Source organism: Drosophila obscura, unplaced genomic scaffold (assembly GCF_018151105.1).
Source record: "Drosophila obscura isolate BZ-5 IFL unplaced genomic scaffold, ASM1815110v1 contig_37, whole genome shotgun sequence".
Taxonomy (NCBI): domain Eukaryota; kingdom Metazoa; phylum Arthropoda; class Insecta; order Diptera; family Drosophilidae; genus Drosophila; species Drosophila obscura.
Genome location: NW_024542825.1, coordinates 2,457,001 through 2,559,396, shown reverse-complemented (window position 1 = coordinate 2,559,396; position 102,396 = coordinate 2,457,001). Strand labels below are relative to the sequence as shown.

General features: G+C 46.5%; 9 protein-coding genes across 15 annotated transcripts; 4 read left to right on the top strand and 5 right to left on the bottom strand.

Moving 5' to 3' along the window:
• The first annotated feature begins 3,581 nt into the window (after positions 1–3,581).
• LOC111075015 (1-phosphatidylinositol 4,5-bisphosphate phosphodiesterase classes I and II) lies at positions 3,582–54,404 on the top strand. Of its 7 annotated transcripts, none has more exons than XM_022368063.2 (18): positions 3,582–3,999; positions 17,966–18,507; positions 28,778–28,924; positions 41,248–41,388; positions 43,239–43,372; positions 43,796–43,981; positions 44,081–44,278; positions 44,715–44,897; positions 45,526–45,706; positions 46,511–46,748; positions 48,538–48,695; positions 50,402–50,615; positions 50,677–51,540; positions 51,986–52,466; positions 52,534–52,929; positions 53,015–53,159; positions 53,225–53,460; positions 53,516–54,404. In XM_022368063.2, exons 2-18 carry the CDS (start codon positions 18,415–18,417, stop codon positions 53,520–53,522), a joined length of 4,002 nt encoding a protein of 1,333 aa, XP_022223755.2. In that variant the 5' UTR covers positions 3,582–3,999; positions 17,966–18,414; the 3' UTR covers positions 53,523–54,404. The 7 variants fall into 7 exon arrangements, with proteins under 7 accessions (XP_022223755.2, XP_022223756.2, XP_022223752.2 ...); XM_022368064.2 differs by having other exon boundaries at positions 51,968–52,466; positions 52,555–52,929; XM_022368060.2 differs by having other exon boundaries at positions 51,968–52,466.
• On the bottom strand, positions 18,836–19,785 carry LOC111075018 (lectizyme-like). Its single transcript, XM_022368071.2, has one exon. It carries the CDS (start codon positions 19,742–19,744, stop codon positions 18,920–18,922), a length of 825 nt encoding a protein of 274 aa, XP_022223763.2. The 5' UTR covers positions 19,745–19,785; the 3' UTR covers positions 18,836–18,919.
• On the bottom strand, positions 21,339–22,296 carry LOC111075017 (lectizyme). The gene is given in 2 exon segments (XM_022368070.2): positions 21,339–22,193; positions 22,195–22,296. Coding segments are annotated over 2 exon segments (834 nt in total). The 5' UTR covers positions 22,282–22,296; the 3' UTR covers positions 21,339–21,446.
• On the top strand, positions 24,536–25,556 carry LOC111075019 (trypsin-2). The gene is given in 2 exon segments (XM_022368072.2): positions 24,536–24,611; positions 24,614–25,556. Coding segments are annotated over 2 exon segments (852 nt in total). The 5' UTR covers positions 24,536–24,550; the 3' UTR covers positions 25,405–25,556.
• Positions 32,170–34,817, bottom strand: LOC111075020 (golgin subfamily A member 6-like protein 2). The gene has a single exon (XM_022368074.2). It carries the CDS (start codon positions 34,626–34,628, stop codon positions 32,418–32,420), a length of 2,211 nt encoding a protein of 736 aa, XP_022223766.2. The 5' UTR covers positions 34,629–34,817; the 3' UTR covers positions 32,170–32,417.
• Positions 35,500–38,636, bottom strand: LOC111075016 (collagen alpha-1(XVI) chain-like). The gene is made up of 2 exons (XM_041594857.1): positions 36,994–38,636; positions 35,500–36,933 (listed from the first exon to the last, which is right to left on the bottom strand). The coding sequence occupies exons 1-2, from the start codon at positions 38,537–38,539 to the stop codon at positions 35,774–35,776; spliced, it is 2,706 nt and encodes a 901-aa protein (XP_041450791.1). The 5' UTR covers positions 38,540–38,636; the 3' UTR covers positions 35,500–35,773.
• Positions 54,405–57,081: 2,677 nt separating the features above from the next.
• On the bottom strand, positions 57,082–59,910 carry LOC111075005 (equilibrative nucleoside transporter 1). The gene is made up of 5 exons (XM_022368047.2): positions 59,333–59,910; positions 58,719–59,019; positions 58,183–58,659; positions 57,847–58,129; positions 57,082–57,505 (listed from the first exon to the last, which is right to left on the bottom strand). Exons 1-5 carry the CDS (start codon positions 59,606–59,608, stop codon positions 57,394–57,396), a joined length of 1,449 nt encoding a protein of 482 aa, XP_022223739.2. The 5' UTR covers positions 59,609–59,910; the 3' UTR covers positions 57,082–57,393.
• An 8,179-nt stretch (positions 59,911–68,089) lies between these two features.
• On the top strand, positions 68,090–70,326 carry LOC111075008 (60 kDa heat shock protein homolog 1, mitochondrial). Its single transcript, XM_022368049.2, has one exon. The coding sequence runs from the start codon at positions 68,202–68,204 to the stop codon at positions 70,119–70,121; it is 1,920 nt and encodes a 639-aa protein (XP_022223741.2). The 5' UTR covers positions 68,090–68,201; the 3' UTR covers positions 70,122–70,326.
• A 12,176-nt stretch (positions 70,327–82,502) lies between these two features.
• LOC111075000 (homeobox protein aristaless) lies at positions 82,503–94,045 on the top strand. Its single transcript, XM_022368041.2, has 5 exons — positions 82,503–82,927; positions 90,838–91,228; positions 92,356–92,401; positions 93,040–93,308; positions 93,391–94,045. Exons 2-5 carry the CDS (start codon positions 90,891–90,893, stop codon positions 93,908–93,910), a joined length of 1,173 nt encoding a protein of 390 aa, XP_022223733.1. The 5' UTR covers positions 82,503–82,927; positions 90,838–90,890; the 3' UTR covers positions 93,911–94,045.
• Positions 94,046–102,396: the final 8,351 nt, after the last annotated feature.

Below are 102,396 nucleotides of genomic sequence, written 5' to 3'. Positions count from 1 at the left end.
ATTTTCCGAATCACGTAAAATATTCATTTGTCTTCATTACTCGGTTTTTGCAATTGTTTTACCCCCCGTTGAATTTTCAATGTTTTCCTTTCATTATGAAAGTGCCGCCGATCCACTCTACAGAGCACAAAGCAGCGCCTCACTCCCACACACTACACAGTTAAAGGCTGATAAATAGACTCCGATTATTGGGGAATTATCATGGAAATGTTTTGTGTGTGCTTCAGACTTATGTAAATTTTACAAGCAAGTGGAACGTGGATTACCCGACTGCCGACTGCCCGAAGAATGTTGGTTTGTGGTTCCATTATGAATAGGGAGCCTCTGCCCCAAAAGTGGGTGAAAGTTATTAGTTATGTTGATGTATTTCTGGCCAGGAGCCGGAGCCGGAGTCGGAGCCTCGCCTCTCTGGGGTTTTATGGTGGCTTTAGCTTTTGGCTTTCGTGGTCGCTCTGAAACTTTTCATTTAGTTACACTTTTCCGAGAGCTCCATGACCTTTTTAAACAGACACTCAGACGGACAAAAACAGACACTCGAAACACCTGTAAATCCCACTTCAAAGGTGGAAACACAAACACCACACCACACCACACCAACGCACAGTGGGGATGGGAGTGTACAGTGGGTGTCTGGGGTGGCTGCCGTGGGCCCCCCGAATTCTCACCGGATGTTAATGTTTTATTTGGATTCCATCGCGCTGTTTTAATGCCCGCTGATTTGTTTGGAATAAAATAAACAATTCGGAAATTTATTTAGTTGGGATCTTGGGGGAATTAGAATGGAATGCCATGTGATGCTCCTGTTTTCTTCCACTTTATGGCCATATAAATATGCAATGAATATGGCGCCGTGTGCCATAATTTGTCAGACTTTATGGCTGCTCGAAAGGAAAGGTGTTCCAAAAGATTCCGCAGATATTTCGTTGTTCCATTGTTTGGTGACCCCGACGCTAGAATTATGTTGCCATTTTTCCGACTAAATTTGTTGTTCATTGCAAATATTATTGTGGGTGCTTTTCCATAGATATTCCGTGGTTTGGTGACCCATAGCATTCCATCTGAACATTCCACAGCTACGCGTATTAGTTCCCACCATTTTTTGGTGACCCCCCCTGGAGTGCCGCGTGAGTCACGCACCCATCCCCACTGCTGCTGCAAACCATTCGCTGGTCTCCCATTTGCATATCTTTTGTGCTGTCCACGGAGTGACCTTGAGGACGCCGGGCGGGCCGCAATCAATCAAGCAAACAAAAATACAAGGGGGAAATGTGAGCAGAGCAGAGCAGAGCATCGCAGCTCGCGGGCATCTTCAGAGCGATTGCAACGGATACGGGCGGCGGGGGACGGGTACGGACAGATACACGCGTTTGTCTCACCTTGTCAATCAGTGCAAAGGGGTGGGGTGCTGGGGTGGTGGGGGCAGGGCCAAACAAGAGGAAACGAAAATATGTGGGTCAGTTGGCGAGTCCGAGATTTGTTCGCCCCATTTCCCCCCATTTTCCCGCGTATTGAATGTCATAATATCCGCCACACGGACAGACGGACAGACGGACACACGAAACGCGGGACATAAATATTTTCCATATATTTCTCCGATTTCAAATTTTTCGGTTGTTTTTCGGTTTTTGGGTTTTCGGTTTGTCGATTTTGTGTGTGTTTTTTTTCGCTTTTTTTGTGGTTTTGTTATTCTGTTTTTCTTGTTTTGTGGCACATGCGCGCGTTCCCCGTTCGGACAATTTGCGGCTGTGCTCACGTACGGCAACAGCAGCGGCAGTGGCAGCGGCGGACGGCGGCGATGCCTCGGGCAGCAAACGGCACATTAAAAATAAAAATCATATATAAAAATTCTTGGCTGCATTGGCAGCAAAACTCAAAATTTAAATTCAAATTCAAAATTCAAATTGAGGCACAAACAGAGGCACAGAGCAACAGCAGCAGCGGCAGCAGCAGCAGATACGGAATACGAGTCAGTCGTACGAGTAGCAAAAAGCATAAACCGATTTTGGCGTATTTTAATTTGATTTTTTGCCCGTATTTAGATGCTGATTAGACGGACGACAGTCGACGCAGAGACACGCCTCTCCCTATACGTTGATTCTCAATGCGATTCTGCTCCGCTTCCCTCGACCCCCGAACCGCTGAAGGTTCTAGCTGCACCCCAAACTATTCAGAAACTATTATCAATCTGTGTGGGGTGGCTCTCTAGAGTCTAGAGAGAGAGAGAGACTTGGAGAGGTTGGAGAAGGTAGAAGGTTCATTCCTCTTCTTTTGTTGCTATTGTTGTTTATTTGAAAATTGCTCCCCGCTTGGCACCCCACCCCACGTGGGGTGGCGGGGGGCACCGCTTTTCCTCTTATCAAAACATGAACATTTCGCCGCGAACGCTTTTCCCAAACAAAAACAAAAGGCAGAAAGCTTCGAGAGAGCGAGAAAGCAGGAAAGGAGCGAGAGAGTGATAGGAAGAGAGAGAGAGAGCGCCATCCACGGAAGTGTGTAACATGACAAAAAAGCTCTTGTATAACATTTTCTGTATAACATTCTGTTTTTGGGTGGTTGGAAGGGGGGGTGGCTTGGACTTGGAAACACGCGAATTTTTGCGGAAAGCCCAGAGGCGGAGCACCCGACACAGGGGCGTGGAGTGGTACACTGTTAATGGAAAACGATTAGGGCGATTAACTGGTATTAAATAAAATGAGCAGAGATTGCATATTACTCGAATAGTTCCCACAACAAAAGGTAGAAGTCAGTTGGGTAGATTTTCTAAAACTACGTAGCCTAAAAATGTTATAAAAATGTTTAAAAATACAGCAGATAATTTTGCAATCCAACATCTTTCGTTATTCAATAGATTTATAAATATTACTTGATAAAAATAAATATTTTTATAAATAAAATAGTGGTAAAAATAATAATTCCCACATCATGATTCATCATCATCCATGCATCACATTTCTTTTCGCATTTTCTTCAGCGAACGGACGAACGGCCAGCAGTTCCTTTGTCATTTTTGTGCAGCAAAAGAGATTTCCGGCTCAGCGGAGGAAGTTTTTGTGGCAGTAAATGCATACAGATTGTGGCCATAAAAATGTTTCCTGTCGAAGGAAGCTGTCCTGTCTGCGCCAGTCCGACTGTTTGGCTTTTACTGTTCTTCGCACACCGAAATGTCAATCCTCCTGTGACCCAGAGAAGAGGGTGTCGCGTCTCACCCTTTGGCTACGCCACTGCCACTGCCTTTTGGGGTATAACAGTTGTTTTTTTGGGGCATTTTTCGTTTATTTACAATTTGGCATTTTGCAAAGCTCACCCAACTAACACACTCCCACACAACACACACACACACACATGTAGCACACTCACCTTCCCGCAGAGAGAGAGGGAGAGAGAGCTTGAGGCGGCTTGCGGTGCTACAACAAAGTGCTACGCGTTCCTCTCTCCCTCTCACACAGTTTTGCAACTGTTATACACAGCGCCCCATGTGCGCTCTCTCTGCCGCGCTCTGTGAATGTTTTTTTGTTTTTTTTGCATTGAAATTTTCATTTAGATTTTCCGCAACAGACACAGACCCAACAGATATTCGTCGTACGCCGAAGCGTTCGGTCGTGTCCGCGGTAGTTGCCTCTTGAATCTTGGACTCCACTCTGGTGCTCCACTCCACCCACTGGGAGGTGCTCCAATCGCTCAACTTATACCCTCACAGACTCCGCTGAGAACGTGTAGTCGCGTGTGTGTGTGTGCCAAGTGCCAGAATTGTGTGACTAAACTAATCGCTAAAACTAAAACTAAAAGTAAAGAACAAATCCCCACGTGAAGCGGGGGAAATATTCAGGCATTCAGGCATTCAGCATCCAACATCCGCCGCTTGCGGCTCCCCGTGTCTCATTCGAGTGCAAAATCTGTAATTGAAATTCTGCCGCTTACGAAATTCAAATCTCGAAATCTCCGAACAACAGACAAAGACGAAACTTTATTCATCTGAAAGTCAAAAAACTTTGTGCACAGGTAAAGAGAACGAAACACAGCGGAGAACCTTTTCAATTTACGGATTTATCGAAAAGTGTTTTAGGGGAGGGAGAATAAAGAGAGCAGGGGGAGGCTGTGAGGATAGGGAATAATGTGGGTGATGGCATGGAAGATGGAACCTCAAAGCGTTGGCCTGTCCGCAAAGTGATTTCCAATTGGTTTCTCAAATTAAATCAAAATACAAAATCTTCAATTCAATTTATTTGTATAGCATTTTCGCGGCGGCGACTGCTAATTGAAAATTGTGCCGAAAAATAGCAGAGAGAGAGAGAGCGAACATTTTTGTGTGTTGTTGTTTATGGGCAGACAAAACTTGACGATTTTCTGTTTGAGTTTTGCCCCTGAAAAACAGATTTCCTTTCCAAAAACAAATCACAAATCCATTGAAAAGTTGAGATCCATATCCATTCTATCCGATCGGGGGTCGGGCAGGGGTCTGGGTCTCTACCCAATAGTTGGTTGGGCGGTGGGGCAGGCAGTTGTCATTGCTTGTTGCCGTCGCCGGTTGTACTTGAACTCGAAGCAGCAAGCGCGTGGCATGCCGTGGCGTGCCGTGGTGTGGCGTGGCGCGGTGCTGTGTTGCGCGACGAGCGGCACAGCAGCGCGTATCTGTAAATCTTTGAGATATTCTAGCTTTGGCACTGAGAAACCAGAGACACCAAGCAGATAACGCTTGAATGGGGATCTAAGATGAATCATATCACAGAGAGACAGAGAGAGAGAGACGGAGAGGCTGTGTGAATTAATGAATATATAAATTAATGGTTGATAAATGGTTCAACTAAAGGATGTCCCATGATCCTTTGGTATTAAATGTAGCTTAAAAGGGGATAATTTTAAGGATTTCAGGAGTGCAAGAGTTTGAAGGAAAACCTCAAGACATGTGATGATTTCTTACCTTTTAATGATGGGAAAAAATACTCACAGATTATTAACTTTTAGAGAAGCACATGAGTTACAGTCATTTCCGTGACAATTAGTAAGACGAGTGTATATTTTAAAGGTAGATAAATCTTTACGTCATTAAAATTATCTTTAAAGACAAATAATAATACAAAATTAAATAATAGAAGTACAGGAAAAGAGAGTCGCAGACCTAATATACAGTAACAGTAATTCTTTGGCTTATTTTAATAGATGAAAGACTGAGCATTTTTTTTTATCAGAATTCAGATGTGCCTTGGAAAATCCTCGCAGCGATTCCGAGCATAAATTGTGGGAAAAACAAATAAAATATAAGCTTCGAATCTGTTAAAACTGTTAAAAAATTAGAATTAATAATTAATTAATAATACCTAATGAAATTTCTAGAAACTCCCATGGGAAAAAAGCTGTGAAATTTCTTTTTTTTGGCAAATATATGAACAGAAAAGAATGGTTGAACAGAACAGAACTGAAAAGAACTCCCTTATGCAAATTTTGCAAATGAAATAATCTCTCTTGGGAAGGCACCTCCCATAACTGTCGAATCTTTAAAGTAGCCAGGGATCTCCCACTAGGGGGACAGACAAATGCCCTGGGACAGTAAAACTGATTGGAACAGGACAGCTGTACGTCCTCAAAAGAGACTGTTCATGCTTCATGTAAAAATTTATAGCGAATAAAATTAAGTAACCAAAATCAAAAGCAACACATTACTAACTAAGTAAATAATCAAATAAATGTTGAGCATAGAATTTGTACGTATTTTAGTCATGGTTTTTATTGCTGTAGGATGATTACGATGACTCAAAATTCTGTTTGTGCTAGCTCTAAGTTGAATAGGCTGGCTTCTAGGCCTATTCAACACACATGTTCTCCCTACTAAATTTTAGTCAAAATTTATGTATATTTTTTCATTCGAAATTCTTGAAAATGTCGTATAATTTGCCAAAAAACTTTTGTTAAACAAAAAACCTACTCAAATAGCAGCACGAAAAAAGCCCCAAAACAGCCACGCAAATTTCTGTAGTTTCAGGAACATATGGAAGGAAATCCAAAGACTTGATAAATAGCATATTGTATCGTATATCGTCTATCATTATAACACCTACGTATATTCTTACATTCCCAATTAGTGGAAAACTTGCCAACTGTCTTCCTTCTGCCTTGAGCAGCAGCCAGCAGCAGCAGCCAGCAGCAGCAGCCAGCAGCCAGCATCCTCTTGTGTCCTTAGGTCCTATTTCACGTTTCCGCTTGAGGCATTTATCATTAGTTTGAAGCATCAGCTGCACCACTGATATGCAATTATCCCACTTGACTGTGGCATCCACCAAACCCCCACTTCCCCACTTGCCCTCTCCATCTAGCCATCCTTTCTCTCCTTGCCACTGAGTGGCATTCAAAGGCTGCTGCTAGTTTCAATCATTCAAACACAATTAAGGCATTAAAGGACGCGAAGCGACGCAACGTTGGGCTCCGCGTGGCTCCAAAGGACAATTAGCGTCTCTCTGTTTGTGTGTGTGTGTGTGTGTGTCTCTGTGTATATGTGTGTGTTTGGCTCATTATGCTGACATTCTGCTCTCCACTCTCGTTGATCCCATCTCCCCCTCGCTCTCTCTCTCTTCAACCCATTTACCAGCACTTGGTCGCTGCTCATTAATTATTTACCAGCCGCCAACGCGCCAGCGCTCATCGCGCGCTCGTGGACTGCAAAATGCTGAATGTTGCGTATACGCAGCGTCGACCAGCCTGAAAATTAAACAACTATCGTGTACACAGAGAGAAAAAACCAGCATAAAGGTAGAGGGGCTTGAGTTGGATTTTTGGGGAACTTGGAAAGTTGTGTTTGAAATTTTTTTCCTCTGCCTTTGCTGGTTCACCAGCAAATGCTATGGAATCTTTCCATTAATAATAGTTGTTTGGATTTGAGATTTCTCGGCTAATTCTCAGCGGACTTCATTGGGAAATTAGAATTTCATAAAATATTTGAATCATAAGTTATCCTTTGAATTGTCAACATGCAATATTCATGGCCGAATTCATAAATTACCTTTGGGAATTTGCTTAATTGACATAATACATATTCATGGAGCATTAATTCATGCATTTATTTTTAGTATAGTACACAGAGAGAAAGGCTTTAAATGAGGTCAAAAGGGAATGCTTTGAGACAATTTTTATGCATTCTGTGAATATAAAAATATATTTTTAAAACAATAAAAGGAAGAATTTAAAATAAAATAAAATATCTGTTGAGGAAATTCTTGCGTTATTAGTATTCAATCAATCAGTTTAGTATTTCCCTTAGTTCTGCCACAATTCCCTTTAGCATTTCTCTCAGTGTAGTCCGTGTATTTGCTCTCCGCCAACGCAGCCAACGATCTATCATTATAATGAAGCGTCAAATCTAATACATCGGACTATCCGACTTTTGCCTTCATTTCCATGTGAAGTGGCAGAGGGAGAAAGAGTGGATAAGGGGAAGAGGGATATCTCTCTATCTCCCTCTCTCTCTCTCTCGCTGATTCTCTGTGGCTGCTACTGTTTCTGTTTCTGTTTTTGTTGTTGCTGTTGTCGCCTCCTGATAACGTTGACAAACTAGATAAAAGAACGCGATAAAAATGGAAAAAAGAACATGCAGAAAAAAAAACAACAGCAAAAATGTTATAAATAAAACAAAAGACGAAAGGAGGATGGTGAGGGTGAGGGTGAGGGGAGGGAGAGGGAGTGAAGTGAAGTGCCTGCTCCGTGTCGCTCTGTTTCTCTACGGAAGAATTATGTATGAATATTGTATGGTCGGGTGGAGTAATGCAGTGGAAAGGGAAGCGGTAAAGCACAGCACAAGGAAGCTGCAAAGGAAGGAAGTCATGTGGGAGAGCGAGGCAGAGACAGAGAGGCAGAGTGTGTGGGTGAGTGAAAGGAGGAGGCTGATTCTATGAATATGAATGAGATGTCGCCCTGCACAAGTGATTGCTGTTGTTTCTCGTTGCTGTTGTTGTTGTTGTTGTCACTTTTACTGTTAATGAGCGATAAACTTGATGAAATTGCCATTTACGCGGTTTATGGCAGAGAAAAAAATCATGATATGGGGGGGCGGATTGCGATACATCGATTGCAATTTAGTACGTATTTAGATTACGATTGAGCCCCCAATCGGGTTTGGAATTCCATCATTAAACCGTTTCGGGATTTCGATTCGATCTGCATATAGATTATAATGCGAACTTTATTCCAATTGAATTTGCATATAGATTACTATTTAAAATTTAATTAGATTTCAATTGAAATAGGATATAGAATACTCAATCCGTATAGGGATAATAAATATAATAAATAATAATAATAATATAATAAATAATAATAATAATATAAGAAATAATAATAATAATATAATGAATAATGTATAATAAAGCAAAATCGTGACATAAAATTAATCAGAGTCGTGTCTTAAATTTCTGCTGTATCTTGGCTTTATATAAATCAATATCTAAATTACGATTAATGATCTTGATCTTAATTTCAATTGAAGCATTTCTTCTAGATACAGATTTAAACCATACTTAGATTTCAATGCGTTTTCTGCTTCGGCTTGATCCTAACATATCTACATTGCACTTTCAATCCGTATTCTGCTTGCAATTCAATCTATATCCTACCAGTTAGAAATGCATAAGCCAAACTATAGTTTGCTGCCCATTCCCTCAGTATCTACATCTAAATTATGCATCAAATCGTTTATAGATTCCACATAGCAGACTTACATAATTCAAGCCCTATTCAAGCCCCATTCGAAACTCCATTTAAAATCCATTTCAATCGCCAACTATTCAAACAATCAATGACAGTTACGATGTATCTCCACTGCCCTATCATATTTCCAGCACATAAACATAATTAATGTGTATCTGTGTGGGCCATGCCTTTGGCTATGTGTGTGTGTGTGGTGTGTGTGGCTCTAGCTTTGCGTATCTGTTTGTGTGTTTGTGTGTTTTGCGGTGACACTGAAACGCGGTTTTAATTAATAATTATCATTTTCTGTCACAATTTTCATTTTGTGTTGCGGTGGTTTTATGTAAAGGAATTCGTCCCCCACCCCCTTGGCCTGCCCCGTTTAAGCTTAACCTATCTACTGTCAACTGTGTGGCAAATCCTGCTCGATTATGCACGACCACATTCCGTGGCATTTACCAGCGTGGAAAGCGTGTCAAAATTTCGACAGATCCAACCTTTGCCACAATCGAAGGACGAGCGATAAAGCGAGAGAGACAGAGAGAGAGAGAGAGAGAGTGGGGGCAGAGCGGTTGGCTGCATGAGGCAAAGATAGTAGTACCATGTACCGTGTGACAGAGTGTCTGCATAATGAAAGTGCCATGCAAATAAATTAACATCGAAATGCATACATCGTAATCGGCAATCGGTAGTCGGTAATCGTAACTCAAGTAATTAATGTGGCCCCTGCATCAGTGTTTATTTGTTTATTTTCGTAGATATCCGACGATTAATTACGTGTAATCGTCGAAGGGTGAATACAGACGGGGTCGGGGTAGTGCCGAGTGGCTAACGATTTATGGTGCCCCCACCCCAATTGAGTGTTGCAGGTGGTTTGGGGGTGCGTGTTGAAGCGTGTGCCAAGAGGACGGGGGGAAGGCTAAGAAAGAGTAATCCCTAGAGCCAAAAAAGAGACTTGGCACAAAGATATTTCAGCTGAAATTTACTACCAACAAAAAGGATCAACCTATTAAGGATATAACAGATGAACAATGAAGAAACCTAAAGACCTGTAACAACTGCAGCATACATATTGTATGTATATATGGGATAATACTCGTATGTGCATGTATCTCCAGCTTGAGCTTAAACAGAGTCAAGCAAAGTGCTCAACTTCCTTAAAATCATTTAACTGAAAGCTTATTCCCAATTGAAAATTTATTTTTTGTTCGTTTCATGCTTAGGGTCCTTGATTCTTGGCACAAAATATTAAGCTATAATCGCAATCCTACTATAGGGCTTTAGTATTACTACCACAATATCTGCTTAGGTATTCTAATAGTATCTGGAGGAGTCTAGATCCAGAAACATTTACCATAATTCACAAAGGAATCAGCTGTATTGCTAGCTCTTGGTGTCAGGTCTCTCTTCTGTGTGGAGTATGCATATTGCACATATATCTATAGCTATATTCTATATTACTTCCCTTCCAGCACAACTTTTGGCTGCAGTGCAATCAAACAGTGTGCTAAATCACATTCAAATATATTCTCATTTGGCTACAAATAAACTCTAATGGTTGTCCCTCCCCCATTTCCTTCAAAGACCCCTAAAAGCCGGCAACAGCAGGTTCCCCTATGCCTAAGGGTTGTGGTAGGGGGGTGGGACACTGTCTGCATAGGTACCTCTTCTCTTGTGGGGTTTGTTACCCAAGTTATCCGCAACCCTTCACAAGTTTCCGCCGCAGGTTCATTTTACCCTTCAGCGGAGGCCAATCAAACATTGAACTCATCGCCTCATCGACAGCAGTGGCAGTACCAGTGGCAGTGGCAGTGGCAGTGCCAGTGCCTATAAATAGAACATTTTAGAGACAAACAACTGACACGAGCCGGCAGCAGATAGGGGATGGCAGCAGAGGAAGTGGCAATAGGGTGGCAGCTGGGGCAGCAGCAGCACCAGCAGAAGAAGGAGACGAAGGAGGACGGAGGCTCCTCTGTTCGCGTGCCATTGAAAAACAATTGTTTTGTCAATATTTTCACAATTTTGCCAATCGGCGGGCATGATCTGAAACGGTGGGAGGGGGTGCAACAAAAAATTAAGCGAATGACGAAATTTGCGAATTACAGGAAAAACACTCGGTCGGTCTGTCGGTCGGGTCCAACCCAAAAAGCAAACCCAAAAACCTCGCAGCTCGAACGAAAAGTGTAACAAAAGTTTTCCAATTGAAGGCGCCTCCAAAAACACACCCACAAAAGGGCGGGTGGTAGGGTGCCAGGGGTAGAGTGTGACGTTGATGGAGGTCTGCCACTGCCCCCCTCTCCGCCAGCCCTTTGGAAAACCCAGAGAAAAACAGAGCCAAAAATGAGAGGCAAAACTCGAAATGCTGTGGCCCCAGCGGCTGTTGTTTTGGGGTGTCATTGAACTTAATTTTGTTTTTCTTTTACTTAACCGCACCGCACCCCTCCGCACCCCTCCACAGCCAACACCCCACCCACAACACCACTGAAAATTGTACCCAACGTTTTATATTTTTTATTTATTTGTGTACTTTGCTGTGCCACCGATACGAGGCGGCAACGAGAGGAGCCAGCCCAAGGGGCCGTCCGGCAAGTTGTTGACTTGCACCACAGCTGCCCTCCCTTGCTCTGGCACAAGAAAAGCCTACACCCCACCGAGAGACCCTTCCCCCCCTTTAGCCACTCTTTGAATGATGAATTTTTATGAAAAGAAAAGCGAAGAAAAACGTGAAAAATCTAAGGAGATGTTGTACGCAAACAAAGCAACAAAAGAAAACACGCAAACACACAAAAAAAGGGCAAGCAAAAATAAAGGAAAACTTGGGGGCCCAAATGCTGTGCACTGATTGCCGAAAAACAAAAAAACAAAAAACATTTTCAGTAACCACGAAAGCAGAAACGAATTCATTTCTGATTCCGAATTAATTTGTTGTTTTTCCCTGCCCAAAATATTCGAATGAACAAAAATAAAATGCAGTTCAATTTTAATAATCTTGTAATTTTGGAGTGGCAGAGGTAAAAAAGGGGGGGTAACGGCTGTAGGAAAGGGTGGAAAGTCCTCTCAGAAAAGAAGGCGAAGAAATGGTAGAGAACCTGCCAGAAAAGGTAGAGCTTCGCTACGCACCATTTCTGTGACCTTTGGCAGCGGCGGCCTCTGTTAATATTTGATGTTCAGATTTTTCGGGGTTTCTTCTCGGGGCTATCTTGGGGTTTCTCTGTTGGTCTTTCTCTGCTGTTTGCAGGCACATATTTTACACGACAGGTTGAACACCGACGGGAAAACACTGCGCGTATACCCTCCCCTCTTTACTCACTCGAAAATGTAGTTGGATTTTATTTTGCTTCGAGTTCTGCATTTTCTTTTGCACTAATAATAAAGCGGGGAGAATCCGCAACATTTATTTACTGGGTGCATACAAATGAACTTGGTATGAAGTTCCATTCACCCAACAATTCGCATCGGTATCCACACGAAAATCCTCTCGATTTATTTTGCAGATATGTAAATATATTTGTATGTATTTTTTGCTATCGCAAAAAGTGTTGTCTGAAAATACAAAAAATAAAATAAATAATAAATGCTAAAAAGAACAATATTTTCTGAAAACCAAAAAAAAAAAGAAAATGTAAAAAAACTTCTTCTGAAAAAACAAAAAAATAGAAATGAGTTTTTATCGTGTATGCGAAAAAGAATCCTTTTTTTCTGATGTGAACAATAATTCGATTGCAATGTTGTACGTGTTCCATTTTCACGAATTTTTGGATCGATAAATTCAATGGCTAACCAAATTTCTTGTGTGAAGTGAGTGTAAAGTGAAGCCGTCGGAACTTCAAATAAAAAAAACAAACACACTTCCTCCTGAAGAAATTCTTTTACTTGTATTAAATATAATTATGCAATGCAAATAATTGCAATATATTGGTAAAGCATTTTATTTTTTTTTTTCGTGTTTTCTCGCAGTTTTGCTCTTTTTTTTCTTCAGGAAAAACCGACGCGACGCTGCTTAACGTTTTGTGGTCGACAGGCGAATCCTTAAGATTGAGGGCAGTGTTTGGGTGCGTTCTCCCCCTTCGTATTTTCTCTCCGCTAAGGTTAAGGACAAAAACGCAAGGCACTTCCTGTCGAAAGAACAGAGTGTGGGGAGAGAGGGTAGCGGGTAGTGGGTGGGTGTGGCCTTTTCAATTTTTAATAGCTTTTCGGGAAATATGTATGTGGGGGGGGGACAAAAAAGCATTTTGCACATACAGCAGAAAATATAATTTGCTGCTGCCTCAGCCGTAGCCTCAGCCTCAGCTGCTGCTGGTTGTGACACTGCCTAAAAGCACTAACAATCAAACACTCAACGGCAGCAGCAGCAGCCAGCAGCGAGCAGCCAGCTACAACAAACAATTACAACAATGGCAATTTTAGCAACAAAATATAACATGAAACATTTACAACAATGGGAATACAACAACAACAGCAACAACAACAACAGCAACAAAAATGACAAGCTAAAGCAATTAGTTTAATGTGATTCCATTCTCCATCCTGCCTCCCGTTTGCCCTGCCTTCTACTGCTCAGTACTCAGAGCGAGAGAGATGAAGCCTGACAAAGTTTTATGTACCACAAATGAAATTATAGTCACTGTGCTCTGTAGTACAGTCACTCACATACATATAAGGCTGGGCTGCCGCCACAGGCTCTCTGTCACTGCAATTTAAGCGCGTGGAGTCCACTTCACTTCATTCCCCGCCACACCACTCCACTCACTACCCGCCTTGCAGGTAGCAGCAAAAAGAAAAATCTGTCGCCTCCTAAAAGCATGCTACACAGAGAGAGAGAGAGATATTTGCCGCCTCTTTGGCTGTCTGTCTGTCTGTCTGTCTGCCAGCTGCCTGCCACCTGACACCGCCTTATCTTTGGGGTCTCACCTGCTTCACTTTTAAACATTTTAACTTTCCCCCACCGCCGCCGCCGCCACGTCCTTTGTGGCAGTGGCAGTGGCAGGACAGCAGGCAGTCAGACAGTCAGGCTGTGAGGCTGCGAGGCTGCGAGGCAGCCAGCGAGCGAGCGAGCGAGCGATGCTGTCATGCACATTAACCAAATAGCTGGCGCCTTGATTTGATTATCATGTTTGTGTATGTGTGTGTGTGTGTGTGTGTGTATCTAAGAGTGAGCTTGTCTCTATGTGTGTGTGTGTGAGTGTGGCAAGATTGCCGTTTGACAAGCCACTTCCGCACTTACCACCGAAGAAGAAAGTTCTAGCAGAGCAGCACAGCACAGCACAGAATCGCACCTCCCCAAGCAGACTTTGTCATTCCTGGGGCATCCTGGGGAATGCCACAATTGATTTTGTAGCGCAAGTTGTTGGCCCCAGAAGCTAAATGGACACTTAGAGATGCAGGTAGACCCCAGGAGGGTCTTGGCAGCATTTGGGGCAATGCCAGAGAATGTGTGTGGGGTGTTTTTTGTGATTGACTTGTTACATATTTCTAATAGCTGAAATACTAATAAATGTTAATAATAAATAATAACTGAATAGCAGAAAATTTCATACCGAATATCAACCGAATATCCTTGATTCAAACTGAGCTAAACTGTGATCCAAAGATGAATTTTCTGTGGATAAATGGCAGGGCTTTCCATAAGATTCTTCACAAATAAAAAATGTAAACCAAAATGCGGAAATTGTGGTAACTCATAAAATATCTGTCAGAATTATATGGCACTTAAAAGATACAAATAAAATTATTTAAGTGCTCTTTGATTCGATTTTTTAGCCAGCGAATGGTTGGAAAAATAAAAATAGTAATGGAGCTTAATTAATTATATTTAATTATATTTATAAGAAGAATAATCAGCTCAAATATTTCAATGGACATGCAGATGCTGCGTTGTAACCTTTTGATAACCGTTTGTCTCTGATGAACCTTCAATCTGCCGGATAAACATCTCGCCATCCATTGCCATCGCTGACTGCTGCTGCTGTTGTGGCTGCTGCTGCTGCTGCTGCTGCTGCTGCTCCTCTATGGATGGTCGTATATCAAGGGTTAACCTTTGGGTGCGCTGGCAGGGAAAACATATTTTGACGGGCGCTTTGATTTATGCCCCATTCCAGATCCTACCGCACTGAAAAATGAAGGGCAGAGGCATAGCATTTTTTTTTTTTTTGCTTTTGTTTTTGTGCTGCTTCTGTCGCATGCATGATTCATGGGCGACAGTGCGAGAGAGACTCCCCAGGACCAAGGGAAAAGTCACTTGAAAATCTGTGTTTGCTGTGATTTGCGTTGCGTAACTCCAGGACCCGCCTAAAGCTTCCCCATGCCACATCCCCCTGTGGGGTTTACATCTGCAAATTGCCTGCAATAAATTTTTTCCCTGTTTTGCCATAAAACACTTAAAACGATTTGCAAAATAAAAAAGGCAAAAGGAAACGCAAAAGCGGCAGAAAAGACGGAGAAAAACAGCCAATGGAAATGAGGAAAATCGAAGCGTTTTTCCGTCGGGTGGCAGTGAGGGGGTGGTTGGGGGAGGGAGCTCCATAATGCGATAACAATTTTCGATATTGAATCGAAATCCGTTTACCACAGACCAACCAACAAACAAACAGACAGACAGACAGACAAACAGACAAACAGACAGAAGACAGACAGAATGAAAATGCTTAATTACTTCCCCTTTTGGCTGCGGGATATTTATGATGTACAAACTCAATTTGGCAATGTGCAAAATGGAAAATGGAAAATGGTAAAGCTCAGAAAACAGAGAGAGACAAGGTAGCATTTCAATTAGCATTTCAGGTCGAAGTCGTTCATACCCTTGAAAAATTAACTATTTTATGGGTAGATTTTTCAAACGATTTTTGCATGAAATTTAATGGAATTAATTATATGAAATTATATTCATTTGATTTCTGTCTTAAATATGTTTGAAAGTAATTCGGTTTTTCCTCCAAGGACTCGTTGTTAGACTTGATACGGTATACCAATATTAATAAATTCGATTTTTAATGGCATATACATGCAGATATCTGCAATTAATTGCAATTTTATGCGGCAGATGCTACTTTTAGTGCTCCACAAGAGAACTTCTAAAAACTGCATGACCCTCTTAAAGGGTTGCACACAATGGAAAAATATAGAAGAGAAAATAGCAAATGGAAAATAGAAAATGCCATGGAAAATGGCTAAATAAATTCTCCCAAAATTCAATTCTGTTTACAAAAAGCAACAGCACAAACAAATGACTTCCTTTCGGGCGGCAAAAACTTTCTGTATTCATTTGTACATGTGTGTGTGTGGGTGGGTGGGGGAGTGGAAGAGTGGCTGTTGTTCTGTGGCATGCCCCTTGGCTTTGGCTGACTAAAAGTTTTGCTTACGTTTTTGCATTGTGTGGCTGCCTGCCTACCTGCCCGCCTGCCCGCCTGCCTGCCTCTGTGTTTTTGGTTTTTGCCTTCAGCAGTTTCAACGAATTGGTTATGACATGGCCAAAAAGAAATTATCAAAGAATTAGTGGTGCTGTCACGTGTGTGTTTGGGTCGCTCTCCTGCGCTCCGTGTATCCGTGTATCTGTGTATCTGTGTATCTACATACGAGTGTGTACATATTTATATGCATATCTCATAGTTTCGTTTGAGTGGCTAAAGCTGTCATCTTAGTTGCCCTAAGTGGATTACAACTGGCTGCAAGAACCACTCGGAGTGCCACAGACACGGACACAGACAGCAGCGGCAGGCAGTTCTCTGTGGATCGCCCGAAAGCCACTTGAGCGAGTGAGTGCCCCAAAGGTGGTTCACTGAGGGAAAACAAATGCATTTGGAATGTGGTTTTGCAGGCAGAAGTTTCAAATCATAAAATATGAATTTTTAAATGTATTGGGTATGAAATTTAAGTGGAATTTTGAGATCCATAAGATCGAAGCAGATCGAAAGCACTTTAGGGCGATCGTTTTTATGGATGATACGAACGAATCCTTTCAACTGTAGCTTCTGGGTGTTTTTGTTGAAATATTTGCAACATTTTTGTATCTGTTTAACAGTTAAAGTTATATCCTTTACGCAGAAATGTTGCATAATTTTTCTAGTCTTTAAACAACAAGAATTCAGCCCCAAAAATAATCCAATTCAAAAAATATTTCTTAAATAATAATTCATTAAAGGACTTTCTGAAATAAATTAAAAAATACTTAAATAAAAAATATACATAAATATTTAAATTTAAAAATATTTTCAAAATATTAGTATAAAAAAGTACTTAAAAAAATAAAATTTATTATCTGAATAATAATTTACTACAAAAACTATCAAAAAAAACGCTCTGAAAAAGTTAGTTAAAAGATATTTCCTTTCTTTTCTGTATATCCCCTCTAAAAATTATTCAAATGCTGTGATAATTTGGAGATTGATAGTTCATATCTTTACATATAAATTAACCCAAGAGGGAAATATTTTAAAATATATATTTACTCGAGATCTTTGCTGCCTCATTCAGCCTTTTCCTCACTGTTTCAGCTCACAGTTTTGTGGCTTTATTCCTAATTTTAGAGGAAGGTTTTTTGCTGCTGTACTCGTACCCGTACTCGTACTGTGGTGGCATTGTTCTCCGTGCACCGGATGTCGTGTCTATTTAAAGGCTTTTTGGTCTTTGGCTTCGGGTCGAAAGTTCGCTGGCAGCTAATTGAAAATTGAAAAAAATACACGAGCGTCAAATTAGCGATGGAGCAGAAGAGAAGAGAAAAGAGATGGGGTTTGGGGTTGGGGGTTTGGGGTCTTTCCTGAGACACAACAAAAACTACAAGGGGCAACCAAAGCAAAACACAATGGACCGCCCAAAAATAGGCAAACAAAAGCATCGAGCGGGGTGGGGGGGTATGGGGATGGATTCCTGAATGAAGAGAAAGACTACGACTGGACCTCAATGAATGAATGTTTGAATGAATGAATGAATGGCTGGGCGAATGAATGGGAAGCCTGACCTTTCGGAAAGGTTCGTAATCGGTCAACGGCGGACAATGGCGGCAGATACTTTCTGGAGGGAGCCACGGTGCGGTGTGCGGGGCAACGCTAATCAACTCGGGAGTATCTGTAGCTCTGCCTCATTTGCAAAGGTACAACGAAGAGAGAGCCAGAGAGAGAGAGAGAGAGCGAGGGAGAGAGCGCAGTGAACCCAACAGGGACAGCAACCAAATGCATTTCCATTGGATGTCTTTCCCCCTCCCCGCCCCCATTCAATCGATGGCTTAGAATGCAACCAACTTTTCCATTCAACCAAACTAAACCATCTCTCTTATTTTTTTCGTTCCCCTTCATTTTTGCAGGAGCAACACGACTCGGGAATTTTAATCAAGGACCGCAGAAATGCAGTCAAAGGGAAGTCAGGCGCGTGGCACAGATACAACGCGGCACTAATTGAGGTGCAGCACGGCGAGGACACGGACCAGGACCAGGACTAGGACCATGGCTTCATTTGTATGCAGGCCAGGAGCATCCACAGGAACAGCAACAGCAACAAGAGCAACGGAAATGCAGAGCAGCGGCTAAGCGGAAGTCACAAGCCGCAAAAGCCGTGCGCCCAAAACAACCCACGAACCAACGGAAAATAGACGGAAAATAGAGGGAAACCCGAGGGAAAACCGAGGGAAAACACAGCAACACACACAGCAAAACTAAAACGCACCAAACAAAAAAAAGAAGAAAAAAAAAACAGCAGCACAAATTAGCAGGCAGAGGATTCGCATTCGAATTCGGATTCTGATTCGGTTGCAGGATGATGAGCGCCGGGGGTACGTACATCTCCACCGCCAGCGTGGAGGTGCCAAAGGCGCTGCAGGATGGCGAAAAGTTCATTCGCTGGGACGATGTGAGTACAAAAATTAGTTTAATTTTTATGTTCAGGGTTCCGGGTGCAGGAAAGAAAAAAGTATGATGGCTGCTACGTTGGAGTGGAATCTGTGGCAGAACTAATGAATATATTGCCAGTTTACTCGATGGATTTCCACCCTAAATAAGTTGATCTGAATATCATATTTACGGCTATTAATTAAACGAACTTTAAACATTATTTAGTAGATAATAAACACAAAGGTTCTAGTAATAAAATGTTATACCCGGCAGGAATCGAGGTAGAGTCTCACTGGAAGAGAGCTAGCCTTAAAGAGAGCCAAAGAGAGAGAGTAAGAGACAGCTGATGGGCTATGAATGTCGATGACTGTTCATTTATTGTGTTAAATATTTTCCATAAGCAAAAGTGCTCCCTTTAGGCAGCCTCTGGCCTAGTTGGAGTAATCGTTGATATGTGCATTGATCCAACTGGCAAACGAATACACCGAGGTGTATACCGACGGGTACTTTGTGAGCGAGCAGGGAATGTAGCCCCAGGAGACGACGCCCACCTGGTAGGCAGAGCCGTCGGAGGCGCGGCTGATCAGTGGGCCGCCACTGTCGCCATTGCAGGCGCCGTCGGGGGTGCCGGCCTTGTGGGTGCACACATTGCTGTCCACCACATTGCTGTCTGCGGGCATGGCCGCGATGCAGCTCTCATAGTCGAGGATGTCCACATCGAGCTTCTGGAGCGTGTTGGGCAGGCCCTTGGAGCCGTCCTTGCCCCAGCCGTAGAGGGTGCCGCGGGCGGAGCCCTCCAGCTTCTTGGGCGGCAGCGCAATGCTGGCCACGGGCGCGCTGCCGTCACGGGAGATGGCATTCAGGTCGAAGGGAGTGTCCAGGAAGAGTAAGGCGATGTCACAGGGTCCCGCCTTGCCCGTGTAGCCCTCGTGGCTCAGCTGGCGGCTGCTGCTGACCTCTCGCACTTGGGTGTCCTCGGGGTGGCTGCGACTGTGGCCGGCGGCCACCGCCTGCAGCGCGTCCTTCGTGAGGCAGTGGGCGGCGGTTAGCAGGACATCGGCACGAATGATCGAAGCGGCGCAGAAGAAAGTTCCGGCCGTGGTCTGCAGGGAAACGATGTAGGGAGCCTCCCCGGGCTGTGCCTCGTAGCCGTTGATGATGCGTCCCTCCGGGAATCCTGGGCTGGGCTGGGCGGCGATTGTGTGCGCCGAAACGGCGGCCACTGCCAGCGCGAGGAGCACCACAAATTGTCTCATGGCTCGGCTGCTGGTTTGGGTTTGTTCCAGCCATGGGTCTGGCATTGATTTTTATACGGCGGATCTAATCTATTTGTTCCCTATCGTAGGCTGCAGATACTCGCAGATTTACGATCCTTTGGGGGGGCACACTGCTGGCCCCCCATAAAAGTGTGGCACCATCCACGCCGCACACTCCAAGAGGTTTCTACATCTATGGCATCTCCACTTCACCTTGGAGTATCTCTCAAGTTGTCACTTGCAATTGAAGCCAACTATCTTGAGCCCTAAACACAATAAATCAAAGAGTTATACTCTTAAAGATTGTTTTATTTGGAATCTATTCAGGCACAGATAAGATACGTTTCGACGTTAATGAACTTGGGACGCCATCGGCGAAATGTGCGAGAAAACTATTCGAGTAGATTTCTGCTTAGTTCAGCAAATGGAAATTAAAGACCTTCGCAACAAGTTCCAGCGAGTACAAGTCAGGAATTTGCACTTCAAAATGATTCGGCACTTTGCTGGCTCCAAAGGGTTAAAGTTTATGCATGAAAAAATAGTTTAAATGCTTAAGAAAATGTTGTATAGATAAATATAAACTTCTACAAACATTTAGCTTAGCAGAACATTTATTTCAATGTAAATTTTCGATAAAAAAAAAAAGTATATAGGTATTCCAAATTACAGTGAATATTTACATTTAATACCAATCAATGGCTCGCAAAGACTATAAGAGTTATCACAGATTTTATGCGTATTATTCTGATAATATATTCACAATGAATAAATTTATTTGAGATTTAAAACAGAATTTTTGCATTCATTTAAATCACATAAATTCGTATGGCAACCACAATTTTCAGGATATGTCCTAAAATTCAACAAATAAAAATTGGTTGGATTAATAAAGTTAAACCTATAGCTAATGGGTGAATTATATTTTTAAAAATTAATAGTAGTTGCTAAGATTAATGAGTATATAATTAATTGAATAATTTCAAGAGGTAGTTTATCTAAAATATAAATTTTGGTTATTAATATGTCTTATTTTTTATTTATAAGACCTGCTCTTATTTTATGTGAACCCATATAAAGCATCAATATACATATCCCCAAAAAAAAACCACACAAATTGGTTAATTTGTATGGGCAGCATGACCAAAAATGTGTCCAGATAGGTAGCTGAACCCTCTTTATGTATCTCGCTGCCCTCAGTCTGTTCCTCTATTCGTAGTACACTTGCACCACTAGGTTTACTGGGTATATCTAGGTACTTTCTCATAAAACAGGTACAATATTTCTGCTGATTTTGTGTACAAATCAAAACTTGTTCAGGTAGCTGAGCTTTTCGGCGCGTCGATGCCTAATCTCTTCGATAAGCAATAGACTGGAACTATAGACTGGAACTATGACTCTCTGATTGGCTCTGCAAGCGAAAACTCGACGCCTATCAATGGCACACGCCTCCACAAATAAGCCGTAGCCTGCCAGTCTCGATTGCCTGTTTTAGTAGTGCCATAAATCCACAGACTATGCGCGGACTTTGTGGATTAGCTGGGACCTGCCCAATCATGGCCATAAATCTCTCGAAACACATGACAAGACCCTAGACTTTAGACGAATGCATTTATTTCACAATGGATCACGTCAATGGATTGTATAGTCATCTTGTTGATAGATTCCAGAAGCGGAATCCATTGGAAGATGCAAGGATTATCCCCTAGAAGAGAGCGTTGTAGGCGGCCTGCTTGGCCTGGATCCAGTCGACGTAGGCAGAGACGCGGGTGTAGACCGATGGCAGCTGGGCCAGTCCGCAGGGAATGTAGCCCCAGGAGACGATGCCGACCAGCTCGGAGGGGCCGTTCTCGTGCTCCACGACGAGGGGGCCGCCCGAGTCGCCGTTGCAGGCGGACACGCTCTGCTGCAGGGACGAGGAGCAGATGTTCGATGGGGCCAGGGGCGCGTTCTCGGGCAGCTCCTCGACGCACTGTGCGTAGTTCACCAGCTCGGTGGTGACGGTCTGCAGGGTCTTGGCGGCGGTCAGGACATACGACTTGGGCTGTCCCCAGCCGTACAGGTGCGACTCTCCCTCATGGACCTCCTCGCGGGTGGGCAGCACGGCGGGCTGCACCCACTCGTTGAACTCGAAGGGCTCGCTCACGTGCAGGATGGCAATGTCGAAGGGTCCCACGCCGCCCGTGTACGACTCGTGGACGCGGCCAAAGTCAATCTGGCGGTGCTGGGTGAGCTCATCGACTTCGGAGCGGGTGTGCAGGCCGCCGATGGCGCTCATGCCCACGGGATTGGAGATGCAGTGGGCGGCAGTGAGGATCCATACCTTGTTGATGATGGTGCCGCCACAGATGTGCGAATGCTTCTCGAATTTGGTGCCCAGCGACACGATATACGGGGCAGAGTGCGGCTCCGCCTCGGTGCCATTGATCACGAAGCCGGTGGCAAAGCCAGGGTATCAAATGGGCGAACTTGTCGCTCAATTTGCCCGCCTGGGCGCTGGCCACCAAAGCCACCAGTAGAGTCAGAGCAATCACCTTCATTCTGTTCGCTGCGAGTAATAATGTCTGCCCAGTGCCGCAGCTGCCTCTTTTATAGTCGCAAAGGCGAGGCGAGGCGCGGCATGATTAGCGATCAGCGAATAGATTTATGAATGGTATATCTGGATTAGACTTCGATTACACGCGGCTATTCCTACGAACTGAATCGATTGGGATCTACGGGCCGCGATAAGCTTACGACGCTGCCCTTGAAACCCAAAGCGAAGGCAGAGAGAGAGAGCGAGCAAGAGGCAGGGCTTTTCCCCCACGACTTTCAGGTGGGCTTTGGCTAGGACACACGTGGAGTAAGGCTTCATTGGAGCACCTGTGGAGGGTGCAGGGCCCACTCTAGAGGTGAGGAGAGGCTTGCCACGTTGGTGGCGCCCACTCTAGAGGTGCGTAATGTGGCAACTGAGGTGTTGACAGCAGCACAAGGTCGCCAGGGGTCTGGCTCGTTGGCTCGCTGGCTCCCATGGCATGAAAGGATGCTAAAAATACGAAGCGAAGCCCAAGCACTGGCCCGGCCCTGCCTTATGGACCACTGGCCAGAGTCCGGTTACGGGCTGCACACAGAGGGCGCAGGACTAAGCCAATTAAAAGCACATTTCACGGCATACAAAGTCCCCCCCCGGATCAAAACCGGACATCAACCGCACTTTTGCGTAAAAACATTTTTAAACAGCAACAAAAAGGGAGAGAGAGAGGAGGGCAAAACAGAAACAGGAAAACGCGCCAGGGGAGGCAGCCATGGCCCGGCCATGTGGCCTTAATGCCACTTTGAGGGCCAGTTGGCAGTCGGCAATTATGGACGCAACGCAACATTGGATGGAGCTGCTGCAGCAGGGCAGATGCTGCTACATGGGATGTGCTGGCTACATGTGGGGGGGATCCATATCCAGCGGAAAAAAAAAGGTAATTGCATGGACAAAACTCCCCGGCAAAGCCATCTTCCAGTTAAGAGCATTTTGCGGCGGCATTAAGAACAATATCCGATGCGTTTCAATAAGCGGAAAAAAGTGTGGCGGAAGGGAAATAACTTTTATGGGTAATTGAGGGACTACTGGACTATTGGGATGGTATTGCCATTTTTGCTTTTATTTTCTATTGGTAAGAAAGAAGAAACCCTATCCAAATAGTCCTCTATATTGGGTAGAACAAGTAAACCTTCAGTTAGCGCTAAGTCATTTGAATTATCACTAAAAAAAAACAAATATTTCGCTGTCATTCAGTTAATATTAATATTAATTAATTAATATACTAATTAATATATTAATATTAAATATTCATCCAACTCTAGAGCTTAAATAGAGCTACAATATCTTCCAGAGGAGGTACTTCAACGTACAATAGTCATGGCGAAATTTCGTCACTCTCTTTCGTATGCCAATCAGCAGGGCTTTTATCTCTTTCTTAGCTGTCGATATCTCTTCGAAATTAAGAGCCAATTTTCTTATCAAACCCGAATCAATTTCGATTAGAGATAGATGGGAAATACTGGCAATACAAAGAGAACAAATGGCAGTAGTTTTGGGTGCCTAAACTCTTTAGGGAACTTCTCTCCCACTTCACAATAATTAATAATAATAATTAACTGCTAAAAGTTCAAGCAATCGACTATAAAAATCTGAGGGTTGTGGGAAATTCTTCTCAGAATTATGGAAAAAGATTACAAATTCCATGCTGCTGTCAGAAATAATTCTCAGAATTACATAGCGCCGGGGTGGAAGTTTTTTGTTTTAAAAAAATGCTGATCGTTCGTAAACGAATACTTATAGGAACTATCGATATTAAATTCTACATTGAATGTAAAAAAGCCTGTAAGATTTTTTATAAGAAAAACACCCGTCAGGTGCCTTCTTTTTCCCTATAATAAATATCATAGAATAGAAGACTAAGGCAGGTACATGGGCAGATACTTATTTCCTTTACTAGTATGAAATCCTCAAATGAAATCTTTGGTAAATGCCTGAACATTTAATTCTGAATGTCCATTGAATATCCTTAAAACAAAATCACTTTAATGGAAACCAAAATGACTGACTGTAAATAAATAAAAGAGCAACAAAGACCCTCCACCACAAACACAATTCACTTCCAGAACTATTTCCCCAGTTCCCCAGAGTACCTGCAATTCGTGTGGGAATTTCTCTCTCTCTCTCTCTCGAAAGCTCTCTGATCCGCGCACTATAAAATCCTCGTCACTCGACCGCAAACCGTTTAGACCTATCGCGGTTGCCATCGTGTAATCGCACCACAAAAACAGTTTCGTAAAATGCTTTCGCTGTTCGTTCTGCTGCCGCTTGTGGCACTCGCTGGCGCCGCCTCATTGCCGCACCGCACCTGCCAGCAGGGGATGCCGCAGTGGAGTCCCCAGTGGAGATCTCGCCACTGATCCTCGATGGCTACGATGTCCAGGGAGTGGACAATGTGCCCTACTTGGTGTCCCTGAGCCTCACGAAGGCCACCTACGCGCATCAGTGCGGGGGAGTGCTCATCGCCAAGTCCTGGATAGTGACGGCCGGCCACTGCGTGGAGGGAGTGCGCACCTTCAATGGGGACGTCCTCGGCACGCCCATCTATGCGGGCGTGAGCAACCGCTCCAACGTGACCGCCGCTCAGGTGCGCCACGTGGACTTTGCCTCCGTTCATCGCTCCTTCAATGGCAACGCCGGCAGCGACAACATTGCCCTGCTGCACGTCTCTGAGCCGTTTGTGTACTCCGCTCGCGTCCAGCAGATTTCGCTGCCCGATCCCGATGAGGATTACGCGGGCAAGCTGGTCACCGCCTATGGCTGGGGTCTCACGGACGTCGAGGCGGATGAGTTCTCCAAGCAGCTGCAGTACGCCTTTGCCCCACTGCTGGAGAACGCGCAGTGTGCATTGCTGCTGCCAGCGGATGCTCCGCTGACGGACAAACAGGTGTGCTCCACGGTGAAGACCTGCTACGGCGACGGTGGCACTCCGCTCGTCTACTGGCCCATCGACGGGCCCGCGGAGCTGGTGGCCCTCGGCTCCTGGAGCTACATGCCCTGCGGCTATGCCAACCGGCCGACGGTTTACACCGCCGTCTCGTCGTATGTGGGCTGGATCTATGCCACCATAGCCGCCTACCATCAACTCAACTGAGCAGCGGCCCCATCGAATAGATCTTTTTGCGTAATACACCAAAGTCTGCGTAAAGACTGTGACTATTTCCGTATCTAATCGGGGAGCGTATACTGTATTTTTATGGGCCCTATAAGTGGCCCGATCTAATAAATACTTACGATTAGCGATCGCAGGCGATCACCGATCAAGCGATTCACGATTCACGATCCGATATGGGTAAGCACAGCTGCTAATCAAGGTCGAGAGAGCAGCAGCAGATACAAGAGGCAAACGGCAGCAGATACAAGAGGCAAGAGGCAGCAGATACACGCGGCATAGGGCAAAGGCAAAGGCAAAGGTCTCCAGCTGCTGCTCTGCTCACTGGGCGCATCAATCTTCTCATTCAGTTCTGAGCTCTGAGCTGGCCTCCAGCAGCGCGACAGAGTTTGACGAGTGAGTGGCTGACTTGGAATGATGGCTGAGTCCCCAAACTCACACATACCACCCACACACCCCAACCCCAACCCATCTGCTGCTGCTGCTGCTCTGCTGAAACTTCAAGAGCAGCCAAAAGTTGGGGCAAAACTTTGGCTCAGGTGCCGATGGATGGGCTACATATTTTATGATATAATTTGCATGTAGTTTTTGCACAGCCAAGCAGCTGCTTATGCCAGCCCCGCATTTTGATAGTTTCCACATTTGCATACTGCTGGGGCACCAACCCCACCCACCTAATGCACTTGGGGCACAGTCAGGGTGGGGGTAGGGCTGCTCTGGCTGCCTGGCTGCCTGGCAACCCTTTTAGGAGCGTCGTCGATTCCTAAGCATGATTGACAATAGAATGTGGAAATGGTGTGTGACAATCGTCACCAGCAGATGTGCCAGCACACATACATATCTGTAGCTGTATGGGTAGCTGTATCTGTATGGGTAGCTGTAGCTGTATCTGTAGCTGTGACACAGCTGTCCTTTGCCTTCGCTCTTCGCTCTGTGTGCGGAGTCCTTTGACAGGCGAAGTGATATCCAACTGTTACACCAATTGAATTATGCATGCAATCTCTTTTATCCTAAACGCGCACACCCAATACAGACACACAGACACACAGATACACACACATACAGATACAGATACAGCCAAAGATTGCTGGCTGCTGCTTTTGCTTTTAATATTTTTAGGCAAAATTGTGTCAAGTGGCAGTCGCCGTCGCCGTCGCACAGCATTTATTGAATTTCCACAGAATCTTGCATATTGAAATCGAATTAACAAAGTTTTTCCACCACTCCCACTCCCCCCCACCCCATCGAGTGCTTTTCCAAGCAGCTTCCCGTAATTAGACAAACAGGGAAAAGGGAAAAGAGGAGAAACGGTGGAGCAGCGCCATGCAGGACAAAACTCCAATGGGGATTCCAATTAGCGATGGACGATGAACCAACAAACCGAACCGAAGCGAAGCGAAGCAAACTCAACCCTTTTTTGCACACCACGAAAATCCCCCGAAAATATGCGACTAATTGAAAATCGCTGCCCATCTACCTCCTGCCACCCCCTGCCACCCCTGCCACCCACTGCCACCCCCTGCCACCCCTGCCACCTCTTGGGCCATTGAATCCGAGTGAATGTTTTCAATTTCAATTATTCCTATAGCTGAGCAACTGGGCAAGTGGGGGGGGGGCAGGGCAAGTGCTTTCCACTTTGGCACCTAGCAGCAGCGCAGGAGAGTTCATTAAACCCCGCCGAAAATACAATTCTCCCGCCAGAGAAAAGGGATAATGAACCCTGCAAATTAAAGAACGAGGAGGGGAGCAGGGAGCAGGGAGGAGGGAGTATTTTCATTTGCTCATCAATTTTTGGCCATAATAACCGAAATATTCGCCCCCTAATCTTAATGGCGGCCAATCCTTGGGGAGGTCAAGGCATGCCACAAAGGAGCCACTTCACCCAGAGATACTTTGCTGGCCTCTGTGCTCCGTGCTCTGTGCTGGAGGTGACTTGCGTGACCAGGCCACCCACTTTGCTGTACAGACATCCATCTAGCCATCCATCCAGCCAGCCATCCATCCATCCAGCCAGCCATCCGTCGCGCTTTTGTTGCAGGTTATTCTATCTGACTTTTTGTGTGTGTGTCTTGCTGCTGTCCCTCCCCCTCCACCAGCACTCACTGTCTGGATAAACATTCATCAAAGCGCCGCACCATTTAACGCGTTCTTCCAGTCGCCTCCAAGAAAATAGAAAGTGCAGCGAAGCAGGCGAAATAAAGGGTAGATTTTGGGGGTGAAAGACATTTGGAGACACTTCAAGATCGATCTTTAATGTGGACTGATAATGTGTGCTTTGGTTCAAGTATCTATAGAAACAGCGCGATCTCATGGGAGATGTAGCTTAAAATTACGAATCGAGCAACGATAAACAGCTCAGCCCCTCTGATACTCTTTGTTGGAGAATTATTTGCAATTTTGGCAGAAAAATAAATCCTATGAGAGCTTTGGAATATATTTATGAATTGTAGACTGCATTCACCAAAGAAAAGTGCAACTGGGGGAAGAGCTTTAAGTCTCATTCTCTGCGTTTAAATTAAACGTTGCCTGATCTCCACACCCACTTGACGTTCTCTTTTGCACTCTGATGCATCAGCCATGTGTTCCATTCTAATTGTCCACCTAAAGGGTATATATACTCTATATATATAGATACATTTTGTAGCTTTGTGGCTCTATTCAAACCTCTCGAATTCTACCTTCTCTCGTCTAGGGTATCCCGCGAAGCGGAAGAGACATATTTTGTGACTCACAGCACAATCTGTGATCTCTGCTTATTTGCATGAATATTTAAAAAATACGAGTAAAATATTTCACTTTTTGGCTCGAAATATTCCACGGCTCTCCGTCCGGGTGGGTTGGTGGGGCACATCTGTTTGGCATTGCCACACAGGAGACAGGAGTGGGGGCAGCCAGCAAAGAATTTTCGCATATTCGCATTCTTTTTCTTTGGTTTTTATGAATGAATGAATGCTTAAATATTTATGGCCAGCCCATGGCGGAGGCCCATTTAATTTGACTTAAATAATAAGCAGATATAAGCAGATGACAGACGATGGACGATGGGGCTGGGGCGGGGGGCTGCACTTGGGGACTGTCCGCCCTGCCCTGCCCTGTACGATTTGCGGGCCATTCGGATGAGAAATTGGCCAGAATAAATTCATTAGCCACAGCCCCCCCCGCTGCAACCGTCCGCGTCCGCAGTTCAATGAACCAAATGGACTCATGCGTGTGTTTGTGTTTGTTTTTTTTGCTTGTTTGTATCTTTATTTTGGACCCGAATCGGGGGTTGATATTTTTGTATGTTTAGTGTGTGTTTTTTGTTAATTATCAATTAATCATCTTTTTGGATTTGCTCTTCCTCATTTCGTTGCAGGACTCGGGCACTGGCCTGCCCGTAACGATGCGCGTGGATGCCAAGGGCTTCTTCCTCTATTGGGTGGATCAGAACAACGAGCTGGACATTCTGGATATAGCCACCATACGGGATGTGCGCACGGGACAGTATGCCAAGAAGCCAAAGGTGCGTATACGTAACGCCTGGGGGACTTCCTTCCTTCCTTTCCTTCCTTTCTTCCTTCATTTCTTCCGTGCTTCCTCACTCGCAAGTACAGGCACACGCACAGGCTGTGGGGGAGAATAAAGAAATATATTTGTCTGGTTTTCACACACACAATAGAAAGTGGCAGCGGAGCGGCAGGAGGATGTAATGGAGGGAGGAGTGTGCACACATTGTGTGTGCCCTGTTACGCTGGCTGCAAGGATGTTCTAACTTTTTCATGATGTGTAGAGACGGGTAATCGACTATGTGGCGAGTCCATGAGTCCTGCGTACCCCATACTCCTGCACGCCGGAGGTGGAACATGATGAGTTCTCCGCAGGGACTTGCCTCAGCCCCCGGTCCACCCCTCTGATGGGATACATCTAATCGTATATTCAATGGTAGCACCAAAACCATATCAGAGGCAACACAAAATGTGGCACACTAGCACTCGCCTTTGGCTGGACATTTTCGGTGCATAAAAACACCTTGAAATTTAATCCTGAATTTTAGAAATTCTCTCTTGTTGCAAGCTCAAAAATTCGAGTACTAAAGAAAATAGTTTCCCCTCCTGTGAGTTTTATGGTGAGTGAAACGCCACATTAAACCACATTTCTTTACCTGCCTGAATGTCGACTTTAAGCACTTAATTTTCACTCTCATTCTCTTGTTAATATTTTGCGCATTTTGGAAATTTTCTAACGCAAATATTTTACTACTTTTTGCGGATATATTTTTAGTCTGATTTAAAAGTTAAATATTTTTACAATTCCAAATTAAAACAAATACTGAAGTTTACAGTTGCCCTCCCATTTCGCAGACCAATTTGAAACATTATTGATGCAGTCAGCTCGGTACTTTTTTATGCGAATTTTAGTGGGAAATAATTAATTTGTTGGACATCAAATTTAAGTAATCTTTTCCGTTTTTGAGTGTGGGTTTCATAACAATTATCTCTTATTATCTGCATTATCTGACGACCAAAATGAAGCTCCATTTAATCTCGTTGATAGCTGAAGTTTTGGCTACTTTCAATTCAATAAATTCAAACATTTTTCCCATCGACTAGGAGAGAGTCACACTAGGAAAGAGTGCCCTAGAGAAATATGTAATAATGTTCGTTTTTAAAAAGGAATTTCAAGAAATTATCAAAGCTTAAATATAACCCCCTTTTCAGTCATCAATTTCTAGCCTCCAGGTTTATTCCACAAATTTAATTGTGTGCCAAGAAAAATATTGAATTTCTAGTCTAAAAATGCAGTGAATAATCTTAAAGGGCATACAACCAGCGTCTTCGCTCATATCGCATCTCTCGCAATCCCCCCGTTAATAGTTTGTATATTTTTGTGGTCTCTGATGCCTTTGCTTGTTTATAGACAAATTTTTCAAAACATTAATTATATTGTTGACGGCGATTTGGCGGCGGCGGCGGCGGCGGCATGGCTTTGGCGTTGAATGCAGCATCTGCATGATGCCCGCTCCCCAAAATCTCAGTGGATTTTAGAGGGCGCTGATGATGGGGCGATGGCGCGTGTATATCTTTTGTAGATTACGAGCTAATAAAATGCCTGGGCCAGCAATTGAAAGCCAATTACGGGCTGAAAGGCGAACAGATTTCCTTGGAGCCAGGGCCCAAGATACACATGCTGCTGCAGAGGGGCGGAAGGGTGAGGCTAAGGTGAGGGTTAGTGCAGGTAATCCTGCTGCTCCTCCCAGTTGGCTGAATCTTTCGCTTAGTTTTTGCGCAGCCATGTCACGTGCGTCCGGATTTCCATTTTCAGGCAGAGCACACGGATGTGTGTGTGTGTGTGTGTGTGTGTGTGTGTGTGTGTGTGTGTCCCGGTTCTGTGCTGCAACAGTTTTTCCGTAGTCCCAGTTTCCCACAGAATTTTTCCAACCCACACCACACCACACTCCACCCACTCTTTCTTTTTTCTATGCACGATTTTTTCCGTTTTACAGAATTTTCTTTTTCATGGCGTGTCGTGGCTCTGGCGCTGTCTCTGTGCGTGTGTGTGTGTGTGTAACCAATACATTTATCATGGCAATGACAAGGCAACATGCTTCCATTTCCATTGAATTTCCCTGCCCGTGTGTGTGTGTGTGTGTGTGGGGAAAAGCGTTTTATGTAAGCAGCAGCAGCAGCAGCAGGAGGCGGAGAAGGAGACGCAGATGCTCCTTGGACCAGAAAAAAGTCATTGGAAATCGTGTCTAAGGTCGCAATTCCATTATTGAATTAGGTTTTCCATAAATGTGGGGCAATTATTCGTTCGCTCAAGGAGCCCTAGAGTGGGTGGGGGGGGTGTAAATAAATCCTTGAGGCACCACCTGGCTTTCCTTCATTTCCTTGGCCGTTTCCCCACTTGAAGTAAGGTGAGGCTTGCCGGCCGCGCATTGTCCGCTGCATAAATCAACGCGGCTGTCACACAGTCCGCACAGAGCCTAGAGCCACGCCCACTGCCCTGATAATAGTTGCAGTTTTGTGGCGTTGTAGCAAGCGACAGAGCATAGCGGAGACCCACCAAGGCCACAGTCAAATGAGTTTTGTTTTTCGTGTTTGTGTTTGTGTTTGCTTGGAGCAAACGGAGAAGCAAAACAGAACCAAAGGAGCGACAGCCAGGGGAGAGAGAGAAATTGTTGCATTAATTAAATGCACAGAGCAGAGCGCGTGGGCGTTGGCCACGCCCAAACGCACACACACACACACACACACACGAGACACCACTGACACATACGCTTGAAAAAACAGCAGACACGACACCAGTGGACGCCAGCAAATATGTGATTAACTCGAAAAAGTTGCAATAAAAGTGAGTGTTGCATGCAGCGAGGCGCAGCAAGAAGGTCCAGGGAACAGCCAACAAGTGTGGCAAGTGGGAGAGAGGGAGAAAGAGAGCGAGAGAGAGTGAGAGCGGGTGCGAAGTGTGGCAGCGGGAGTGAGTGCAAAATGTGCATTAATTAAAAAATGCAAAACGAAAAACGAAAACGAAAAAAAATGAACTGTGAGGTTTATTAAAAAGAGCTTACCCTTCCGCCCTTCCACCCTTCGCCCTTCGCCCAGTGGCGAAAAATGATTGAAGGAAATGAAAAATTGAAATGGAAAACGCTTACGGAAACACTAGAGAGGTGAATAATTATTGGAAGCCAGACAGGGATAGGGAACCCTACCCTATTTGAGGGGAATATTCACAAAAGAAAAGAAAAAACCAGCAAGAAATGTAAGAAAATATCTTGTCGTTAAAATTATTCCAAGGCACTTTAAAGTTAATCAGATCATTACAAAGATCACAATACAGATCAGATCACAGGCTGATTGAAAGCAACGCCAGGAAGATAAGGGTAAAGAGATACAATCCATTGATAGCTGCCTGGTCCGCTGCCTGGCAAACTCTCCTGCCCCGAGAACTGGAGCCATGAAAGGACAGGCATAGCCAGCGTGAATCGCGAGAGTGAAGGGAACGCCAACGCCTTTTGCTTAACATTTCTCTGGCATTTCGAAGGCTTGGCATAGACGCTGCTTCAGCTTCTCCAGACGCCTGTGGATGGACGTGTAGGAAGCGCGATTCTTGTACTTGCAGCGCCTCAGCTGCTGCTGCAGCTGCTGCACCGCATCGACCTTGGCCAGGTGCTCCTGCAGCCGGGGATTGTGGCAGAAGCGATCGCAGCAGACAATCGGATCGCATTTGCGCTGTGGGGCAAGGTACTCGGCGACGCGGCAGTTGACATACTGGCGGTGGCGCATCAGCTGCAGGTATTCCCGCTGCTGGCGCTGCACATCGCGACGCCGCATCTCGCGGATGAGCGGCGTGTCCGGCTCCTTGTCACAGTAGTTGCACAGCTCGCAGGGGCAGTCCTTGACGACGTCCCGGCCGTCGCCCTTGTTGCCGCCGTCGCCATCGCCACCGCGCTTCTTCTTGCCCTTTTTGCCGCCCTTCTTGTCCTTGTCCTTGTCCTTGCCATCGCCCTTATCCTTGCCGTCCGCTCCATCGCCATCCCCATGACCATCTTGGCCGATCGTTCCACGGCCTTCGTGTCCATCCCCGGTCCCCCTGTGCCCGTGACGAGATCCGTGGCTATCGAGCGTCGATCTTTCCCTGGTGGAACGGCGCCCATCCTTCCTCCCTCTGCCGCCTTCGCCGTCGCTGTCATCGTCCCCAAAGTTGCGTCTGTAGTCATGGCCGCCAGTGCCATCGTCATCCAGATGCTTGCCGTCGCCACCCCTGCCGCCCTTGCCCTTGTGCTTGTCCAATCCGTCGTCGCCGTCGCCCTTGCCGCCCTTGCCGCCCTTGCCGCCCTTGCCACCCTTCCCATCCTTGCCGTCCTTGCCGTCCCTGCCGTCCTTGCCGTCCTTGCCGTCCCCTCCCTTGCCGCCCTTGCCATCGCCATCTTTTCCATCCCCTCCCTTGCCGCCCTTGCCATCGCCATCTTTTCCATCCCCTCCCTTGCCATCTCCTCCCTGGCCGTCTTTGCCATCCTTTCTGCCCCCCTTTCCGCCCCTGCCATCGCCACCTTTTCCATCGCCATCTCCGTCACCCTTTCCGTCTCCATCCTTCCCGTCGCCGTACTTCCCATCGCCACGGGTTCTCCTCTTGACCTGCTCCCTTCTGCTCCCCCTATCGCCACCCTCTCCATCTCCATCCTTGCCATCACCATCCTTGCCATCTTTACCGCCGCCGCCGGCGCCGCCATCTCCGTCAGACTTACCCCCGGCACCGCCGTCTGCTCCTTCGGGCACCATTTCGCCGCATCCCTGGGTGGGTGGATCGCCCGGCGCCTTGCAGCACTTCTCGAACTCCTGGCAGATCTGGTTCTGCTCGGGACTCTGCTCGAAGCAGCGCAACATCCGCGCGTACAGCTCGTCATAGTCCTTGGGCTCCTCCTCCGTCGATGGCTGTGCCGCCTCCTGCTCGCGCCTGAAGGCCTCGTCGTACGGCCGCGGATCCTCCTTGTACTTCTTCCACTCGTAGTCCGTGCACAGGTTCTTCGGCTGATCGCAGTCCATGTTGCACATGGGATGCCGCAGCTTCTGCTTGTGCTTCGTGGGCGTCCGCTCCATGCCCAGGGCGCTGGTCAGCGGAATCGGAGGGCCGCGCGTGTCCTCGAATGGCGGGCGCCGGGGATCCGGCGGCGGGCAGTGCAGCCACGTGAACGCATAGCTGGGCGCCAGCTTCCGCTTGACGGTGGGCATCCTGTCCAGCTGCGACCGGAGGCACTGACGGTTCAGCACATAGGCGCCGCTCGGCTGCTTGGTGTCCCTCTGCTGCTTTGGCTGCTTCGGCGGCTTGGGCTTCACGCCGCTGGCCGCCTGCAGGCTCTTTTCCAAGGCCTGATTGAAGAGCACCGCCTCGGGATGCAGAATGCCGCCGCCGAGGCCGTACCAGCCGAGCGTCTCCTTGTTGGGGCTGTTCGTCCACGCGTCCAGCACATTGTCCGTCTGCGTGTCGACGATGCGCGCACAGCCGGTGGCCTCCAGCGACTCCGACATCCATTGCACCGTCTTCTGCTTGTCGCACCGCGAAATGGGCGGCCGGATATTGGGATACACCTCCGCGTGCTGGTATCTCGTCGTCTTGCAGTTCTGCTGTCGCATCCAGTCGTATATGGTGACCTCCTCCAGGGGCATGCAGCCGGCATATATCGGCGGCGGCCCCTCCACCTTTTGGGCCCCGCTCCTATCCTTTGCCATTTTATCTGCCCGAGTGGAATGTGTGGAATGTATCCTGCTTAGAGCCGATTCGGGTCCAAAATAAACAAACTACTTTTTATATCGTTTTATACACGGGAACATAAGAACCAAAAAAAGTTACACTTTCTCTGAAAATTTTGGTGTTGTGGGCTGAGCACACAACTCTGAACTGATTCCCCCCCAACCACACAAAGCGAAATGTCATCGAAATGTCATCCCCGACAGAGTGCAAAGTAAGGGGCACTTTGTATCGGGGCAAAAATAAATAAAATTAAATAAATTGGGATCTGTGCAGAAGAGGGAAAAATAGCAAACCGATGGATCGCGAAATTGGTTGTTCGTTACTCTTCTCGTTTTGTTCTTCGTTCTCTCGTTTTTCATCGATATAAATATACATCGCCCCCAACTATCGAATGTAACTATGTTCAAAATATCGAATCAAGGATCAAATTTAAATTAAAGTTATAAACTTTCAATAGAGGCAACAGTCGCCAGGCACAAGCAGGTTGTTCTCTCATTTCTTCGTTAGACTTCTCTGCGTTTTTTTGTTCTAAGTATAATTTTTGACAATTTTGGATTCCGATAGTTTACCGTTGAAACATTGACAGTCTATCGATGTTACAAGTTCCATCACCAAAACAACAGCTGATTTAAAGGGAAAAACTTTAAAAAATGTATTCCAATTTATTTATAACTATAATTTATAGTTATTATAATTATATAATAATTATATTATATATTATAATTTATAATTATTCATGCATATATTTTGATTAGAAATAACCAATAATTATAATTAGGGAAAAAGTACCAGAGAGTCTTTGGCAGAAAATTTGCTCTAATTAGAAACAGGACAGATATTATTTGTTTTATTTATTTATTTTACTTATTATTTATTTGCCTAAATGTAGGAAAACCACCTCGATAGTTTTTTAAAATACTTTTTAGCCTCGACAAGCTTCGGCTGGGTGTCTACACGATGGTACAATTATTGCTCCTAACAAAACACATAATGCAAAATAATAATAATAATCCGCAGATGCGTATTCCAAACATGATGCATTTCGAGTACACTTGGCACACTCTGCTACGATTTACTATAGATGTTAGACATTATCATGGGACACACTTGCATGCATGCAAGTCTAGATACAGTCACACATGCGCTTGCAGAGGCGACTCTTCAGGTCCTCCAGGTCGAACAGCAGCTGGTTGCCGACGATTTTGTGCTTCTTGCCAAGCAGCTGCTGCAGGTCCTGCATTGCCTTGAGGCACTCGCAGTACTCCCCAAACTGCGGATTGCGACAGAAGGCGTTGTCGCTCACAATCGGATCGCAGCGGTGCTGTGGGGCACGGTACTCGGGCGCGCGGCACTCCATATACTGGCGGTGGCACATCCGCTTGTAGTATTCGCGCAGCTGGCGCAGCTTGTCCTGGCGCTTCAATTTGCGCATCATCGGGGTGTCAGGTTGCTTGTGGCGCCGCAGGAATTCGCACATTTCGCAGGGACACGGCGGGCACTTTTCCTTCTCCGGCTTACCCTCTTCCTGCGGCGGCTCGGGTGGCCCTCCACCCTCATCGCCATCCCCGCCGGGCGGTCCATGATCCTCCATGCCCGGCTGTTGGCTGTCCGGCGGCCCTGGTGGTTCTTCTGCGCCTGGCGCAAGGGGTGGCACCTCTCCTGGGTAGCCAGGATCTTCGAACACGCTGCACAACGGATCGTTGGGGGGACACACTGGCCGCTTTGGGTCACAGTTCGGATCGTTTGGGTCACACACTGGCACACACGTTGGATCGTTGGGGTCACACTCTGGTTTCTTGTGCCCACAATCTGGATCATTTGGATCACACTCTGGCTCCAGCTTTGGCTTTGGCTTGGGGTCCGGCTCCTTCTCCATGGGTCGCTTGGGTAGTTTCTCGATCGGTTCCTTCGGTCGCTTGACGGGTTTTTCCTTCTCCGGTTTCTTGGGCGCATCCGGATCCTCCGGTGGCCTTGTATCTTTTTCCTTCTCCTTTTTCTCGTCTGGTTTTTTCGGCATATCGGATACTGATCCGGTTTCCTCCTCCGGCGCAGGCTCTGGGTCTGCCTCCGTGGGCCGTTTGGGCGGTTTCGTTGGCTTCTCGGGTTCTTCCGAGGGCCTTTCTGGGACGAGCTTTCCCTTTGGGTGCTTCTCCTTCTTGCCCTTCTTTTTTGGGACACACTCTGGATCGTTGGGGTCGCACTCTTCCGCACATTTCGGATCGTTGGGGTCGCACTTGGGTTTCTTTGGCTTCTTGCCACAATTCGGATCGTTGGGGTCACACTTGGGTTTCTTTTTGTTGCAGTTTGGATCGCTTGGGTCACACTTTCCTTTCTTTTGTTTCTCGGGCACACAATTTGGATCGTTCGGGTCGCACTTTCCCTTGTCCCCAAAGCCTACGCCCGGCTTACCGCCTGGACCAGGGCCACCACCGGGCTTTCCTCCCCCATCTCCTGGCTTTCCTCCGCCACCACCGGGCTTTCCTCCCCCATCTCCTGGCTTTCCTCCGCCACCACCGGGCTTTCCTCCCCCATCTCCTGGCTTTCCTCCGCCACCACCGGGCTTTCCTCCCCCATCTCCAGGCTTTCCTCCGCCATCACCAGGCTTTCCTCCCCCATCTCCAGGCTTTCCTCCGCCATCTCCTGGCTTTCCTCCGCCATCTCCTGGCTTTCCTCCGTCTCCTGGCCCTCCTCCGTCCCTTTTTTTGCCGCCATCCCAGGGCGTTCTTCCGGGCTTGTCACCATCTCCGGTTTTTTCTCCATCTTCCGGCTTGCCTGCATCTCCTGGCGGCCTATCACCATATCCGGGCCTGTGGCCACCTTTGGGCTTGTCTCCTGGCCTATATCTATCTCCCGGCTGTGGGGCCCCGCCATCGCCCTGGTCATCAGTGGCACCAGGTGCCCCGGGAGCATCGTCCTCGCGTCTTTTCGGAAGGCAGCACTCGGCGTAGTCCTTGCACAGGGGGTCCTCCAGCGGAAGGGTCTCGAAGCAGGTGACCAGGCGGGAGAACAGCTCGTCGTAGTTCCGCGGCTCGGGCTCCTGCTCCCGTTGGAAGGCCTCGTCGCAGGCTTCGTTTAATTGTTTGTCGTGCTTGTTCTTCTGCCGCTCGTACTCCGTGCACTCACTCTGCGGCTGATTGATCGCCCAGCCGCAGTACGGAAAGTTGCGGCGCCGCGGGGCGCGCTTCTTCCTTTGCGGCGCTTGCTCCTTGGCCACTTCGGGCTGCTGCTGCTGCTGCTCCTGGCTGACGCCAAATGGATCGCCGGGATCCGGCGGCTTGTTGCAGTACACCGTCGTGATGGCGTGGTTAGGCGACAGCTTCCGCTTCACGGTCGGCATCTTCTCAATCTCCGTTCTGATGGCCTCGCGATTGAGCACGAACGGCCGGCAGGCCGCTGCCGATGACGCAGTCTTTGGCGTGCCAACGCTCGGCAGCGTCCTTGGTCCCTGAACTCCCCCCAACTGTTTCCTGCGCCGCTCGCGGCTGTTGGCCATGGCGAGGCTCTTCCTCACCTGCCGATTGAAGAGCGCCGCCTCCGGCTGCGGCTCGCGCGACTCCACGCCGTAGTAGCCCAAAGTGTTCTTGTGGGGGCTCTGGTGCCACATTTTGAGGATATCGTCGTTGCTCATGTCATGGCGCCGTTCGCAGCCATCAGCCTCGATCGAGTCTGCCAGCCAGGCGATGGTCTGGGCCCGGCTGCACCTCGACTTCGGCGGACGGATGCTCGGATACGTTTCGCCCTTTTGGAAATTGGCCGTCTTGCAGTTCTGCCGCCGCATCACCTCGCTGGGCTTGGGCGGTGTCCACGTGTCCAGTTCTTCGAACCCCTGGCTGCCTCTGCTCCTCCGCTCCTGCGCTAGGCGCTTCCATCGCTTGTCAGCGCCACTCATCGCGCTCCTTATATATATATATATTTCACCTACTGACTAATTTTGTATGCTAGAAATTTGATTGGGCAGTATTTTTACCGTTTTAACAATTCGATAAAAGCAAACTAAGTTTCTGCCAACTGATTATTTTTCCACAGGGTAAATTTGTTCACACGATGAAATATGTGAAGGGGGGTGGGGGAGTGCCAATAGTCTGAGCATTTTCCATGCTAATTTTGTTTTTATTGCATAATACCGGGAGTAACAATAATGTTATATATAAGTTATATGTATATATTCAGGGTACCATGGGAATATCGGTTAGAGATACTAAATTATTAGGGGACATTACCCAGTACTTACCCAGTAATCGGTTCATTGAGTTGAAAGTTCTATTACATTTGCGGTTAAAGAATAAAGGAAAAAGAATGAGAGTGAGAGAGTGAGAGTTAGCTGCTCTCAAATGATCCGCTGCATCATTCGAATTTAATGAATCTCTAAAACAAACGCCATGGATTGCGCCACAGAAGACTTGCAGTTACTTTCGTTTGTCGGAGCTCCCGCCTGCAGACTACAAAGATAAGCCACCAGAAAAAACAAGTCGCGCGGTGCTTCAATGCAAACGAGAGAGAGTAAGTTCTAGCTTACAAGCTAAAGCTTACAAAAGCTTGATGGTGGATCGTGAGAGCGCTAACAGAGCTGGACTGTTTTGGACTGTTAGCGGAGAGCGGCTACAGGCTGTTACGCTGCTGCTCTGTTAGCGCTGCCTGTCCTGTTAGCGCTGCCTGCCCTGTTAGCGCTGCCTGCCCTGGAACAACTATAATTAATTCCCTTATTTTGCAAAAAAAAACAATGCCAACAAATTGGTTTATTTAAACATTCCGTTATTGCTATAGTTTCTGCCCTAAATATCTATTTTGCTGCTGTATTTCCCCGTAACAGAGAGAGTGGGAGAGAGCGATGTATCCGCATTTTATTAGCACCTTTTAAAATCAATAACTCTCTTCGCCAATGTTGGGATTTGGGAGGCTGTCTAAAATTAACACAGACATGGCCTTCCCTGGCTACCTGGCTACCTGGCTACACTGCCCCCCCCCCTAGCTTTCCCCCCTGCCGCTGTTTGGGTTACATAATGAGCGTTCTTAAAATTCAAATTTCGAGCAGAGCCAAAAGGATTATCAGGGCCAGCAGCAGCCAGAGAGGAGCAGGCAGCGAGGAGAGCGAGAGCGAGGGCGGCGCGTGAATGTCGAGGGCAAAGCGTGAGAAGCAATTAAGATAATCACCGTAGAGTCATTTCCGCTTTACGCTTTCCACGGCACGACAGCGAACTCGTGCCAGGAGCAGGCAGAGCAGACCGTTCCCCGGGCTCCTGGCCCCTGGCCCGTGCCCAGTGCCCGTCGCCGCCATTTACATTATTCACAGCGACAAATTTGCCGGAATTAGTTTTTAGTTAAAAGCAAATCATGACGCGCCCAGATAAACGTTGCCAGCTCTGCCCCTCGCTCCACACCCTCACGGAACTCCTTTCGTGCAGGTGTGCCTGGCTGGCATCGCATCCTGCTAGCCTGGCCTTCCCCGTTTATCAGCACTAAACAGAATGGCGCTTTAATGGCCCCCCAAATGCCCGTTGAGTGAGGAGCAAGGAAGCCTTTCAATTAGTCGACTCGGTTGCTCCCTCCTCCTCCATACTACTCATCAGCCATCTGGCAGTGCGAGCCGTAAGCTGAGATGCAGCACAGAGAACTAGGGGGGAGCTGGTCAGGCAAAGCTCGATTATTGGCTCGATTTGCATGGCCATGTGGCACGGGGCATGGGGCATGGGGCACCTGTGCTGTGATTCGCTCCGAGTCTAAGTCATTTAATTGCACAACTGAGTGCGAGTGCTCTGTGGGGCATTGTGGGTGTGCTGGCCGAGTCCCTGTGTCCCAGCTGGCAGATACGTGATTTATGGGCGCTTTTCTGTGCGCAGATACGAGAATTTATGCGCCACAAAATGTGCCATTTGCCACAGCTTCTCCTTGCGGGGGGGGGACTGGGACTGGGACTGTGACTTTTGCTATTCTCGACTCGCTTTCCCTTTTGGCCTGGCAGTTTGTCAAATGTCCAGCAAACGGAAGCGTTGCAGGAAGCGCAGAGCAAACACAGACCCTCATAATGCTGGATGTTCAAGACATGGCGCTGCATGCCACAAAGCTAATGCCGAATTCATGGCAAGTGCCCCGCACTTCCCTCACACACATACATATGTGTCATGCATTCTAAGGGACATTGCTAATCCCCGACTCTCGGAATTACTCTAGCTGTATTGTTGTCTGTTTGTTTGTTGTTGTTGTTGTTTTTTTTTTTTGTGTGGCTAAATTTGCATTTAACCCAGTTCGAAGGAGCGGCTGCCCCTTCGGCTCGTAAATCCATTTGTTCCGTTTAATTGAAATATGGGGCCAGCTCGCCCTCTCCCTCCCCCCCCCAGAAGTAACTACTGCTATTTGCGGGACTGTTTGCTCAGTTTACGAGTCCGTTCGAAATGAATTTTGTTGCACTCGCAGGATTAGCGCACAAAGGGATATGACTTCCATTTACGACTGCGTCTTGCCCATAAAACTTCATTTGTCGCGTGCTGCTGCCTCGCTTCTCCCAGCTCCCTCTTCTCCCTCGCCCCTTTTTTTTTGTGCGTAATTAATAATGCTCATCCTCTCTTTTTTCTTTCGTTTTTGTTTGCTTGTCTTTTGCAGGAGGGCAAACTGCGGCAGATTGTGACCATGGGACCGCAGGACACCACGCTCGAGGAGAAGACGGTGACCGTGTGCCATGGCTCCGATTTTGTCAATATGACGTTCGTCAACTTTTGCTGCAACCGGCGGGACATTGCACAGGTAAGATCCGGCTGGCTGGCTGGCTGCCAGGCACTCAGCCCAACGTACAACGAGGTGCGTGTCTGTGTCTGTGTCTGCCTCATTATTGGCCACTTGACAGACGCCGCTGACAGCTTGATGGCTCCTCTGTGTCTGTGTGTGTGTGTGTGTGTGTGTGTCTGTGTGTGTGTGGTGACAACTGAGACAGAATATCGAAAGGGAAAGTCATTTGTGTGGCGGGAATTGGGTTAATGATTTGCCACCCCCTTCCCCCCTGTGCCCATTGTTTGTGGCTATTTCGAGTGACTTTTCCTTTTTTTTTTTATTGATTGCCGTGCCCTGTCCTGTCCTGCCCTGTCCTGTGCTTGACCTTGCCACAAAATCAATGTTCCATATATACTTTTATCAGCGGTCAATGGTCAGCTGAACGCTGGCATTGACTGCCGCCCCACACCACCAAAAAAAAAAAAACATGGTGAGGCGTGCTATTGTTGGGGTTATTATTTTTGGCACGCGTCGCGCTCATTCTCGAAATAAACAAAACAAAAAAAAAACAAAAACAGAAAATCAGAAAAACGAAAAACTGTATGCCAAAATTTTCATAAACTTTTCAAAAGGAATTCTGTTTTGGCGGTGCCTGCAAAAATAATCGAACAGCAAATAAATAAACATTTTCGCTACTCGTGGCTCGTGCTGCTCATAAATATGGATGGCTGGCTGGATATTCCATTCCATTCACATAAATTGGAAGCCGAGACGAAACGCGACGCGACGCGACGACGATAGTTGTGGCAGGGGAGGGGCTTGGTGTCCGTGTCTGTGGATGTCCATCCAATCGTGGCATATATCACGCATACGCCCCAAGGCGGCGTTATACATATATATGGAAATTCCTTTTGCATGAGCCAAAACATTATAGTTTTTGGGTTTAATCAATGTCCAGGGGTGCGTCCGATGTTGTCATAATATTTTCTTAAATATAAATGCCCCCCCAAAGACACTGATTCCTTGCGGCTGCCTTGCCTTACCATTGAAGTTACATTCGCGTTGCCTAATGCCAGTTGGAGTTATCTTTAAATAGACTTAGCTCCGCGCTAGATTAGATTTTCTATCTTTAATATAATTCTGCATTTTGCAACATTGATTTGCACACAGCACAAAGCAGTGGAGGTAGAATGAATAGTTTCCCAACTAATATTACAGCACAGCATTTAATGGCGAGGTCTCTCAACTGGCAGCGCTGCCCTCTGCAGTGCAACGCAATCAAATGTTGCCCCACGTTTATTGCACTTACAGTGCCAGCAAATGATATCCGTATGCAAATATTACGCATACGCAGTGCATGACAATGCCTTTCGAGAGCTTTTGCCATGACCGAAAGTCATATGATGACATTTCCTAAGCATTCCTCGGGCATTACACTATCTTTCCATGTGATTTCAGCCAACATTTCTGCCTTTTCCAATGTAATATACTTTCCCCAAGCAAATATTACGCATACGCAGTGGCTGACAGCATATTTGAGCAGTATTTGTCTCTGCAAATTCACAAATAAATGTCAAAGTCAGGCACTGCCTCAGTCAGCTGCCTACCTGCCTTTGAGCAAACATCCAGCATCCAGCGTCGCAGCATTTCGGAAAAGGGTTCTGCGGCACTCTCACTCCATTTGCTTGCCACTCCCAACAACCGCTGGGACCGCTACCTTTGACCTAACCCTTCAGCTGCCACTCCAATTTAATCTGTCCTCTGGCTGCCACTCCACATTGATTGAATGACGCTGTGACGCTGCTCTGACTGACTCCCATTTGGCATTCTCTTTTTCAACCATTCTTCTTTTTCTCTTTCTCCCTCTCTTTTTCTCTCTCCCACAGCTCTGGTGTGACGGACTCATCAAGCTGGCCTACAGCCTGGCGCAGCTGAACGGCTCGGCGATTATGTTCCTGCAGAAGGCCCACACCCGTCTGTGTCTGCAGGTGGACAAGAGTGGCCGCATACCAGTGAAAAAGTAATTGACCATTGTCCACGCCCAACCCCGGTACCAGGGACCCAAGGCCTGTGCCTGTGTGGCTCCAATCCAAGTTTTGGGTCCCTGGCTCCCGGGGTCTGGCCTTTTGTTCACTGTGCGTTGAAGCACTTGACAAATATTTGTTATAGGAGCCAGCGCCCATCGACTTGAAAATTGAAATTTACGCCAATTTCTATTTTGCAATTTTCCCTTTTTTTTTTCTTTCTCGCCGTCTCCTTCTGCCCTGCCCTGCCCTGCCCTGCGCCGTGTGGAACGTGGCTCATGCATCACCGACTACTATCCACCCATCCACCAACGTGTCCATTGGCTGCCATTGTCTGCTGCTGCTTTTGGCTGTTGCTGCTTTTGGCTGTTGCTGCTGCTGCTGCTGCTGCTGCTTTTCTGTGGTCGTGACCACTTTAGCATCATTAAACTTTTTGCCCAGAACAAGGAGGATCGCAAACGTGTCGAGAAAGCGCTGGACGTGACCGGGCTGCCGTCGGGCAAGGGCGACAGCATATCGGTGTCCAAATTTCAATTTGAGGACTTTTACAATCTCTACAAATATCTGACGCAGCGCTCCGAAGTTGAGGTGCTCTTTGACAGCATGTAAGTAGAGTCCTGGAGTCCTCGAGACCTGGCGTCCTCGAGTGCCCATAGCTCTGCCCTTGCCATGTATTAAATTATTTCATTTGTTGCCTTTTGCAGTGTGGGCGTCTCAAAGCGCAAATGCATGTCCATACCGCAGCTGGTGGAGTTTCTGAACAAAACGCAACGCGATCCGCGCCTCAACGAGATACTCTATCCGTATGCGAATCCAGCGCGAGCCAAGGAGCTCATCCAGCAGTACGAGCCGAATAAATTCAATGCCCAGAAGGGCCAACTCAGCTTGGATGGCTTTTTGAGGTGAGTGTCGTAGCATCGTGTCGTGTGTCGTGTGTCGTGGGTGTGGGTGTCGCTTACTTGTTGCACAGTCAAGTGGCTAAACAGTCGCAGCTTCTGGGCGTGACAGCTTATCAGGCAGCGACGCAAGCGGCTGCACGAGTCACTTGAAGGTCCACTCAGCAGCAGCAGCAGCAGCAGCAGCATCCCCCCCTTCACATGTGCATTGCTGTTGCTGTTGCTGCTGCTGTTTTTCCATCTCTTTTGAGTGGGATTTTAACGCGCAGTTTATGACGCTGCTGCTGCTGCAAGGACACTCGCTGTGACCTTCCTGCCGTTGCTGTCATGTGCAAAAAATGTCATCCACTTGTAGTTTGAGAGCATTCTTGTGCCTACCATTTGTAATCCTTTTGCTTTCCCTCTCTCTCTCTCCGTCTCGTTGCTTGCCGCAAACAAAAAGGTACCTCATGGGCGACGATAATCCCATAATGGCGCCCAACAAACTGGATCTCTGCGATGACATGGATCAGCCGATGTCGCATTACTTCATCAACTCGTCGCACAACACTTATCTCACGGGACACCAGCTGACGGGCAAGTCCTCGGTGGAGATATACAGGCAGTGCCTGCTCGCTGGCTGCAGGTGAGTGCCGCCTGCTGACTCGCTCTGACTCCCTCTGACCCGCTCTGACTCGCCTGACTCCCTGACCCGCTCTGACGCATGCCGTTGCTGGTCCAGCTGGCCCTGACCTTCAAAGGGAGACACAAAGAGAAGGAGTAAGAGGGAAAGAGAGGAACACTCTCACTCACTCGCTCTTTCTGTCTTGCTTTCTGTGACATGTGTGGGTGTGTGTGTGTGTGTGTGTGTGTGTGTGTGTGTGTGTGTGTGTGTGTGTGTGTGTCAGATGCACTCTTCACGCGCTGCGTTTTCCACTTCCGCTTGAACGGAAATGGCTGCTCGCACTCCTTCTACTCCCAGTCCTTCTACTCCCACTCCTCCTTCTCCCTCTGCTCCTCCCACTCCTTCGACTCCTCCTTCTCCTCCTTCTTCTGCTGATGGCGATGATGCACACACATCACAAAATTCATTCAGCCAGAAGTTGTTACTCTTCTGCCGCTGCCGCTGCTGCTGCTGCTGCACTTGTCACTTTTTATGTGGGCGTGTCTGTGAAGGAAATTGTCATTTACTTTTATACCTCACTTAAATAAAGCTTTCCCCCCCCCTTTTACCAACCCCTTTTCACCCCCTTTAAACGCTTTTTGCCCCGCAGATGCGTGGAGCTCGACTTTTGGAATGGACGCACCGAGGAGCCCGTCATTGTGCACGGCTACACGTTTGTGCCCGAGATCTTTGCCAAGGACGTGCTGGAGGCCATCGCAGAGAGTGCATTTAAGACATCCGAATACCCTGTGATACTGAGCTTTGAGAATCACTGCAATCCCAGGCAGCAGGTGAGCAAGGGAAGCAGGTTGGCAAGTGGGGTAGCTAAGTAGGGGGGTAGTAGGGAAATCAAAGAAAGAAAATTAATTTAAGAGCAGAAGCGGAGAAGAAAACCTGCAAAGAAAAGGTGAAAGGCGAAAAGTTACCTGTCCTAAAACAACAACAACAACAGCAAACAGCAACAAAGGGGGAGAGGGGGTGAATGTTTGACCGTCTTCGTGTCCCGTGTCCCTCGTCACTCATCAGCCTAATCCATCATTCGGCAGTAAGACAAACAGCTGTAGGAAAAGGCCCCTTGCCACACATGAGGGAGTCCTGGCAACTTCAGGTAGCAGGGCCAGCCAGCAGCGAATCTCAGAAGCCACTCGAAAGGTAATTGCTCGCTGCTTAAGCTTCACTCCACTCCACACCACTCCACTCCACGCCTCCTGCTGCGCCCCTACACTCGAGAGATAATAACAAAGGCAAACTTTTTACGGCCCTGTGGAGAGCAGAAGGCAAGGAGGCAGGGAATAGTGGGGCTGCGGATAAACTTTAACCATTAAAAGTAGTAATATAAACTAAACTTCCCACTGGGAGGCACAGGCACGAGCCACGAGTCCTGCCACGTGCCAGCAAGCAAACTTACAAGCCGCAACATATTACAGGTAGCAGATAGCAGGCAGCAGATAGCAGGCAGGAAGCAGGCAGCATGTTGCAAGTAGCAGCCAGTGGGGCTGCATAATGGCTGCACTGGGAGCGCGAGGCTAACTGCCAGTTATCAGTTAGTTAACAGACTTAACTTCTGCCCCTTCCCCCGCCTTTCTTTTTGACAGGCAAAAATCGCCAACTATTGCCGCGAAATCTTTGGCGATATGCTGCTGGATAAGCCGCTCGATTCGCATCCCTTGGAGCCGAACATGGACCTGCCGCCGCCGGCGGCCCTGCGTCGCAAGATCATCATCAAGAACAAGAAGAAGCATCACCATCATCATCACCACCATCACCACAAGAAGCCCTCGCAGGCGGCGGGCACACCGGCAGCCAGCAACAAACTGATGACCGCCAATTCAGGTGAGTGTCGTGCCCCACACACAACTCTTTCTTTACCTCTCTCTCTCTCTGTCTCTGAATTTCTGTGGCGAATGTGTGGCTAGAGTTTCCGTTTGCCTGCTTGCCTGCCACATATGTTACGGCAGCGCAGCACATGGCCAGAGCACAGAACTTCCCTTCCTGCCTGCCTGCCTGCCATTCCGCTTTTCTTTCAGAGTTCTCATGTTTCCATTGCTCCATGAAAAATGCAAATGAGCTCCGCAAACGCAAACGCACAGCAGCTGCTGCTGCTGCTTGCTGCTTGCTGAGGGTTTTTATTCTCGACAAACTTTACAGCAAACAGAGAGAGCGGGAGAGTGGGACACAGAGAGCGGGAGCGAGTCTGTGGCAGTGTGAGTGATGGGGCATATCAATTCTGATGAAATGTTCGCCAGAGATGCAGAAATGAAAGTGGGAATGCCCAGCAAAAGAATCGAAGGAATCGAACCCCCAAGAGCCTAGAATTTATGCCTTCAGAGACAATCTACCAGGGATATAAATGGGATATACATCTCATCCTACAATCATTAGCATCGTAGCACATGATTTCATCATAATGCAATGTCTTGGCCGCCTGAGAGAGTACCCCTGATGCAGCAGAATCGGGATACCAGAGCACATCAAATAAAAGGCTTTCCACAACGAGTGGATTGGTTTACCAAGTGCAACACCTGTCTTAGTGAATGAATGGAGTCCCTCAAGGCAGGGTATCTGTAGCTGCTGAAAGAGCATTCGCCCCTACGCCAGCAAAAGTGCAAATTCCACTCCAATTTCATGGCTAAAAGTGTTGATTTTCCTTTACTTTATCTGAGTATCGAACTGCTTGCTCTTCACCAGTGGAGCGGCCCCCTTTGGAAAGTGTAATGGAACTTTTTTATGCACTGGCCATCGGTGCAGGAGATGCAGGAGATGCCTGCCAGTGGCAGTGGCAGTGGCACTCCTAATGAATGCATTTCCAATCCAATTTCATGGCAGAATGTATCCATTTTTGCTCAAGCATCGAACCCCATGCACCTCTTCAAAAGGGGACATAGCCACCCCCCCAAGGACTCATTTTATTATAATTCTGTTTATGCATTTGCTGCCAGGCCACTTCCGCCTGCCCGCCTCGTGCTGCCTCGTGCTGCCTCGTGCTTCCTGTGTGAATGAGGTCCTGGCGGGAACATTTGCATGCACAGCTGCACCATTTGCACAGGAGCCCAGGACATTTGTCGCCATTTTGCTGTGGGACCACACCCACTCCGCGCACTCCGCACTCCGCGCACTCCCCACTCCACACAGCAACAGACACACGTACCTCCCATCCTTGCCCCACCCCCAATTGGCCCGGCTGACATTTTAGCTCATGAATTGCAAAAAGCCAATTTATAAATGCAAATGACTTTTGCCCCCACGGCTGCTGCCGCTGCTGGTGCTGCTGCTGCTGCTGCAGTGTGCGGCACGATCCCAGCGCTGAGGGATCCCTGGATCCCAGCTCAGCCATTTCCATAGAATTTTCCCACCCACTGCTCCCACTGCTGACTCCCCTTTGCCACCCCCTTTGCCGTTCTGTTCTATAATATGATTTATATGTATTTTTCCATTTTTTTTTATTATATTCCATTAAGGCGAAACTGTTTTTTAAAAGCATTTCGCGTTTATTTTTCGCGTTCATAACTTAATTTTGCAAACGAAATACAGAAAAAAAAAAAAAAGCAGGAAAGGGAAGCCGGAAAATTTCCATAAAATTCATTCAATTTATAATCCCTTTTTTGCTGGCACATTTTCACAGTGGATGCGGCGGCCAAGGCAGCATCTGCCGCAGCGGCGGCGCAACAAGTGGCAGCAGCAGCCGCCGCCCACGAGGAGGGTGCTGGAGCTGGAGCAGCCGTACGCGCCGCCAATGGTGACATTTCGACAGGAACCGGAGGACATGCACCGCCATTGCAAGTGAGTACAAGGAGGAGGCGAAGGAGAGGAGGGTGTATATATGATAGGGGGAATGTATGTATAAATAATACATGTATTAGTGTGGGGGCGTGGCGGGGTGGCGTGACTGTAATTGCATTTAATGACACACATTGTGGCGCCGCCTATTCCCCCTGTTGACTCGGCTGATTTGTAGTTACATTTGTTTTCATTTCTCATTTCTCATTCCCCCTGTCGATGACGATGATGATGAGCATTGTCATCGCTGGCACTCTGTTTGCATTCCGATCCGAGTGTGTGTTGGCATACGCAATAATAAATTCAACTGATGACAGAAAGTACACCAAAGCAGCCTGACAGCACGAAGATTAGATACCCTCTGACCCATGGCAGTTTAGGGCATAAAGTCTGCCATTTGCTGCATTCCATTAGAGTACAAACATCCAATGCTAATCCTGTTCCGTGCTGCACTGCGAGGGCTACAAAAAGGAGTCTGATAATAATAGGAAGAGCAGTGAAAAGTTTGCTAAATGCATGGAATATTTACAGTGTATGTGGCTGTGGCTGTGGCTGCGGATGACCAACGGCACCACCACAATCAGCGAACTGTTAGCCATGGAAAGTGGTTAAATGACACACGATAGGAGGACACACCACACCACACACACACAGAGTGAACAAACTGCAACGGCCAGGAACAACATTCACATTTGCACTAATCAAAATTGTAGCCCCCAGGGGCGCCAGCCCTTTTTTTCCTCCTAAACTAATTTTAGTGCACGAAAAACTTTTGGGGGGCTTTCGGGGCAGCTTTGCAGCTTATGCCCCCAGCATTATGCATTTTAATTTGATTTCACAGTTTTTGCCATTAGCTTGGAATTAATATTTATGATTTTTTTTGGGGGGGGAACAGAGCCCCCTGTTTAATGTGCGTTGCATAATACATGGCGGAGGGAGCCGCTACAGCAATTTGCAAGTCTGCGCTAATGGAATCGGATGTGCCACATGCCACATGCAACACAGGGGCTGCCTGGGGGGGGGGTGTGGCAGGGAAGGGCTGCATTTCGGGCTCATTAGTCAGGCCACTGCTGTGGGATACGACGAGTGCATGGCATCCGGGATCAGGGGGATCAGAGGGATCAGAGGGATTGAACTCTTTGCTTGGACGACACAAAGCACATTTATCCCTCACTCCGTTCGGCCGTTCGGCTGTCAGGGCATTGTGGGGCTTTTATAAATCGATTCGATGGATGATTCGCAATGGAGGGGGCAGGAACACAGACCCACCTTACCCCTTACCCATACCCAGTGCCCCCAGCAAACAATGACAGCATGCATTGTGCAAAGCAGAACAGAGCAGAACAGAACAGAACAGGAAACACAATCTGCGCCATTTTCTTGTCTTGCATTCGCATTATCCTGCCAGAGCAGGGCAGGGGGCACGAGGGGAGGGGGTACAGCAGAAGGATCTGTGACAGCGATAACAACACACACAACATAATAATGGGTCTCATATTCCATCTGTGGGGTACCCCGTTTCTGCTGCATTTTCCAACATTTTCCATTTACCATTCGCCCTGTGTGACATGCAATTTAATAGTTTCGCGTACGTGACCGCCCCAGCCTGCAGGCTGCAGGGCAAACAAAAGGATTAGCCTGTACCCAGATCGCTCATATCTCTCATATCTCTCAACTCTGTCTCTCAACTCTGTCTATCTCCCCTTTAGCAAATACGCCAGAGCTCCAAGGACAGCACTGGGTCCTCGGACTCGGACAGCTCCTCGGACGATGAATCCCTGCCCAATACCACACCCAATCCACCCAGCGGCAACGAACCGCCGCCGGAGAAGGCCCAAAAGGAAACGGAAGCCGGAGCGGAGATCTCAGCGCTGGTCAACTATGTGCAGCCCATACACTTCAGCTCCTTTGAGAATGCAGAAAGTGAGTACTGGCCCTGGCTCCATTACAGTCCCTGCTTTAATGATCTGCCCCCTTTTCGTAGAGAAAAATCGCTGCTACGAGATGTCCTCGTTCGATGAGAAGCAGGCCACAACGCTGCTGAAGGAGCGGCCCATTGAGTTCGTCAACTACAACAAGCATCAGCTGTCGAGGGTCTATCCCGCGGGCACGCGCTTCGACAGCTCCAACTTCATGCCGCAGCTGTTCTGGAACGCGGGCTGCCAGCTGGTGGCGCTCAACTTCCAGACCCTCGACCTGGCCATGCAGCTCAATCTGGGCATCTTCGAGTACAATGCCCGATCGGGCTATCTGCTGAAGCCGGAGTTTATGCGTCGCTCCGATCGACGGCTGGATCCCTTCGCCGAGAGCACCGTGGATGGCATCATTGCGGGCACCGTCTCGATACAAGTGCTGTCCGGCCAATTTCTCACGGACAAGCGGGTGAACACGTTCGTGGAGGTGGAAATGTACGGCCTGCCGGCGGACACAGTGCGCAAGCGGTTCCGCACCAAGACGGTGCGCGACAACGGCATGAATCCCGTGTACGATGAGGATCCGTTCGTCTTCAAGAAGGTGGTGCTGCCGGAGCTGGCCAGCATACGGATAGCCGCCTACGAGGAGGGTGGCAAGCTGATCGGCCATCGGGTGCTGCCAGTGATTGGCCTCTGTCCGGGGTATCGGCACGTCAATCTCCGCTCGGAGGTGGGCCAGCCGATCGCCCTGGCCTCGCTCTTCCTGTGCGTGGTGGTCAAGGACTATGTGCCGCACGGCCTCTCCGATTTCGCCGAGGCCCTGGCCAATCCCATCAAGTACCAGAGCGAGCGCGAGAAGCGCGACATGCAGCTGTCGGTGCTCACGGACGAGACCGATGCATTGGTCAGCGCCGACGAAGATCTCTCCAAGTCGTGTGAGTAGAGTTCATTGTGTTGTTCCACTGTAGCTGTAGAAAGTACTCGGTAGTAGTAGTAGCAGCTGTAGCCACTGGATCTCCCATTGCACCGCCCACCGAGTTGAGAGATTTTAATTTACTTTCTTTTCTTTCTACTTTTCTTTTTTGTAACGTTTCATGTAACTTTCGGTTAAAAACTTTTGGATTTTGGATTTGGTTAAACCACAACAACAACACGACCACCAACACCACGCACCACCCAACCCCACCAACACCACCCAACACCACCCAACACCACCCAACACCACCCACACCACCCCAAATCCCAAACCACGCACACACAAACCGGTTGACGGACACACCCAACCCGCCCCACGCCCTCCTGTAACTCTCTCACTCTCTCTCTGCACACCCACCCTGCTCGATTCTCTGTCTGATCCTCCAGTCGTTTTCGTCCAAGTAGGTGGCCAGAAGAAGGAGCTGCGTCCGGTGGAGTCGCTAGCCACCTCGCCCAAGCACAGGGCGAGCATCTCTGCGGCGGCTGCCTGGAGCGTGGAGCCGCCCACGGACCGCACCGATGGCGGCGGCGGCGGCGGCGGTGGCGTGGGCCGTGGCGCGGGCGATGACAGCGAATGCATTGTGGCGCCCAGCAGCATGCAGCATCAGCACTCGCTGGACCAGTCGGTGAACACCTCGATCAGGCAGGTGGAGTCGTCGCAGTTCGATGTGGAGCCCGTGGTGGCGGAGCCGCTGGAGAAGCTGCTCGACCACAAGTCCGTCAAGGAGAAGCGCCTGGAGATGGAGAAGAAGCTGGAGTCGCTGCGCAAGAAGCACGACAAGGAGAAGCTCAAGATAGCCGGCCAGAAGAGCAGTCCGCTCGAGGGCAAGAAGCCCAAGTTTGCCATCACCAACAAGCTGGTGAAGCGGCTCAGCAACAAGAGTCTGTAAGTGTGCGGCGGGATTCGCTGTGGGGTGTTGGGTGCCACTGCCAGACGACGCCGTTGAAATTAGTAATTGTCTCTCTCCGAACAGCGAACCGGGCGTCGAGATACCCGCCTGCCCCCTCGATCTGGGCGACAGCAGCGAGGAGAGCGCTGGCGGCGCCGATGCTGGCGAGGAGCTGGCCGGCGGCAGCAGCAGCCTGGAGGGCAGCACCCAGGAGTCGCGCCTGCGCAGCGCCTGTCGCGAGTACACGGCCCAGTACCGTGAGCTGCAGGAGAAGTATCACGAGGCCATATACACGGCCGCCGAGAAGGTGCTGAAGACCTCCCAGACCGGGCAGATGAAGCAGCTGAAGGCCTCCCTGGACAAGGTCACCGGCGAGGTGATGCACCAGCTGCAGGAGGCGCGCCGCAACGAGGTCAAGAATCTGGCCACAGTGCACAGGGATCGCGACGAGCTGGTCAGGTGGGTAGCCGTAGCCGTAGCCTCTAGGGTCTCCCCACCGTCTGAATTTATTCCACTGATGTTGTCTGTCTCCTGTTTCTTCCAGAATGAAGCGCGAGGTGGCCAGCTCTGTGGTGGAGCGAGGAGTGGCCGAGCGTGTGCGTCTGAAGCAGACGTTCGACAGGCGCACGGACGACCTGCAGAAACAGCACGACTCAGTGCGCAATGCCCTGGCCGAGCACCGCTCCAAGGTGGGTGCACAGCCATGCATATCCCTGCCGTTCATTCTCTAAGGTTTTCTCTGCCCTTTGCACAGGCTCGTCAAATACTCGACAAGGATGCAGAATCTCGCAGCTGCGTCTCCAACAACGGCTTCCTGGTGCTCTTCCATGGACCGCATCATCATGGCTGCTCGGGCTCCGGCTCCGGCTCGTCGGCCATTTCGGGCAATAATCTCACACTGAATCTGGATGCCGGAGCTGCGGGCGGACACTCGGCCGTATCGCCGGCCAGGTCGCATCACAGCATTGCAGCGGCCACGGAGATGAAGACGTAAGCGCTCCCATTGAGTGCTCTTGAAAGTGGTTCTTTATTCTTTATTCTTTAGTTTTTAGTTTGTCGGTCTTCAGTATTCGCGACAGAAAATAGAAAACAAAAAGTCTTCGTAGTTCTTAAGCTAAACAAAAACTGAAAACCCTTTTGTTCGACGGGAACTCAACCTCGACTCGACTAGATCTTAGGGGCATCTAAATCCTAAGCCTAAAACCGTGCAAAGGCAACGCCAGAAATCGCTTCTTTTCATACTGAACAAACTAGAATGTAACGCTCTCGCATGTACGATGTATTTGTAGTTAATGTATCTATATATATATATCTGTATCTGTACACTGTATACTGTAACTATCGGTCTATATCTAGTGCATGGATGGACGGACCTGACGTGAAGCCGAGAGCCGTACGGTTTCTTCCTACTCGAACTTCGCCGAAACTCTGAGTGTCCAAGTGTTAAGCAAGAACAGCAAGAAAAACGTAACAGAATCTAAGTATAATTTATTTGTGGTCAAGCAGCAGCAGACTAGGGCGATGCAGGGGGATGATCCATGGGGATAGAACGGAGGACACTGGGTCTGCGGGGGCAGGGGGGAACTGCATCGCGTCTGCTAGTGCTCCATCTGGAGATTTTTCTAAATGCTAAATGTGGTTGTGTGTATTACTCTTTTACATCAGTTTTAATTAATCTAATTTATACGATTAGTTTAAGCTCGTTCGGCCCGCACAATTTCCATGCACCATGGGTGGATTGTGGAATGAATCTCTGCAGCGGCAAGCACAAAGTCTAAGCCAACAATTTAGTCAATTATATTATTTTTTATTCGGTCGGTTGGTTGCTATTTATTGATTAATGATTGTTTTTCCACCCTCAGTCACTATGCTTACGTTCATTTTTTTAGTTGATAGAAAAACTCCAATAAAATTCTCTATCGAATTGTTTTAAACATTTAACGGTTTTTTTTTTTTTGAATTTAGTTAATTTTTATAAACATTATTCTTCTAACGCACACGCATACACATTAAACACACACAGACGACGCACAACCTACAACACCAAAAAAAAAATACAAAAACCAAAAAAAAGATATATACAAAATATATATACCAAAGGAACAACAAAGCCTCAAGACAATCAAACAATAAAATATGCAAAATTTACGAGTATATTTAACCTTTATTGTAGACCAGAACAGATCAGATCAGATCAGAGCCAAAACCAGACACCAGATCTTCTCGGTAAACTCGGAACACCAATCAAAAAAGTGAAACCAAAAAGCGACAAAATGCAATGAAAAACTATTGGAATCAAAAACAAATGAAAAACTTACCCAAGCTGCCTTGTAACGAAATCCAAAATTCAGCATACATACCCCGTACCCGTACCCGTACCCATACCCGTACCCGCACACATACCAATACCCAACCTCCCCAAAAAAGATACGATACCAAAGTAAACACATAATTCTTAGCGAAACACTATGAGATAAATCAAAAACAAAGTTGAAAGTACATTTCACTGGACGGCAGAACCACCTTAGATGTTGTAATTTCCCATTTTACCCAAGAATCGACTATCAAGAATCTTTAACCAGCAACCTGGATTGAGAGAGAGAGATCTATCTATCTGTTTCTCTCTCTCTCTCTCTGGAAGTCTCTCTAAATGTGTCTCTCCCAAATTGATGTTGTAATTGAATTTAAATGTGTGTGTCGTAGTTTTTTCATAGTAAGATTCCACAAGATACTTATGTATATCCTCCCCCCCCCCATAGCAAGCAAGCAATAACCAAGAGAATTGGTATAAAGCCACAGATATGTGTATCTGTGTATCATCTATGTATGTGTGTTCTTCGATATTATGGCATCGATATCGGTGTTGGTGTTGGTGTTGTCTATCGTCTATCGTTATCTACTCTCAATCGGTGTCTATCGTGTGCGCAAACACAGATATGTATCTATCTATCTATCTATCTATCAACATATGTAATTAAATAATTGGCTCGATTAATCCAATACAGCAAGCAGCAATATAGCAGCAGTAAATACTAAATACTCGTATAGTAGAATTACAAGAAAACTAAGCAGCAAATTCGAAATAGTTTTGGTGTTGTACTACGTGTAAGCATTATACTCCTTCAACTGTATCTGCGCATCTGTAATCGTTCGTATCTGTGTGCTGTCGATGTTGTTCGCCTACCGTTATCGTTATCGTTATCCGTATCCGTATCCTTATCGTTGTTGTTGTTGTAGTTGCTTTATTAAACGTTGCAGATTAATCTTTATCTTTTGCATGCGCGCCCAAAACACCGCACACCCCACCCACAACCCAGACGAAACGAAGCCCCAACCCCCAACCCACACTTCTTCAATGACAAGGCTTTAATCAATGTTTGTTGTTCGTGTGTGTGTTTGTTTGTTTGTTAAACTAAGTTATGGATAAAGAGCATTAAACGTAAAAAAAACCTAAACATAAACATTATACGAAAATGAGATTTAAATTGAAAAGCAAAAATCGGTGTTAAACACCAAGAAAAACTGATAAACAGGAGACAGAATACAAGAGAGAGGAAGGACGAAGAAACTGCATGAGGGGAAAAAATATATGAAATTAGAATGGAAAAGAAATGAAAAGAAAAACCCAATTTAGGCCCTAAATAGCAAATGGAAATTTTTGGACAGCGCAACGGACGAATTTGTTGTTGCCTAACAAACTTAAACTTAAACTAGTTAAATAAATGTTTAGACACCCTAGCGTTATATATAACAAATATACATACATACAGACTCGTACATACAGATGTACAGACGTGTGTATGGAGGAACCGAACCCCATTGTTGCAATAATATTGCCAAGGCACTTATAAGACGTTTACCGAAAACCAATCTCTCTTGATGTTAGCAAGAATTTAATATAGTATTCACCCAAAGACCCCAAAAAGGATATCATTCCATATAACCAATATATGTATTTTCATTCAAAAGAAAACGCTCTGTGCCCAGCACTCAGTACCAGGACCAGATCGGCCGAGCAATGAGCCCAAAGCAACTCTTTCAGCGGTCAAAAACCAAACCAAACGCGATTTTAGGTTGATCTGATTAAGCAGTTTTTTTCCCATCACAAAAAGGCATGCCAAATATATACTTGGTTGTAGATCACAGGAAGGCAGCCATACACATCCGATCTGGGCGTGGCACGCCTTCTCGTGATCCGGAAAATATCCTCGATCGCTTGAGACCAGATTGACATTTGATAAACCTTTCGATGTTGGCGCTATAGCTCGAGCAAAATGGGGCCAGATCCGCGAAGGTTATACTTTTCCAAACTTTTAAAGATTCCAATTGTCGATCGGTTTGAAAGCATTTCTAAAAATAATACTTGATCAGGCGAAATGTACAAGAGAAGCACAGGCACAGGGCGTCAAAAAATTAAATAAAAATCTGTAAATTCTTAACTCAATGCAATTAAAGCAAGTCAGTGTTTCCAATGGAGTTCATTCGTTCAAAAAACAATGAATAATGTCAAAAGCATAAAAGCAATTAACTTAATCCACATTGTTGTTGTGATCTGCAGAAAACTACAAAATAAACGTTAAACCAAGAGAAAATATCAACCCTTGAATTGAGTTTTGTTTAAAACATGATTTAAACGTTTCTTTATTTCTAGGATATTATTCAAAAAAATTGACAAACTTACAAACTAAATGTTATTGTACATGTGATATAAAAGAATCTCTCAGATTAATGGCGAATTTGGGAGCTACTAAGACAATCACACAACCGATTTTAAATCGAAACGAGACAGTACAAGGTCTTGATCTAAATGCTTAACAATAACGAAATGAAGAGGATCAGGTAACATAAAAGCATAAAACTTATACATAGAATTAGCTAAGGCACCAATCGGCAACAACAGTTACATCGTGGGTCACATTCAGGTCACAACATCTGCACGAAACAGAGGCTCAGCAGGGAGCCCACCGCCATGCCGACACTGAGAGCAGCAGCCATAATGGAGGACGCCAACTCTTTCTCGTGCTGCTTGACGCTCCTGTAAAGTAAACAAAAAAAAAACAAATGATTAGTACACTGGGGAACAGAACAGAGCAGAATATTCTGGGGAGCATATGCAATGGGGCAAAATTATCATTATAGCTTCTGCAGTGTAGAATGCAGCTACGCCGAGTGCTGGTCCGATAGCATGGCAGTCAAGGCTGCATTTTTGCATTACAAACGTGCGCCAAGCATATGGAAATTTTCATTTTGAATGAATAAACGGCATTAATTACGACCGACAGATAGGCGAAGCTTGCAATACTTATGGCAACTGCTGCAGATCTTCTGCTATGACTGTTGAATATCTTTACGCAAAGTAGGAGTAGGATTACCAACCTGGGCGCCATGATGAGCAGTATATTAGTTAAATACCCGTTGGACAAGGCAAACACAATCATCATTGCGATGAATGAGTAATCGTGCTCCACCAGAGTAGGCATAAAGTTGTGCTCGTTGGTGTTGGAGCACAAGAAGAACGGAATAAAGGCCACGCGCACTACGGTCAGCAGCAGCGAGGTTTGCTCATTGCTGGGACGCTCCAGCCAGCCAGCCAGGAGCCGTCCAAAGTAGTCGCCGCAGTTGAAGAACAGATAGTTGACCACAGGCATGTAGTAAACATCTGAAAGGAATCAGTTTTAGGACACAATCCGAGGGAGAGATTTTGCTACATACCCGTCCATGTGGTGTGGCTGTCAGAGTGCTCCGACTGCATCAGCACAGTCACCGCTGGATAGACGGACAGCGTGGTCGTGTAGAGCAGTGCTATGCAGACGGCGTGTAGATATATTTTAGTCATAACTTTCCGCATAATCGGCTCAAGAGGCACGCCCTCCGTCTCCTCGCTACGGCTGTGCGAGGGTATCGCGCTTATCACCTTGTACTTGTCGCCGCCGTCCAGATAATACTTGAAGAACGGCTTCTGCACCAAGATCACGTAACAGACAATGCAGAGCAGTATGAGCACGCCACCCACAATGAAGAAGATGAAGGCCGTCGTGTTAGGGCCCGTGTCAAAAGCTAGCACCAGGATGAAGGCCAGAGCGGTGAGTATACCGCCCAAGGCCTGTCCACTGACCACGGCAGTCATGAACTCTGAGGGGAACAGGCCGGCGATGCCGTACAGGGCGCCCGAAATGGTGGCCGCAGCGGCTGTACCAAAAGAGATGTAAATTAACCATAAATATGAAACGTGCTGTGGCTCCACTCACAGTTCAGTAGGACCACAATGATCAGTGTGATCAGGAAGAACTGCTCCTGCCAGGCATCCGTGTTGACCTCCACAAAGCCCGTCGTCACGCCAAACAGAACGAGAATGCACCACAGCGTGCCCAGCATTTTGACCCTAAGTGAGATCCGATTGCCATAAATGGCGTTGAGCAGCAGGAAGGTAGTGCCAGCGATGGTGGCCGTGAGAGCCAAATCACAGGTGAAGCTCTTCTGCAGCGGCGTGAGCTCCTCGTCCGGATCAGTGTCATTGAGCGTGGTATTGCGGAATTTGTACTTCCAATACTGCGAAAGGAGGAAGGGAAGGGGAGGTGAAAAGGAACGAGTTAGCATATTTTCGCATAAGCCAGGGCTGCGGGGGGTGACTCAACCCCATAATTAGCGCAAAACAAAGAAAAAATCATGACGATAGCCACAACAACAACAACAGCAGCAACAGTCGTAAAAATAACAATGCCAAAGCCGATAAGCGCGCCTTAGGCGTCGACGCTGGCGACAACGCCAGCGGCGGAGTTACGCTTGTCCCACATGCAGGTTCGAAGTGCAGTCGCACTCAGGGTACAATGCGGGCGGAAATATTCCATGGTGGCGTACTCACATCTTCCGCTGTCACAAAGAAGTTCCACGGTGTCAGCGTTCCAATTCCAAGCAGGTAGAAGACCACGTAGGTATAGAGCTTTCCCGATGTGGGCTCATTCGACACAAGGACCACTTCGTCCTCCGGGCGCTCCAGCAGGCAGCGTTCGTCCGCCATGTCGTAGTCCTGACCATGGGGTCGAAAGGCGGGAACGAAACTTCCCTCGCCACCAAGAATCTCCTCATCGTCCTGCTCCGCGCTTTCAATGAGGCGCTCCTCGTCATCGTTTCGTTGCATTTGGGTCTCTGACTGGCCCTGAGCTGGCTTCTATTGTTCTGCTGTGCTGTTGACTTGCACTCAGAATCGAATTCATTCATGCAATTAAACGCCTCGAACCGCAGCAGCACATAAACAGCTGTTGCGTCTCATCGAGTGGTGTAGTGTTGCAATAATTCCTGTATGTGTTTGTTCTTGTATTTTATTGCTGATAGTGTTATCATGTAGTGCAGATAGTCGGTAGGGTAGTGTAGCGAGGCGGAGGAAACTAGATTTAAAAAAATGTAAATAAAAATTACGCGTTTACGATTAGTGTGACCGTGGATTTTTCGATCAAATATACCGCCTGACCCTAAGCACTAACACTAACCATACAGTATATATGTATGTAGATGTACCAGTTCATACAACGAAAGTGACGCAGCCGAGTTTTCAGCGTACGGTCCCAGGTCTTAGGCTCTGGCACCGATCGCGTTCGGCTCTGTTCGGCTCGACTGACCGCGATCGGCTCATGACGATATATATATATAAAAATTTTGGTGGATTTGCATAGTTTATCCTTAGAGCAGACTATAGGTCTATTTAATTATTCTGTGCGGCTACTTTAAGTGGATGATTTTTTCGAGAAAAATATAAAAAATAATCATTATTTACGGTCCCTGGTATAAATAAATGTAAAAATGTAATAAAAATTTAAGAAAACCAAAGAAATGTTTTTATTGCTCACTGACAAAAGCTGACTGACATGACACGAAAAATTATAATTGCTCGCTGACAAAAGCTGACTGATATGAAAGGAAAAAAGTATATGCTCGCTGACAGAAGCTGACTGATATGAAACGACTTTATATTTTCTCGCTGACAAAAGCTGACTGATATGAAACGAAAAATTTTAATTGCTCGCTGTCAAAAGCTGACCGATATGAAACTAAAAATTCTAATTGCTCGCTGACAAAAGCTGACTGATATGAAACGAAAAATTCAAATTGCTCACTGACAAAAGCTGACTGATAGGAAACGAAAAATTCTACTTGCTCGCTGACAAAAGCTGACTGATATGAAACTAAAAATCAAAATTGCTCACTGACAAAAGCTGACTGATAGGAAACGAATAAATTCTACTTGCTTGCTGACAAAAGCTGACTGATATGAAACGAAATATTCTAATTGCTCACTGACAAAAGCTGACTGATATGAAACGAAAATATTCTAATTGCTCGCTGACAAAAGCTGACTGATATGAAACGAAATATTCTAATTGCTCGCTGACAAAAGCTGACTGCTATGAAACGAAATATTCTAATTGCTCGCTGACAAAAGCTGACTGATATGAAACGAAATATTCGAATTGCTCGCTGACAAAAGCTGACTGATACGAAACGAATAATTATAGGAAAACAGGAACACGACGAGACCTACCATCAGAAGCATGCGGCACGCCTCAACTTCTCCGCCATGGATCCCTCGCTGGCCGACCCGTCTGTTTTCTGGGCAAAACCGTACATGGTTTTTGAACATGGTAACGACACGGTCACTACACATTTTCTACAGGTTTTTTACATCCACCAGCTCTGTTAACACCTAATCCCCACGAGTTGGCAGCCCAGTGCCCGCAAATGTATTGATTTTGAAAATTAATTTATTCTTTGGGGCATTTTACGACCTGCCGCTGCTTGCTTTGGCAGTTTAATTGTGTTTTATATGCGGAACAAGGAAATTACCAGCAGAGCAGAAACTGCAAATCGTAATTTAATTGCCAGACGCAGCAAATAACAACAAAAACAGCGATAGAAACAGCCAGAAACGAGCTGATGATGAATGAACGCAATTTGTATTTAATCAATAAGCACGCCCCGCAGTGTTTTAAATCAGCGCACAGCTTCGTTTTACGGCTTAGCGCCAGTCGCAGGATGCGATGGCCCATAGCCCCCCACCAACCCAAAAGCCTCTTTTCGAAGTTGGGAAATTTTAATTGGATTTGCATTCGCGATCGTCGAAAAACGATCCCCGCCCCCCCTGGCACAGAACGGAACCCGTTTACACATACTGCTCCACCTCCTGCCGCTCCCCCCGCTGCCCACCACTCTGGACTGGACATAAATTTATTTTTAATTTACTTATGCGCGAATTTCCGAGCTGTGCCCCGAGGTTGTTTGATTTGCGAATTAAACTGCCTGCAAAAAAGGGCCGCGTCTCGCAGGGACTGGACTGGACTCGTTAGCGCTCGACAGGCACAGGAGGAGGATCTGAATGGGATGCATGAGGATATAGAATATGCAGCAGTTCGATTGTCATCGCACAGGCAAATTAGATTAGTTCATAATGATCGGAGGGGCGAGAGACATGTAGGGGAGTCACCCAGGGAGAGGCGTGTCATCTCATTAATTCCATGAAAATGTTCTTCCTCCCGGGCTAACCGTTCCCCAAATCAATCTCCTCAAGTCTCCTGTCGCTGCCCCCCCGCTGCAGGCCACACACTCAGCCCGCTATCGCTGGCAGAGCCGCACAGTGCCAGCATCAAGGCTGAAGCTACAGCCTGGCTGGCAATTTAAAAATCACATTAAATTAGTCAGCAAGAAATCACCGCAACGAAACCATCAACAAATCATCTCAAATTAAATTCATTCAGAGAGCGAACCACAGAGAAGAAGATGAAGACGAAGAAGAAGAAGTGGATGAGTAGCCCAGCCAGGCCAGAGCAAGAGCAGGCCTGTGCTTGAGCAACTCATCTCCCATTCATGCCAACGGGTAGCGCACTCCATTCTCTACTCTACTCTACTCCACTACTAACCGCAGTCTTGGCAATTAATAAAAATGTAAATTCAATTAAATTTATATGACAGCCAGCTGTCAGAAGAGCTCAAATTAAAAATTACTAACAAGACCTGTTCAGCATCCACTCGCCAGCACTCCCAGCTCCCAGCTCTACTCCCTCCCATCCGCAGCACATCCGATCTGTGGCCGAGTGAGCTACTTGACGAAAAGGCCCCGGGTGCAGGCCACGCTTAATTAAAAATCCAACAACTCCAGCTTCAGCTTTAGCCTCAGCTTCAGCTCCAAATGGAGATGATGGAGATTGGGCAGCTGCTCCCCTCCACTCTCGCCAGTCTTGGGCAATTCTCATTTGCCGGACTTCAATTTGAGTGACGTCCGCTGACCACCCGAGGTGATCGTGGATCTGCTCCCCCCTCTCTTCTTTTTTTTTGTGGGGTAGCCAAGTGGCAGTTGTCTGGAACGCCTGTCAGCCGCCGCCGCCGCCCATTTGGCAGATTCTAAGCCAATTTTGGCCATTCTTTTGGCTCCTTTTCGGCGCATCTCTGACGGGGCAGAACCCCCAACAAGGAGATACTGAGAAGATTTCGCTAATAGCGGAAGCCCAAGGCACAAGGAGAAGGAGTCGCGTCGCAACGAGTGTGCACCGCCTAGTAATTAATAAATTAAAAATGAAAACCAACACGCACATGACAACTAAAGGAGTGGTGGGTACAGGGGGGGTGCGCAGGGTACAGGGGGGGCGGGATTCGAGGGGTAAAATTAGGCGGTACAAAGGATAATCAAATGCTGATTTATGGCAATTTCAGAACGAAACTCTTTGGATCTCTCTCGCTCGCCCTCGCCAGCCACTTCCGGCGTGCCACTCACTCCGAAGCGAACCTTAACGAACGTCAGCTGTGTGAGGTCCTGGTCCTGGCGCTACGATCTGACCCTCATTCAAAGTGTCTGTGTGTGTGTGTGTGTGCAGCTGTATCTGTGTGAAAATTAGTAGCTAATTTGGCTTGTCATCATTATCGTGTGTTGTGCAAACATTTGTTCGTCTCGTCTCGTCTGGTAACTGGTAACTGGTGAGAGTTGGCTGCGACCCAGAGTCAGACAGAGCTCCAACAGTGACTACGAGCATGACTGGGCATGGCCTTTGCTGTAGGTCTGATTCAGCCAGAGGGGGGGGTTCACCCACTGTTCATAGCTTGGATTATTAATTGAATTTCATGGCACTTACATGGCAGCAAAAGGCAAAGGCAAAGAAAGTTTCAACATAGTTTCCCCCTACAGCCAGTAATTAAAACTCAAGTGTGGGCCTGGCCACATTCAAGAAGCTAACAATCTTGTGAACTGTCCAATTAATGGACTGTCTGTCCATTATGCATATTCATGATCTGTCCTGTCCGATCAATAATCGAATCGAGCCCACGCCAGAGCGGCATCATTTAAGGGGCGTGTCGCGGGGCATTAAACGTTGTTCAAAATTATGCAAATCAAAGGCGAGAGACATGTCAGAATGATTAAAGCGCGGATGCTGGCAGCAGCAGCAGCTCTTTTTCCATTGGGGGGGAAAGCGACAAAAGCAGGCAACAAAAGACTTAGGCAACGAACTCGTTTCGGCAGCATCCAATCCATCCACTGCGGAAACAGGGAGAGATCTGAGCCATAAATTGATTCATAATTCGCATTCAAGCGATCAATGCTAATCAAATTAATTAAAAAGTAGCCACAGCCACCGCAGAATTATGCATTATTCGGCATTATGATTAATGAGCCAAAAGTCCGGGACAGGTCTCAGGTCTCAGGTCTCAGGCAATTAGCCAAAGTTTCGCTGCATGATTGTTTGCTAAATATATATTTCGATTTTGATTTCGTTTCCGCCTGCTGGCCTGGCCAAGTTCAATGACAGCACTGAGAAATCCCCAAACGAAAATCAGCCACAAAATTACTCTAATCAAATGTCCGACCTTAAGCGAACCTTTTTGTGCGCATAATTCGGATAATGCGCCAAATGAATGGACTTTAATCATATTAAGAACAATTTCCTCCATTTCGTACGTGGTTCTCTGAACGAAATTATATTTTCAATTTCACGGGCATATGGACAGCAGCAGCAGCCAGGCAGCAGGCAGCGGGGAGCGGGGAGCGGGGAGAAGTGTGTGCCAAAATGAGAAATCGATTTTGATTACAAGCCACAGGAATTGGTGTGGGCGTGGCCGCAGCCCCAGCCGCAGCTGATTTATTCCAGCGAATCTCCACCGAAATTCGAGGAAAAACCAACAGAAATTGAACTTTACACGTTTCGAGTGTGTAAATTTACCTCCACTCAGCGGAGTGTTCAAGAATATTAAAAATCCAATATGTTTACATATCAATTGGGGGTACGAACAGAGCACAAGGAAAACTCTTTACACTTGGGGAAAAATTTGGATAGATTTCAAGGTGAAAGTTTTTAGAAAAATAAATTAAAATTTTCTTTATTTTCAATTTTTTTTTCATTTTAGATAATTTTATACACTGTAAATGTCTGTAGCTAGCCAATAAATATCCCCCATTATTGCGCCCTGTGTAGTCTGTCCAGAAAATAAATTGCCATATTTGCACCCCTCAAGTGGGAGCTCCGCCTCTCTCCCACTCACCCGCTCCCGCTCTCCATAATTTGTGCACGCGATTCGCGCGGCAAAACGTGCAAAATATTTTCGCGCCGTGGCGCTAATCAAATTTATAAAAATAAAAAAGCAACGAAAACGAAAACGTAAAGCGATAGCGATAGCGATCCCATTTGAGCCGAACTGGAAATGGCAGCAGAAAAACTTATTCAATTACCCACTTTGGGGTCCCATATGCATTCAAATTAAATTATGCTACGGCAACACCAGAAACAACCAAAAACTAAAACAACAATAACAACAATGTTGGTGTCGTGGCTGCCAAACTGGGCAGCACAGGGAGCACGGGGTGTACGGGGGGGATACGAGTATTATAGCCATAAAGCCGACAAACACGAATCGCGTGCAAAAACAATTTAAAAAACAATCAGCTCTGCCAATGGCACCATAAAATATATCAAAAGAGCGCAAAGCCAGAGACCAGAGAGCCAGAGACCCAGACCTCAAGCCGTGAGTCTATGTCCCTCCCGCTGCCACTGCCACCCACCCGCGAAATACTCGCAGGGAATACTACTCGCAGGGCTCTGGCGGGACTGGAGCGGCCACTTTAACACTTACCCCAAAATGGTAAAAGTTTAAGTAAACAAAAGTTGAGTGGACTGCTCGAAGATGGAAATGCTCTGCCCGAACAGGAGGGGGGGGGCACACAAAGTGGGGTATATGGAATGTCTGCTGAAGCTTGTCATCATTTTCTGCAGCTCTCTGAATAAACTTAATACAATATATAAATATAAGTATTAATTAGTAATTAACTGTAAAATCATTCGATGCTTTCTTTTAGTCGTGCAATTTTTAAACAAATTTTTTTCGCCCAAAGCAGGCTTAGCCAATTTTCATTTCTTAGCATAACGAAGACCCATTCGAGTACCACTCTTTAGATTTATTTCAAAGCTCAAATGGAATTCCTTATGTATTCTGTAAATGTTTCTTATAGGTACCTATCCGACGGTATTCTCAAATGTTGCTCTACTTTGCTGCCAGCTTGCATCAACTAAGGATTTGCCATGCCAGAGTTATTCTTTTAATATTTCAGCACATTCTTGGGTCGACTATGCCCGTAACACTGCCTGCCCATACGCCCACTCTCCCCCCTGTTTTATACGTTTCATTTTGATTTCATGTAAATTGCCTGTCGACGACAACAACACCAAACACAAAGACCAACAACAGCAACGACAATGAACAACTTCCCACTCCACCAACACACGCGACGGCGGCTGGCGGCTGGCGGCTCTCTCTTCAGGCGTCTCTCTCACAGCTCGCGCTGATTGGCCAGCTCCCAAAGCGGGGAGTGGCCTATCAGAGCAGCGAGGCTAAGCACTGGAAAGAAGAGAGAGAGAGAGAGAGAGAGAGCGCAGCCAGGTGGAGGCGCAGGTGAGGCGGGCGCGCAGGTGTCGCCGCTGCAATTTGGAGCGATGCCTGCGCCTAATGGAAGAGTTGATTTCGAGTCAAATTAAATAACGCTACCTCTGGGGACTGCTTGAATGTTTGTTGGGGTTTCTGATTAGCAGCAGACAGGGGGACTGGGAGGGGGCATGCATGCAAATTGAGATGGGCAGAGAGGCAGGGAAGATTCAAATGAAGAGCCGACGGGAAAGTAAGTTATAGAGAAAATGGAGAGGAAGAAAAGAATACCCAATTAGAGAAGCCAAAGGTTGTGGCAGCGCCCTAGAGTGCACTCCATAGAAGAGATATCTGTAGCCTTCCTAGCCCCCACTAATTGAATATGCATTGCTAAATGACTGCCAACTGGTCGCACACTCCCCATACCAAGTAGGTGACACCTTAAAAACGATCCATCCATCGATCCATCGATCCATCGATCCATTTGGTTTGGCTCTGCAGCAAAACTCGTTTCGAGCATGCCTATCTTTGGGGGGCTCCGCAGAACGTTCGAGTGGATGCTGATGGGGATAGCGAATGCCAATCACGCGTCAATTGCAAAGGCGAAATGGCCATATAGATGCGATTGTACGATTGTCGTATACGATCTGCGATCGGAGTAACGAAGAGCTGGAGAGATGCAGCTGGAGAAACTTCTGGCCTGTCACTGTTGATGAGTTGATTTTGCAGGCTGACAGGCGGTCGATCCTTATGCAGGAGGATCCACCACAAAGCGCGTAGAACCACCATTCCCCCGGGTGACTAATGCGGAGGGTAGAGTGGCAGAGAGACCCCAAGTCGAGGGCAAACTCCGCTTATCTGAATGTTTTTGGTTTTCTATGGTTTTACGAGCGACTCCGTACACCCTGGGAGCTGTGATAAAACCATTAACAATTTATTAGTGTGCTTTGGGAGTCATGTGAGTCACGTGTGGGTCTGCTAGCTGGCTCTCTGGCTGACTGTATGGATGGATGGATGGATGGATGGATGGGTGGCCCTGACTCACTGACATCTGTGATGGGGAATCTGTCTTGCTGTGGAAATAACTTCTTTATTTTTTTTTTTGGGGCCACTATCCTCATCCTTATCAGACTCCAATTCAATTAAGCGAACAATCAATTATGATTTGTCACGCGAGCAGAGAGCACCACCCAAAAATAAGTCGCGTCGAGGTTCGCTCTCTGCTCTTATCACATGACGCGGGCCTCTCGTTTTATGTTTGACATTTCTTAATTATTGATTCTATGTTTTCGCTACCTTTTGAAGATTGAAACATGTGTTCCGCCAAGGGGGCACCCACCAAAACAACAAAACAGCAAAACGGAAATGAAATTAATTGGAAATGTGCGTAAAGCAGAGAGAGAGAGCAGGTACTTTGTTGGTACTCCTCGAAGGAGTGAGGTCACTCACAGGGAATTTATTAGCGGTATTCCAGAGCTGTTAGATGACATTTCTAAGCTCAGGCTGCTAAATACAGAAAAATCTATAACCAAAATCTCGCCTTGACCCTTAAAAAAGTTGCTAAGCAGTAGTAACAGTACGTGAAGTAATTGCACTTTATTGTCTCTGATAATTGTAACATAAAAAAACATTAATAAAAAAAAAAAAAAAAATAGTAAAAAAAAAAAAAGTAGTAGGCCTGCTGGGCAATGTCAATGTCCCTTGGCTGCTGAAACCCATCCCAAAATTCATTCCCCCACTTCCAGTTTCGTAGTCAACGTATTCAGTTCGAGTTCGAAAATAATCCCAAATATTTTTCCAAACTTTGCCGAACGTTTCTCTCCCTTTGTGATTCTGTGAAAATGTTTCGCCGTTGTGTGCGCGACTCGCTGCGTGCGAATCGCAGCTTTGTGCGCTGCTACTCGAAGGATGTGCGCTTTGGGGCGGAGGCGCGTGCCCTGATGATTCGTGGCGTGGATCTGCTGGCGGATGCCGTGGCCGTGACCATGGGCCCCAAGGGACGCAGCGTCATCGTGGAGCGGCCCTGGAGCTCGCCGAAGATCACCAAGGACGGGTACACGGTGGCCCGTGCCATTGCGCTCAAGGATCAGCACATGAACATGGGCGCGCGGCTGGTGCAGGATGTGGCCGACAACACCAACAAGGCGGCAGGCGATGGCACCACCACGGCCACGGTGCTGGCCAGGGCCATCGTCAAGGGCGGATTCCAGCAGTTCACCAAGGCTGGCAATCCGCTGGAGGTGCGCGCGGGGGTGCTCATGGCCGTGGAGGCGGTCAAGGAGCAGCTCAAGCAGATGTCGCGCCCGGTGGCGTCGCGACAGGAGATCGAGCAGGTGGCCACCATCTCGGCGAATGGGGATGCTGAGATCGGGCGACTGATTGCCGAGGCCACGGATCGCGTCGGCCCCAAGGGCACCATCACCGTGAAGGAGGGCAAGCGGCTCAAGGACGAGCTGGATGTCATCCAGGGACTGCGCTTCGACACGGGCTACCTGTCGCCCTTCTTCGTGAACACCCCCAAGGGCTCCAAGGCGGAGTTCGGCAACGCCCTGGTGCTGATCTGCCTGAAGAAGATCACATCGCTGTCGCAGATCGTCAAGGGTCTGGAGCAGTCGATGCAGAAGCGCCGGCCGCTCATCATCATCGCCGAGGACATCAGCGGCGAGGCCATGAACGCCCTCGTGCTCAACAAGATCAAGCTGGAGCTGCAGATCTGTGCCGTGAAGTCGCCCAGCTATGGCAACCACCGCAAGGAGCTGCTCGGCGACATTGCGGCCGCCACGGGCGCCACCATTTTCGGCGATGACATCGACTTTGCCCGGATTGAGGACGCCCAGCTGGAGGATATGGGCCAGGTGGGCGAGGCCATCATCACCAAGGACAGCACCTTGCTGCTGCAGGGCAAGGCCCGCCCGGCGATGCTCAAGCTGCGCATCGAGCAGATCCAGTACGAGCTGGAGGACCCAAAGACCAAGCCGGAGCAGTCGGATCGCCTGCGCCAGCGCCTCTCCGCCCTCACCAAGGGCGTGGCCGTGCTGCACATTGGCGGCAGCAGCGAGGTGGAGGTCAGCGAGAAGAAGGACCGCGTCACGGACGCCCTCAACGCGACTCGTGCGGCCATCGAGGAGGGCATTGTGCCCGGCGGCGGCACCGCCTTCCTCCGCTGCATCGCCCATCTGGAGGGCATGAAGCCGCAGAACAAGGACCACCGCAAGGGCATCGACATCGTCTGCCAGGCGCTGCGCATGCCCAGCTTCACCATTGCCCAGAACGCCGGCGTGGATGCCGCCGCGGTGGTGGCCCAGGTGATGAACGGCAGCGGCGACTACGGCTACGATGCCATGCGGAACGAGTACGGACCGCTGCTGGCCAAGGGCATCATCGATCCCACCAAGGTGCTGCGCACAGCCATCGCGGATGCCGCGGGTGTCGCCTCCCTGTTGGGCACCACCGAGGTGGTCATCACGGACATTCGCAACTCGGATCTGCTGGCCAAGCTGGCCGGCGCAGGCGGCATGGGCGGCATGGACGATATGGCTGGTGGCCTCGGTGGAATGTCCGAAATGGATGCACTGGCTGCTCTCAGCGAAATGGGCGCCATGGGCGGCATGGAGGGCATGTCTGGCATGGGCATGGGCGGTGGTGGCGGTGGTGGTGGTGGTTCCTCCACAAGTGCCGCCGACATGAACGAAATGGTCCAGAGCATGCCCGGCATGGAGAATGTCGAAGTGCATGACATTGATGCCAGCATGATGCAGTAGTAACCTCCGCCCCCACCCCTTCCCTTACACATCAACCACATCAATTCCCCAACCAGCAACATAAAAATTACACTTACATACCCCTCCCTGTGTTACCCTACCCCACCCCACCCCACCACTCCACTCGTATATGTCTGTGTGTGTGTTTGTGTGTGTCGTGTCCAAAATTCTGAACTTTCGAAATATATAAATTGTGCATAGTGGAGCCAGCCAGCCAGCGACTGGAGCAGCAGCAAAAATGGAGATCTCAAAGGGCTGCTGCCCGACTGACGGGTACACGGCGTGACCCACTGAACCGCGTTTGTAATGCTATCAATAATTAAGTGCCACTGCCACCTCGAACGGACAGCGTCCGCTGGGGATAGGAGACCACTGCAGTAGGCTGGGCAGCCAAGGAGAGCCAGGAGAGCCAGCAGCACGGAGCACGGAGCACGGAGCATGGGCCAACGAATTCTTAATAAGCGGCGGCTGCTGCATAAATTTGCTGCCCAAAAACAAACATTCCAACAGCATTTTGTCTGTCCTGTTTCGGCTTTCGGGGGAGTAACGAAGGAGAAGATACTCTAGGGCATAGAGTGGCATATATTAGAAGGAACAGGGGGTTGATTTACTAAGAGGAGAAGCATGCTGGATATACACATGTACACTCTCCAATTAGAAAAACATTTGCACCTAAAGACACGGCATAGATCCGCCATTCAAGGAATCAAGCGTATTACCTTCTGATTTTCAAATGAACTTCTGTCAAGTAATTTCAAGCCATATTTCTAGATTGCAAAACTCATAGAGTAGCAGATCCGAAATCATGATTCGGAGTGATCTTTCTTTCATTTTTGATGCTGATCTATAAATTAAACCTTTACCCGCATATACGTAATAGATCAGACAGGTGCCACAGGCAGTAGATCCACTCTAATCATATTTATTTCTCAAACTCAATATATTTACTACATATACATAGTATATAGAAGGGAACAAAATGAATTGAAATGATAGTGTGAAAAATAAACATGAAATGCATTGATACTGTTGACAGTGGGATTCCTCGACTCAGTGTGAACTAGTGCGGGGCTCTATGTATGTAGAATATATGCACACAAATCCAAAATTAATATACCAATTAGTTTGTGGCTTATCCGCAGCAGAAGCTTGAGAAAGTTTCTTAGGGAATTTATTTATTATATTAAGCAGAATCTGCACTGACAGCAGGCTGTTCAAACAAACTTTGGGGGGCTAAGCCTTCCCTTTCCTAAGCCATCTCTAAACAGATCTCCCAGTAGATTCCTTAGCTAGATCCCAATCCCCCACTTTATCTTTTGAATCCCTCAAGGGAGTATCCACTGCCAAGTGCTGGCTGCCAAGCAAACTGCATCAGTTAGCTAGCCTACCCTGTCCTCCGTGGAGTAGTCTGCCGACTGCATAAGTCTGTGGCAGTGCGTAGCACACGCAATGCAAAAATCTTGTTGCAAGCTGTAACAAGTGGAAGGAGAGCCAGGGAGGAGAGACACTCCTGGCTGGCTGGCTGGCTGGCTGGCTGGGGCATGCAACATGTGCAAATGCGCATGCGTAATTATTGAAACAAGTTAATTACTGCGAAGGTGCGCAGGTTCGACTGCGACTGCGCCTGCGCCTGCGCCCCGCCACCACAAACCAGCGAATGTGTGTTCAGTGGATGCGAATGCGAATACGAATGCGGGTGCGGGACACCAGGAATCGACTGAATCAACTGAATCGACTAATATATGCAAGGCAGCGCATTCCACAGTTGCAGATCCTTTTAAGGCCCGGCCAAGGCTTGGCACAGGCCAGACCCTGCCACCAGTGGCAACGTCCAGCTACGTCCCGACTACGAGTACTACGTGTATGTTGCTGCAGCTGCAGAGCTCCGTGATCAAAGTGTGAAATGACTTGTTGCTGTGTGATACCTGAATACAAATTGCTTGATGCCTCTGCGATCGCAGCCCAAAAATGGGTCCTCTCTCTCTCTATCGTTGCAGCGATCCATCGATCCATCGATCCATCCATCGATGGCCTTAATTAAGTTGTTCTTGCTGATTCCCAGGAACCTTACTTTCTCGCTAAGCCCAGACCAGACCAGACCAGACCAGAGCAGACCCCTTGATGACAAATAGCTAATGAAATTATCGCTAAATCAAAGATCTTCGGAATACCCCCAGCAATCTCGGTCTCTCTCTCTTTGCAGAGTGCCTCCCCCTCCCGTTGCTTAATTAAAAATATTGTGTTTCGAGGTGATAAAGACCTGACTGTGACTAGGTCGGGGGACATACCCATTCCCCCCACCACCACCCACCGCTAGAGATTATCGCCCAAAAGATATACAATCGAGGCAGCCGAAAACGGACGTCAATCATATTCAATTAAAATCAATATGTGCGTTGTTTTACGCTAGAAATAAATAAATAAGTGTACAACAATTAGATGACCTCGTTCTGGATTTGATTTGACATGTTAAATGGGTCTGAACGTAGATGTCTGTGATGTCTGTGCCACCCGCCCCTCCTGACCCTCCTGGCCCTCCTGGCCCTGTGGTCGGCTTTCATTTGAAGATGTTCCAGAATGTAATACCGAATGTTGTTACTGCTGGCAGATAGCAATCGACTGCAGGTAGATTCTGCCTGATACTCGACTGATGCGTGTAAGACGTGGGCTCAGATAAGGTTCGGCTGGATGTGCCTCTCCCTCCTCCCTCCCTCCCTTCCAGCACGCGTCGTCTGGCAATCAAAGCCAGACCCCCCTCCCCACCGCATGCCTCGCGATCCCCAATTAGCTAATAGCAAAGAAAAACCCCACCAATGGAAGAGCCATTCGGTGGCACCACGGGGTTGCCTTTGTTAGGGCCAACTAATTATGAGAGGCCATCGATTAATAATAAAAGGAGTCGCTCGCCAGCTCCCAGCTCGCCAGCTCGCTCGCCATGGTAGTTCCACTTTATTTGCATTTTTAATTTGTGCCTTAATTAAATATTCATCTCTAGCTACCCCCCTCCCTCTCACTCTCCCCCTCTCTCTCTCGCTCTTTGTGCATCTCTCACGCTGTGTCACTTTTATGGCACTTGATTTATTCGAATATATCTGATTAATTGGAGCCGACGCAACGCGCGGAGAAAGTACCACAGCAAGAGAGTCAGAGAGAGGGAGGGAGCAAGAATCTCTTTCTCTCATTAGGGCTCGTTAAGGGAGTGTGAGAGAGAGAGAAAGAGAGAGGGAAGAGTGCGTCGCGTCGCGTCCTATATTCCCATTTGCTACGGTTTATTTTTACGCTTGAAACACATAATTTAATAACCCACCTCAGCTTGTGGCAAGCGGGATGCGGTATGCGGCATGCGGCATGAGGCATGCTGCATACGGTTTGGGGCATGGGCCATATGAGCGCTGGCCCGTTCCGAAGACAAATGGGTTTATTATAAGTATGATGGCTGGAAAAATTTATGCGCGCTATTAAATTGTTTATTAAACGACCGAGCAGCCAGCCACCAAGCCACAAATGGCGAAAAATAAATCGCTTTTCACTTTACAAAAATTTAATTCCCATCCGAACGTTCCCGCCGTTGTCTTAGTAGCCCCCCACCCCACCCCATACAACCACCCGAAAGAGGGAGCCACTCGGGCTGTTGATGAACCCATTTGTCAACGTCACCTGACCGCCCCACCCCACCACAGAGATGAACGGGAAAAGCGGAACAAGGAACGGGCACGGGGAATGATCTCTCTGCTGTCCACTCCTCCTCCTCTTCCTCCTTCTTTTGGGGCTTTGTGGCAGAGGTGCCCTCGAACCTCAGGCCATCTACTTAATTACCAATATATGTTGCTGGCAAGTAGCAGCCCCTGCTGCATAATTGCATTGCCTGGCTCCACCTCCCTAGCTGCCTGCTTAAGTGGCTACAGTGCGGATTGACAGGGGATGGAAAGTTCTGCAATGAGATCAAGTCATAAGCAGATCTTTTCGGGGGTACGCTAAAGTATTTTTAGGGAACAAATTAGGGAGCAAATTCTTAGAGATATAAATATTCTGAAGAGATTTTATTAATTTTATTATTTTTAGTTAGTTTTGATTGAATTTGGGATAAAATTGATCAGTAATATGCTATGTATGACATATACATATGTATACATATACATATGTATACATATACATATGTAGGAACTTAAACTGTTTGTTCGAGATAAAAGCTCGAATGCATAATTATTTTCGCATATCAATCATCCGCTCATAGACGTACAATGGAAAATCTTGTCTGTTGCTCTGGTTCCATCATCTACCCCTGTTGTCTGTTGTAGCAGAAATTAATTCTGCAATTTTAATTTTAAAATTTATTCAACTTGCCTTCCACTTGTCCATGAATCTATGATTTAATCTATGATTTTCCTTCTGCTTATTATCTGTCTATCAGGTATCTATTTTCGAAGAAAAACGCACAACAATGTTCCATAAATCATAAAAAATACTTCGCCTAATTTCCCATGCATTTGAATTCCTATTTCCCTCTTAAGGACTGTCCACTGTACCTGCGGAGACCTTTGGCGACCACCAAGCACGACTCGCAGCGAAACGGAAGCCGAGCTTAGCGCGAAACTTAATTTAAGTTGCAGGGCTCCCGAGAAGGGTTTTTTCGCAAACTCATAAATGACGAGGCAAAGCCACACACCGCCGCCCCCTGCCCCTGGCTACACCCCCTCCCATCGTGCTCCTGACTTGCCCCGCTGACGGACTGACGTCATGACGGACGTACTAACTGACTGACAGGCCACGTATGAAATTTACATTCATTAGCTCGTTATCAATCTTTATGCCCCTCGTCCAGCCGCCACGGCAACGCGGCAACCGGGCAACGGACAACCGGCAGCCGGCACTCGCGAGCCCCGGCTTGGGGCTCTCATTGGACTTGCAACTAATTACAAAAAGTAATTATTGCTGAACTCTGGTTAATGCTGCAAACGGCGCCACAAAGAGCGGGCGGTTGGTGGGGGGGGGAGGTGCGGAGAGGCAACATCAGTGGAGCCCGAGTGGCATGGTGATTTCTGCAATGGCCGCGTGAAATCAATAAATTAAATATGCAAACTGGCTATCGATTTGCAGAGGAACGGAACGCCAGCACAGAAGAATCCGCTGGAGCTGGAGCTGGGGCTGGGGCTGGGGCCGGGACTGGTGCTGGTGCAATCCTAGATTAACGAGCCTCATGGGCGTGGCACAGTGTGCGGAAGCCAGGCAGCAGCAGCAACAAAGGCAACTGCAGTCAAAGGGAAAGGATAGACGGGAAGAGAGAACTGGGCACCGGACGGACACTGGCGGGCACTCAACATCATTTACAAGTCAATAAAATCAATTTGGGCAACCGAAGAACAAACAAATTGGCCGACAGGGCAGCCAGCCACACAGTGAAGGATACTCCACTCCTCGTATCAGCATTAGGGACCCCCGACACATGCCCCGCCGCACTATCCAAGGTCCCAGGCCGCAGACCAATTATAATTCTAACGATAGTAGGCCCGGAACAGAAGGCCAGAAGCCGGCCTCTAATTAATCAATTATATATAAAAACAGAACTAATGCGATGATCCCAAAAAAAAGAGAAGAAAGGAAACAGAGAGTAAAAGGGAAGAGGAAAAGGAAATGGAGACCCACACACGGCAACACCTAAAGGGATGATCGAGGATTCAACATCGATCGACATCTGCTTGTGGCCTGCAGAAAGATAACACCAGACTTTGACCGGACAATCATTCTGAGGCGGCAGACTGCAGACACCCCTCTAACCCATTCGTTGTCGTGGGGCAATGGGAGATAAACGGAAGACGATGACGTAGATGTGAAGACTTTATTTGGAGTCACCTTTTTTGTTGATACTAGAAGCGATGACTGCAATGAAGATAGCAATCAGCTTACTTTTGGGGGGTATATGAAAGTGGAATGATTCTATTTTTGCCACCAAACTGAAAGAAACTTTGTCTTGCTCTCCCTCTCTCTTAAGCGATTATCGAACTTCGATTAGATTAAACAGGCTACAATTATTATTCACTAATATAATCCACACCACTGAATTGATAACAAATATATGAAGTGTACGTTGTGAAATTAAAGATGAATGAACATTTTTGTTCAACATCCGATCTAACCTTAATTGTAATTGACGTTCCAAAGTTGTTGGAAACTATTTTTCAATTGCTAATAGATCAAATTTATGGGTAAAAAAAAAACAAATAGCAGGGTCATATTTTCTATGAAAACGCTGACTTTGGGGATAAAAAATAGTTGAATGATGAAATTTTTTAGCTCTCTAATCTTCAGGGTTATAGTAGAGTACGAAATTATATACCAATTGCCGAGGATAATTTAAACATAGAAAAGTAGAAAAGTAGAATAATGTAAGACTCAAACGGGGTGAGTGGAGTATGCAATAAAAATTATAACTGATTCACTATGGAAGTCAACTTTCAGGGAAAATAAGTAAATAAAATAAACAAATAAATAAATACAATAAAATAATAAAATAAATAAATAAAATAAAATAAGTAGAGCGATTGTCACATGTGACATACATATGTATGTAGCTCAACATGCTGTCAGTCTGTCAAAGATGGATTGGATCTGTCAATGATTGGATCATAGTCGGGATCAGCTAATGGCAGCAACTCAAAATATAAATGATATATAATAATATATTATATATATATATATATGTATAACTCACTATCTAATTGTGAAACGTTGGCTGAACAATAATACAGGTACAACCCAAAATTTGAGAATAATATTTTCCACTTTGCCCGATATTCAGTCATCGATTAATGCTTAAATTGGGACGCTTTTGGAAAACAATTTAAAATTCCGTATTGGCATGCGTATAATTTTGGGAAGTTTCTGTGGGATATCAATTGGCGGGGGGCTGAAGTAGCCTCGCACTTGTCATTATATTTAATTCCACGCGAAACAATATGAAAGATAAATTTTAATAATTTTAATTGATGCGCTTTAAACTCGAATTATCTGAAAAACGAAACATTTATTGCCAAATTCAACAAAACGTTGGCAATAAAAAACGAAAACCGGCAACAAAAATTATTAACGGTGTGGAGATGCCAAGAGGATGGAGGGGGGATTGTCTGGAGAAGAACAATTAAAACTCCAGTCGGTACACGCACTAATTACCAAAGCATTTCACCGAAAAGGGGGGGAACAGTGGGGAGGGGGCAGTGAGTGCGGCATTTTCCACAATTAGATTTACGAACAAATGAAATTACTTGGCTTTCGTTTTAATTGCAGGCTGCTTATTGGCCAGGAATGTAAATATACAAGTATATATATATATATATATATACCTGTATATAAGTATGTATGTATCATAATCGACTAACCAACGCAGCCAAGCAGAAGGGGGAGCTGCCTTATCGTTGGCTGGAAATCTGGCGATTTTGGGTTGCATAAACCAGTTAATAACGCGCTTCCGCCCAAGTCAATTTGTGCCCTGGCCTGGTCTGGTCTGGCCTGGTCTGGTCTGGCCTACACGACAATTGAGTGAAAATGCAACCGCCGACGCAATGAAAGCAAGACAAATCGTCGTATCAAATTACCAAATAATGATCCATGGGGCGGGGCAGAGAGTCACCCAAGGAAATGCCCAGCCATCGGGCAGGCGGGGGAATCAGGAGGGGAATTATTTGTAGCAGCCATCAGCGTTTTGTTGGTGGTGGTGGTGGTGGCAGAGCAGCCATCCAGCGACAGTTTTGTTGGGTGATTATGTCACACGCCCTGCCCTGACGGAACCAACCGCAGCCATTTGTAATTGAATTAATGCCTCTGGAAACAGAGAGCTTGGAACAGAGTCGTAGTACTCGTAGTATTTGTTGGGCTGTTGTTGTTGTTGTTACTGTTGGGTACTATTTATGGGCCGACGGGCGGGGCCTTATCGGCGACATTTCATCGCGCGACTCCAGTAACCCTAACTAATCGCACGTAATTAAATATAATTTGGTATCGTTTACAGTTGCGTTTCGTTTGTGTTTGCGTTTGCGTTTGCATTTGCTACACCATTTCCCACACCACGCCACACAGGCACCCTCACCCCACCCCCCACGGGATTCCAGGGCAGGGCCAATTCCAAGGGAAAACTATGTCGAGACGGAGATTATGTCAGGGCATAATTGGAGAAGTCATTTCGCGGGGTAGAGAAAGTGGTGGGGGGTTGAGTGAAAATGGAAATCGAAACTACAATTGGAGTTGCTTTCGGAGGCGTGACATGAGGATACAACTCGTCAAATAACTATGCCACAGGAAGGATAGCAACTTGGGAGAATCATATGGATTTTCCCATCACTTCTTAATACGAACAAGGCTCTAGAAGAGCGAAGATCTTCTTGGAAGAAAAATTTTAATAGAAATTATAATAAAAATAATTAATTTAATATATATATATTATATAATATATTTATATATAATATAATAGTAATAATAATTTTAATGGCATTCAGGATAATATAAATATTTAAATGAAATTTTCGAACTATTCTGTTAGGTGGCATCCCTATCACCCAAAAATAAAAGAAGGATTACATAATATAATATAATAATAATTTTAATGGCTTTACTCTATGTTATGAGTTGTCTCGTGCCGGATCAACCTTAGAGAACCCATTCTAATGGTTTCCAATCACCCATAGGGAATATTCTTTCGTTACTTATCTGCTGGCGAGAACTACTCTACTCTGCGAAAAGGAGGAGTTCATCCTGCGAGAAAAATTAGCTTAAACTTTAGTACTTAGATATTTTCTTGGAGAAATTGATCGATCAGGGGAGTACTTCCTTCGTGCCTCCTGAACCGAATATGACGTCGGAAATAGTTTGATCTAAGCCAAGGAGCAGATTTACTATATTTATTTGCTATTATTAATAATCTAATTATAAAACTTAAGCCAACTTCGTAGGCAACACTGGTTTCCGAGGCCTTCGGCTGTCAGGAGGATATTTGTGCATTTATCACATATATTTTAATATCCAAGCAGACATCCACTCACCTTCAACTCCTCGAAGCTCTAACGAAAGAGGGCGAACATACATACACAGTGGGTCCTAGAGACTGCCCATACCTATACACCTCTTGCCCACTTTCCTCTCAGGCACCGCCTGGACACATTGGATAAATGCTTATATCTAAGCTGCATAATGGCCATAATGAATAAGACACCTACGGACAGCAGATAGGGCCTGTCCAAACAGACTTACAGCCAGCCACTTGGACTGCAATTTGTTTGCCATCGGCAACACACACACACACACACACACACCGAGAGAGAGAAAGAAATACAACAAAAAAGAAAAAGAAGAAGGAAAAAAAAATGAAAATGCGCCGAGCTGGAATAAAAATAAAATTATTTAATTGCGCAATTAAGTGCACATTTGTAACGTTTTGCGCGACATCTGTCCCATGTGCAGGAGTAGATCCAATACCAGAGACAGCAACAGAGACCCAGACCCAGAGTCCGAGTCCGAGCTGAAGTCGGGACCGGAAATTCAATTGTTGAGATAATAATTACATTAGGACGTGCGCGCATGCGCGACTCTCGCTGTCTCTCTGTCGCTGCAGCGTCTCCGCCATGTGGAATGGACAGGAGTGGACGCGAGAGCGATTGCCGAGCGGAGTCCGCACTCCAAAACGAGTGCACACCTTGCGCGACGAGCTGATTGACACGGCCACATGGGGACGAGATATACCGTAGAGAGACCTCTGCGCCTGTCCATTGAACCCATCGGCCAAATGGTCACTGGTCGCCGGCCGCTGGCCGCTGGCCGCTCTTTTGTTTGCATTTCGCCTGTAAATGAAGCGTGAAATTAGCTGCAGTGCAGCCAGTCGCAAAACTCGATCGGAGTCGCCTCCAACCCTGACTCTCAAGCTGACTCTGAATCCAGATCTGCGACTGCGCGACTCCACGACTGAGCGACTGAGCGACTGAGCGACTGTGGCGTCGCATTGTTTGCTTCTTGTTAAGGCCCGACAATGGGATAATATGGCAATATAATGGCAACACCAAACTATTTGTATGCAATTGCCATTAACACTTTATTTATTGCCTGGCGATACGAGCAAATTGGGCGACTCCAGCAGCGAGCAAACAAGAGTGTGGCAAAGGGGCAGGAGGCAGGAAGGGGGCAGCGGCTGCGGCAGCTTCCACTGGAAAATGCTGCAAGTGGACAAGTGGCTGGAATGAAGCCGTCGTTTTATATGGCCAGCTTATATCGGGCCTAATGAAGTAGTTATCAAGGAATGGAATCTGTTAGGACTGAAACGAAAATGGCAAAGACCGGCTGCGTTCTCTATTAGAAGAGGGGGCTCTGGCTCCCGAGGGGATTGGTCTATGAGAGTGGGAAACACTCTACAAATGGAATTAGTTAGGTGGAAATGCCTTGCACAAAATATGGCTAAGCGGGGCTTTTGACAATTAATCTAATAGCAGTGATAAGGGGTATGGGTTTTATTAAGTTTGGATGTGCCAAGATGACCAAGAAAATATCGGAATTACAAGTAATAAAAAAGTACTCAAAATATTACATTAAATTGCGATAGATAATGATGATGTAAGGATAGTCTAGATTCAGTAATTTGCTTAGAACTGATCGGAATATATGCAATCGAAATTTATTTATACTCGTAGAATTACGATAAGCTTGAATGCATTATCGCTGGAAATTTGAGGTTTTGTGAACAATTAGTAAGAAAATATATTTTCTTTTAATATAATATATAAAAAATAATATATAATACATATATAAAAATATATATATGTATATTTAATAATATATAATATACAAATAATATTGATAATGTTTTATAAAGGTTTGATGAAGTTCGAGCAGCTTAAAACACGTTTAAAACATTTTTAATGGCTTTATAAAACTCTAAATTAAGTAACTATATGGCTTAAAAATATTGCATATATGGAGATTCAAGGGAAAAGGTTAAACTTAGCTAGTAAATAATATAAGATATATTATAAATATATATACATATATATATAATATAAATAATTTTCAGAAACATTTTCATAAGTTTTACAAGTTGAAAATATTTTAAATTCTGTTGGTAGCACATCAAATGTTATGGCAACATATGGCAGTAAGTCTGCAATAAGTTAAACGATGCAACACTTCCATATTATGAGTCTTTGAACTGTTCATTTGGGAATCCTCTGCCAACACCCTGGAACCGCTATTAGAAACCCTTTGGCACGCATGACTCAACTCAGGAGAGCCTCATCTGTCATTCCCTCTTCAACTCTTTCTTTCTATGACCCTTTCAAATGGCCAATGCATATCCCATTAGCATCCTGACACCCCCAGAGCCAGACTGAGACCGAGACCCAGACTGAGACTGAGACCGAGACCGAGACCCTATCCCATATACGTGGGTAAACAAGGCAATAATCTACGACTACGTACGACTCCGGGCAATCATCCAATAAAGCCAACAAAGTCATTAGCGAGGCCCTTAACACTACTAACAAACGGTTTATATGAGGAAACGAGGAGAATGCTCTCTCTCTCCCTTATCCTCTCCCTCTCCCTCTCTCTCTTTACGCCTTCCTGCCTTTCCCACACACTCCCTTCCTCTGCCCTTCCCACCACTGGCCACAACCTCTCTCTCTCTCTCTCTCTGTCTCTCTCCCTGCCAGCAGTTTCTCTATCTGTTCACATATGTGGATTCCAATGCCATGGCTAAATTATTTAATTTATGAGCCGCAACATCTATGGGGGGAAACGCATCTATGGAGACGAGACGCAGCAGAGTTAACCCGCCGGCGGAGGGGCAAATAAATTTCCATTTTGCTAATCAAATTTATTGCACTTTGTGCCGCGGCTTATTCAATTACACTCCAATGAGAGCGAAAGAGAGCTAGGGAGCGTCGCGTCTGAAACGCAAAAGCCAAGAAAGAGCAAAGAGCAAAGAGAAGCCACCGCCGCGTGCTCGCCGCTTGCTTGGCGGACGAGAGAGAGCAGCCAACGTCGCCGCCGTCGCCGCCGCCATTACTGCGCTCTGTTCGTGGCGACGCCTCCCATAGGCTGTCGCCGCCACTCGCCACTGGCCCTCCCGCTCGCACTCACAGCCAAAGGGGGCGGAGCACCTGCCGCCGCCAACACCTGTGACGATCGATCGCAGCCACCGATCGCATAGCTGCCTCTCGCTTCGACTCACAGGCAACAAAGCAGGGCAGAGCAGGGCAGAGGCCATAAACAACACACGGGAGAGAGGCACAAGAAACAGCAGCAGCAACAGCAACAGCAGCAGCAACAACTCCAACCGGTTGTGGCACCTGGGGAACGGAACCCACCTGAGTTTTCACCGGCGCGGCAGTGGCTCTTACTGTAGTTCGCTTGCGGCACTGACGGAGCCCGGTCATCGTCTTTCGTGTTCGCGCTCTCTCGGCTCCGTTCCGATATATCATTCGTGGTTCTTCGTTCTCCGTTCTCCGTTCTCCTCCCGTTGTGTCGTGTGCTGGCGTGGAGTGTCTGGCGTCTTTGGAGGTGTGAACAGCCACTCGCAGATAATAGATCCGAGGCGTAGAGTATTGTGTAGTATCCGGCACAGCCCCCCAGATCTGACAGTACAGAACCCAAAGCCAAAGACTGATTGACGGAGTGCGGAAAGACCGTCGGCAAGTGCTCTCCTCTCCGATTGTGTGAACGTAAAGTTCTGTTAATACCAGGCGAAACAGAAGAAACCGAAGAAGAAAAGAAAGGAGCTCTACAAGGAAGTTAAAACACTGCCCTAGGCGCACACTGAAATATACGAAAATAAGGTAAGATCTTAACACCTAAAAGTCGGAAGAAACTTTAAAAAATTCCGTTGAACAATTCCTGATATTTGATATTCGAAAACTATGCAATTAATTTCATATTATGTAGAATGTAGCTACAATGTTGCGATAGATAAATTAAATCCTTATTTCGGGAGTCGCAGAACACGTGCCTTGAGTCCATTGAGAAGCAGATATAAAGAAATATATGAGGGGTGCTGTATGCAAAGGAGGATAAAGTTTTACATGGGAACTACAACTAATTCCATGGGTAGCTGAGGGGTATCTGAAACTCTAAAGATTAGCAACTACAGATTCGTAAGGAACCCATTACTTCAGTTCAGCTTAGCTCCAATCCATATCTATAGAAAATATAAATAATTCCCCAGAAAATCAAATAGGCAAGAAATAGCTAAGACTCTTCCTGATTCAGGTAGGTTATGATAGGACTAAGTTGTCTAAATTAAATGAATCTCATGGGAACATCATAGAACTTCGCAATCGAGAGAAGCCATACACGAAACATATGTAGATTTGTGAGGCATTTTTAACCCCATTCATAGCATTCCTTTGGTCTATATCTAGGGATAATATGACAAAGTATTTGGTACAGTGCTCTGTAGATACGATAGGGATATAACCATCCCCAATAGCTGCTGTGCAACAGCAACACACCCGAAAGGAGTTCCAAATGGAATAAAATCGCATAAAAGATACACAAAATAGGACAAGCTCCGCTTTGCATTATCTCCCCTGCCCACCTCCCCCCACTTAATTCGAAAATCTCCCAATGCCAATTGCTCGCAAGACCTCCCCCCAAAGGCTGCCCCCCCCACCCAACTTGTATCACTTTCGTAGCTATCGTAGCCATCCTAGAGATACGATCCCCGCTCGGACTTAACCTACTTCTCAGCATGATTGACAAATATTACAAGTACAAGTGTAGCCCATAATTCCGAATATATATTTCATAATTCCCCCAGCCAATCTGCGAATCAAGCAACCAATCAGCAAACGAAACGAAAAGTAAAACCTAAAATTAAATATCATTAAATTTGATTAATTCCCCACCCGGACACATCCTATCGCGGCTCGTATCATATCAATCCGAATCATATCAACGCTGTAGACCATCCAATAGAGAGGGAATTTGATTAGCCAATGAAGAGGGTTGGAAGGAGGGATGGGATGGGGATGGGGGTTCCCTATGGGCCGCCAAAAGTAGAAGTAGAAGACTGCGCTTTGGGCTCCTGCTGATAGCTCGATAAGTTTATCGCTGATTGGCTTTAATTAAACACCATTAAAGAGTACAAATTGTCAGCGGCACACACACACCGCAGCCTGTGCCAATAAATCACGTTTTGTCTGGCTGATGTATGCCCCCACCCCCCTCTCACCAGTGGGGGTGCTTGTACCTAGTGTGTGTTTCCAGCAGAATAAATGAAATTAACCGGGCCCCCGGCCCTATCGGGCCAAGATAATCGTGTCAAAAAGCCCACTGACCACTTCACATTCGACGTGGACGAGGGCCGCACAGAGACCTCGATAGACAGAGATAGACACGATGTGTGTCTGTGCACCATGACTCTAGCTGCCAGATAAGCTGCCTCACAGACAGCACCAGACTTGCAGACCATCCCAGCGGAAGGTGCAGGTCTCCGGTCTACGCCTTCTGGTGATAATCGAATTGGCCAGCACTTGGGCCACAAAACGATTGATTTAATTAATAATAATGCCTCATGTGACTTGTCAGGCAGGCAGCAGGCAGCACCAGCAGCACCAGCAGCAATTGTGACGCAAATAGCCTGGGGTATCTCCGTGGCAGCATCTGCCCCCGCAGATAGTGCTGCTGAGGCGGTAGATCTGCCCAGATAAGATTGTTGTCCTCCTTCTGTGGTGATGGCAGAGGCAAAATTAAAATATGTTTCCCTGCACCTGTTTCAATTCAATTACGGCAACATACAATTAAAACTTGTTGCCCGATACATAGATAGCGTGGCGTGCCCATAGTATCTTATAGATATACAACCGAATTTTTTTTTTGGTTTTTTTGGCAGCTATCAGAACACGAACACACACGTTCTGATTGCTCCACGATTGTTCGACAGCACCCAATTGGGTGGCGGGCTGTGCGCTGGCTCCTTTGATGGAAGTTCGATTGAGCAACACCCCCCCAAAAGAAAAGCGACTGACTCTCCACGATCTGTGGAGCTTTGGCTTTGCGGCTAAGATGGCGCCAAGTCTGCTGAGAAGGATTCATTGAGATGTGCTTCATTAATTCCAATTCCCATACCCATACCCATTCCCATTCCCATCCCCCATCCTCTTTGCTTTGCTTTGCTTTGGCTAAATGGAACATGCAAACATGAGAAATCAACGTCGTCGTCGGACACATCTCCAAATTGCTCTGCCTCGGATTCGCTTATCAAACCCTACAAGACAATGACAAAGGGCAGAGACGGACCAGACAGAGGCAGAGGCAGACCATCCACACAGACAGACAGATGGAGATGGAGATGGAGAGGGACATGGAGATGGAGTTGGAGTTGGAGACGACGGCGTCGAGCAACAGTTGTACGAGCCACAGAGATCACAGATCCCTCTCTCCTCGATCCTACAGTGTAGCCTGCTGCTGCCGCTGCCGCTGCTGCTGCTGCTGCTGTTGTGTTTTTAACATGCATTTTATGAGTAATTGGCCCCGCATCAACATCACCAACATATCCAACAACAGCCACAGCATCGCCATCAACAACAAGCAGATCCACAGCCAGAGTCCCAGCCAGAGCCACAGCCACATCCACAGCTTGGAAGTGGGCTACGCGTCTGGCTGAAACCTGGGTCCTGAGTCACAACTTGAACCTGCGACTACCTTAGGGGCTACCGTCCCAGCAATCTACTCCATTAGGGTGGCCAAAGCAGTGGCTTTTGCCAGAGTAAACAACGAAGTGCAGAATACACTGGCAAAATCATCAATAGATTGGCAAAGCATTCCTTCTTTGTGGGCTAGAGATCTAAGCCGAATATCTAACAGCTTTTAAGGGATAAAATAAATACTGAAACAGCATGGAATGCTCTGAATAAAGTGACTCTTAAGCAGAGCAAAACAATAGAAATCTCATGTAATGCGCATCACAATTCAAGCTTAAATCTCATGTGAAGATAAACTCAGCAGCAGACTTTCGAAAGCTATGAAAGGCTGACTTAAAGATCCAGAGGAAAGAGCTATCAATCTTTTAATACCTATATGTGTAGTTCCACATTTCAGCAATAGAACAAGAGCTAAACAAACATTTCTAGTAAAGAAAATAAAGAAGATAACACAAGAGAACTTGTCGAAGATCGAATATTCCTTCAGAAAACTTATTCAAGAATTTAGCAGTGAGGATATGTGATAGATCATTGAATAAGCAATATCCCACAAGTGCATTTTTTGGGACTGAATATGCAGAAAACATTCGCAAAGTGCTATAAACATTCCCAATAAATATCAGCACTTCTTACCATATCTCCCGCCCTGAATTATGGATTTATTCCACCAGTGTTCACCTGCTGCCCTGCCCCACCCAGCTGTGTGCTATCTGTGGGTTAGGGTAGCCCACAGGTCGAAGTGTCTCTTGGGTCGATTGGCCAGTAAATTGAATTAAGATTGCCCCCAAGAACAACAACAACAAATGAGGCGGCAGAGTCAGCTTCGACACGGCACAGGATATGAATAAACTAATTATAATTGGGAGAGTGTGTGCATTAGAGGCAGAGGTCGTCCATAAGGTGCAACGCAACAGAAACAGAAGAAACAACAACAGCAGCAGCAACAACAGCAACAACAACAAGCAGACGATGATGATGATGATGACGGGAGGCGCCTGCCTGGGCCAACAACAAGAATGCTGCCTTATCGCACCTGGTCCAAAGACGGCGCCAAGAAACAAAAAACGAAGAGAGAACTCAGGTGCAGCAGAGGCCACTAAGCCACAGAGCCACAGAGCCACAGAATCCAAGGGATTCCAATTCGGATTCAGCTTCACCTTCAGCTGCCTCGTTGTGGTATCAATTTTATGTATTTTTGGGTGACTCAGAAGAGCTCGACGAAAATTAATAATTGACCTTATCAACTGAAACTATTAGGCGAAGAGAATATCCAAAGCGCTTCTCAGTGGGAATGATCGGTGTAGAGGTGTGGAGGCAATCCATCAAGCGACCACACACTCGGATGGGGCTCAGGAGAAGGCTCTGTTCGCTCTCTCTCTCTCCGTCTCTTCGCTTGGTATCATGGAGAACGAATGAGCTTTCGCCTCTTGGGATTTAAGCCACCCAAAATGTTTGCCATTATCATGGCGGGTGCATGCCGTAGTATGTGTGGTGGTGGTGGTGGTGGTGGTGGTGGTGGTGGTGGGGGGAAATTACAATGCCGATCATCAAAGTGTGACTAAAGTGGTTTAGCCTAATGTAAACCCATAAATAAGCACAGCACCAGATACAGAGACGCGACTGCAGACGGAGACTCTGGAGACTCTGGAGACTCTGTAGACTGGGGAGACTCGAGACTGGGGAGACGCATTAACAAAATGCCAGAAAAGAGCTTCTGTTTGCTGTTCTACCTGGTCCCGTAGCAGCAGCAGCAGCAGCAACAGTCGTCCCATGGTCCGTCCGTTGTGGCTTTTAATGAAATATGCCAGGCCAGGCCAGGCCAGGCACAGACGGACGGACGGACCCGCAAGAAGAAGCTAAAAACACAAAAGTGCAACCATAAAAACGACACCAGGCCAGGCCCAAAGGAGCGCAAGAGAGAGAGAGAAGAGAGAGACTTGAAGGAGCGTTGAGTTGTGGAGAGGAGTCTCCCTGTGTGTGGAGTTGAGTTGAGTTGTGGAAAGAGTAGCCCGCAAAGGCAGAAACATTGATGCTTATCGAGATGACAGAAGTGACGACAACAGTGAGAGACACACAGAGAGACAGAGAGCTGGACACTGGACAGTGGACACTGGAGAGACTGTTCAGAAGAGACTGCTGCAGAAGTACCTGCCAGAAGTACACTTGTCTTCGTATTACGAATTAATTTCTTAATTTTCCATATGTCTTAGGAAAAACCCACACACTTCTTACAATGTCGTGTGTGTCGGTGTGTGTGCTCTTCAATATACAAAGTATAACATATACCCGAGACACTAATGGAGCTTATCTTTAAACGGAACAAGCAACCGGCAAACAAGTTCCAGGTTCCAGACGTCTTGGGGCATGGCTGTGGCTCTGTGGCTCTGGGGCTGTGGCGCTTTGCCTGATTAGCATCCAGGGACTAAACAGCAAGAACTTCGACTTCGACTGCGACTTCGACTGCGACTCCTCTGAATGTTGTGTCAAAATGTTAGCCACGAACTCGCCCCCGCCTGCAGTTGCTGCACTGCCTCTTGAGTCTCTTCCTGGTCGCACCGAGCCGGTCCACTTCTGCTTCCACTACCTATCTGCAATTGGGCAGAGCAAGTGCAGCGTTAACTTGATTAGTTGTTGTCCCCGGCACTGACTAAATGAAGCCATGAGAGCAGGTCTGCCCGAAGAAAAAGCAGAAACCTGACAGTTTCTGCAGGCACTCTTGGCTTTGCCTTTTAATTACCCCAACGAAACGTCAATCAGAGACAACAGCCATCACATCACATCATCCTTGTGCAGCACTCTTTCTGCGAGCTTGGGGTCTCTCCTCTCCCCTCTCCCCACTCCCCTCTCACTCTCTCTCTCTGATTGCTGGCAAAAGGCAATAATAAAGTCGTAACGCGGATACAATTATAAGGCGGCGGCTCTACAACAAAGCCAAACGGCACACATTGCCCGCATACCTTTCGGGTAGTATGCAGCAGTAAGTCGGTCCACTGCAGCTACTGCAGCTATCGCATGCAATGAATTAATCAGTTTTAGGGGGGGCTAGCAGGGAAAGAAGGAAGGGAGCAGCAGCAGCAGCATAATTGCAATTCGTACAACTAATTTAATAATTTGCGGTCCACGGTCCGCACGGTTGCCCGCCACACAAATTAAGTTTGTCAGCTGTCAATGCGTGGAATTTGTGGACAGCATTCAAAAACTGACAGCACAAATCATATCAGCGAAGTTATGAGTTATTAACTGAAGGCAAACAGACCAACAAGTTGCCTCAGCAAGTTAATGGACCCCTCGAAGGGTCTTCGTTTTGTTGGCTTGTTGCAACTTCATTCCGCAAAAGAATGCAACTAAATCAATCACAGCCACACTAATTTGCCATTTAACAAGGTATTTGGACAATTTTGATATATGTATTCAGCTGGGTCTGGGTTCGAGGCCCACTGAAATGTCAACAGAATCAGCGGCCATCAATCAAGCAGACTTTTGGGCATCATGGGACAGGCACAGGCAAAGGCAAAGGCACAGGCACAGGGACTGGGAACCGGCTTCAACCTCGTGGCGTGGCATTGCAGCAGCTCCGCAGAGGAAGGTTACACATCGGGTCTAACCATTTAGTTGTCATTAAAGCGAGAGAGGGAGAGAGAGAGAGACCCCTCGTATATTAATTAGCAAAACATGAAATTACCAAAAATTTCAACTCTGACGTGAAGTTCAGGCCAGAACGAGCGGCAGGCCGAGGCAAAACCAACTGCTGCCACCTGATATTAATTTGATCTGATAGAAGCGACATGGACATGGACACGGACCTGAACCTGAGTCTCAACCTGCTTCCGCTGCTTCTCGAACTCGAACTCAAACTCAAAGTGGAGCTATAGCTGCTGCTGTTGCTGTAGCTGCTGTTGAGTTGATGATGATGAAAATGAAGTTGCCGCCCAATTTAATTAAAATTCCAAACGATCTGCACATGAAAGCTGCCATCAGCCATCAGCAGTCCCAGCCCCAGCCCCAGCCCCGGCCACGGCTGCAAAAGTAAACCCAACTCAGCGAGCGAGCTGAAACGTGTTGATGGAAGAGATCAGCTGACGGACAGAGCTGCAGTCCATCCATGGTGTCCATGGTGTGGTCATCGATTTGCATTGGCTCTGGCTCTGACCACAAGCTGCAGCTTGGAGGTTCAGACCACAGGCCATGACCATAAGGCACGCTCCCGAACCGCAACACTTAGACTTGGACTTGGGAGAATTCTTCGCTAGAAATAAATAACTTGGGGAATACCTGAAAGTGTACAATAGATCCCTCTGCATATAAAAGTTAGAAATTCCTTGCCAAAATGTGCTTAAATATGTTTCAAATAAAATATATCGTCGCTTTTTATAGCCGAATGCCAGTAAACGTACAAAAAAGACAGAAGATACGTTTCCGATCCCATACAGAATATATATTCTGGATCAGCATCAATAACCGATTCGATATAGCATGCCTGTCATTCATTCTTATGGCCAGAATGAAGAAAATAAGTTTCGCAGCTACTCTCCCGCCTCGCTCTCCAGCTCTCTCTCTCTCTCCCAGTGTGTCTTAGCAGTTAAGGGTGATTTTTCGTGTTGGACATGTAGTCTCTTCCAGGTAGAAAGTAACTTCCCTTTATTGTTATATAGACTTTTTTTTTTTGGATATATCATTGGCATTTATTCATCCTTAAACTTCGCCTAACACTGCAAAAAGTTGCACAAGAAATATCTGTACTCCAACAATACCCCCATTAGCCATCCCATTCAACCACACTCAACTCTCTCTTATGCTGGACAGTGTAACCGCAGCTCTAACCTCGAGGCCCACAGTCCCGATGCAATCCAATCGGATCCGACTTGGTCATGGCTGCGCTGCGAGTACGACTCGATGGCAGAAATTACAGAGATTGGCATAATAAAGTGCACGATAATTGCACGTTTAGCGTTTATTGAATTACGAGCTTCTAATGCGCGACTATAACCCCTTAGCCCCCCCCGTCAATAATCTGTACTCAGCCCCCTTGTTCTGTTTCGTTGCAGCTGCCTTTGGTGGGATACTGGAGTACTGGAGTACTGGTGTGCCTTGGTGGATTATGGGCATATCGGAGGAGATCAAGCTGGAGGAACTACCGCAAGAAGCCAAATTGGGGCACCCGGATGGCGTTGTGGTCGAACGTGGCTCGGTGCTCGTCTCCTCAGCGTCGGCGGCGACGGCCGGGGCCTCGCTAACGGTTTCAATTTCTGGCGGCGCACCCAGCGGCGCCAGCGGGGGCACCAACAGCCCCATCTCGGACGCGAACAGTGACTGTGAGGCGGACGAGTATGCGCCGAAGCGGAAGCAGCGTCGCTATCGGACAACCTTCACCAGCTTTCAGCTGGAGGAGCTCGAAAAGGCCTTCTCACGCACCCATTACCCCGATGTGTTTACGAGGTGAGTAAGAGTGAGAACTAAAACAACAACAACAAAAAGAACAAGTATACATACATATATATATAATATGACAAAAGATAAGCGAGAACGCCCGAATGGAAAATGGCCCCAAAAAACTTTTTGTGAGGAGAGAAATGAAATTTGCATAAATCGCTCATCGAGACATCAGCGAGACATCACGACAAAAGGGTGAGGAGGGAGAGAAGAGAGACGCTCCTTGGTTTTACGACTCGCTTGATAATAATACTTATGACGACCGACCGACCCCCCTGAGTGGTTGGTTGGTTGGATCTTCCATCGATCTTATTTGGAGCAACATTTGTATGGGCCTTTATGGGCGATTCGATTACAAATCACCAAAGATCAGGGCTTCAGCTCTCATAGATCCCAATCGATGACCCTCTCCCAGAGTTCAATTAGCATGCAGAAATCTCTCGAGACTTTGGTCTCGTTCTCCGGCTGAAAGACAGCCAAAGTAATTGCCATAAATTAAAAGTCAGTCAGTCTAGAGCTCCCAGTTCGAGTCCCCAAAGTGAACTGCTAATTGAGACCGCACGATGACCAAGCGGAACAGTACAACACAACAACAGAAAAGGAAAAAGCTTACTTACAATGTCAATAGCAGCAGCAGCAGCAGCAACAATTAGATCAACTTTTTGCAACGCTTGTTGCTGCAGTTCTCAATTCATTAAGAGGCCTGCTTGCTGCTTGATTTGAATGTGCGGCAATTAATTAAGCAAATAAATCAAATCGGATTTAATTTGTGTTTAAGCTGCAATTAGCACTTGGGCTGCATTCGCTGAGAGAGCGCAGTGTGAGCGGCGCGCGACAGAGAGGTCAAAGCTAAGAGCGAATATAATACCGGTGTGAGAAAGAGATAGAGAGATCATCTTAAGTAAAGCTCGCTCTGTGAAACTCAGGAGTGCGGCGCAATTAGGAGTGCAGAAGGGAGCGTCACTTCGGATCAAAACTTTAGCAAAACTTCAAAGAGAGTCTCTCCCAATTTTACGGCAAGGAAAAAAAACCTTTCAATGCCTTTCAACCATTACAATTGATTATCAACTAAATCTTCTATCTATTTGCCACTAAACCTCTGGTTTTTCTTTCAACTTTTTATTTTTTTGCAGAGAAGAGCTGGCGATGAAAATTGGCTTAACCGAGGCGCGCATTCAGGTAAGGCCCGGCCCCCAAAGAGATTTGCGGTTGATTCGCGTGCCCCACGTGCAGCCCCACAAACAATGTTGTAAAATTGAAAAATAATGGAGCATGTCGTCCCTAATGAAATCGACTCGCAGTTAGACACACTGAAGGGTATCTTCGTGGGAGAGAGGGAGAGCAGAACTGAAGATGATGCAGAGAGAGAGAGAGAGAATGAATGTGCATTCAATTTTTTTTTTTTGGTTTAGTGCCAGTCATTACAATTTACGGCGCTTCTTGTTTTTAATTATTACCCCCAATGCTAAACAACATTATTTGCTTAACCGAACATCCATTTCTCCCAAGGACTACACATACAGTCAGTGCCACTCCCCCCCAACCATTCACCATTCCCATTCCGTGTCCGAGTCCGACTCAGAGTTTGAGTGCAATCAGCCACCGTTCTTGTCCCTGGGATCGACTCCCATATTCAGATTGTTATGTTAAAAACTAATTAAAGGGGCGTTTTCAATAACAACGCCCATTAATTGGATGAGGCTGAGGCGTCTTCCGTGCAGTGTGCAGTGCAGTGGAGGATGCTGTTGTGGATACCGATACAGTAGCCTGCCAGCCACACATAATTCATGGCCTTCTCCTCCTCCTTCTTGTTGCAGGTCTGGTTCCAGAATCGTCGCGCCAAGTGGCGCAAGCAGGAGAAGGTGGGTCCACAGTCGCATCCATACAATCCTTACCTGCCCAGCGGCGCCGCCAGCATGCAGACGGTGGTGGGAGCCGCCCTGCCGCCCAATCCCTTCACCCATTTGGGCTTCCAGCTGCGCAAGCCCTTCGATGCCCAACACGCGGCGAATCTGGCCGCCTTCCGCTACCCGCATCTCTCGGCAGCGCCCATGATCCCATCCGGCTACTTCAATCAGTTCCAGCGGTGAGTAGTGTAGTGCCTGGCGAATTCCCAAGAGAACTAGTTCCACTAACCCATGATGTTTTCTCTCTGCCGCATCTTTTAGAGCTCCTCCTCACATGCTGCCACCGGGCATGGCCGGGATGTACTCGCCCTCCAGCTCCTTCCAGTCGCTCTTGGCCAACATGACGGCAGTGCCGCGCGGCCCACCCCACATGCCGCCAATGGGTGGCAAGCCCATGCTGGTGGGATCGCCCGACCTTCACTCGCCCACCTCGCCCGACTCTGGCGCCTCGCAGCATCAGCATCAGCCTCCACCACAGCAGCAGCAGCAGCCACCACACGCCCAGCCCTCGCAGCTGTCGCCCCAGCAACTGGTGGGGATATCTCTCACCCACCAGGTGCCCTGCGGCTCGCCCACACAGACGTCGCCCGTGGCCCTGACCCTGTCCCACTCGCCGCAGCGCCAACTGCCGCCGGCACAGCTTGCGCCGCCCCGTTCATCCACGCCGCCCGAGGATCGACGCACTTCCTCGATTGCCGCCCTGCGACTGAAGGCGCGCGAGCACGAACTGAAGCTGGAGCTGCTGCGACAGAACGGTCATGGCAACGATGTCGTCAGCTAGCTGGGGGCGTGCCCCAAGCTCCCAAGTCCAAGTGCAAGACATTTGCTGGTTCACTTTAGTCGTAAGCGAATAAGTTATTTCATTGTATGTGCAAGTATTTAACACGGAATTTTCGAAAATAAATTCACAAAGTAAATTAAATCAAAGAGAGCTCAACTAGGAGATAAACTGCACTAAAGAAAAGTTGGATAAATGGATCCAAAGGGAATAAAGCAGCACAACTCAGCCCATAGGATATTCCTTTCTAAACTTGTCTCCAAAGCCACTACTTTTCCTCCCAACTCCACCACATATTATAAGCTAAAGACAATAGCTTAAGCCTCCTGCTCCTCGTTTTCTTTGTATTCATTTGGTAATTCCCACAAATTACCCATAAGCCGAGGCCTAATAGCGCTGCCTCTCCCTCTCTCCCTCTCTCGTAACCCTCCTAATATGCGTAACAACACCTACTTATGAGTGAAGCAGTGAATCATGGCCAGTCCGACCAGATCTTGGCAGTACGAATACGAATACGAGTCGAGTCCGAAACCGAATTCGAGTCGGATCTGCCATTAATCAGTTGTATTCCCATAAATCAGAGAAGAGAATGGGATTGGGATTGGGGAACTGGGCATGGGATGGTAGCCATGAAGGGAGGCATGATCAAAAACAAGAGAATCATCATGAGCAGAGGAGGATGCTACAAATATAAATTTATGAATAAATTAGAAACAAATTAAATATGTTAATGATTCGAAGTCGAAGTTCGAACAACAATGAACGAGAGGGAGCGGAAACTTCGAACATTGGAGATCGATCCAATCGACAGAGAGAACAAGAGAGAGAGAGAGGAAACTTTGCTTGAATCGCTTGGATGTTCGATCTTCTTCGATATTTTAAATGATTTCTCTCGGTTGCTTTTGTTTGTGAATTATGCGCGGTAATTAATAAAATGGAATATTTATGATAACATTTATAAAACACGAAGTTGCCTAATTCGATTACCGGATTTTTTGTTGGCCAACCGCCATCCGTTGTGGCCAGAGTTACGACTCCGACACTGAAGATACATATTTTATGGTACGAAAAAAAAGGAGGCAGTGCCAGAGATCTCTTGACTTGGCATCCTCCTCACATGCCCTGGTAATTGCGATGAGGTGGAACTGTGATAATCATGTTTAACCGACGGACAACGGCTGGCACGGCCACTGCCTCTCAGACTGTATAATTTTGTGCCTCTCTCTCTCTCTCACCCTCGATTCCTCGATGTTGGTTACATTTTATGCATTTCAATGAGTTCGTCAAATGCAGAATATAATAAAAAAGATACAGTGAAAAAGAGACAGAACAAAAAAAGAGACCAAACAATTAATTTGCATAATAATCAAGCCAAGAGGAGGGTATAGGTATAAATATACGATGGCAGGAGCGCTGCTGAGAGGGGAGTTTCAACAACCATATTAATAATCATTAATTAAGGCGACTAATTAACGCTGACATTAAGAGACTGCATTTTAATTACACCCCAACGTCAATTTGATTCGATTCGATATTTGTTTAGTTTTTGTGTTCTATCGTGTCTGGGCTTTGCAGATTGCACAATACCTGCTATACACTGCCCGAAATTTGATATGGACAAAGAGTGAAATAAATCACAAGTGGGCATAAGAAGGCATAAGAAGGTACTATCTTTCATAAATCTGAACACTTAAGGAACCTTGTATAATTCGGATTATAAAAGGATAATAACTACATCGTAATAGCCATGTTTTAATTATACTATTATTCCTTCTGGTATGATTTCTTGTATTTTTATTGTTCCCACAAAATTAAAGAACCGTGAATTTAATCACGGACTATTTTATTCCTAAATTCCACTTCAGCTTCGCTCTTTCTGGTTGAGTTCCCTTTCTGAGTTAATTTCTTGCAGTGCATCTCCAGTACAACATCTCTATTCTATTTGAGTAAATGCATTTAATTTGTTAGCAAATTTGCACAGAAACATTTGATTAATGCGCTTTTTTGTTAGGTTTTAATTCAATTTATCTGCAACACAAACTTAATTGTTAATTCCACGAGCACTCACTGCACAAAATCAACAAAAACAACAAACACAAAGGCACAGCCGAAGTTTTAGATACCCTGGAGAACTACATGCATATCCAAATTCCTTTAGTAGATGAGTCAATACAAAATATATGAAATAATGATCCGATTTTAAGCTATTTCGAGTGATTAATTGATGAATTTGTGACGTTTGGTAGCCATTCCTCACAAAGTCTTATCTTTAAAGCAATTTTTTCTTGGCAACTATAGAATATAGTAATACGATTTTTGGAAACAGCGAATCAGTAAAACCTAGATATTATTTTTGGCATATAAATAGACAGAAACCCAAGCCTAATATCGTTTCAGTATACAGTTTACGATACTCAATAGCTACTCTGTGATTAATTCATGGGTTCGGAAATAGTTGCATACTCTGCATTATAAAACTCTGGTCAGAATCATAATACCCTGGCCCGCCGCTGTCTTGCCAGGGTACCAACCCCCAGAAAGAGACGCAGAACGCAGGCGGTTGTTTTTCTGTTCATTTTTTTTAAACTTTTTCTTTGTTTTTGTTGCTGGTTTTTTTTTATTTGTTTTTTTTTGTTGCCTTGCAAGACAAAATGCAGTTGCTGTTGTCGCTGCTGTTTCTGAAAATATATATGTATGTATACTCGTCTGTATGTATGTATCTATATAATTGCTCGAGTGCATTGCTGTGTGTGTATGTACGAGTATCTGTGTGTTTCGTGTGTCGGCGCAATTAAGTTTGCGTTTAATTTGCAATTATCCAAACGACTCAAACTAATTAGCGCCACTTTGATTAAGCCTGCCAACAACAAATGGAAATAATGAAAATGGATAGCGGATAATGGAAAAACGAAAAATACTTGCAGCTTTTCCATGATACACAGCTAAGAGCCGCAGCGGGGGAAAACCGAAACCAAAACCAAAAAAAAAATGATAGTTAAATGCAAAAATCTTAATTCGATTTATGACGAAGGGAATTGCACATGAGATTCGAAATCATTGTGGCCCTGAAATATATCCCCACCGCATTTTTGTATGGCTATATGCATAGATTATTGGCCATAAAACAACAACCTCCAAACCGACAAACATCTGTGGTGGGAATCGTTTTTTGTTTTTTTTTTTGAGGGAATTATAAATTCATTCAGACAAACAAAAGACTTGGGCAACGAACTAGAGGGGAAGACATCTCTGTGAATCTGTATCTGTATCTGAAAATGTATCTGTTCGATGTGAATGAAACCAGTAATCCAGTTACATGCTAAATCCATTTCCAGGGCAGTTTTGATGAGATAATCTGTAATCACCCATGGGAAGTTATTGAAATACATGCTCAAAAATAGAGCGGGAGGTTTCTGTAGATCGCCCCCCCTTGGCCTGCCCTAAAAGATCAACTCATAATTTCCACATTTGCCTTAAGGTGTGTATCTGGATGATAATCTATTAAGATCATAGATTTCAATGATGAGATCATCTCTCTAACTTGCATACGAGTATTTCCTTCGCTCATAAAAATAATCTTTATTGATCTTTCCAACACATTCCCCCCAAAACACATTGACACATTTTATGGGCACACTTTTAACTTCAGTTTCGATAGATCGAATCTACATTCGAAGCTGCTCATCCGAGTCATTTTTGTTTACCCACATAAAGAATAAACTATTAGCAGTACGTTCCTGGTGAAGTTTCTAAATTTTGAAGGTTCAATAAACAGTTGTGATTCATCAATTTGATCCTAAAATGTCATTGATTCCGGTATGAATATCCACTCTGGGATTGAAATGATAAGAAAATTGAAAATGAAATCATAGTTTAATCATTTTGTTCTTAAAATGTAAATGCCATTCGATTTTCCAATGTTATAAAAAAAGTGCAAATGAAATTAATTGAATTAATTGTATTTTAAATGTAAGGGCTATGAAAAATGAAGAAACTAATTTTTCGGGCTGCCTTTTGCAGGGTAATAAATGCCTCCAAGACTGACAAAAAACGAGAAGGAACGTGTGAGTCGCTTCTGGTGACGCGACTCTACTTATACCACTCAGTCAGTATATACGGACAGACAGACATGGCTATATCGACTCGGCTATTGATGCTGATCAAGACTATATACATATACTTTATGGGGTTGGAAACGTTTCCTTCTCTGCTTTACACACATCCACTTTTACCACAAATCTAATATACCCCTTTACTCTTTTTTGAGTACGGGTATAAAAATCCATCTCTCCTGCCTTTTTGGTTTGTTCAGGTTAACTTTCCTTCCGCTGGTTACTCGCGCAGATGAAATTATTCAGTGTTTGGCGGTTGTTTTCGGGGGACTTGTGCATAAATTAAATTTAGGCAAGACTGCCAGTTCGCCTGGCAGATGCAGGGTATAGAGGAAGAGCCAAATGATGGGAAGAGGTAACGCAGGAGCTGCCGGAGATCGGAAGACATGGCAGAAGCTAACAATTCCATTTGGCCTGCTGCAGCAATTGGAGCATGTCGATCGGAGCGGAGCTTTGTGGGCTGTTCGGATCCTAATTAACTTGTTGCCATAATTGCTCACTTTTTATGTGTTGCATGTGGTTGTTGCATGCTGCTGCTGCTGCTGGGGCACCACTGGACCAATGGAAGAGCGCCACAAAATTTCAATATAAATCAAGAAATGCTGCTCGTGCGACCTCATAAGCGCCGACAAAACGGTAACGATGTGACTTTTATTATGTCCCAAAGACAACGCCACACACGGAACCCCCACACACACACACACACAGAAAGAGAGACAGACAGACAGACAGACAGAGGAAAGAGTGAGAGAGAGAACACACAACGAAATGGGGAAACATTTGGCGCCGGAGCAATTAGTTATCAAAGACGTCGCTCATTGACAAGCAAAAGTCAAAGCACTCGAAGTGCCACCCAAGACAGAGGGACAGAATGCGGCGGATGCGGGGGGGACAAGGAACCAGGCGAGCTATATAAAGTGGACATTATCCCCATATATGTATATATAAATGATGACTCAGCCACGGGCGCGATATGAAGACAAAAGAAACAAAGGAAAGACGACACCGCAGACGAAGATCGACTACCGAAGTTTTTCGGTGTAAGTGAAGACCCCCGCTTGAAGACTTGCGAGACTCTGGGCTTCTCCCTCCTCTCTCTGCCGTGCCCTGGCATGTTGTGTATGTGTAGCACCGCCCCAAATCATGGCAACGTGTGCCAGAGCCAGAGCCCAGAGCCCAGAGCCCAGAGACGTATATTAAAACGTAGCAACGGCTAAACATTGATCCTTATCGACATGGTCCCAGTGAGCGAGAGGCACGAGAGGCATGGGGCATGTGTGCAGCAGTACCCCCACTCGATCTGGGTAGAGGCTGCAATTGGTAGCCAGAACAGCAGTGTCAGTGGCAGCAGTGGCAGCAACAACTTAGCACGAGACACATTGTGGACACAGCACGCAAGGCTCAAGAGGAGCCTCTGTCTACGGACAGCCCTCATATTCGTACGCGAAGTGTGTAGCATGCAGATGGATATATGTATGTATGTATGTATGATATACATATGTATGTGTACATTGAATGAGTTATTCTAGTAGGAAAGATGGCAACTTCATGGGATACTTCTGAGGAAGCCAAAACGTATCCTTTGTTATTTTATGAGTTTTAATTATGGCTGAAACTTAAGTTGTTTGTTGATGTTTGGAAGTTAAAACTGGACTTTGTGTGCGTTATTCGTTTGAGTATTGTGCGAGTCATACCTACACGAAAAATTTATTTAGATTATTTAAATATTTAATGATTCATCATCAATAAATTGAACACAACTGAAATCCGTTCCCCAACCAATCTGTTATTTATGTGGAGTAACTTAAATTAAATCCATTTTATTTACTCGTCATAGCAGTCATAAAATCGGCAGCTAAGAGCCAGAATAAAAAGCGCTTCCAGACTTTAATTTTCCAGAATTCAACACTCTAAACTTGTACCCAACGTGCTTTAATTTATGCTGAAATACCGAATACATAGTACTCATTTACTCCATAATACTCGTACTCCTAATACACTTAAGAATACCTTGATTTTCCATGGCTTATAATAACCTTTTCCATTCCTTACCTTTGCCTTAGCTTGACCTTTATGTGGAATAACCAAATTATTCTGTGCTCATTTAGTAATAATAATACTCATACTAGTCGTACCTTTAGCTACATAAAAGTGCGGCACATATAACCATCCTTTTTCTTTAACCAATTTACAGCCAAAGAACTTCCACACAATCTTTTTTAAGCCAATGCTTTCGCATCCGAAATAAAGCCAAGGAACTATAGCTTTAAGACACAAATTGAACATAATCTAGAGTTATTAAATCTAATTTATAATGTGATAGCGAACAGGACAAAAGATAAAAGTTCGCAAGTCATAAAACAAAACCGCTTCAAGCCCCAGTTGAAAGCGAGTCTTTAAGTTTATATTTTATGTCTCCAACTAATTAAATCTAATATATATTTATGTATCTCTTCATTTCGATCTATGCATCGTTTTATATTCGTTTAGTCATGAGATATAACTTCCTATATGGCGAGCGATGTGCGTATAACATCCTACTGACCCATTCCCCAGGCAGGGCCCGAAAATGAATTCATAATTCGGCTACGAAATGAATGCGCTAATTAAATAAACATAAAACCCTGGTCGGGGCATTATCTACGCCTCCTTAGCTTATCTGCCAGCGACATGTGTAAGAGATCGGAATCGAGATCTTTTTTGGAAGCATTTGCATATTTCTGCCTCGATTTGGGATTCGTTTTTTTTTTGGTGATGCCCACGCAGCTGGGGCCCAGCCCATAATGAGGCTGATTAGAGCGCGCGTTTTTTTTTTTGTCGTAGGTGTTGCAGCGTGTAAGATTAGATTAGGCTAATCAGTGGCTGGATCTGCCACGGCACGGGGAGGGGGGCCACAGAAAGTGCCCCCAAACTATGGAAAGATCAAAACGAAAGCCGTGAGGCATGCCAATCGCAATCCGGAGGAGAGTGGCCAATGGCCATCGATAATTGCGGGCTAATTAACTCTGCAACGCAGCAACGTTGCAACGCAGCAAACGCAGCAAACGCAGCAACGCTGCAACGCTGCAATGCGATTTATAATTTGAGTTTGCCACAAATTAAAATTGCCATCGGGCAAGGCATTTGCGGCATGCGACGCTGCGAAATCTGCGACAAGCGGTGAACAGCATAATAAAAATATGTGAAATGTGAAATTAAATAGGACGCTGCCAGCAGCTGCCCCCCAAACATGCACTGAGAGAAGCCAGCGGGTAGAGCAAGGAATATGGAATAAGGAAAAGTTTTAGCAGAGATTGAAAAAATAATCAATACAATTTCTAAATTCATTTCGATCCTCAGGCATCTTTCGAAGACTCACTGGAAGACAGCAAACAGCGGAGGAAGTGAGAGAGATAGGACATAAAAACGCAACCTTAAATGCTAAGCCACACTGGGAGAGTACCCCTAAACTCTTTAAGCAGCAGACATACAAAATTAAAGTTAAAAAGCAGACATATATGTAGAAAATATATTCAACTCTTAATTTAAAATTAAAATTTACAATTTTTCCTTCAATAATAATTTCTCCCATTTTTTGCAGCTTCCTAGCTACTGCCTACATTTCTGCCAGTGCATCTTGCGTTGACATTTTTGGGCGTGCCCCCCAAAAAAGGGAGCACATCTCAGCCCTGCCCTGCCCTGCCCTGCCCTGTGCTGCGCTGTCCTGCCCTACCCTTTGGGTCACTAATTTGCCATTTAGTGAGGCATTCGTGGCATTTGGGTGACAAGAGCAAGAGCAAAAGGCTGGACACAAGGCGGCCAAAACTTTAATGGCTTAATGTGGCAAATGTGGTATATATTTTGGGCTGGCCCAAAGCATTGGCCGGCCACATTTGCCAGCAATTTTTCTGTTATTTGTCTGATTTTTCAATCAGCAGGAGATAGATAGAGAGAGAGAGAGAGAGAGAGAGAGATGTGGAGGCCGTGCAATTACCTGCCGCAGAGCAGATCGCTTAAAATCTTATTAAGTTTTGTTTGTTTTCATCATTATTTTCACGGCCGAGGCCCATTTTCGGCCATTAAGAGTGAAAATCTTGTGTAAATCGAATTATTTGTAATTTATGGTGTGGCAGCAGCAGGCTGCCCCCCGCCACCACTCTGCTCCATCAATCCCCGGACTTGTCCAGTAAATGGGAGGATTATTACCCATCCAGGCATCATCCAGCCATCGTCCCGACTCCGGGGTATAGCCATAGCTAAACCAATAACCATTAAGCGTGCTAAAATCAATCGCAATTGCCCGGTACTCCGGCCTCCACCTTCACCTGATCCTCTGCAGACTCCTCTCCTCCAATCTCCGCCTGCTCTCCCCCTCTCTCTCTCTCCACTACCTCGTTT

Excerpts from the sequence above, each read along its gene's own strand:
- LOC111075008 (XM_022368049.2), top strand. The coding sequence starts at position 68,202 with ATGTTTCGCCGTTGTGTGCGCGACTCGCTGCGTGCGAATCGCAGCTTT.
- LOC111075018 (XM_022368071.2), bottom strand. The coding sequence starts at position 19,744 with ATGAGACAATTTGTGGTGCTCCTCGCGCTGGCAGTGGCCGCCGTTTCG.
- LOC111075016 (XM_041594857.1), bottom strand. The coding sequence starts at position 38,539 with ATGAGTGGCGCTGACAAGCGATGGAAGCGCCTAGCGCAGGAGCGGAGG. Across the intron at positions 36,934-36,993 it reads CGATCCAAATTGTGTGCCCG|AGTGTGACCCCAACGATCCG; the intron begins AGAAACAAAAGA and ends AAAAGAAACCCA.
- LOC111075015 (XM_022368060.2), top strand. The coding sequence starts at position 18,415 with ATGATGAGCGCCGGGGGTACGTACATCTCCACCGCCAGCGTGGAGGTG. Across the intron at positions 41,389-43,238 it reads ACCGGCGGGACATTGCACAG|CTCTGGTGTGACGGACTCAT; the intron begins GTAAGATCCGGC and ends TCTCTCCCACAG. Across the intron at positions 43,982-44,080 it reads GAGGTGCTCTTTGACAGCAT|TGTGGGCGTCTCAAAGCGCA; the intron begins GTAAGTAGAGTC and ends TGCCTTTTGCAG.
- LOC111075005 (XM_022368047.2), bottom strand. The coding sequence starts at position 59,608 with ATGCAACGAAACGATGACGAGGAGCGCCTCATTGAAAGCGCGGAGCAG. Across the intron at positions 59,020-59,332 it reads TCTTTGTGACAGCGGAAGAT|TATTGGAAGTACAAATTCCG; the intron begins GTGAGTACGCCA and ends CTCCTTTCGCAG. Across the intron at positions 57,506-57,846 it reads CTGCTCATCATGGCGCCCAG|GAGCGTCAAGCAGCACGAGA; the intron begins GTTGGTAATCCT and ends TTTACTTTACAG.
- LOC111075020 (XM_022368074.2), bottom strand. The coding sequence starts at position 34,628 with ATGGCAAAGGATAGGAGCGGGGCCCAAAAGGTGGAGGGGCCGCCGCCG.
- LOC111075000 (XM_022368041.2), top strand. The coding sequence starts at position 90,891 with ATGGGCATATCGGAGGAGATCAAGCTGGAGGAACTACCGCAAGAAGCC. Across the intron at positions 91,229-92,355 it reads TACCCCGATGTGTTTACGAG|AGAAGAGCTGGCGATGAAAA; the intron begins GTGAGTAAGAGT and ends ATTTTTTTGCAG. Across the intron at positions 92,402-93,039 it reads TAACCGAGGCGCGCATTCAG|GTCTGGTTCCAGAATCGTCG; the intron begins GTAAGGCCCGGC and ends TTCTTGTTGCAG.